Genomic DNA, 121,274 nt, shown 5'->3' on the forward strand with positions numbered 1-121,274 from the left:
TGCAGGAAGCAGAGAGGGTCAGCTAATCAAGTCTTTTTTTGGCAAGGTACACAAAGGTTGATATCTCTGTCCCAGAAAATAGGACAAGGAGAGAACACCTGAAACTCCAGTGATTGCCCAAGGTCACAGAGTTGGCATGAGGTAGTTCTGAAAATCAAAAACCCTGATTGTTTGACCATAATCCATGTTCTTGAAGGGAAAATGAAGGAAGAAACTTTAGTTCACATATTTGCAACAGCAGGTATATTTGTAGTTTACATGCTTTTCTGCAAATTTTTTGCTTAAATAAGGATTTCCATTGCTTATAAAACAAAAGAAACAAAATGGAAATTGAAAAAACAAGAATTTTAAAAGGGTTTTTAAAAAGGAACATTTCATTGAAGTGATGAAGATAGGTTGAATCTATCATGTATTGTGTTTCCAAAGCATGTCTGGGTTGGTTTCTTTTTTTGTTATTGTTGTTGTTGTGTTTTTTTGTTTTTTTTTTTTGCATTATAATTGCTTTTCTGCATTGCTCTGGGCTTTCACCAGCTCCCTCCCATCCTTCCCTCACAGGGCTCTGCATAGGCTGCCTCTCTTCAAACAAATGCAATCTCCAAAGTAGCACACTGAAGGGAATGTGCAATGAATACTAAAAAAGGAAAAACGAACGTGCAAATACATCGCAGCTGGCAGCTTCTTAAAATCCTAATCTCTTCATTTAATGAAATACAAGTGATTTTCAATTTCAGCAACCAAGATAAAATAAATCTTCTACATTGAATACCAAAGTAAAATGAAGGCCGAACTTCATTTAAATCAAGACAAGAAGAGGTTTGGAATAAGTATCACATTATCTATCAATATCAGACTTTGCTTGTTTATTAGGAAGTCCTGAACACTAAAACAAAAGCAAGAGTAGGGTGGGAATTGAGGGTCAGTGCTGCTTACTAGGTGGACAAGTCTGGTCCTGCACTACCTAACGGTACATGCTTTGCAGGTTCTCCAGTGCTCTTTTCTCTCCTCCTCTTTATCCCACACATCTACCGCCCACTGACATTCCCTGCCTCTCTCTCCTCTCACATACCTCATATTCCCATTCTTGCTGCATCCATGTAGGCAATTCTCATGTGTGTGTAAGGATCTTACACCAAAGATATTATTATAGGAATGGGTTTAGTAGTGAAAAATTGTAAACATTCTAAGTGTCCGTAAACAGAATAGGAAAATATATTAAAACATGTTTATTCTATGGAATACGATTCAACTGCTGAAAAGAATAAGATAAAGCTATATATAACAACGTGTGAAGATTTCCAACATATATTGCTAGGTGGAAATAGCAAGTCACAGAGCAGTACCATATGTTAACCATTGGGTTTAAAAAAAAAAATGGGAAAGAAAAACATTAACGTGTTGAGAGTCACTAGATGATGGGGGTGGAGCACAGGAAGCAGAGGTGTGAAGAGGTACTGTCCCATTTCATTCCATTTACACTGGTATTACTTAGATTTCTAAAAATGTCTTTTTATGAATTACTGTGTAGCTTAAAAATTAACTTTAAAAGTGTCACTGTTGTATTCTTTCTCACTTCTAATAATATTCTCAAGCAGGATATGAACAGAAAGAAAACAGTCAGGTTTATTGACTTCCGTATCTCACACTTGGGCTCCAGTGTTTGGCTATGATTTCCTTCCTGTGCTCTGACAGAGTCACTAATTTTAGGTATGCCTTTATGGTTAGAAACAGCATTTTGCTTTGCTTGAATTTTTGAACCAATAATCTCAGGAAAGAACTATGTTTCTGTAATACTGGTATAGTATAGTGTGTTTTTTTCTTTTCATAAAGTTAGGCCAGAATCCTCTTACCACCCCAAACAAAAATAGACCATTTAAGAATAAGTTCCTAATTTGTTGCTAAATGCTAATTATGAGAATTAGAGAATAAGTTGTTTTCCTGAATATAAGGATAAAGAAAATGCATCTTCAGAAAACTTATGGAAATACTAGATATAAAAGATGCATAGTGTTTATCCTAAATTAAGTTGAAAAGTGAAATTAGCAAGATGGCTAAGAGTTTTAACATGAAACATTAATTGGAATTTAATGGTGTAATTTTAGCAGTGGGAAAGAGACATAATAACATTCTATCAATCCTTTGTTGGAGTTCCTTGTAATATTGCCTTAACTGTAGCATCCAAGAATGTGTTACACAATCCACTCTATGAATCAGAATCCAATTATTTTATATTGGTTTCATGCTTTTACCCAAGAGAAATTCATAAATTGTTTTTAATTACTTCTTTTATTTTAAATCAGTAGTGTCTGCCAAGTGGATAACATTTCCCATTAAATCATCACCTCCTATAATTGGTATAATTATTTAGTAAAGAGATAAACCACAACACAATTTGACAATCTTTGGGTTTATAATATCTAATTATGTTCAATACATAATATTTTATTCTCAGGGATCACAAAAAGAGCATAATCTTGAACAAAACCCAAACATTTATGATAAAGTAATTAGAAAGAAACAAGTTAATTATTGCATATAGAACTGCCTCTTTGAGCAGTCTCTGAGAGAGAGTTCCTTTTTATGCAGCTGTTCAAGAAGTAAGGAGGTTTGAGGGCATTTTGGGTGCCCTTCACCTGGGCTGGTCTTCTGGCTGGAGATGGAAGATTTGGTACAATCCCAAGATAGAAGGTTTTCAAGGAGGACCAGGACCCAGGTCACATATTTGGAAGAGAGAATCCCCAGCCTGGGATTTTCATCCTGTATGCATAGGCTGATGCAGAAGAGGGTTGTTGGGGACAAGCATGACATTCAACATCTGTTTCAGCAGATTTGCTTTCACCTACTTTACATTTCGGGCTTCTACAACAGATTTCATTTGGAGAAAGGGTATCAGTTGCTAAAATTTATTTTTGAAAACCTCTCTCTGTGCCATGGTCATGTGCACATAGAGGTCATGTGCATAGAGGCATCTATGTCAAAGAGAGAATGACTGGAAATATATAAGAAAAGAAAAAAAGGTGGGAAAACCTTGCAATTGAACCAGGAGGGCAAACATTAGATGAGAACCACATGCTAACACTCATAAGCCTTTTTATATCATCAGTTGTATATCTAACTCTGGTTAAAAACACATTCCTAATTTAAAAAATAATAAAACACACACATAAACCAAGAAAACAACCCTAAACCATACTTCACTTGTGCCTTCCCCTATTGCTTCTATATAAGAAAAGAGCGGAAGAGTGTGAAGAAGATACTAGCACAGGAGGAAATTGGATGTCCCTTAAACAGTTTTAGTATTGTCTGGAATTGGGATTCCATTTTGCTTCAGCATTACTGAAGATTAATCTGCTTTTCTTTCTTTGTATTTCTCTCTGCTTCTTCCCTTTCAATGGTATCTTGAGGGACTTTTTCTGTCTCTTTATTTCTTCCTCTTGCTCCTTACAAACACTATGAGACTCAGAGAGAGAAAGTTAATAATAAGCCAGATGGAAAGATAAATAGATATACACACTTGTCCCCCAGTCTACAGAAGATGCTGGCTAAGAATGGGTAGGTGGCAAGGGGTTGGGATTAGGGCCAACTTGTACAGGAGACAAAGAAGTAGAGATGTTAGTCACTGGATAACTTTTCTGTAGAAAGAATTTGATCAGTGGCAAGCTGATTCTCACCCACTGGCTCCTACCTGTGATTCAGATGGCAACATCAGTGTCCCTTCCTGGAAGAGAGCTTCCCTGACTGCCCAGCAAAAAGTGGCCACCAAATCACTCTCCACTCATTTTACTTCTCTACGCAACATTTATTATTATATGGAATTTTTCTTCTTTATTTTTTTCTGCCTCTCCCCATCCCTAGCTTTCGCCCCTTCCCCACAAAAATGTAAGCTCCTTGAAGGGTTTATATTGTCTGTTTCTTGGCCCTAGAATATAAGCCCCAGGGCTGCAGGGACTTGGCTGGTTTTGTTCATATCTGTATTGCTCAAAGTTCTTTGCACATCCAATACTTCAGTGGATAGTTGAATAAAAGAATCATGGAAAGAAAACCCTTTCTTACTGACAAGGTTGCATTGTGGTGAAACAGTTGAAACTTTCCCTTAGTTGGAGCAATGGCAGGCACATTGCCTCTATTATAGGTACAGCTTCAGTTTTTAGTCCATTGGACATTCAAGGGCTAATGGCAAAGATGGAACTAGAAGTATCTTTTCTGTGCTGAGCAGTGATGTGGGTATGGAAAAGACACCATAGGAAGAGAAAGGAGCACGAGAAGAAGTTCTAAAGGAAGCATTCTCTGCAATGGAAGTTTATGTAGATCAAATAATGCTGCAGTCTCTTAAGCTTGACAATAGCTTTTTTGATGTGTGGCAGATTACAATTATACTGAAATACACTATGAAAATATTCTTCATATGTAAACAGATATCTTCATCAAGTTGGTAGACATCAAAGATTTGTCTCTGTCTTGAGCTATTTTTATCCCATGTACTTCCTGCATTTTTGCTTCATTATATTCTCCCTTCAAAGAAGAATAAAGGAAAGGCATATGATCATTTACAGGTCATGCTTAATATTAGCATTTCATTAGTGGAATGAAATATACTCCTTTTAGAATATGTAAAGTACAACAAATATATACAGATTTTAGGACAAACAGAATAGAAATTCATAATAAGGGATATGTTTTTTACACTGCGAATAGTAATGTTCAATTTTGGATCAAATGGCTTTAGTACATGATATAAAGTAAAATAAAGATTGTCAATGCAAAAAAAAGTGAATTATAAGAAATTGCTTATATGCTGGGCATTAAAGTCTTCATAGAAAGAACAACCATATGATTTATCATCCAAATGGGATGCTTCTAAGAGTGAAAGGGTACACTGGTCATAAAGAGCACTGGGGCAAAAGACCACAAATCAGCATAAACCAGGGTGTATGGTCATCTTCCTCATGGGGACACTTAATGACAACAAAATGGCATTTGGATTTTTGTTTTTAATTTAAAGTTTGTTTGTTTGTTTTTAAATTTATTTGACAGAGATTACAAGTAGGCAGAGAGGCAGGCAGAGAGGAGGAAGCAGACTCCCTGCTGAGCAGAGAGCCCGATGCAGGGCTTGATCCCAGGACCCTGGGATCATGACCTGAGCTGAAGGCAGAGTCTTTAACCCACTGAGCCACCAAGGCGCCCCCTTTTTTTTAATTTTGAAAAAAAAAAGCCAAAACAAAACAAAATAGCTTGTTCATGTACTTAACACACAGTAGGCAACTGGTCCTTTTTAAATTAACTGCTCAATTTATTATAATAAAATCTAATTAATCTGAATATGAATTATTATTGTTGATAACTGTTCAAAAGAAAAAGAGAAATTCAGTGGATAATCTACCCTATTTTCAAATTATTCTGATCATTAGAAAAATTTTTCCCTGGACCATAAAAATTAATCAGAATAGAGAAGTCTCAGGATGCGAGGGTGGCTCAATTTGTTAAGTGACCAACTCTTGATTTTGGTACAGGTTATGATCTCAGGGTCATGAGATTGAGCCTGATACTGGGCTCTGTTGAGTGTGAAGTCACTTGGGATTGTCTCTCTCTTTCTGTCCCTCCCCACTCTGCTCACACTCTAAAAAAATTTTAAAAAGTAGAGAAGTTTGCTGAGTACCATTTTTCAGCTGAAAATATACATTTCATATTTTAAGATGATCTGTCTCTCAGTATTGACCTGGGTGGGTGATAAAGTTCACCTCCAGTCCTAGACCTTATTGAGTATAGCTGTCAGGAGCACCATGTTGAGAGGATTCTGAGGTCACCTTAAGGCTTAGCAGAAAGGTGTGTGGTGATCAGTTAGTGATGTCTGTAGGAGACATGGAATATGGGGCAATGGAAGGCATAACAAGTATTGCCATCCCAGATTTGGATAAATATGGGTTTTAACAATAATTGCCTGACATATATCTAATACACAGTTCATTACAAAAGGAATAATTACACCTTGCTGATAATGCATCTGCTACTTCAGTTCTGCCATAGTGTAATTAATTCACCAGCTACACCACAAGACAACAGTGCCATCACACTTAACCTGAATGAAGACAGCAGTTTCATGATGTCCTCACATCATTGTTTTATCACTCTCTTAGTCCAAAATCAAAATAAAGAAACATCAAATCCCTAATACCTGCATAGAAAGTAGTAGAAAAAAAATCATAAAACAAACATGCTAATTAATGCTCCTCTGATTCTATTCTTATTTTGTTTTTGGGACTATATTTTTATCACTCAAGAGAATTTTAAGCCATAAAAGAAAAATTAAACTTGCTTCTCCCCTTGCAAACAAACACTAATGTTTCCAACATTTATTTCACCACCACATATCTTGTAGTATTTATCCTTTGTACAACAGAGAGATCTGTTCTATGCCTTGCAATGAGGGGAAATAAAAACAATATAATTGTTGATACTTCTAAAAAAATACAGAAGGTGTACCTAATATTGGTGCTTCCTTTGTGACTACACAGTATATTCCATCTTTGGAACTTAACCCTCTAAATTTAAAAAAATAGGTCAGAATTAAACTTAGGTTGAAGAGGAGATGATCCAACTTCAGATTGCAAGGCAGCTTTCCCATATTCACTTTGACTACACAGCTCTACTTTTCCAAGAGTGAAATCGTATTGAAGTGGTTTTCCAAAATATTTTGTGGAAAATAAGAATTAATAGATGGCAATTCCTCATTCATAACCCCCAAACAGGAAACAAATTCATCGGGCAACAGGGTCTGTTCTGGAATAATTTCATTGGGTGAAGCATTTTCTAAAAGCATGGTAGTTTCTCCCTCAACTGAGTTTTGCATGTCCAGAGGGCTGCATTCTCCTTGATTTAAAATGAGGCTTAATTCTTCAAAAAATAGTGTGTTGCTTAGCGAATTCATACTTGAGACAGAAAAAGCAAAATTAGGGTATTTTTTAAATCTGGCATTTTCCCTCAGGTCTAAGGAATCAGCCATTGGTTTGAGAGTTGATGAAGATGCGTCATCATTTTTGCTGAGATGGTTTCCCCGAGTGAGAAAATTTGAAATCTGGGGTTTATACCCAGTGCTGAGACCAGGAATATACACAGCTGTAGTGTTGGTGAGTAGTGACTTCTGCAGGCAGTCTCTGGCCTCCAGGGATTCTGTTTTCCTTTCTGTCTTGTAGTCCTTGGGCTTGTGTTCTTCTGGGAGAAAGATTTCTATCTCTGTAATCACCGGATCAGCATATAGGACCTGCTCGCTGGAATTATTATTCATAAATTCACTTTTTTCCTAGAAAGAAAGATTTTATTTTTATTTTACAAAAGACATTTAAAGGAGCTAACTGGATAATTAAGTAAGAACTGGAATTCTGCTTTCCTTCAGCTTTCCTTTCCCCTCCCTCTTCTGATATTGTTTCTCCTCCCATACAGTTTCCTCCTTTTGTTACCCTCCTCAACTCCAAGTCTTTATTAAATTCTCCCACAAGGATACTAAAGAAAGGAATAATAAAATCCCTGTTTAAAGCACATGTCTTGGTTTAAAAATTTTAAAGAGAAAAATGGATCTTGCATATTAACTTGCATATTATTTCAGTACCTTTTAATATTTGGAAGTTTAATATATTGGAATATTTCTGAATATCATGGAGCATTACTACAAGAAAATACCTCATTGCTTAAATAAAAGAAAGGAAAGTGGGAGAATCCTGTTTTGCTTCTATTTTCAAATAATGTAATAATAAATGCTTTGTGCTGAAGTTCTAAAGGTATGCAGCTATTCACAACTCAGACATGAACAGGAAGGTCAGTGAAGAGGGGTTTTATTTGTATAAAATCCTGATGACTTTTCTGGGTAAGAAAATGACTTGAGGCCTCAGAGCTAATGGCTGGCTTCCTAAGGCAAATAACTCCCAACAAATGCTGTTATAAAATTACAGCCACTTGCTATGGACTGAATGTTCGTGTTCCTCCAGAATTTATATGTTGAAGTTCTAATCCCTACTGTGATGATATTAAGTGGTGGGGCCTTTGTTGGGTAATTAGGTCACGAGTGTGGAATTCTCATGAATAGAATTAGTGCCCTTATAAGAAGACATGGGATTGTTATCTCTCCTTCTGCCCTGTGAGGATACTGCAAGATGGTGGCCCTCTTCAGGAGAGCTTTCACCAGGAACTCTGCCTGCCAGTGCCTTAATCTTGGACTCAGCACCTCCAGGACTGTGAGAAATAAGTTTGTTGTTTAAGCCATCCAGTCTATGGTGTTCTGTTATAGCAGTCTACTAGAACACTACCCCTTAGTCTTCGGGCAGAAAACAAAACTTCATCTGAAGGTTTGTTTCTAATTCCAGTAGCCCAGAATGGGAAGAAAGTTTGGCAAAAAAAAGACTTTGAATAAAGCAGCATGAAGTGTCATTCAAATTTTCTTCAGATTCAACCTCCTAGGGAGCATGCCAGGTTTGGGTTGGGAAGGGCAGACATGTTTTTGAACATCACTGAAACTAGGCATGTTATAAGAAACAAAGAATACAAGGTGGCTATGTTCTGTAGAAGGAGGTTTTTTCTTCTGGCTGGCAGCTGAGTGATGTGGGGGAGTCAAACTGTAATGAAGGACATGGAAGAGCAAAAGGGACCATTCCAGAGTGAAGATAATAATGGAAGAAGAGGATCTGACCACAACAAGGTCAGGGACAGTTCTCTGAGCCTCAGAAAATCCCCAGTTCCCTTGGATAATAATTAGTGGAGGAATAAGAACTACCTAGTGGAAAGAAAAACAGGATTACAGTATTTATTATCTATAGTTTGATGAATATATGCTTGTCCTTCAGTTATTTGTTAACTATGTACTTCATCACATATGTGAGTTCAGTTGTTCTAGATCACTCCTCCACTATTAGTAGGCAATATTATCTCCTTCAAAATCAGCTGTGTGTACACACTTTCTCAGCTTCAAGTATCCAGAGATAGAAATCCTCCCTTCTGCCTAGGGTGAACCTTTTCACCTCATCCCTTTAGACCATCCCCTCCTCTCTTCTTCACAGTCTTGTTTGACCGATAGTCCTTCTTTCTTTGTAAGTAGTCCCTTTTAAGCCTGACCAATTTAGTATAAATATGCTTCTGACTCATGTCCCTCTGAAGCTATTGTTGTTCCCTGCATGCAGATATGAGTTCTGTGATCTGATCCTAGTCTTCTATGGTCTTCTATGGACCTTCTATGATCTGATCCTAGTCACCATTCCAGCAATATACCAACCATGCCTATCAAGCTTTTCAATAAAGCAACCTAACAAGCTTTTCTCATTCTGTGCTTTTTCTCATGCTGTCCTCTGTATTTTGAATGTTTTCTGTTTCTCCTAAGCAACTCCTTCTCATCTTTCCATATGCTTCTTGAATACTCCCATCATGTTTGGTCTCATTTCTGTCACTGCACTTATATCAGAGCACTGCAATGCTTGGATGATATATCTGTCCCATCGGCTGGGTTTTGAGACCCTTATTGGTGAAACCAGACTGCCAAAAAGTAGAAGGAGCACACATAGCAGAATCTTTTCCCTCCTCCATTATCAGTAGCAGTTCCTCCATAACTGGCAAAGTCCCTTATAGTCTCTGAGTCTTCCCCGCACAGTTTCCTGTTCTTTTTGAAGTGGAAACCTGGCCCAGCCCTGGTGACATTATCTTCCACAGTCCTCTCACTTTATTTTCTCAAATCCATTGGACGTCAGGAGTGAAGCTGATCTCACCTGCTTCTCCAATCTCATGTGAAACAGAAGACTCTTTTTGTTTTTGAGCCTCATTTCACTGAGCTTTTCTGCCTTTCTCCTTCTATCCCCGAAGTGATCTATCAACTATTGGCCACAAGGTGACTGACACCTGGCCCACAAGCTTCCTCTTCCCTTTTCTCTTTTGAAAAGCATTCTTTCTTCCTTCTCTCTTTCCTTCCCCTAACTTAAACCCCTCATCTCCCTTAAGTATAACTTGAAATATGTATAATTCTGTTTTGACATATGTTTATACAATTATGCTAAAATGTACACACATTTATTTATCAGAACAGAAGTTCTATTCTAATTATTGGATTGCACTCTTAGTCTAAGCCGCCACTTGGTTTTTATTTGATGGTGTTTTGTTACCTGTAGCATTTTTACAATATTACTGTTTTCCATATTGGGTATATCTTCATGAAGCCACTTTGGTATTAGCAATAAGATTCTTCTTTTAATCCTAGGAAATAAAAATGACACATTAGAAAAAGCATTTTACTTAAAGATTGGTGCAGGCAATCACGTAGGAGGCCAGGAAATCACATGGAATGGAATGCATAATAAAGTTTAAGCTTCCTGATGCAGATTTCCATCTCCTACTTGAGTAAGTTAAGTGGGAAGTTGATTCAGTATCTTTTCAGATTTCCTCCTCTCTCTATTGTTCTGCTTTTTTTCCTAATGAGCCAGAACATTTCAAAATACTCACACTAGATTCAAGTTGAGTGGGAGAACCACCCTGGAAGTAAAACTATATGCACGTGCAACATGGCTAACCATTATAAGCAGATATCAGTGTAGAAAGGATTGGAAAATATTAGGGATATTTTGTAGAGCTTTCCAAGCTGACCATAGCCACAGAAAAATATTGAAAAAGAGAATGATGTATAATAAACTGGTATAGTTCTAGCTCCTCTAATTCTGAATTTGTCCTGTTTCCAAAGAGGGTCGAGGTGGTAGTGCTGGCTCCAAATGTTGTTTATGTGGATAGAGTAGGATGCTGAAGAAGTTGTCTTGCAGTTGTATGGTACAGTGAGAATATTGATTTTTACTTAGGTTGTGTGTTTATTAAGGACCACTGGGGTGGGGTGATGCAAAGGAAAGGTAGAAGTTGTGAACACCCCACTTCTTCCCCAAGCTACCCTGGGCACTGCAGAAAGAAGCACTTTCTGCATTTTATAGTACAAATCGATTTGAGCAGAGGTTGCAATAGGAACTTAGACTAAACTGATCTCTGGTGCATTTTTACCTGTAAACAAAGTATCTGTTAGCAACAGATCAGACTTGTTTATCTGTTTAAGCAAGTTTTCTAAGGACTTACTGAATAACAACCAAAATGCCGAATGAACTTTGATCTCTCAATTTGACCTTGAACTTTATTACAGAAAATTTTTATACAGCATGCCAATACAGTGAGAACATTTAGATCTATATATCTACATAGATATCACAAATCTATACATATATATCTACTATATCACACACACACACATATATATGTGTGTGTGTGTGTGATATATATATATACACACACACACACTCATTTTTGGTTTCAGTTTAAAATGTTTTCCAGTTTTGTTTTGAAGTAAGGCTTCTGTAAGTATTGTGTAGTTATAGTAAATAAGAGTGTCTGCTTATATATTAAAGAGTTGTATTAAAATGATCTCATTTATCTTTTTAAAAGGAATATTTACTTAAATAATTAAATGAGCAAAGAATTATTCTATTTTCTTACTTATCTTGCCAACTGGAAATTAATTTTTATGTTATTAATAACAAACAATGTTATTTAAAGTTTCACAGTATCTTTGGACAATAACAAATATTAATATTTTTATGTTATACAAGTTCAAACATTAAGATGTTTCTGGGGGCTTTATAATCAAGTATGTTTTTAAAACAACCTAAAACAAACCTTTCTATTAGTTTACACACCTTGTAATGGTATCAAGGGTATATTTATTAGTGGGTAATTAAAAATTTGAAATATTACTAACCTCTGAGGAAAAGCCTACGTAAATTAAAAAAATATCAGAAGTTAACCTCACTTAGAATAGCTCCTTCTAAATTTTATTACTGCCTTTTGATTATTAATTTAAAAGAAAGAAAGATTATCTCATGAAGCAAGTGATGGCAAGAAAGAGAAACCCAGTGCCAGTTAGGCAAAGAACATTGGTATGGTTAAAATTTGTGCATCATTAGCTATACAGGGAGACTGCCACATCAAACAGCTCTAGTCTATTCACAGATTAGAAATACTCCATGCATCTAGTAAAATTTAGAAAATTGAAGGCTTTGCTTTCCTCAAAGTTTCATTTTACTGATTCCATTCTGGAAAACAGTGATTGAAGGAGGTCAAGAATGGGCATGGTAGCTGGATGCTAGCACACCAGCACAATTGGTATCAGAGTGATGAATTCAAATATTGCCACACTGCTACTCAGACTGATTCAGAGGATTTGTTTGGGTAGGATTTGAGGTAGATTTTCACCTAACCACTTTAAAGAGTCCAGGCACAGTGAGCAGGCTATGTAGCAACAGAGAGAACGTGGGTTGTGATGTCAGCCGGGTCTGGGCTTTTCTTGGCTTAATGCTTAATGACCTTGGGCTGACCACTTAACCTCCTGAAGCTTAAAGTAAGTAATATGTAAAGTAAGTCTTCGGGTTTTCCTGGCAAGGTCATCACAAGGATTAAACGAATGACATGTATTAAGAGTTTGGCATGGGTCGGTAATCATTCCACACTGCTCCTTTTATTTTTTTCTTTCTCTGATTAAAAACATTGATGGGTTTTCCTAGTAAATAACTGAAATGACTAGGTTTGCTATACGTAGTCTAAATCAGAAAATAGAAATTCTACAGAAACCTACCCAGTTCGGAGTGATCTGTTAAATATTCCAATCAAAGAAAGAAATGACAACATAACAGCAAAGAAAACCATTCCTGATAAAAGTCCTGTGTCTCGTTGCCGGTTGTCTGAAAGAAAGAAAAATAACTTTAGCTAAGCATTAGTGTCTGTGGGATGTCAGAATCATTGTCCTCTCTACTCTGTGCAAAGCAAAAGTCATTGATCTCAAAGGAAAAAGGGAAGGGGAGAACAAAATTAACTTTAAATTAACTGGGCTGTGTGTACCGTGACTTTCCTTCCAAACTGCACGACAATACCTTTTTTTTCCGAGAAAATTAGGCTGCATGTATCTGGTATCAGTGGGTTTCTAGAAGTGCATCTCTGGCAAATGTGGTCAGCATTAGACATTTTTTTTTCTGAGCTTGTGCATGCATATTTTATATAAAAGGGTTTAGTGATGAACCTCATTTGGTTTGTCTGACACAAGTGAGAATTCCCATTTGCTGGTAACAGAGTCTAAAGCTGGCCAGAATCACAATTGAGGTTTATTGGGTTTTCTTTTTAACCTTTAGAGCAAGACAAAAGTTATGTAGAAGTTGTCACCATTCTTCAAAATTTATTGTTCATGAATTTTTTTCTGCTGAGGAAGGACATTTGCTCTACTTAAAACAATATATAAGAAAGATTTTCAAGTTGCTATATATCTTGCACTCACATTTTATCTTAAAAACAATGCTTTTCTTGCATTTTGAAGCATCAATTAATCATCCCAAATCTTTAGATAAATAATATGATATATTCAACACGTGTTACGTACTAGGCTCTTCACATTTTCTCCCTAGTACATGAAATAAATCCCATTTTCTATTTTCAAATATAGACTATCACTGAGACATGACTATCAGACTGAAGTTTGTTCTGAGTGATGACAGATACTGGCTGCCTTTCCATCCTCATTCCTTCTTTCCTCATTCCCTTTAGCAAATATGTACCAGATACTTACAATGTGGCAGACACTTCACTAGCCCTGCCCTCGGTATTTCTCAGCTGCACCGACATGCACCTGGGGTTCTCCAGGCTGCCTGGTCCCTCTCTCAAAGCTAGCTGGTGGGCAGGGGCCAGGCCAGTGTAGCTAGTTTACTACAAAGTCCTAGGGGTGGGGTGAGGGGGCTCTGGGCCTCAGTCAGTTAAGCATCTGACTTTGGCTCAGGTTATGATCTCTGGATCTTGGGACTGAGCTCTGGGACCAACCCATGTTGGGCCCCGTGCAGTGGGCTCCCTGCTCAGTGAGGAGTCAGTTTGAGGATTCTTTCTCTCTTCCTCTGCCCTTCCCCCAGCTCACATGTGTGCCTGCTCTCTCTCTCTCTCTTACAAATAAATAAGTCTTAAAAAGCAACAACAACAACTTGCACCCTCCAAAGACCCAAGGGAGATATGGAATGAGTGTTTTTCTAGGACTAAAACTCTATTGCTGAAGATTTCACGCAACTAATGTTGCCACGTATCTTTAAGCATTAGTGCCTGGGAGAGAATAGAGAATTCCCACAATAACATGGGGCTGGGCAGCCAGGCTTAGGGTTCTAAGGATACAGGAGAGTGATTAAGAGGCCACTGAAGATACATGGATTCACATTGGGCTCTTCCCCTTACCAGCCCACTAACCTCAAGGCAAAATTATAAACTCACTGAAACTCGATTCCTCTTCTGTAAAACAGAGATCATAATACCTATCTAATAGGGCGGCAGGGAGCTCCTAGCCTCCACAGTTCCCACAGAACTATCAAGATGCCGACCTGGGTAGGTATCTGTAATTAGGTATCTCTACTGGGCCTAAGCACTTGATTCACGTGTATACACACTGAGTGGCCTCACCTTTTTCATGTTTCTTTATGATACTTAACTGCCACCTGACTCTTTTCTTGTTGTTGTTCTGTTTATTGTTTTTTTTCCCCATCTGTCCAAAATGGAAGCCATAAAGACAGGGCCTTTGGTCATTTTTTTTCACTGCTGATTCCCCCCTACCCAGAACAGTGACTGGCAGATAGGAGTTGCTTAATGAATATTTGTTGAATAAATGAATGAAAGTCTCAAGAATGTCAATGTAACCTGCAAAAATTCTGATACTATTCCTGCCAGATTTCTATGCAGGGAGATAAATGGTGTACCAGTGGTCAGAGGTGAAATAGTTATGCCTAAAGTTTTTCAATTTGAAATTTCTGTTTAGGGTATATTGGTCCATTGCACAACCTGATCTCATAATTTTTTATGCCTAAAACATTTAGGTAAGATCATCAAAGGAAAATACTGGGTCATCCTAATGAAATAGGAACTGGTATGTACAAGAAAAAGAGCACAGACTTCAGGATTTGAAAAACCGGATTTGAATTTTAGTCTGTCACTTAGTATGACTTTGGACAAGTTCCTCAGTCTCTCTGAGCTCCAGTTTTCTCACATATAAAATAGATACATAATACTTTTCTCACCTGGTTGTTTTGAATATTGAACAAATGGTGTATACAACCTCCTAGCACATGGTAGACACTCAAATAATGTTTTTTAAGAAGGAGTTTTGGGGTCGTGAGTCCCAGCACCCATTGAAATGAAAATGTATCCAACCCATAGCAAAGGCTGGCTAAGTCCACCTGAATCATTCTTTAAATTCAGTTTTAAGTGGATCCTTATTATTTCCCTATAGAAAACATGTGGCATATCTTATTATCAAGAAATTTATGCCTGAAACATGATTTTTCAGTTGGAAGATTCAAATGACTGATAAGTAAAACCCAAGTAGTATTTTCGCCAAAAACCCAAGTATTTTCTTACCAGAAGTAAGACGTCCTTTAAAGATGGAAGCTGTTAGATGCTCAGAATTCTGAGTATCATGTTGGAATGATTTCTGTGTGACCTGGGGAACTTCAATAAAATGAAATAGGGTGAGCTTCTTACATTTTGCATTTAGGTTACACAGTTTCCTAAAAGGGTTCTTCACTTGTTTGGAGATGACTAAAGTACACTTTAATAGGCTTGAATGTGGAATAAAAGCAAAGGCCTTCAAATATGTGTGTCTTTTCTTCTCCTTTTTGTTTAATTGGGCAAATCCTAAGGAAGGAAACACTGAAAAGACAATAAAAACTACCTAGGGTTTGTAAAACTTCAAGGTGTGTCCTCTAATTTCATGAGGCTTCTAGGCAACAAATACCAAGGAGCTTTACTTAATTCACTGACCAAAAAAATGCACAATAACTGATCTCTATTTGATTCCTTCCAATAGATGATGCAATAAAGTTTAGGTTTCCTGAAGAGCCTCCAAGATGTGTCATTTCTGCCTTTGCACAATCTTTGAGATACTGTTGGTGAACAGTATCTTGGCTCCATAGAAGAAGCCTAATTTTGATTAGCAGACACTTTGAGGTTATAACACAGGTGTGGAATTCTATTAATGACTTCCCTCTGCTCCTTTCCCACTGGCAAAGATCCTGGCCAGCCCTGTTTAGTCATAACGACTGTCAGGACACAGCTAATGAAAGCTTCTGACCGGGGTGTGGTGAGCAGCCTTGGCAGCTAACTAGCTTTCAGTCTGAACCCAAAAGAGTCCTGGTGTTTTCTTACTCATCTCCTCCCTCCTGATATTTAAAAGCTCCCAGAGGTGACTTCAAGGACACTATTCTTCAAGCTGACAGAAGACATTCCTGAAAATGGTGCTAAGCTCTGCATTCTCAAATGTGCCTCAAGCCCTATTTATTTAGTTATTCTGATTTCAGTGTTCAGATTTTTCTTTTTGAAGAATTACTTGCGGGACCAGGGAGGAATCATGATTTGAAGCAGCTTTAACTGCTGCCATGATATCACAGGCTTGTATAACAAGCTATATTGCCCAGAACAGCTCTCTTTGAGAAAACTATCATGGAGTTTCAATAAAAAGGTTCTTATGGTCTTTGGAAATTTTTGAAAAAGTTTGACCTGGGTGCAGGCAAAAGCTCAGTAGTTTTCTAAGAACAATGGGTAGGGAATTTTAGAAGGTGAAAATATCAGAAGAGCCAAAAGTTCTTTTCTGTGTTTTTATTCTGTCTTCTCTACATCAAGAGGAAAATGTTGCTTCTCCATGTCCTCATATCAGGGAGATCATATGATAGTTGTCTTTCTCCGATTGACTTATTTCACTAAGCATGATACGCTCTAAATGAAACAAGATGGGATTGGGAGGGAGACAAACCATAAATGACTCTTAATCTCACAAAACAAACTGGGGGTTGCTGGGGGGAGGTGGGATTGGGAGAGGGGGAGCGGGCTATGGACATTGGGGAGGGGAGGCGAACCATAAGAGACTATGGACTCTGAAAAACAACCTGAGGGTTTTGAAGGGTCAGGGGTGGGAGGTTGGGGGAACAGGCGGTGGGTAATGGGGAGGGCACGTTTTGCATGGAGCACTGGGTGTTGTGCAAAAAGAATGAATACTGTTACGCTGAAAAAATAAATAAAATGGAAAAAAAAAAAGAGGAAAATGTTGCACTGTGAATTGTGACAAATCAGGAATTCTTTTTGGTTTCTCAATGCTTCACTAAGTCTCTTTTGTTCCCGAGTATGTGGTTTCATCAAACTCTGGGAGCAAGGTTATGCCCCAAATGTCACCAGCCAGGTTTATTCATCTAAATTAGTATTTTGTAGACTGATGTTCAATCTTGGGAAGCCCAAGCAGGAGTCTGCATCTACATGATTTTGAAATTTTAAGATCAGATATATTACATTAAAATGTAATGCAATTTTCAACTTGGCAAGATCATGGGTTTATAGCATATGTTGCAAGATTATTTTTGTTTTCACTTTCATTATTTTAAAATTAGCATTTTTATTTAAAAGTATATGTGGTGCTGTGGCTTTTAATGCAGGTTAATTTAATTCTGTTGTATAAAGTACAGGTGATTATTTAGCAATCAAATTTCGGTTATTAATTTTTTTTACATAAAAATAATGTACATATCTAACTAGGAATTTATTAGCCCTAATAGGGAGAATAAACACAATTATCCTTTAGAGTCTTTTTGTTAATATAGTTTCACATCAACCAGGTGCCTTAATTTAAATTAGATTAGTCATTTTTAAATTCTTTTAAGACATGATTAATTGTCAGAGCGTAATTTCACAAAGAATCAGATATCTGAAGTAAGACAATTTATAAACAAGATTGTCAGAGAGGAAATAAAGGCAATGACAAATTTTTAAGCCTAGGACTGAAATTAAACTGTATATAGTGTAATTTCATGGTATACTGCCACCATGTGGCTAGGTCATTCTTTTAAATCATACCTAATATTTATCATTATAAAAGCAGTAACCTTAATAGAACTGTAAGAGGAAAAATAAAAGGGAGAGGAAAAGAACCTACCTAATCCTATCCCCTTAATCCATTTGCTGTTAGCATTTTATAGTATTTCCAAGTATTTTGACACAGAAAAGTGTTCAAAAACGCAGAATGATGTACACACACATAGAGAAACTTTAGAACTAAAAAAACATTTGTGACTATCAGCTCTAATCATGAGTGTGTTGCCTAATGTGCCAGAAAAATGCCATGATATTTTCATTGTTAATTTAATATCTGTGGTGCTATAACCTCCCAGCACATACCTGAGTATACTCAGAAACTCAAATTATCTCTAAGTTGGTGAGAATTTTTTTTTATGATTTTTTTTCATTTTATTTATTTTTTCAGTGTAACAGTATTCATTCTTTTTGCACAACACCCAGTGCTCCATGCAAAACGTGCCCTCCCCATTACCCACCACCTGTTCCCCCAACCTCCCACCCCTGACCCTTCAAAACCCTCAGGTTGCCCCAACCTCCCACCCCTGACCCTTCAAAACCCTCAGGTTGTTTTTCAGAGTCCATAGTCTCTTATGGTTCGCCTCCCCTCCCCAATGTCCATAGCCCGCTCCCCCTCTCCCAATCCCACCTCTCCCCAGCAACCCCCAGTTTGTTTTGTGAGATTAAGAGTCATTTATGGTTTGTCTCCCAAATCTTATACAAACTGGTATTGACTTTAGAATTAGTCTTGTCAAAGTGCATTTAAACAAAATTTAGAGGGGAGTTAGAGTGGTTTTTTAAACAAAAAATGTAGTCTCTTGTTCTTGAATAAGACTAGAAGCATACAGCATAACTACATTCTGTACCATATCAAATGCCAGCCTATTTTAATCAAATATGCTCAACAGTGCTTGGTTTTAGTCATGATGCATTTCATCTGTTTCCGAGGGATGATACCAAATCTTCTCTTGAGCCTTTCACTCTATGGCTATACCGTGGGGCAAGGTGTGTTTTATTATTCTTTTTAGATGACCATTAATTGAGTACTGAATATGCTCCAGGTAATGTCCTCGACATTACATGCTTTCTTTCATTTAATCCTTGTAACAACCCAATCAGGCAGAAAATATTATTGTCCTCATTTCATGGATGAAGAAACAAAGGTGTACAAAAGATAAATGACTTAACCGAAGTCACCTAGGTAGAGGTCAAAGAATGAAAATTCCCATCCAGTCCTGATGCGTAGTTTTGCTGGTCACTGGCTCCATTAATTAATAACCTTACTTCCACAGCAGGATGGCTGTAGATGGGGCAGCTCAGTCAGCCCTGCAGCAGGGCCCCCCCAAGCTGAGACTTAGCCATTGCGCCTCTGGGGGCTGGCTGCTATTTGTTAGAGCTGCTTGGCCTTGTAGGACTCCAGCCCCCACCACAGCAGGCTATGGTTGAGCTCACCCATGTAGCACTGATTCCTAGAATCTTCCAACCTACAGTTATTTCCTCCTGGAAGCCAACTATTTTCTTTGATTATACATATAAGGCACACTAATTGTAGGATGCTTAAAAAGTATGGAAGAGTATAGAGAAGAAAGTACAACTTTATATTTGTTCACAGACTAGAAGTAATCATTTTTTAAAAAATATTTGTGAATAATCTTTTGTGTATCTCTGTACCATAGTATAGATCACACTCTTTGCTAAGTGTTGTGTCTTGTTTTTTCCTTTCTTTCAATATTACATCATGAACATTTCCTCATTTTATTAAAAGGTGTTCAAAACTGTCATACTAATAACAATTTAATATTGTGTTTGTGTATTTATTCAGTCATCACCCTGTTGAGAAACTGTCTAGTTTGATGGTTTCAAATGAATCTTTGGATTCAGACAAAACTCACTTCAAATTCTGGTTCCACCACCTGGAGTTGCATGGCTCTGGGTAAGCTGCTTAACCCTTCTGTGTCTTCATTTACAAAATGAGATAATAACAGCACTTCACCCTTGAGATCTAATGGAATAGTTCATATCAAGTACTTAGTACTGTGTCTTATGCAAATTAAAAGCTTAATAAGCATTAGCTATTGCTATTATTGGACTTTCAGGTTGTTTCCAAATTCTTACTATTATAATTAGTTTTTGGGTAAATATCATTGTACATAAATTTTTTCCATATCTCTCATTTCCTTTTTTTTTAAGATTTTATTTATTTATTTGACAGAGAATCACAAATAGGCAGAATGGCATTGGGGAGGTGGTGGGGAAGCAGGCTCCGTGCTGAGCAGAGAGCCCGATGTGGGGCTCAGTCCCAGGACCCTGGGATCATGACCTGAGCCAAAGGCAGAGACTTTAACCCACTGAGCCACCCAGGTGCCCCTTATTTCCTTTAAAAAAATATTTTATTTGTTTATTTATGAGAGAGAGAGTATAGAGTGAGCACAAGTGGGGGAGCAGCAGGCAGAAGGAGAAGCAGATTCCCTGATAAGCAAGGGCAAGGAGGCCGATGTGGGACTCAGTCCCAGGACCCTGGGATCAAGACCTGAGCAGAAGGCAGATGCTTAACCAACTGAGCCACCCAGACATCTCTCTCTTTATTTCCTAAGGCTAGATTTCTTTAGTGGAATTACTGGACCAAAGGGTATGGACATTTATAAATCTTTATTTACTTTCGCCTTTGCCAGTCTTGGTGTCAAGGCCATGCTACCTGAGGCCTGTATTTTAAAGGCTTTGACCAGAGCTGACACAATAACTTTTCTAGACCCTCCTTTCAGTAGCTTCTAGATAAAAGAGGTGTCATATTAAAAGACACAGAGGCACAAAGGGTGTTTTTCAAATTATTTTTCTTAAAACAGAAACATCTCCTTTTGGGTTCTCTCTTTCTCATCTCCTAATAATCTCAGCTGTTTCACAGTGTTTATGTGCTATTTTCCCAGGCCAGTTTAGTTCTAGGGTTGGAATTCAACCTTATTGGGTTAAGAGTAATGGTAAGGTTTTGACACTAGTCTGAGTCAGTTGGCAAAGCAGAAGACAATGGGCAGACCTATCAAATAGGCACCAGAAGCCCAGGCCAGGGAAAATGATATGTCAGGACAAACTCATTACCACACCTAGAAAAACAAGTCAAACGATGAATCATTTCATGAGTTACAGTGTCATCCTTGTGTATTACAGATAGGAGGGTGTGCCTGGACCTATTCAAGTATTATCTTCATGCTTATGATCCTAGGCTCTAAGTACTTCCTTAGTACTTAGAGAAGAAGAAGGTAAGAAAGAGGTAAGAAAGAGAAATCTATATAACGTGATCACATGTTTAAAGAAAAGATTAAGAAGAGAAAAAAGTAAAAAGCAGCAGCAAACCCAGAAAATTTTCTTAAGTGACATGGAACACACAGAGGCATGGGTCTGATGTCATTGTGTGACAAAACTCTATGTGCAGGAATGGGCAGCTTTCAAGTCTTACTCAGTAGTTTTAGATTCTTCAAAAGTGCAACCTTGGGCGCCTGGGTGGCTCAGTGGGTTAAGCCTCTGCCTTCAGCTCAGGTCATGATCTCAGGGTCCTGGATCAGGCCCCGCATCGGGCTCTCTGCTCAGCGGGGAGCCTGCTTCCTCCACTCTCTCTCTGTCTCTCTCTGCCTGCCTCTTTGTCTACTTGTGATCTGTCAAATAAATAAATAAAAATCTTAAAAAAAAAAAGTGCAACCTTGCTCTCAAGCATATAGCCAAATGTGCCAATTCCTGAGCCTGAATAGACTAGTGGACATTTGTCATTTTTTAGTTACCCAGCCCCAGGACGTACTTCTTTGTGGGCATCCTATAATAGGTAAGAAGCTGGTAAGGCTTCCCACTGTGGAAGCCTTGATGGAACAAAGCCTCCCTCTGCCCATTGCCAACAAGTAGCTACAAGCAGATGACCTAAACCTACCCATTCAGATACTTCCACAGGTACAGAACATTCAGCTCCAGGAAATTTCTTATAGCAGCAGCTATACCCGGGGTCTGGTAACAGTAACATCATGGGCAGTCCAGACAGGGTGCAGGGCAGGTAGTGGCAATGACCACAGTGCCAGCTGCAGGGTCCTCACCAGATTCTTCCTAGGCTGCAATTTTGGCTGCGGTTCTGGCTCTTGCTGTCCCTTGTATCCTACTTATGATCATTTTGCCAGCCTTCATATTGATTTCTAGCTATCTTTCCAATAGTTCCTTTTCTGCTTAAAAGAACCAATTTGGTTTTTTTGCTGGCATCAAATCACAATAACTGTAAAAATTGCAATAATAGGTGGTGAGGTAGATAGGTGAGATGTGATAGGACAAATAGTGATCTCCCTACCCCCTCAAAATGTCCCTGTCCCAATCCTTGGAGCCTTTGAGTTTATATATATATATTTATATAATTGATATAGCAAATATTTATTTGCAATATTTATATTTAACTCTATTTTATATGTAATTATTTGCTGTGGTTATAAATATTTATAAATATATAATATAATAAATATAATATTCATATAAGTATATTTATATAAACAACAAATATTTAATATTTTAATTTTTTTTACAAATAATATTTGCATATAAATTATATAATTTATGTAACATATATATATTTCTATATATATAGAGGGGACTTATATATATTTCTATATAGAGAGAGGGGACTCAAAAGGGACTTGAGATGGGGAAATTATCTTAGATTATAGGGATAGGTCTGAATGAAATCACATTCTGTGGGAGGGTCTAGGCACAAGGCAGGAGGGTCAGAGAGAAAGAGAATGGACGATACTGTGGCTCTGACTTTGAAGATGGAAGATAGGACCACAAGCCAAGGAATGAAGGCATCCTCTAGAATCTAGAAAAGGCAATGAAACTGATTCTCTCCTAGAGCCTCCAGAAAGAACGTAGCTTTGCTGATATCTTGACCTTGGCCCAGTGATATCAATTTTGGATTTCCCACCTCCAGAATTATAAAATAATAAATTTGTATTGTTTTAAAGTCATGTAGTATGTGACTTAAGCTTGTAATAACTTGTTAAAACAGCAATAGGAAACTAATATAGAAGAATATTACTTCCTCATGGAAAAATCATAATCTTTATTCTTTATTAGTGGATATTGTGAACCTCAGAGATTGTAACTCTTATGCATTATTTTTTTATTCTATAGAACTCTGATTCTTTATTAGGAATAGGGCATAGAGAAGATTAAATAAATACAGGTGATTAAACTGAGTAGTATATCAGGGAACATTGTGTGTCAGTTTAACCTGGTTTAGTAACCATGAATCTATACATTTATTTACATTTATTTACTTACATTTACATCTCAAATGTGAATGAATCAGAAACCCCTAACTATGGGGCGCCCGGTGGCTCAGTGGGTTAAAGCCTCTGCCTTCGGCTCAGGTCATGATCCCAGAGTCCTGGGATCGAGCCCCGCATCGGGCTCTCTGCTCAGCAGGGAGCCTGCTTCCTCCTCTCTCTCTCTGCCTGCCTCTCTGCCTACTTGTGATCTCTGTCTGTCAAATGAATGAATAAAATCTTAAAAAAAAAAAAAAAAAAAGAAACCCCTAACTACAAGTAATGGAATTTTTGAAAAGTACAATTCTGTGTGCCAGCCTCTAACCTGTGTTCGATTTAATATCATTTATATTTAGTTCCATTGACATAACATTTGGTTTTTTCTCTTATAGTCTTTATAATTTCTGAAAAACTAATGAGAATCTTCAAGGAGTCATCAGTAATGCAACAACCAATGGTGTTTTGTAAGAACAAAACATCATGTGGTTTAATACCTTGCTCATACTTGCCTTCCTCTGGAGAATTGTCAAAAAAAGAATAATACGGTTTCTCTGGGAAACTTTCCTACTTCAAGTAGCAATTCAAGCAAGTTAACTAATCATTATGAAATATGACTGCCCTTCCCTCAGGCCTCTGACTTGTCGTTAAAGGGATTATGGAGCCTGTGCCTTTCCTTTATTGCAAAGAGACTTGTATACAGCAGAGTTGGACAACACTCCTGATCAAAAGTCATCTGTTCAGGGGTGCCTAGGTGGCTCAGTGGATTAAAGCCTCTGCCTTTGGCTCAGGTCATGATCCCAGGGTCCTGGGATCGAGCCCCACATCAGGCTCTCTGCTCTGCGGGGAGCCTGCTTCCTCCTCTCTCTCTGCCTTCCTCTCTACCTAGTTGTGATTTCTCTCTGTCAAATAAAAAAAAAAAGTCATCTGTTCAATATATATATTTCAGTAGTATTTAATTTAGGTAACTGACTTTCACATTTTACAGTATTGGCTTTCTACACTCAGAAATTATCTTTTCCACTTGGGGGTTCTTTCTGTACTGCTTAAAGACCCCAGGAATTTTTAACAGTGACTTTCCAGGGTGGTGGTGTAGTAGCTCCAACTTCAGCAGTCCTCAGTGGTTCTCAGAACCTCAGCTGAAGCTTCACATAGAGAGGTGGGGCAGGGTCTGGGCAGAGGGGGTAATATGGGAGTATGATGGTTCACTGGCACAAAGGTCCTGCATCCAGTGCTTCTAGGGATCCTGAGCTGCCAAGGTGGGCTGCGGTGCTCAGTAACTGAGGAAGTGGTGGGCAGGAGGAAGAGGAGCCAAGAGAGGTGACCTGATAATACTAGAGGTAATGGCCTGAAATTCTCCTGTACCCACCCTGTTCTGACCCCCAAAATCACTATTACTAAGGCAATAGCTTGGGCAATGAAGTCTCCCCATTTCTGTCCACATTTCTTGCCCACACCCTATGTCATTTTTCATGACACTTCTTTCTCTTAAAGGGTGTGTCTAACCCCTAGAGCAGTGGTTTTTACACGTTACTGTAGAAGTATCACTTGGCTAATGGCTCAGCAATCTGCATTTTAAACTCCTACCCAAGCATTTCTATGCACATGGTCCACAGACTCCACTCTGAGAAGCACTGCTTTCTAGACACTTTATTGGACCAAGACCAGCTAGAAAAACACATTATGAATGCCCCTGTGGAGGTCCTATCTTTTTATTTTTATTTTTATTTTATTTTTTCAGTGTTCCAAGTGGAGGTCTTATCTTTAAGAGAACCACCTTTTCCACTTCTACTTTGTCTTCATCTCAGACTGCCCCATCCTATTCCCTATTCTCCAGGTTCCTGGGGTCCTGTGGTTTCATTTTCATTGCCATAACCCAAATGCGCTTCCACATCTTGTATTCAGGCCAATATAGAATTAGTTGATAGCATCCTGTGGTTTCCTCTTTTCTCATGTATTTGCATTTTCATAACAAACATTACATTAAAAGTGAACTTCTCCTGGCATTGTTTTATTTTTAGCTAATGTACAGAGGGGGATTTGGTGGGTGGCTGAGGGGAGGTGGACAAAGGACCCTCTTAGGTCTCTTAGGAAGACCAGCAAAGCCATAGTGCAGGTGCTGGAATCCCACCAGATGGCTGATGTCCTAGCTTTACTGTTACCAGCTTTAGAACATTTGGAAAAACTGATTAATCTCCCTCATCTTCTTCAACTGTACAACTGGAATAAAACTTTCATAGGGCTTTAGGGATGGATAAAGGACAATTCGTATGTAAAATGCTTATCATGGTACCAAATACATAGTGAGCATCCAATAAATGTTAGTTATTATCTATATTATATTATTTGTATATTTTATAGATAATATAATACAACTTATGTGTTATATGTAATTTATATATTATATTTATATACTATAATTCATATATACTATATATAAATTATATACAGTATAATATATAAGTTATATTAAACTATTTTATTTTCTATTATTTGCATACACTCTTTATTACCAGAATAAAAAAATATGCATCTCCAATCTAGAGAAACTTCTCCTGGTTGTTTGCTAAAGCCTATTATATTCTGAGGTTTATTTTTTTTTCTTTTTTAGTATAAGACTTTGTTTTTCATTAAAGTTCAAATATTCAGGGGGCACCTGAGTGGCTCAGTGGGTTAAGCCTCTGCCTTCGGCTCTGGTCAATATCTCAGGATCCTGGGATCGAGCCCCACATCTGGCTCTCTGCTTAGCAGGGAGCCTGCTTCCCCCTCTCTGTGCCTGCTTCTCTACCTACTTGTTAACTCTCTCTCTGTCAAATAAATAAATAAAATATTTTAAAAAAAAGTTCAAATATTCAGGGTGCCTGGGTGGCTCAGCCGGTTAAGTGTCTGCCTTCGGCTTAGGTCATGATCCTGGGGTTCTGGGATGGAGCCCCACATTGAGCCCCCCATTGAGCCCATATATCTGGCTCCTTGCTCAGTGGGGAACCTGCTTTTCCCTCTTCCTCTGCCTGCTGCTCGCCCTGCTTGTGTTCTCTCTCTTTGTCAAATAAATAAAATCTTAAAAAAATAATAAAGCCCAAATACTCTAAGGAAGGAAAAGAGAATAAGTGTAATAAATCATTTAATTCTTACTATAAATGAGTTTGTTTGGGGGTTTTTTGGAAACTAGGTTTTTAAAAACCAAGGGAAATGATACAGAAGAAAGCTGGGGGTTTGCAGGATAAGCCACATATACTGCATGATTTACTCTGCAATACCATTTCGGCATAATTTTGAAAATACATTGCTTGGAGATAAATCTCTTCAGTGGTACATACATAAGGATTTTAGAGGGTAAAATAGCAAATTCCCACATGGGGAGATATTTATTGCCTGAGCTATCTTTCTTCATAAATAAATCAGCCTTTAACTAGTGGGAAAATTGCCTGGTCAAAAAGCCCCATTTTCAAACAAGTTGGTTAATTAAAGTGTTATAGAAATTGCATTTTTTAACTTTTTTGATTGTGAAGGAATTCAAATTTCAGTTGTGAGGTTTGATCCTTAGTGCTTTTGTTTATAAGATATTTATAGTGCTATGTAATTTATTTTTTTGTGATTGTTTTTATTTTTTTATTTTTTTTAAGATTTTATTTATTTATTTGACAGAGAGAGATCATAAGTAGGCAGAGAGGCAGACAGAGAGAGTGAGAGGGAAGCAGGCTCCCTGCTGAGCAGAGAGCCGGATGTGGGACTTGATCCCAGGACCCTGAGATCATGACCTGAGCCGAAGGCAGCAGCTTAAACCACTGAGCCACCCAGGCGCCCCTGTGATTGTTTTTACTGACTGTCTTCTCTAAAAGTCAGAGATCTTTGTCTCCTTTGTTCACAGAGATTCTGGAAGTACATAGCAAGTGACTGGGGCATGGTAGAGGCTGCTTGAATATTTCATGAATGGCTAAGTGAATGACTGTCTTTTCCTAGATATCTTTTTAAAAAGCAATTAATATTAAAGATTTATTAAAAAGCAATTTGGCAACTTGCATCAAGCATCTTAAAATGTGCTTAAGTCTTGATTCAATAAGGTCTAATCACATAAGGAGAGTTTACCTAAAGGGCTATTCCAAGAAATTTATTGATAATGGAAAAAATGGCATGACCTAGTATTGCCGAAATGGGTAATGATTTAGTGTGTTAGAGTACACCATACACTGTGTGGCCATAAAATAGATTTTTTAACTCAACAAGAGAGACGAAGTAAGAATATAAAACAATATATACATCACAACAGCAATCATTAAAAAAATGACAGAGGACACATACCTATGATTTTACTTATATGTGGAATATAAAAAACAAAACAAATGAACAAACAACCTCTCTCTTAAATGCAAAGAACTGGTGGTTGCCAGAGGGGAGGGGGGATGGGTGAATGGGTGAAATAGACAAAGGAATTAAGAGGTACAAACTTCTAGTTATAAAATAGTTAAGACATGGAGATGAAAATTATACCATAGGGAATATAGTAAATAATATTGTAAGGATGTTGTATGACAGATGGTCACTACATTTATCTTGGTGAGCACTGGTTCATGTATAGAATTGTTGAATCAATGCCATACACCTGAAATTAATATATCATTGTATGTTAATTATACTTCAATAATAAAAAAATATGTGCATGAAAAACTAGTGTTAAATTCATTAAGATGTAAACAGCAGTTATTTCTAGGTTGTATATTATAATAAATTTGCATTGCTTTTACAAACAAAAAAATTTTTTAAAAGATTTAATATTAGCGCTTTCCCTACACATAGTCACCATTTTTCATTTAACGTGTCTTGGAAGAAATTTGTATGGTTCCTTTTAGCTACATGTTAAATTGGATAGATGCAGTTTTTCAAGAATATCTAATTTTAACTAGAATTTTTGCCTCAAGTGATTTCTTTTCCCCCTTAGGAAACAAAGGCTTTACATTTAGACTCATTGTAGGGTGGCTATGGATTCTATTTTCTTCCACCTGAGGTTTAGGACCTTTGCCTTTAAAGGAGAACATTTGTGGTCCTATATTAAACTTGTAGAAAACTTCAATAAATTGCTCCTTCACTTTGATGTAATTGGTTAAAGAAAGAACTTGATGAAATTGCTGAAAGCTGATGATGACTAAGAATACTTATGCTCTTGTTTAGGTGCTTTTAGTCACTAGCAATGTGCTATTTAGCAAGTCATGCCTCAGTTTTCTCATTTGTAAAATGGTGCCAAGTAGACTACCAAATATGGCTGGTGTAAAGATCAGACAATCTTATATATAGTAGTACTTTGCAGATGGTAAGTAAATATTAGTCATCATTTTGAATCATCTTGCTAGACAATTCTAAATTTCATTTAAAAATAACTGAGTTATCAACTAAGTTGATAACTGAGTTATCAACTAAATTCTCACTATTACAAAATGGCATATAAAGTCTGAAGAACTTTTAGCAATATAAACTTAAGAAAGAATATTGTAATTTAAAAACTAACTTTTAAAAAGGAAATGATAGGGGCACCTGTGTTGCTCAGTCGGTTAAGCCTCTGTCTTAAGTCCCTCGATTGGATTGGACTCTGTCTCAGCTCAGGTCATGATCCCTGGATCCTGGAATCAAGTCCCACTTCAGGCTCCCTGTGAGTGGGGAGCCTGCTTCTCCCTCTCTCTCTGCCACTCCCCCTACTTGTGTGCTCTCTCTCTCGCTCTCTCAAATAAATAAATAAAATCTTAAAAAGTAAAATTAAAAAGGAACTGCTAGCATTGCAAATTATTCCCTTCATAATTCATTTCTAAGATTTAGGCATTAGGGGGCGCCAAAAGAACTGTTTAGTTTGTCTGCCATTTCACTCTGCTTATGTAGCAGCCATCAATGTTTATAATGTATGCTAAAGTATTTAAAAAAAAAAACAAAACCTCAATTCCAAGATGCTATATTACAATATTATAATAAATATGGTATTAGCAATCCATGTGATTATAATTAAGTGCTTCAGTTCTGAAAAGAAAAATTTCAATCTAGTATATAAGCTACCTACAATAGGGAGACATCATGAAGTTAATGAAAGACATTGTGGAGTATTATGACATTTACAATAGATTCTCCTTGCTACTATTGAAGTCTATTTAGCCAAGATTTTACAGAATGATGTGTAAATGGATAGAAAATTAAACTAATAATATTAAGAGCGGGAAATATCTAAAGATAAAAAATAGGCCAGCTAAATTTTGCTGAGAAGAGAATTAAGTAATCCCATGATTAAGTGTCTTAACTTTATGATTACTTTGCATATGGTAGATAATCAATATTTATTGATATGATTTGATTTGTGTCTCTCAGGAGAATATATTGTGTCAGAGTGGCCTAAAGAGTTTAATGTAACTCTTAATAATGTGTTTCAAAACAAAGTCTTAGATCATTAAATGCCTCATGGTCAGTCTGGATGCTTGTAAGAAATGCTTACTCTTGAGCAACTTGCACACCCACTCCCTTAGAACCATAGACACAGACCCTCGGGGAGCAGGGATGATGAACATGTATATCAGCTGGTTTTTAATTGGTTTTTATACCCAAGAATGTTTGAGAACCATTACATAAATTGTAGTCAGCCTTAACAAAATCAAAGCAAAATGACAATTTAAATGTAACCACCTGCCCGACAATAGTTTTGTCAATATTGATACAAGTAAAGAACAAAGAACATATATATATGTATATATATAAATATACAAATTATAAATTATATAAATATATAAAAATATATATTATATATAAATATGTGTGTGTGTGTGTGTATTTAGGAAAGACAGATGTCAAAAGAAAAGCCTAAGAGATTAAATATATAAATACACTCACCTGTTTCAGGTGTTTTGTGAGAAAAGGGGGAACTCCAGGGCTGCCAGTACTTTTTACCTGTTTCTTGGCATCTCACTTGAAATATATAATTAGTGTCTGACTCCAAGTAGAATTCTGACTGTTGTTCATATGTAAAATTGGCATCAAATTCTTTAACCTAAAATGAATGAATAACAATGATGAAACAATACAGTGTTCTTTGAAAACGAACAGTTCTTGCATTTAGGCAGAAATGTATGGAGCACCTATTATGTTCTAGGCACTCCTCTAGACCCTGGGAAAACAAAGAATAGGGCCCTTTATGTAAAGCATGACCATAAATAACCAAATACGTCTTATTTAACATTAAAAGTGAAATACACATTGCTTTGTATTTGACAGTGCATTCAAGCTTTTAAATCTCAAGTTAAGTTCAAAATGTAATATATTCTTAATTTTGGAGTAGCTGATTTTGATGGGATGGAGGAAGTGGGGAACCTAAACGCAGTTGTTTGAATTCAGACTTTCTTCCCTCCTTCCCCTTCAATCTCTCTCTCTCTCACTCTCTCTGCAGTTGGATATTTACATCAATAATTCTTCGTGAATATTGAAATAATTTCACTTGCTAGTGATGACTTTTGGAGAAAATTACTCACAAACTAAGCTGCTAAACTGGTCCTTATTGTAGACTTTTGCTGATTCTATAAAGCCTATATATATGTGTGTGTGTGTGTTTGTGTGAGAGAGAAAATAAAACACTAAAGAAGGCTGAGCTATGAAAACCCAATGGAAGATAAGCATGCACATAGCTGAGGTCTAAACTTACAAATCATTTTCTGGAGCACTATGACCTGCTATAAAACATAATGAAAGATAACCCCCTAACAAGCTGGTTCAAATAAGAGAGAGAAACCAAGGCATTTACATACCTTCCGTGTGTTGTGATAAGCGGATTGACTGAAAAAATGTGAAGCACGATTGAAAGTAACCATAAAACATGTCTAAAAATGCACTTTGACAATAACCAGGAAGAAACAGTTACAAATACTCATGAAAAAGAAAGTAGAAACTGTAAAGATTTTTTAAAAAAGAGCAAACTATCAACCCTACTGAGGGATTCTTCTGTGGAAATGCAATCTTAACATAAATCTTTAAAACCTGCAATGTAGTGAAAATGTAAAATTCATGAAACTATCTGTTTTGGGAATGTCATGCTCCATCTAAAGTACCATTCCGAGTTTCCATAAGCTATGTCTCCACCTTTGGCCCTTGGAATTTTGTGCCATGTAAGTATGACAGGCAGGCATCGAGGGTCTCCTGGGATCCAGGGAAGATTTTACTTGTAGTTGGAAGTTTGACTTTCAAATGCACTCTGCTTCTATTTTTTTCTCTTGGAAGGGAGTTATTCTCTAGTATGTCTCTTGCCATTACATTTATAGATAAGTCCCCTTGAAGAAGAGAAATACATTAAAGCACAGCCAGAAATCTAAAATGCGAGAATTTTACAGAACTGTTAACAGACGTTTTTCCACCACGAGGCAACCTAGGTGACTACTCAGGGTCTTGTAAGCACAAGTTGTTACCTCAAGTTATTTTCAGAGGCTAAAACAAACATTGAGAGATGTAATTGAGTGCCTATGTAGAGGGTATGATCTCAAGTGCAAGAAATATGACTATTTTAGGGCAGTTTATTTAAAATCTTAATTCTGAATGGAGGTGAGGCATAGAAACTGATTCTCCATCAGTCTGAGGCACCCTCTTCTCTTAGGGTTACATTAAGTTTCTGGGAGCATCACTGGGTGGAGGGAAGGAGAATCTCCAGCCTAGTCAGACAGGTCTTCAATTTCCACTTCCTCCAGCCCTCTAGCAAGGAGCTAGCTCCTCTAGAAGGAGCCCTTCTCAGGGACCTACCACTGTCTAAACTCTTTTGGTTCCTCTTCCTAACTCCCTCTAACCCTTCTAACACCCTTCTAACTTGTCCCTCAGTCTGCCCAGTTAATCTTTACCTAGTGTTTGGTGGAGGAGGGAGTGGGATGTTGATTGAGAAAATTTGTCCTGACTAATCACCGTTCTTCCAAGTCTTTGTGTTATACCAACATTTACACTTTTGAAATGTGAAGGTCAAATGTTTGATCCTTTGCTATCTGTGTACTGTTCTGTTAGCCTTTTCTGGAAAAGAAAGAATGCTTGGTTTTATGCACTCCAAGAACTGAGAAATGTTTTTACATTTTTAAATGGTTGTATGAAAATAAGAGAACATTTTGTGATGAATGGAAATTATATGAAATTCAAATTTCCATTTCCAAACTTGAAATTTTACCATGCCCATTCATTTGTATATTGCCTGTGGCTGCTTTCACACAACAAATGCAAAGTCAAGACGTTAGATCAGAGAACTTATGCCCTGCAAAGTCTAAAATGTTTACTCTCTGGTCCTTGAATAAGAAGTTTTTCCACTTTCTGTGCTGATACTGCTCTTGCAAGCATGGTGAATGTTTATAAAACCCACTGCATTTTTTGTAAGAAGTATAGCAAACTAGCCCAAAAAGTGATACAGTACAGGAAGGGCAAGGATTCTCTCTAGGTGCAGGGAAGGTGACATTATAACAGGAAATAGAGTGGCTATGGTGGGCAGATGAAGCTGATCTTTTGGGAAAAGTCTAAAAAGTACAAAGAAGACTGTGCTGAGACTTGAATGTGTTGAGCACAACCGCAAATCTAAAAGAATGTTGACTGTTCAGAGATGCAAGCATTTTGAACTGGGAGGAATAGCCAAGTTCCAGTTCTAAGCTTCACATTTTGTTTTATTATGAAGATAATTAAATCTTGAGGCTATGTTAAAAAAAAAAAAAAGGTTACCAATACCCTAATCAAGTTTATTTAGAAAAAGGAGTTACCCTTAATCCACTTACTGGAATATGCAGTGAAGACTTCTCTGCCTTCCCATCACTACTGTTGGGCTCTTATTAAAGGCAAGCAATAATATTTATAACTAACGTTTCACATGCCATCTGCATGAACTACGCATTATAAAAATCATTGAAGATACAAAAAACGATTATGGAATAGCCTGCCTTCCAGGGGATTATAGTTAAAGGATGGGGAAATAGAAGTGTAAGCAGGTAAATATACAGCATGGTAATGCTCTTGAGATGGGATATACAGAAGTGAACAAGGATTGCTGGTGAAGACTGTGAGCTTAATTTTTAACACAAGTTTGAGGTGCCTGGGAGATAATCCATGAGGATAAGCAACAAGTAGATAAATATTTTCCCCATGGTGTCAACCCTGCAGGATCACCTGAAGGACTGGCTGGTTCCCTTCAATACTTCAAAGTCTGTATAGGTTAGTTAAAGGAGGATGAAGAGCAACCTCAATTCAGTAATCTTGATTTTTCAGGAGGGCTTCCTTTGCTCCACCAAACTTGTTGCATGGCTCTCCTCAAGGTTAAGGCGAAGAGTAACAACAGCCAGTGTTTACTGAACTTGAACTCTATTCCAGACTCAGGGCTAACTATATTATTTGATCGTCCCACAACCATATGAGGTAGGTGACTGTCTTATTCCTACATTAGGTATTGGGATAATGAGGCACAAAGAAGATAAGGAACTTGCCCAAGTTTGCATAACTAGAAAGTGGCAGAACCAGGCTTTAAATTCTAGTACTATGCTCTAAGCCACATGGCTTTCTTGCATGGCTGGCTGCCTGTCTCTTTGAAGTGAAGAACCTCCCTCAAGTAATATGACAGAGGCACAGATGAAGTTGAAGATCAAATCTGTAGTCCTTTATATCTCCTCCTCTTCTTGCCTCTGATTTCCTGTCTTCTGACAAGGGGACAAAGACAACACTTTGTGCATGACCCAGATGAAATTGATAAAGTAGCAAATATTAAAAATCAAACTTTCATTCTGGCTCTTACTGACTAGACTTGGGTCATCTGGATAGAAATGGTACTTCACATTTTTCTGTATGAATGGTTATATTTAGAGGAAGCATGGTAGAAGGGATAGGATATAGGTTTTGGATTGAAGCCTGTTCTTTCATTTCCCAAGTATTTTGGGGTGCCCAAAGTGACATAAGGTCTCTGAGAGGCATTTAGTTACTAAAAGTGTAAGTTTGAAAAAAAACTGGCTTGATGTCTTTCCAGCTCTACATCCTCATTTCTGTAGCGGAGCTGATACTTAACCTGTCCCAAAGGATCATTATGAAGAGTAGATGAGATAACAAATACTCTCAGCTCCTTCATTTGCCAGCTTCTGTATTACCAAATCTCAAAATGGCATAGTACCACCAGCAGGGGGAGCAAAGAACAAGAGTTTCAACCAGAAAACGGTTTCTGAAAACTGTTGAGAGATATTGAAAGAGTAATTACTTTCTGTTTTCTAAACATTTTGATAGCCTATAATCTCCTCCTAATTATGCCAAATAATTCTGTATTATCAATAACATCCTATGATCATGACACTAAACAAAAGGCCCCAGGTGTCCTATTAGAATTAAATCCTACTGACTTAATATCTAAGACTCAGAAGATTTCATTTGAGTTGTTCTCAAATTTACCTAAATTCCACATTTGCAAGAGGATTGACTGTGGAGTTGTGTTTTGTTTTTATCCTGCTTGTCCCAGGCTTTAAGCGCAGACTTGCTGGGCACACATACGCCATAACTGTTTAGTCAATGAGTCCGGCAGGATCTTCACTTGATAATTGACTAAATGATGCAGAACGTGGGATCATTTCTAAATGTAATATAAACTGTAAAGTTCATATCACATTTCTGATTTAAATGAACAGGGGTAAATAAGGTTGATGTTAGGGATTTATTTTTAGAGAACAATCCTTAAAGTATGTCATGCAATCAGTATAGTTTTACCCTCACCTTCTCCACACTCTTGAAACACATTGCTCTGCAGCAAAACTGATGGTTAGCATGACTCCAAAGATTAGTGTTAAATACATATCATTTTATTTAACTCCCTGAAAACAGATAAAGTCAAATATGGTACATAATTCTTAATTAAACAGAGCCAGAAATTCCAGTCCTTAATTAGTTTGACTAAATGGCAGTTCATTTTACTTAAAAATAATAAAATGGCATTTCTTTTAAAATATACCAAAATTTAAAAAAAAATAAAATAAAATACACCAAAATTAGAACTTTTTCCTCAGTCAGACTGGTGTTCTTCCATGGTTCAAATTAGTTTTTTTTTTTTTTTCCCTTTTTATTAATTTTTTCAGCGTAACAGTATTCATTCTTTTTGCACAACACCCAGTGCTCCATGCAAAACATGCCCTCCCCATCACCCACCACCTGTTCCCCCAACCTCCCACCCCTGACCCTTCAAAACCCTCAGGTTGTTTTTCAGAGTCCATAGTCTCTTATGGTTCTCCTCCCCTCCCCAATGTCCATAGCCCGCTCCCCCTCTCCCAATCCCACCTCCCCCCAGCAACCCCCAGTTTGTTTTGTGAGATTAAGAGTCATTTATGGTTTGTCTCCCTCCCAATCCCATCTTGTTTCATTTATTCTTCTCCTATCCCCCTACCCCCCCATGTTGCTTCTCCATGCGTATCATGCTTAGTGAAATAAGTCAATCGGAGAAAGACAACTATCATATGATCTCCCTGATATGAGGACATGGCAAATTAGTTTTTATTATAACGTTCACAAGTGCTGTCATGTGATATGACTTCATTAATGAACTTGTACCTATGCTTCTCCTAAGTCAGTTGGTAACTTACCATTGGTATTTAAGGATAATTTGTCTAGACATTCACTTTTTACTTAAACTTCATATAAGACTGAGGCCTATATTAGTTTTTTAAAATTTATTTAGAGATATAATTTATTTATTTGACTGAGAGAGAGACAACAAGAGAGGGAACACAAGCAGGGGGAGTGGGAGAGGGAGAAGCAGGTTTCCTGCTGAGTAGGGAGCCCAGTGCGGGGCTCATCCCAGGACCCTGAGATCATGACCTGAGCCGAAGGCAGATGTTTAATGGCTGAGCCACCCAGGCGCCCCTGAGGCCTATATTAGTAACAAATCTTACATTTTGACTTGCATTTTTAATTTAAAAAGAGACTCTCATAAATTGGAAGTCCTTTTTTTGAAGAGATGCCTTTAAATTTCAGCATAGAATGCTTACATCTTATATATCATCATGGATGTAAATTTCACTCTAGGAGGCATGGAATTAAAAAGAACCCAATAGATCTCTCTTAGTTGGATACTTGTCCATTTAACAACTTAAAAAAGGTTAAGAGGACATTTTCAGGAAACATGTGTCCGTTCAGAAACATATGGGAATGATTATTAAAATTAGAGTGGTTTTAGGGCCCCTGGATGGTTCAATCAATTGAGACTTGGCTCTTGATTTTGGCTCAGGTCATGATTTCAGAGACGTGGGATCTAGCCCTGAGTCAGGCTCACACTCAGTGCAGAGTCGGCTTGAGATTCTCTCTCCCTCTGCCCCTCCCACCTTTCTCTCTCTCTCAAATAAATAAATAAATAAAATCTAGTTTTGTTTGTTCAAAACCAACAAACAAAACTAGAGTGGTTTAAGGAGCGCCTGGCTGTCTGTTGGTAGAGCATGCAACTCTTGATCTTGGGGCCATGGTTCGAGCCCCATGTTGGACATAGACATTACATAAAAAACCCAACAAGCTAGAATGGTCTGAGTATCACACAAACAGATGAAAACATGTGAAATAGAACATCATAAGTCCATTGCAGGTTGGCTTTTCTTTCATTCACTTATGTGCTAAAGAACAGTGAAAATTAGCTTACCTTCCAAGTTTGGTTTGTTGTAGTCCTGTATCTCATTTCACAGAAAACCTTTTCAAATGTTGTTTGACTATGCCAGTGAATTATGGTCTTGGGCACTGCAGTATTTATATCCTCAGCCCTGGAAATGATGGATGCAGAAGGTATCACTAGAAAAATAAATGAATAAATAAATACTCAGCAGTTTAAAACTTGCCTTGGGAGAAATCAATATCTTTTCATTAATAAATAGATGTGTTAAAACTCAAAATACTAAAAAACAATTTCATGATCTAATTAACAATATTTATGTGTTTTCTAAGCTATTGTGTAGGCAAAAACTGCTGCTATTAAGTGAAATTCTATTCAACCTATTTTCTATTTCTTTTAAGTGGGAATCTTATAGTCCACATTTCCCCCACCCCCTATTCCCTTATAATCCTAAATGATGAAATTCCAAAGTCTGGCCTTATTAACAAAAGAGAGTGAAAAAGAGATAAAAGGGATATCTCTTTCTTCCTGCATCTGTTTAGGGGAAAAATGATGTTTTGCGTTCTAAACTTAGTTCAGAGAATCTGATTTCATAAGATATTAAATTGAGACCTTTCACAATAATATTTTTATTCTCTTGTGTCATAGGGAAACATATGGAAACATATAAATAATTAAATCTATTGGTAACTTATTTTGTTATCTATTAAAATAAATCTGTACTTGAAAGTATGATTTGAACAAAGCAAATCTCATAAGACTCTAAGACTTTATAAATTATTGCCGTGCTCTGTGATAATAATTTTCAAAAGGAAACTGAAATTCTGTTGGGTTATGTTACTATAGTTTTGTTGTACCCTATAGGAGTAATGGTGTGACTGGAATTTCTATATTTCTAAACTGTATTAATTCTTGTACATTTGTTGTGTCTGAACAGAATTAAATCATTGGCACATCCCATTTCTCCTATGTGTACATTTGTTCTGTCTGAACATAATTAAATCATTGGCACATCCCATTTCTCCTATGTGTATATTTGTTCTGTCTGAACAGAATTAAATCATTGGTACGTCCCATTACTCCTATGTGTACCACAGAACAATGAAAACCCATGACTTTGTTAGACTTATTATTTAACAAGGAACTGAAGAGCTTATATGTGTGTTTTTAAGGACCATTATTATAGCTTAATATTCTCTATGGATTAGTTTCCTCTTCATTTATTCTAGGTGTAAAAAGGATTCTTTGGGAATATGATTGTTTTATTATTAATGTGTTATTATCAAAAACTATATGCCCAGGTATATGATTTATAGAGAAATACAAAAATTAAAGAGTTGCTGTTTAGTAGCATCATCCTATAATACTATAATAAAATCCTTGAGCTAAAGCTAACATAGGAAGGCAGTAATGACAAAAATCAGTCTAATTAAAGAGATTACTGTACTGAACTTTTATCATCCGAATGCCAGTGTTGATTTCCTTTTACTCGTGTAGGCTTCTTGTAATGAGGATCAGTATTTGCAGATTTCTGTAGTCAGAGAAGTTGTTTCCCAGGGTTCTGAGACCAATTGGGACCATTTAAGCACCCTCAGGCTAAATTACCCACCCACTCTTCCCTCTCTTTTATTGCTAGAGTAGCACAAGCATTCCTGAGACCCTTCTGCAGAAAGAAATACTCCGGGGAAGAAGCAAAGTCTGTTTAGTCCTATGAGAAATGCAGATGGAACAGTAAGTCATGTTTAAAATAGAGTCAGCACAGAGCTATGCAACAGAGACCTAAGCTTTTAGGTTTGCGTGACCTCATATGTTTTCAAAGAAACATGCTATATAATAAATACTTGACTATGTTAAATGACTCAAATGTTGAACATTTGCTCCCATTGCTTAGGTTTCAAACATTCCCATCATATCTTAGGTTTTTAAAAAAGTGTCAAATCTATCATAGATACCATGTGTTTAGTCTTCACTTGTATTGAAATGAAGAACCGGATTTATAGTCTTTTGGTATCTTCTGCTCCATAAATATGAGCTTAACCGAAATCATCCCTGATGATAAAAACAGAAATAATTGGTACTAGGATGTCCAAATAGATGTCCAAATGTCCACATATATTTACCTATGTGAGAATTAATGTTCAAAATGGCAACTGGAAGACACTGCACTTTCTGCACTGGCATTTATTTCTCCACAGAAGTTGAGGCACCCCTCTCACAGTCCCTTTGGCACAGTGTTACAGCACTAGTAGCTCAGGCCTGCCTTTCAACCCAGCCATCTAACTTAATTAAAGCCCAGTCCTGTAGCTATTATGTGGAAATTGTTCTCAGGAGAATCCTCTGCCCCCAGTTTCATAGAACAGTTCATTTATCTCACTTGCAATGTCTCATTTTAAAAGTGTGACAAATGAGTATAGCTCATCCATTAATTATCTGGTGGCTTTGTTGGGTGGAGTGTCCTACACAGTCAACCTATGTTTTTCTACCTGAGTTTCTAAGAGTTTGTTTTGAGATTTAGAGAAAAAAAAAAAAAAAGAGGTGGAATAACAACTCCAAACAAGAGGTTCTCTGGTCCACAGTGTGAGAAGTCAGATTTGAAAGTGGTAGCCAGATGAGATTTTCCCTTTGTGGGAGAAAGGGTGGTGATTAACCTTCTTCACAAGACAGCAAGTCTGCAGTGAAATCTGGCTCTCCTTCTTACTAGCTGTGGGATCTTGAGTAAATTATTTATCTCTTTCTTTATCTGTAAAATGGGTACAGTAGTCCCATGTATAACTGTTTCCAGAATTAAGTGTGATTTACATGTTAATTGTCTGGAACACTGTAGGTGTTTAATAAATGGATGTGATGATAGTAAGATCATAAGATCACAATGATAATAATAGCAGTAATACTACTAGTAAATAATTTAGTTCTAAAAGATGATATTGCCAAAGTGATACAGGACATGGTAGCCTCTAAACATCCTTATCCACTGAGGGGACCCTGTTTTAAGAAAAGGGCATTTTATGGCATCCTACCTCAAACTGTGTAAATTTACAAAAGCAGGTGCACCATGGTCAGGAGAACTCTACATGGTGGACTACATCATCATAGTCAGCAGTGTTCATTTTCAAATCCAATATTCAGAGCATAGGGACAGACTTTTCAACCAAACCTGTTAGCTGGAATAGTTGAGTTTAGTTGAAGCAGAAGTTGAGAAGTTGAGATATTAGTCCAGTGGAAGACCCCAGTGGTCCCCAAAGGATACCCATGTTGTACTGCAAAACGTGTCACATCCCCTAGATCACTAATCAGCAGGGAAGTTGTCAGACACATGCCATGCTTTTAAATAAAGACTGAGGATAGAAGATGAGGATATGGGAATTGGAGCTTCCTAGCTCCACAGTCTCAAAATTTATAATGCACGTAGCCTTGATTCCCTTACAGAATCAAGGAATTCCCTTACAGAATCAATCCCTTACAGGCTCTTCTACAAAATAGGGTTGTTTGGGGGGTTAAATGAGGTAATTTATGTAAAAGCAGTTAACACTTAAGAAAAATGCTCCATAAATATGAGCTTAACTGAAATCATCCTTAATGATAAAAACAGAAATAATTGGTACTAGGATGTCCAAATAGAGGGTGATTCACTTGGTGCTCTTTGGCTGAACTTTGGCTTTTGGACTGGGATGTAGCTCTAAAAAACTCAGGGACAATTACCTTTTGGAATTTATCTTAAGGAAAAAAAAAAAAACCCAGGGATACCTAGGTTGCTCAGTTGGTTGAGCACTTGCCTTTGGCTAAGCTCATGATTTCAGCGTCCTGGGATGGACCTGAGTTGGGCTCCCTGCTTAGTGGGGAGTCTGTTTCTCCCCCTCTTTCTCCTCTTCCCGCCCATGCTTGCATGCACTCTATCTTTGACTCTCTTAAAAATAAATAAATAAATAAAATCTTAAAAAAAAAAAAAAAGGAAAAAGGAGCAACTATTATGAAAAAAATTATCCAAAAGGTTGTTCATGGTACTATAGTTTGTAATGGCGAAAATTTGAAAACAGCCTACATTTCCAACAACGAGACTGATTAAAGACATTCGTTAAAAATAATATTGTAGATTCAAAAAGTAGAAGTATTTATAAGTTTTAGAAGGGAAGTTCTAAAGTATCTGAAGCAAAACCTGGCTGGTAAAAACAGAGATGTCCACATAATTCACCATTTTTTATGTTTTTTGTAAAACTTAAAAAAAACCCCATAACTTCCAAAATAATATATACAATAGAATTCTTCAGTATGCTGTACTTCTCACAATGTAAGACTCATCACAGTTTATTATAATCCTTGTTTCTTTCCATCTTCCCTGGTAGATTGCAAGATATTTAGGGCAGTAGATATCTTGCTTATCTTATTATCCCTAGCCCGTAGAACAATGCTTGATCATAAGAAGTTCTCAATAAATATGTGTAAAACCACATGCATCCATGTAGAAATAAGACTGGAAGGATATACAACAAAATGGCAGCCGTACTTATCTTTGAGTTGTCTCAGGCTGGTCAATTATGGGTAGTTCTTGTTTTCTGTATCATGACCTGCAGGACCTTTGGGGGAACTCCTTCCAGAGCTAGACTTCATTTGACTAGGTCAGCACAAATGAGTTGTTTAGTTGTAAAGACATATTAATTTCTCATTCTTACCTATATCATCCAGATTAATTTGCAGTTGTTTTGACTTCTCCATGCCCAATGCATTTGCAGCTTGGACCCAAACCAAATATTTCTTGCCACCTTGCAATGAATCAGTAGAGATGTTAATACAACTTGAAGAAAGATATTGTTGCTCTTCTTCTGTCTCTAAACTTAAAAAAAAAAGGTTATGATGACCAGTTATGTTTGGTTTGAATGAGTTATTCCTCAATTTTTTGATACTACTTTTTTAGCCTGTTTTCAGAATACAAAATTTATTTCATTTTGAAAAATTTTAAAAATAAATTCAAGACTCTTCAGGGCCACACTATGACTTTCATTAGCCTTAAGTCCTTTTGCCTTTATGGATTGATTCTTCCACCCAGAAAAAAAAAATAGTACATATGTGTGTGGGTATGTATATACTTATATAGAAACATATATATGTTCATATAGATTATGTTCTATGACTATTGATATAAAAGCAAATATATCAATATTACATCTTAAAACATTTTCTTTGACCTAATGGTTTTTTTCTTCTGATTTTATTTCATTTATATATTTTTAAAAGGTTTTATTTATTTATTTGACATGGGGAGGGGAGGGAATGAGAGCAAGCACAAGCAGAGGGAGAAGCAGGTTCCCGCTTAGCAAGGAGCCCAATGTGGGACTCTATCCCAGGATCCTGGGATCATGACCCGACCTGAAGGCAGCCAACTAGTGCACTGAGCCACCTAGATACCCCTTTTCTTCTGATTTTAAATGAAGTTAAGCATTTTCATGGACTCCTAAAGATATCATTGGCCCTGGGCATTATGCCTACAGGATAAGTTGACTCTAGACTGAGCTTGGAATAAATGAGTACCCTCTGGGAAGGACCATTGCATAGGAGCTCAGTACACAGGCTTTGAGTCAGACATTTCTACCAGGTATAGAGTGAGGGGTAAGAATGGCTTGAAGGATCTGGATAGGGTGAGAGATCTGGATGGGGTAGAGAAAGACCAACCTTCCAGGGGGGAAAAAACAAAAACAAAAAACAATAACGAAAACCCCCAGCATGTTGTAAAACAAATAACTGAAGTGGCATGCCATTTTCAAGAAAGTTCAGCATGTTAATTCTCTGGAGCATGAATGTGCAAGAAATAACTTGAAGTAGACAAGATCAGAAAGACTTCCTGTGGACTTTGAAAGAGCACTGGCTGGATCTGGTGGCTGATTAGGTAAGGTGAAAAGGAAGTCATTTGCTGCCAAAGAAGATGGAGAAGATAGAGGGGAGAAGCACAGTTTGGAGTGAGAAATAGAGCGACTAAACCATCACTTCAAATTATATTTATCTAAGCTTTTATAATGGAATGAGTGAGGATCTCTAATTAGCCAGTTTAACTTAGTGAATTTTCAAATGTTATTTGTTAATGCTAAAATTTTAAATTTTATTAGTTTCCACTGGCTTTTGTTAGCAAGTTTGAGCCTCTCTGTTATATCTGTTAAAAAATTTCTGGGGCAAACAAACTGAGGGTTGCTGGTGGGGGGGTGTTGGGAGAGGGGGAGTGGGGTTATGGACATTGGGGAGGGTATGTGCTATGGCAAGTGCTGTGAAGTGTGTAAACCTGGCGATTCACAGACCTGTACCCTGGGGATAAAAATACATTATATGTTTATAAAAAAATAAAAAATAAATAAAAATTTAAAAAAAATTTCTGAGGCACCTGCCTGGCTCAGTCAGTAGAACATGCGTATTTTGATCTGGGGATCCTGAGTTGGAGCCCCATATTGGGTGGAGAGATTACTTAATCAATCAGTATTAAAAATTTCTATTCCACAATATTTTTAGGGGGTAGGGGCTGGAGGTAGTGGTGAGGGGAGTATTGGGAAATGTTTCTTCCCTTTTCTTCTGGTTTCTGTGAGGAGAAACTGTCCTCAAAACTCCTCTGTTCTACAATGGAATACTATGCAGCCATCAAAAGAAATGAAATCTTGCCATTTACGACGACGTGGATGGAACTAGAGGGTATCATGCTTAGTGAAATAAGTCAATCGGAGAAAGACAACTATCATATGATTTCCCTGATATGAGGACGTGGAGATGCAACATGGGGGTTAGGGGGATAGGAGAAGAATAAATGAAACAAGATGGGATTGGGAGGGAGACAAAACATAAATGACTCAATCTCACAAAACAAACTGAGGGTTGCTGGGGGGAGGTGGGGTTGGGAGAGGGGGAGGGGGTTATGGACATTGGGGAGGGTATGTGCTATGGTGAGTGCTGTGAAGTGTGTAAACCTCGTGATTCACAGACCTGTACCCCTGGGGATAAAAATACATTATATGTTTATTAAAAAAAAAAAAAGAAAGAAAGGATGATACCCAACTTTTGTAGCAACATGGATGGGACTGGAAGTGATTATACTGAGTGAAATAAGTCAAGCAGAGAGAGTCAAGTATCATATGATTTCACTTATTTGTGGAGCATAACAAATGGCATGGAGGACATTGGGAGATGGAGAGGAGAAGGAAGTTGAGGGAAATTGGAAGGGCAGGTGAACCATAAGAGACTATGGACTCTGAAAAACAACCTGAGCATTTTGAAGGGGCGGGGGTGGGAGGTTGGGGGAACCAGGTGGTGGATAATAGGGAGGGCACGTATTACATGGAGTACTGGGTGTTGTGCAAAAACAATGAATACCGTTTTGCTGAAAAACAAATTAATTAATTAAAAAAAAACTCCTCTGTTCTGTCTTGTCCCTCCTTCCCTCATCCCTCTTTTTTTTTTTTAATATTTTATTTATTTGACAGAAAGAAATCACAAGTAGGCAGAGAGGCAGGCAGAGAGAGAGGAGGAAGCAGGCTCCCCGTGGAGCAGAGAGCCCGATGTGGGGCTCGATCCCAGGACCCTGAGATCATGACCTGAGCCGAAGGCAGAGGCTTTAACCCACTGAGCCACCCAGGCGCCCCCCTCATCCCTCTTGAAGATAGGCCTGATTTTACTAATGAAGAACTGGATTGCACACCTCATAGTCCCTTCCTCTCTCCCATTTTCTCTTGGGAGTCAGAAGACCACAGAAATGATCTTTTCTGGTCTTCTCTAATAAGCTATAAGATTTAGAGGAGTTGGTCCCCAAATGGGGTTGTGCAGCTGTTTAATATTGGCTGTGATTGAGGGCAACGGCAGTAACTCTGTTTATTCTGGGAAGATCAGTATTAGAAGGTTTACTTTTGCCACATACCAAAGCCATGCTCTCCATTAACAAGCTTAATCAGTAATAAATATTATAAAGTATTTTAAATGTTTCATTATTTAAATGTATATTTTAAAATATTTGAACATAACTATTTTTATATTTCTGTTTTCACCTATTGGCTTTTTTATTTCTCTCAGTTGGTTTAGAATTCATGAGGAAAATCTGCAGAGATAAATATTGAGCCACCTCAGACTCTTACACACCATTATCTGTACTCAGATCCATTCATAACATGAAAGTGGTTTTCACTAGACTTCACTAAGTTTGCATTTCTTGAACCCTTTGAACTACGAACGCTTCTGATTTCCTTTTCTTAAGTGTCTCAATCAGATTTTCTACATCCCTGGTAAACATCCAAATTACCATTTCCACTTGTTCTTTAAGCTTTTTGTTGTGACTTCTGCCTTCACTTTTCCCGTGAAAATACTCTTCTAAAATGGTGTCCTTTCCAAGGTGAAGTCCTCTGAATCCTCTTTGTAGCAGTCATCCCTCTTGATAACTTGCAAATCTTACTTCCTTTGGCTACCTAGACCCTGCCTTCTGAGTGAGAGAGCCTACATCTTTTTCTCATATATGCTTAGTGACCTCTTTCCTTCTTCAGCCCTCCACTTGGGTTGCCCTCTCTACTCCTCTGACCCCACCACAGTGAGGGTCAGGCTGTTGGTGCTTACTGTTCTTTCAGCTCACTCAACTTCCTGGTCCAGTCACAACAATGGAAAAACATTCCACACATATAAATACTGAATATCTGCACTCTTCCTGGGAGCTGCATTTGTGTATCTGCCTGAGAACAGAACTATAGCATATTTATAACTGAATTGTATATTCTTCTTCTTGCCCATTTCTCCATTATTGTCAACAGCATGTTGCCTTTCTGATGTCCTTCGTTTGCCATTTTAACAACTTTTCTTCCATCACTTAAGAGCCAACCATAGAAGGTGGAGTATTTCTTTAACTATTATTTACTTATCTTTTTTTTTTAAGATTTTATTTATTTATTTGTCAGATCACAAGTAGGCAGAGAGGCAGGCAGAGAGAGAGGAAGGGAAGCAGGCTCCCTGCTGAGCAGAGAGCCAGATGCGCGCTCGATCCCACGACTCTGGGATCATGACCTGAGCCAGAGGCAGAGGCTTTAACCCACTGAGCCATCCAGGGCTCCCTTATCTTATCTTTTGTTCCTGTTTTGATAGCTATGGCAGGGTCTAAGCCTTAGCTCTATATTATCTGTTTGGTATATTACTTGTAGATTCTTATGTTAATTGTATTACACTGTGAAACCCAACAATATAGATCTACTAACTTTGAGGGAAACAACCTTGGAATTTGAACAAAGGTGGAAAGACAAGTACCCTAAATTCTTATATTTGACAAATAGAAATGCTTCACAAATTCGTATGTCATCTTCGATTAGGGGTCATGTTCGCTTTCTCTGCACTGTTCCAATTATAGTATTTGTTGCTGAGGCAAGCACTGCTCGGTTTCTTTATCTAATACCATCTACGTTTTTCTGTCCTGGGGGACTGACTTGATAGGATTTATGTGGAAGGAAGAGTTTAAAAATCACAATCATTTCACCTCTACAGCTGCACACTTCAGGTCCTATTAATCTATGCATCTATTCAGCAACTCCCCCAATTTCTCCAGCCCTGCAGTATCCCAGCCAGGATTATAACTTGCCCGCCACTATGATCTGTTAGACTCTAGAGTGGCATGTTTGCTGAGACACAGAACTCCAGGGAGGAAAAGAGAGTCCAGCCTCACTCTACCAAGTGATAAATGCATTTATGAATCAAAATACTATAGAATTTATGTATCTATATTTTTAAACTTATAGCCACCACCAGAGCAGGAGAAGCTCAGCAGACAACCAAGGAATCTCTCTAAGGCTGACAGGGACAACGTGGATAAGTGTGAGGAGTCTACATGGCATGGAGGTGGCAGTAACTACTCCAGTTCAACTCAGGTTTTTAACCCTCAGTGTATAGTTTCCAGTGCTGCCTCTTTCCTTTCAGCAGCTGGGAGATCACTATGAGCACCAGGCTAGGACAAGGACATGTCATAATGATGAAAACCTCAGGGCGTGGGTTTTAGAAAAAAAAAAAAAAAAAAAAAAAAAAAAAAAAAAAAAAAACAAAAACCTGGGTTCAAATCCCAGCTCTGCCCCTTGATAAAATGTGGGACTTGGAGCTTGTTACTAACCTCAGTGTACTTCGGTTTACTCATCTGACAACAGAATAACACCGTTGTGATCATGAGTAATAAGTGAGTGAGATGAGGAAGCATGGAGCAGGTGGTTTCACATGCAATAAAGGGCTTATTAAACACACAATAGTTACTTTGAATTAAAAGGTATTTATGATAAGACTTTTACACATTCTAAAGAATACAAATGAAACCTTTAAACCTGTTATATTTCAACAAGCAAAATTTCTTTTATATTATTTGTATATGAAATCAAATCCTTCTATTAAATTCAGGTGTTTGCGTAGTTCCCTTATATAAGATGGAATGTAAATAAATTAGAGAGTTTGTTTCGAGGTATTCTAACCTCATGCTCAATAAAATTTCAAATGTGAAAATAAGAAAATGGAAAATATAGGTAAGTAGCAAGTAGGGCATCTCTGAGTATTTTCCAGTTAGAGAAAACCACATGCATGTCCTTGGTTTGTGGCTAATTCTTTTATCTTTTATATTGAGACCACAGTCAAAATGGAAATATATTCTTAAACCGATATTAACCATAGTTATTAGGTAATTTAATTCTGCTTTTAAAGTCTAACTTCATATTAGCACCTAGATCACCAACACTGTTTTAGATGAAGAACTAGTAATAATGAATGAATGACTATAACTTTAGGGCTATTTTTACATGAAACTGTATATTGCAAACTTTTCAAATTTCTTATTTCTATTTCTGGTTTTGGTGTGCTTATTAACACATAACGGATTATTTGTTGAAGGGAGTCAGCATGATTTATATGTTGCTGAAGTTTCCCATGCACCTTGCCCTAGCTGTTTTTAATAGATTTTCAGTAAACACTGCCAATCTATGGTAATAATGGTGAATGGTGTTTTCTATTTATTTAGCCACTCATTCAACAAATATTTATTTAACATTCACTATGGTCTGAGTACTACTTAAGACACTGGGAGTACAACAATGGACAAAACAGATAATGTCCCTCCCTTTCTTTCTTTCTGAGCCTATAGCACTCTCACAAACATGGAGAACGTTCCTAAAACCCATCGGACTTTCTGCAAGAAGTATGGCAAGCACCAACCCCACAAAAGTGACATAGTACAAGAAAGGCAAAGATTCTCTTTAGGCCCGGGAAAGCAGCCTTATGAAAGGAAGCAGAGTGGTTATGGTGGGCAGACTAGGCCGATTTTCCGGAAAAAGGCTAAAACGACAAAGAGGATTGTGCTGAGGCTTGAATGTGTTGAGCCCAACTGCAGATCTAAGAGAATGCTGGTTGTTAAGAGATGCAAGCAAGCATTTTGTATTGACAGGAGATAAGAGAAAGGGTCAAGTGATACAGTTCTCAACTTCATCTTTTGTTTTATCATGAAGACAATAAAATCTTGAGGTTATGTTTACTTCATTTGTTTGCAGCTGGTCTTTTAAGAGGAAAATAAACTAGTGCCACCAATGAAATTCCTCTTGTGGGACAGTTTGTGCTTGAAAACAAACAAAATATAACAGGTAAAGCCCCAGCCTTCATGGAGCACACATTCTGGTGGAAACAAATAAATGCACAAAATGCCATGTGGTGATAATGTTTAGAAGAAAAATAAAGTGAAAAGAGGTTAAGAAGTGCTTGAAGCAGGAGTGGGGATTTTTGATTTTTTCCTTTTTCTTTCTTTTCTTTTTTTTTTTTGGAAGGTGAAGATGAGGAAGGCCTGTCTAAGGAGGTGACTTTCCTCCTCTCTGGAGAAAGAGCATTCTAGAGATACTCAACGACTCAGAATCTTGCTTGTCCTGTTCAAGGAACAGCAAGGACATCAGTGATGTTTGGTGTAGGCAAGACTGATAGAAAGCGATTAAACATGAGATCAGAGAGTCTGGAGGAGGGAAATTTCAAAGTTATTATAAGGTCACACAGCCATTGAAGGATTCTGGCTTTGATCTGTGAGTGAAATGGGAGGTTTTGAGCAGAGGAGTGACGTGATCTGAGGTGCATGTGAAAAGAATTACTGCAGCTACTTATATATAATAATTGTAGGAGGGCAAAAGTGGAGGGCTAGGGCACATTTAGGAAGTTCTTCTACTAACTCAGATGAGAGATGATATGGTTTGGCTCAGGGTTGCAAAATAGGTAGTAAGAAGAGGTCAAATATAATAGGTTTTGCTGATCAATTTTGTTAAGGGCATGGTGGGAGGAATCTAGGAGGACTCCAGTGATTTTGACCTAAATAATATGAAGATGGAGTTGCCATTTACTGAGAAGGGGAATGCAGTGTGAGTAAAGGAAACAGGGTATTTAGTACTGAACAGGTTGGCTTAGAGATGGCTTTTGGATGTCTAAGAGAGCGTGCTGAATAAGATGTTAGATATATGGTAGCTGTGGACAGAGGAGATGTCGAAACTTGAGGTAGATAAATTGCGAAGTGTTACACTTTGAATTTGCATTATGTCTTTTAGGTAATGAGTATAGATAGAAATAAAAAGAGATCCTAGGAATAAAGCTATGGGGACCTATTACTTTACTAGAAATGAAGAGGCAACAGCCAAAGAGTCTAAGAAAAAGTGTCCAGGAAGTTTGGAGGAGAATCAAAAGGCAGTAGTGTCCTCCACGCCAAAAGAAGGAAGTGAAAATCTTAATTAAATGCTCCTGATAAGAAAGATAAGGACTGAGAGAAACCATTGGATTTGCTAATGGGGAAGTTGTCAGTGACACTGATAAGACCTGTCTCAGTCCACCGTAAAAATTTGACTAAACTAGGTTAAAGATGAGAGAGGAAGTAGAGACAGAAAATACAGACAACTCCTTGAGTTTTACCACAAAGAGGAGCAGAGAGGGTAGTGGAGAGAGGAAGGAGCAAGAAATTTTGCATTTTTCAAGAAGAAAGATGCTGCAGCTTGTTTGAAAGCTGGTGGGAATGATCCAGTAAAGATAGAAAAGGTGACCAGGCAGAAAAAAAGAGAGATAAATAGTTGGAGCAATGTCCTCCAAGAACAGGAGGAGTAAGATCTAGCACATGAAGTGGAGAGTTGGCCTCAGGGCAACTGTAGTTCATCCACAGTAGTAGAAAGGAAGACCCAAGTATTTGGGTCAGATGTTAATGCATCAGTATGTGGAGGAGGCTTATGGTATTTCTCATTGCTCCCATTTTCTCAGTGAAATTAGAAAGCAGGTCATTAATAGAGAATGAGGAGGGAGAAAAGACACTGAAGACCAGAAATGAGAGGAAAAAGTAGTGAAATAATTATTGACTTAGTGGGTGAATGACTTGGCCAGTGATAGGTAGCAGGATAGTGGGTGGCTATCTGGACCCATTGAGATAAATGGTCATTAATATAAAGTCCCATTAGTCAGTAAGTTTGTGTTTGTCCCCAGTCAGAATTAGCTTTCCTAGTATGGGTGCAGAATCAGTGAGGAAATGGATTTAAAAACATGAACTGCTTATTAGGTCCTAGAAGAATTACTGAAATATAAGATCACAGTCTTCAGAATATTTAGAATCATGCCTAGGAACTCTTTCTGGTTATTAGGAATATGAATATGGAGGAGAAGTAGAAATGGCCAAAACAAGCAGAACTTATGAACTGACAGAATAGGCAATTGACCTGGAGGGTCTAAAATGATATTTTATCTAAAAATAATTGCCCTACTGATCTCTCACAGTGCCTGAAAATTCCATCGATGGTGTTATTCTAAGTTTATGACCTTGTCATGCACAGAGATGGTGCCTATCTACCAAAAAAAAAAAAAAAAAAAATCTCTAGAATTTAACATGGTAATGAGAAGTCACAAAATGCTAAATAAATATTTGCTAAATTAGCTTGAATGGAATAGAATGAAGGGCCATTGGGCATTCATTTTTATTCAACAAGTATTTATTGAGTAGAAGACACTGCAAAAGACGTTGCAAGAATTTCCAATATAAAGAACATATTTACATGAAGCTGTTGAGGGTAAGAGACAATGGTAGGTAGATGTTGATTAGCAGAGTTTCTTCTTCTTCTTTGATTTCTCCTATTACCACTTATTGATATATAGCAAAATATAGAGGGGTAGAAGAGGGTGTGTGAATTGCTGTGCAGTTCTGCTGGTGGGGTTACCACAAAGATACTAGGGAGAAAGAAAGGTTTTGTAGCAACACAGATATAATTCCTTTCTTTCACAACTTAACCCAACACCAGTAGGGAAGCCCTGATGGATCCATAGGCTGCAGTGGAGGGAATACCACCTTTCTGCCACTAGTGGAACAAGGTGGGTGGACTGAGGTAAAATACCTCTTCTGTATGTGTGATTTTACTGGAAAATAGAACCACATGGGTTGGAAGTGAAACCTTGCAAATGCTGATCTCTATACCTGTCTGCCAAAGTGGAAAACACCCTGAGAAACAAGGATCTAGAATAACCTTTTTAAACTATCTCAACCACAAACATTTTTCTGGGGGGAAAGACCTTTTTGATGGTTATAAAAATTAACTTTATTTTCTCTAATTTTTTTCAACTCATTGGTGTGTTTTTAATTAACTATAAGATGAACAGATATTTATTCCCTTTTCCAACTTGTCTTAGAGGAGCTCTTTCTTTGAATTTGCTACAGGAGAATGTTCATTTTAATGCTAATCCTTCACATCTTTTTTTTTTTAAAATACTTTATTTTTTATTTATTTGTCAGAGAGAAGGAGAGAGAGAGAGAGAGCACACAGGCAGGCAGAGGTGGAGAGAGAAGCAGGCTCCCTGCCGAGCAAGGAGACCATGCGGGACTCGATCCCAGGACCCCGGGATCATGACCCGAGCTGAAGGCAGCGGCTTAACCCACTGAGCCACCCAGGCGTCCCTCCTTCACATCTTTTACATCCTTTTAAAAATATGATAAAATTACATTAATCTGGACTTAATTCAGAATTTGGGTTAAGTTTGTCTGAGTTTGACTATAATTTACTGTTATATTTCAGAAATACTGTGAAAAAAGTTTTTCTAATATGTAAGACTTTGTATTAATTACTATTTAACTAGACTGTGAAGGGAGAATGCGGGAAACGTCTATTTCTACTTATTGGAATAATCACTCAATAAATATTAATTGAGCAGTTACAATGCAGCAGGTCCCAGTTGAGGCTCAAGTGATAACAGAAGTGAACAAAAATTCTTGCCCATATTGAGTTTATATTTCTAGTTTGAATGAATTTTCTAGTCTGAATGAAGTTTTTCTTTGACATAAGTACAACAGCTAAAAAATTAGTCTTACTTGTATTTTTTATTATTTTTTCCAGGAAATTCTTACTTTTAGAGCACATTAAACATCTCTTTCTATATATTCATCTGCTTAAAATAACTATTACTTGGAAATAATGTAAGTAAAATTATTGTTCATAATATCTTATAAATGATTATTTTTAATGGCCTTATGTCAATCTCCTCACCCAGATCAGTCAGTTTTGATATAAGAACAAATCAAACAAGCCTAGGATGTCAGCCTTGAGTGTTGCCATAATACTCTGCCTTTTTGTTTTTGTTTTTAAGCATTTACTATTTGCAATTCATTTTTTATAGTTTGTGTTCTTATAAACTTTGGAACCCAGTATGGTATTATCCTCATTTCATAGGAAGCTATGGCTTGGCAAAGCTAAATAACTTTTCCAAGATCACACAGCTAGAAATTATGGCAGATACTATTAGATGATAGTAGGAGATTCTATCAACAATACTCTTCTCCTAGATTCCCATCCAGATAGAGTAGACATGTAACCCAGTCTGGCCAATGGGATGCCATGGAAGTCTGTGGGTAGGGGGGATGTTATTTTTCCTTCACCACTTTTCCTGCCTGGAACTTGGATGAGAAGCCTAGAGGCGCAGCTTCTAAGGATTAAGGTCAACAGAGTAAAGCTTGTAGAGGAGAAAGGTGGAAAAAGCCTTTGGAATATCATGCCAGTTTTGTAATTCCTACCACTATGGCTTGATATAAGTAAAACCCGATCTGTTTAAGTCATTGCATTTGAGTTTTTTGCTATTTGCATCATAAAAGACCACTAACTGATAAATTTCAGAACTGGAAATCAAAAGTAAAACTTGAAACTCTCTGTTCTTTCCAATGGATAGTTCTGAAAGCATGCTCTTTTAATAAATGTATTCTTAACACTTTCAAGGTGACCTTTTGAGTACTGAGAACAATCTCAATACTCGTAACTGCTACAGGTATTTCTCACTTTATAAGCTCAAAAAACCCATGGGTGAATAACTTAAACATATGAAACTGAATGCAATTAATGGATTTTAAGAGAAACTATAATAAATAGTCAAAATATTTGGAGAATTTTTTTAATGATACAAAATAGGGAATTAGGTGGTGGTTGGCACGTTTTTGTTCAACAAATATATCTTCTCAAATTGTGTTATGCCTGTTCCAAATTTATAATGCAATTTCATTGTCTGGAACCTGAGTTGGCAAGTAAGTGGGACCTGAAAGAATTGACTCATATCCACTGGGTTGGCAATAACCAATAAAATAAAAATAAGGGTTGGCAAGAATGTGGAGAAGTTGGAATCTTCGTATACTTCTGGTGGGAATGTAGGTATTTTAAAAGACAGTATGGCAGTTCCTCAAAACATTAAACAGAATTAACATATGACCCAGCAGTTCTATTCCTAAGCACATGCCCAAGAGAAGTGAAAACCTGTGTCTACCGAAAATCTTGTACACGAATATCTCAGAAGCATTACTTATAATAGCCAAAAAGTGGACACAACCCATATGTCCATCAGCTAGTGAATGGATAAAGTAAATGTGATATATTCATACATTATTTGGCCATAGAAAGGAATGAACTTCTTATACCTGCTAGACCACGGATGAACCTTGAAATCCTTGTGCTGAATGAAAGAGCCACTAACAAAAGACCACACATTGTATGAAGTGTCCAGAGTAGGCAAATACCCAGTGGATGCCTCAGGATGGGAAAGTTGAGGGAAATTGAGTGATTACTAATGGGTAGTGTTTACTTTTGGCGTAAGAAAATGTTCTAAAATTGTGGTGATGGCTGCATAACTCTGTGACTAGTCATTGAATGCTATACTTAAAATAAGGTGAAGCATATGGATGTGAATTATACTCTATGAAGCTGTTTATTAAAAAAGAAAGAAAGAAACTAATCAATGAAGATCAGTGGACCCATGAGGTAGTAAAAGTTCCAGGAGATAGCAAAAATCCTCAAGGTGCCTGCTTTCTCTTTAAATCAGGCACTATCTAGTTTTTCTGTGAGTTTCCATTGTGGGGGGTGCTTCCATACTGCCTTCATTTTGAAATTTATAAAGTTGACTTTATAAGGAGACTCTTGCGTTTTCTTGTCCTTGTGTCCTCTTTGCATGTCAAAAGGACTACTTTACCCTGGAGGCAAAGGGTAGAGGTTAAGTCTCAGATGTGTGTTAGAACCCAGCTCTCTTGCCATCTTGGCCAAATGACTTTGTAGTGGTTATATGAGCACTGTAAAGTGGGGACAGTAATGATAGTTACTTTACAAGGTGGAGTTGAGGATTGAAGATGTAGTGCACCTGACAACACAACCTATGCCTAATATCCATGTTTCCGTCATTTCTTTGATAGCCAGCCTTGCCTCTGTGTAATCCCTTCTTAAAATGAAAGTTGTGAGCATCTTGCCTGTGGCATGTAGCTGGTGACTGCAGGCTTTGCCTAGTTTTTACACAGAATTTCTTGAACAAAAAGGTTTTACCTTTTGTGTTTCACTTAATTAAAATTATTCTGAGTATGTCACAGGTGGAGAGAGAGCGCAATATTGGAAGATTTTTCTCTTCTATTGTGATGAGACCTGGTTATCATCTTTCAAACATGCCCTGTGGTCTGGTTCCCACACCATATAAGCAGAAAATAACTGAATTGGAAAGAAGGCAGTCAGGTGAGCCCAAGTTCAAATCCTGCCTCTCCCTCTCTAGCTGTGTGGCACTGGATGTATTGTCTAACGCCACTGAGCCTCAGTCACTTTATCTACAAAAATCAGAAAAATAATTATATGTACTGCATAAGGTTGTGTAAGGGATTAAATGAAGTAGCACATATAAAGCTTGTGGCTGAATGCTTGGCAAATAGTAAGGGTTCCATAAATGCTTTTTAAAAAATAAGTAGTTTGGGAAATTTTTTGAGAGTTACAAACAGAAAAAAGTATATCTCAAATACACCTTTGAAAGCATTCTTAAAAAAAAACAAAACTAAACAAAATGAGAAACATGGATGGGTAACCAACTTAACCTTTTTTTTTTTTCAATTAATGGTTTTATTTCCAACTTTAACAGAGGATTCCAAAACAGACTAATATACGTGAATATTAAATGTAACAAAGAAAGAATTCAGCTATGTACATTGGAGGGAAGGGGATTTTTCTTATCAACCTTTTCCTATTTTGCCATTTCTGAATGAGCATACATGTTTCCCAATTTAATTTAGCACACAGTAGTACAACTTTTATGGTCTATTTGTAAGCATAAAACTTAAGAGATTTTGGCTGCTTGGTCATCTTGGCTCTTGAGGTCTGGTTATTGTAAGAATGTAACAAAAGAGTATTTCCTCAAAGTGCTCTGGACTCCAAATAGAAAATGATCACTTTTACTCAGTTATTACTTTCAGTTTTAAAACTGAAAGTCTTGTGTCTGGGAACTTCCTTAGTCTCAGAAAAACCAGAAAAGATGGTCAGCCTATACAGACATCTCTCTGCTCAGCAGGGACCCTCAGCAGGGACCTGCTTCCCCCCTCTCTCTGCCTGCCTCTCTGCCTACTTGTGATCTCTCTCTCTCTCTCTGTCAAATAAATATATAATAATCTTTTTTTAAAAAGTTAAAAAAAGATTTGGAGATCATTATTAATAACTAATGGCTTCCATGAAATAATGCTAATGGTGGACCTGGCCCTGTCCTACATGCTTTAAAAGCTAAATTCCACTGAAATGATTAGAGAAAAAAAAAAACAAAAAAAACCCTGTGCATTAGGTTCTATTGTTATGCCCATTTTAAAGGTAAAAGAAAGACAATTTTGGAGAGGTTGACCAAGTTGCCTAAACCCTAGAAAGAGGATAGAGCTGAGACGAAAGCAAAGGTCCTTTTAAAACTATTCTGTGCTGTATTGCCATTAAGTCCCTGCCCCCACTTGCATACCAATGAATTAAAGGATAGAAAGTTTATAGAACACATTGTCCCAGAGAGTGAAAATATGAATGGCCCAAAAAGGGTGTGGGTAGCTTCACTGATGATAATTAGGGAATTGGGGGTTATCAGTATACATTTACTGTTTAAGGCTCATTTTTTTGGATCCCTGCTGGAGGCAGAACACTGGCTGGACTGGAGTGGAATTGCTCATGTTAAACTGTTGCAGGAACCTACCTCTTCACATACACCACATACTTTGTATCTATGTAGGTGGGCTTCCCGGAATTCCAGGTACAAGTCATGTTGCCTGAATATTCATAAATGACACAGGTTACCTTGTCAGGAACATCTGGTGGATCTGCAACAAAATGTATCACTTAGAAGCCACCCTAGAAACATGAAAGTTCTTTATCAAGTAGTTAGTTGATAAACTTCCCATTTTATTTAGGAAACCAGCCCAATCAGCACTCAGTACCTCCCTCATTCCATCCCTACCATCTTACCTAACAATCTACTTTGCCATCAAGCATTGCTATTCTTTGTAATACTTTACTGTATTCTCTACTCCTCTGGGGGTACTAATATGATCAACTTTCTCTCATCAAAAAAAGAAAAAAAAATCACTCCTTAAATCCTCTCTCCTCATCTACTACTGTATCTCCTATTCTTTTTTTTTTTTTTTTTTAAGATTTTGTTTATTTGACAGAGAAATCACAAGTAGACAGAGAGGCAGGCAGAGAGAGAGATGGAAGCAGGCTCCCTGCTGAGCAGAGAGCCAGACACAGGGCTCGATCCTAGGACCCTGAGATCAATGACCTGAGCTGAAGGCAGAGGCTTAACCCATTGAGCCACCCAGGTGCCCCTGTATCTCCTCTTCTTAGTAGCTAGATTTTATTTCATCTCCCATTTGCTCTTTATATGTATATAAGTAAATACACTCCTAAAATACATCTCAAAACAAAGTTATAAACAATAATTTAAGTATCTAGCCTCTGGAAAGCACTAGAAATGCATTTAATGAAGGAGATTCTGGCCATATGATAAAGCGAAAAATGCAGGTTTCAAAATAGTATAATATAGTGATCTCATTGGAGAGAGAGACAGACGAAGAGAGGAGGGATTGGGAAGGAGGAGAGAGGGAGAAAGGGGAAGAGAGAGAGAAACTAAAACTTAAAAGACATTTCAAATTATCAAAGAGGGATTGTTAGTAGTGAGATTATGGGAATATGGAGACGATGGGTATTTCCTTTCTGTTGGTCTAAATTTTTAAAAGCTTTCTATATTGTATGCAATTTGATTTTACAATTAAAAACAATTTTAATTCAAGCAGTAAGAACACACTAAACTACTTTAAAACATTTTGGTGAGTTGTAGCATTGAGTTACAATGGAGAGAAACTGGACTCCAAATTAGTGAAAAGAAATATTTAAGTTTTTTTTGGGTCTTAAAGGAAGTAGGTCTGGAAACATAAATTTAAGTCATTTTGAATATTGATTGAGTTGTGGTCCCTCACTGATTACAGTGATTTGTGCTAAAGTTATTTTCCCCCCTCTAGTTTTAGACAGAGTATCATTGATTTGGCCATCATAAAAGGCAATGGTCAATCTTTTGGGCTATGTTATTCCATAGTATTCTATATAAAATGAATGCTCAGGGTTATAAATGCCTCGTGGTTAATTAACTTTATAAAAGATCAAATAGAGTATATACACACATGCAAATAAGTGCAATATTTGTTAATATGAAGTATATAAAGATGGGAGTATGATTATAGTTATGAGAGTAAGACCTTATTGTTGTTAATCTCATTGTCAGTTTACCCAACATCAAGGAGGAAAAACCTGCTATATGGTCAGGTATCAGAGAATACCCTAAAATACACAAGGATGAGACTTACGTGTTTGCTTTATCCTACCAGTCCCATCCCTCCCCTATTATTGGAGCACTTAGTAATCACAGGCCAGATTTGTTAATTCAGAGTCTAGCCAAGGATCATTTTCTACTGAGAGTTTCTTGAAGGTGGAATCCCTCTTCTTTTTTTTCTTTTTTAAGATTTTTATTTATTTATTTGACAGACAGCGCTCACAAGTAGGCAGAGAGGCAGGCAGAGACAGAGAGAGAGAGGAGGAAGCAGGCTCCCCACAGAGCAGAGAGCCTGATATGGGGCTCGATCCCAGGAACCTGGGATCATGACCCGAGCCGAAGGCAGAGACTTAACCCACTGAGCCACCCAGGCGCCCCTGGAATCCCTCTTCTTTTAATTTCTATCATTTACAACATTTTTGGTGCATGGCAACCACTCAGTAAAGATTATCTCATAATCTGATTAGCTTTATTAATAAAATGATAATGAGGAGAATTTAAAATGAACAGAGGCCCAATGTTTCTGGCAAAGATCACTGCAATTCCTTTCTCAAGGAGAGCACAGGCTGGCCTAATTGTGCCAGGAATGATACGAGGTAGCAGTGTTAAAGACAAATATTAAGGAACCTTTTTGGATTAAAAGGCTGTTTTTCCCACAATAAGTAGAGATCAAAGATGGTCAAAATTTAAGTCAAAGTTATTTAAATTTTTAAATAAATGATTAAGTGGAAACAGACTGTTCCATGTATGGTTTACTTTAATTTGGTATTTGTAAATGAATAGAGACATATTATAATATTTTATCCCATGATTAGTGTGAAACTAATAAAACAAACTTCCCATAATATGTGTGCATTTAATCACAGATGAGATTCTAGGAACTGTTTAAAATGATGACTAAAACTGGAGATTGTGATTATAATACTTTATATTTCACAAATTACATTTTAAAGTACAGAAACTTCTAAATATATTTGGATTTCTTTTCAAGGAAAACACTGACTCATTTATTTTCTCTCTCTTTTATGATCTGTTTCCAGTCTAAAAAATACACATAATCATTTTATTCAAAACAGTGATGATAAGTTAACATAGCAAAGCTCACAGGACAAATATCCTGTGATCAAAGGAACTCAGTGAAAGCAATGTGATTTCTAGAGTACCACAAAAACCTTCAAAAAACTTTTTTTGACCTACTTAACTAGGAAGTTTTGTTTGCTAAGAATGCAGAGCCCAAGAACATAGGGGTTCTTGGATCCAAGAGTTAGAGTAAATTCTTACCTGGCAGTTACAATTGAACACTCATAACCAGAACCCTATGTAAGAAGTCTCAAAGTACATAAATGGAAAGAGTGATGTTCTTTCTAAGCAGCTAGCCCCAGTGAATTGAAATTCTTCTGTGATGTTGTCCCCGAGGGGAGCAAAAGCCATTGCCTAATCCTGAACATGGCCTGGTGGTTGCATTTGGGGGCAACACTAGAAGACCTGTTGGGGGTAATTCGTTAATCAAATTTCATCACTCAAATTGCAACCCAAGGAAGAAGGCCATACTTCTTTTGGCTCCTTTCTTCCTCTGCTTAAATTAAAAGCTAACCTTTCCTCATATTTGGAGGAAATCCTCATATTTCCTTATTTGCCCTCCAAAGAAATTGTATCGTCTCTCAACACCTTACCTCCACCCGCAAAGGATAAATAGTAAAATATTTAAGCATTAAGTGATGTTTATGTGTCCTGAGGATGTGAACAAGCTAAGGAGTCCTCATACATCAGATAAGATGTCTTCCTGTGCCTTCAATTCCCATAATTTAGGGCAAGTTTAGTATGCCATTATCAGTTTAAGGCATGAGTTGTCCAACTTTATTCTTTGACCCCAAAACTTCCTGTGGTCCTTCCTCAGTTCACTTCTACCACCTCCCGTAGCTCTTTTTTATTTTGAAAATCATGCAAGATCAGGTTTGCAGAATTAAGGACAACAGTGACCTTATTTAGAACAGGGAAGCCTCTTCCTTCTCAGGTGTCCACTCTAGGGGCAAGTGGTGACCACCAGGTGGTCTTGTTCTTGCAAGTTAAGATCTGGAGATGAGGAAGAATAAGAACTCATATTTGATTGTCAAAAATATGGAGCATGACAAAGACACCAAAGCCGTCTCTCTTTCTTCACTGGAGTTGGGTCCAGATGCTCTAGGGAATGAATCTCTGGGTTAAAACAGTGCTGAATTTATTGATCTATTTCTCATAACACTATAACCAAGAATTAAGTATGTAATTATACAAGTGAGCTCATATTACTATGATAACTTACACATCTTCAATGTACTATAAATACAAATTGAATTTAGCAAATATTTTTAAGATGAACATGATTTTTTCTTTTTTTAAAAAATATTTTATTTATGTATTTGAGAAAGAAAGAGAAAGCCTGCATGCATGTGCACACTACAGCAGGGGGAGGGGCAAAAGGAGAGGGAGAAGCAGGCTCCCAGCTGAGCAGGGAGTCTGACAAAGGCGCTGGATTCCAGTGCCCTGAGATCCTTACCTAAGCTGAAGGCAGCTGCTTAAACACTGAGCCATCCAGGCACCCCTCATCTTTTTCTTAATAATTATAGTAACAAAAAATGATTCACATTTGTGGCAGTGGGACTAGGAGCTGGAAATTAAATCTGAATCTCCTCATGTTTTATCAAAAGTATGCAATTTTAAGTGTATTTAACACACTGGTTCTGTACTTTAAAGTGTATAATATATTTTCAAATCGTTTATTAAAATTTGATGCGTACTACAACTGGAATAACTGGCCTCATTTTACAGACATAGAATCGAGGCTCAGACAAATTAACTGGCCCAAGGTCGTGCAGCTGGTAAGAAGTATAGCAGGAACACAAAGCTAGTTTTGCAACTGTTTTTTCACCCTGAATTTTAGCCTCAAAATTTGACGGGATCTGCTTCAAGGCAGATAGTAGTAGTTTGGAAAGCAAATAAAAAAACATAACTGTAGAGGAGATGAAAAGAACAACACTTAAAATCTGAGGACACTGCCCCTCATGTATGCCATTTGGACAGGCTAGTGTCAACTTTTATTGAATGCATCAGAAGCATTTAAAAAATTGTAGAGTTGATACCGAAAGTTTATATGTCTGTCTTTTTTTAAAGAGTCAAAAGACTTGGGAATACGGAGTCATCATAAATGATGGAACTGGGCAGTAGCTGTCCCCAGTAGACCATCTATGTGCTTTCCTCTCTGCACAGATCCCACCAGCCTCCTTGACTCATATTTTACCAAACTGGCCCTTGGAAGCATCTGGGCTTGCAATTCCTATATTAAACTAATATAAGAAGTAAATTCTATCATTTTGTCTTTATTTTTAGATAAGATTTTATTAATTATTTTTTAAGATTTTATTTATTTACTTAACAGAGAGAGAGAGAGAGCGAGCGCGCACAAGCAGGCAGACTGACAGGCAGAGGAAGAGGGAGAAGCAGACCCCCCTGCTGAGCAGGGAACTTGACAAGGGGCTCATTCCCAGTACCCTGGCATCATGACCTGAGCCAAAGGAAGACGCCCATCCAGCCCACTGAGCCATGCAGGTGCCCTAACAAGATTTTAGACTAGTTTGCTAGATGAGCTTTCATTTGAATTTTGAATGCACCCCAACACTTACATCCAGAAAAAATGTCTTTTCCACATATCAGTGTCTCTTGAAAATATCCAGGACATTTAGCAGTGCAGTACATAGAGGCGTGTGGCTCCAAAAAGTTATTATACCAAAGTCGAGCTGTCGTTTTGTTAATTCTTGTGATCTGAAATCTTTCTTTTATGCCATTTTTATAAAAATAAAGTTTCTTTGGTTGGCAGTTCTTAATTGCTGCTTGACAGTATATAGAGATATTCATGCCCATCTTAAAAACTGTGGCTGGTTCTACCCAGATGTGGCCAGAGCAGTTTATATTTGTAATTCCTGGAAACAAATGGATAAAATTTTTAAAATTCCATGTAAAACATTAGAACAAGAGAGTCAAAAGAATGTGCCATTGCATTTAAATTCTATTTTTTCTATTAACTAAATGATCTTCATTGGAAAAAAAATTTAGGACTAACTGTATCTTTTAATTGATTAATTAATTTATTTTTTTAAATTTTATTTATTTATTTGACACACAGAGAGAGAGATCACAAATAGGCAGAGCAGCAGGCAGAGGGAGAAGCAGACTCTCTGCTGAGCAGAGAGCCTGATGAGGGGCTTGATCCCAGGAACCTGAGATCATGACCTGAGCCAAAGGCAGAGGCTTAACCCGCTAAACCATACAGGCGCCCCTGGTTAGTTTATTATAATGTGTTTTTACTGTGCTTCTGTTGATGCTCAGCAACATGATATAAATCTTTAAGGGTCAGCCTTTAAGCTACTCTGTCTCAAGAATAAATATAATTGGCTCTTCTATTTTCCAGTAGAGAACTGGGGCATTATGAGGCTATGCCATTTTCAAAGGTAAGATTTGAAATAATACTTGGCACTGCAGAATCCAAACCCCATTCTCTATCTACTCAATCAGTCGTTCATTGCTCTGTAGATAATGGCCACTTTTATCAGAAAATTATGAGTTTAGGGGTGCCTGGGTGGGTCAGTTGGTTAAACGTCTGCCTTTAGCTCAGGTCGTGATCTCAGGGTCCTGGGCTCGAATCCCACATTGGGCTCCCTGCTCAGTGGGAGCCTGCTTCTCCCTCTCCCTCTGCTGCCCCCCCTGCTAGTGCTCTCTCCCTCTCTCAAATAAATAAAATCTTAAAAAGAAGAAGATTATGAATTTAATGAATAAAAGCATACTCTTACTAATGACAAAAATCTATTGTTTGCTAACCACTTAAAATTCATCATTAATTTAATAATATGGGAAAATATTCAGAATATATTTTGTTAAAAAGCAAATTGCAGAACAACATATTTAATATAGGCTCAATATCAGAAACAAGTGAGTGAAGAGAAACACTAAGATATTGACAATGATGAAAAAAATTTTTCATTTTTAATTTCATTTTTCTGTGTTTTAAAAATTACATAGTGAATGTATTACTTTTATAACCCAAAATAATAATTTAAAGTCATTTTCGTAAGCTCAAATGACAGTGCAATGCAGTATCAGTTAAATAAAATTCATATCAAGGAAAATATATTTTTGTCTTTTTCTGGAAATACTTGCATTAAAATATCTTAAAATAATGATAAAGGTAAATATTTGATTTTAAAAGGTCCTTATCTTTAGATTTCAATGCTTAAAGAATTAACTTGTATAATACAAATGTAATTCAATATTTCCATTTACATAATGGAAATTTATGTATAAACTATAAATATTTAAATGTTGAGAACTGATAAAAATAATTTCATCATTATTAAGAGGACATTGAAATCAAAGACATGAAAAGGAAATTTTAAGAAAGCATCTGACTGCTTTAAATAAGGTCACCAATTCAAGTTTAGACAAACTGAATTCCCAGGACTTTAAAAAAAATATGTGAATACCGACATGAATTATTATGAGTAGTGTTTGAAAAAAATAGAAAATATAAAAAATGTCAGAAGACTTCAGATTTGGACAAATGTCCTGGTTTTCAAAAATAGAATAAAGAAGAACCCCAGAAACTTTGGACCACTGAGCTTTAGTATATTCAGGAATAAATTAGTAAGTCAATGATTTCTCAGTACCTAAAAAAAATCAGTAGCCAGTGGGAATTAACACAGATTGTGTAAGAATAAGTTATACAAATATGTTAATTTCTTCTTTTAATAGGGTTAGTAAATTGATCAGAAGAATGTTAAACTTCTCTTAAATTTTTGTTTAATTTTGGCAGAGCTATTGAAAAGGGGGAACTTGGAAAAAATGTAGTCTGGATGATTTTTAAACTATTCATAGATTGAACAATAATATATAAAATAAATTCTTTTATCTTTTTTAAAGATTTTATTTGAGAGAGAGAGAGCACGAGCAAGGTGAAGGGCAGAGGGAGAAGCTGACTCCCTGCTGAGCGGGGAGCTTAGTGTTCCCAGGACTCCTGGATCATGACCTGAGTTGAAGGTGGATGCTTTACCAGCTGAGCCACCCAGGCCTCCCTATAAAATAATTTCTAAGGGACAGCCTGAGGGTCTCTAACGCCATATCAGAGGGGATTGACTCATTTTTCTACACTCTATATTAATTACTTGAATGTGTGAACACAAGTCCTACTTATTGTTTGCATATTTCAAGAAGCTGGAAAAAGCTAGCTGGGGACTTATTTCTAAATCTTCTTAGATACCTGTGGTCTGACTTTGGGAGTGTCTGATACCTGCTGGAGGGATACTAATTCTGATGATAGGGCTACCTCTACATCTCCAATATAATCGTGTTCCAACTTACAGAAGAGAGTTTCCTTTTGTTGTTATTCTGAGTAACTTGCACAATTTGCAAAACTTTCTTCAAGGTCTAGAAACCTACCTTGGTGTTGCTATCTCCCAATAAATGAATTTCTGCCACCTGCCCAGGACACAAAGCCCTCAGTAGAAACTCTCAAATACCAACAGTTATCCTGTGCACAGACTCTGTGCAGAGCACGGATCATTTCTGATGATCCGCCTCCTGGATTCCTCAAAGCTGCTTATGCCTGTATCTGTAATAGTGCTAGATGTTGGTGTGGGTTATAAAATGGGAATGGTAATAGCACAATACTATTGCACAAAGTTGTGAGGAATAAAAGGCTTAGCACAGTGCTCGTTACATAGTAACTATCAACAATGGTTTGTGGAGTTGAATTAAATTAAAATGTTTGATGGATTATCATATGACAGTTATAACGGTTCAAAGATTGAACATGCCAACTCAGAATATTTAGGTTTTTCATGGAAATATTCATATATGAGTTAGAGGTTTGATCCTTAGGGATGTTTGAGAAAGGAATCCGGCCATTAGGAGGGAGGTTGGACTGTTTTATTTCATTTACGCATAAAATTTTTATGTGCATATAGTTTTCCCAATCTAACAATTTCTGATTCTTCAGAGATCTTACCATAATGCTTTGAAAATAATAAACACTCAACATTTTTTGAATAAAAGATAACAATAAGTACTAAAAATACTATACCTCCGTGACACCAATTGAAGAATATGTAAAGAGCTATTACCACATCCCATTGAATTGTGACCTGATTCATTCCTAAAAGCAGGAAAAAGCTCTTTGTTCCCCTCTAGGAAAGAAAAAAATATGAAAAATGTTTAAATTATAATATTTTAATAAAATAACAATAATAAAAGGCATTACGTTTTTTTCCCAACAGTTAGTATTGCCTTTGATGAGACCGTTTCAATAGGAAGAAAAGAAGAAAGGAGGAAAGGAGGAAAAGAGGAAGGTGAGAACGGAAGGGAGGAGGCAAAGAAAAGTCACTGGCATGTGAGGAGATACAATACAGATGAAAGAATAAAGCAAAAGGATGGCTTTTATCCTTCAAAAGTCACTGCAAATTACCCTAGTAGATTTTTGACCCTTGATAAAATACACTTTCTTCTAATCTTATCTCTCTCATCAGAAACGTCTGCTCTAACTCCAGATGATAAATTCTCCTGACCAGATTTCTGTGCCTAAGAAGCTCCAGAAATATCAGTCTTTGGTGAGTTAAACTTGGGAAAAGACAAAAATTGCAGAACTTCAAGAGAAAGTGTGCCTGGATGGCTCAGTCATTAAGTGTCTACCTTCGGCTCAGGTCATGATCTCAGGGTCCTGGGATGGAGCCCTGCTTTGGGCTCTCTGCTCAACAGGAAGCCTGCTTCTCTATCTCCCACTCCCCCGGCCTGTGTTCCCTCTTTCACAGTCTCTCTCTCTGTGTCGATTAAATAAATAAAATCTTTAAGAAAAAGAAAAAGAAAAAAGAACTTCCAGAAAGAAAGCATAATTTTGATTGCAAAAGATGAAGTAATGCAAAGGCATAGGTGCTCTCACCAGTTACATTTATTTAAAAAAGCCTTTTCATCTGTAGATAGTTGAAAAGAAACTCATTATATAAATTCCAAACAATATTGCCATCAGTTCACAATTAGAGTTGCATTATTCAGTCGGTTACCTACATTATTGAATAATTCAGTTACTCAATAACTAACATTATCTAATTATTTTTATCTGTTTAATAAAACCTGAGCCATTCATATAAAACAGCAAAACAAAATCGTGACTTGTCATATAGCGTAAATATTTGATAACTTTTTTTTTTCTTAAAGATTTTATTTATTTGAGAGGCAGAGCATGAGCGGGGGCAGGAACAAAGGGAGAGGGAGAAGCAGACTCTGTGCAGAGCACGGAGCCCGACATGGGGCTCGATCCAAGGACCCTGAGATCACGAACTGAGCCAAAATCAAGAGTTGGATGTTCAACCAACTAAGCTATCAAGCACCCCATCCATATCTGATAACATTTTTACAAACTGGGGTCCCCATGGCCCCCATGAATATAAGAATCCCTTTCATAATTTGTTAGCAATGTTAGGTCTTCTCTTTATAAATAATAGGCAAAGCAAGGCCTAACATGTTCCTCATTAGAAGTTAACTACTCACCCAATAGAATATTTGCAGCAATTATTTTTTAAAATGATGTGATATCAGACAGTATTTTAGATTCACCTTTCATCAGTAACCACCATATGAAATATCACAAGAACTTACAAGAAAAAAACAACCTGGCACATATATTTCCAAACAAAAATGTAACTGTTTTTAGGTATTTGGGTGATCATTGTCTCTTTACCTTTTAACTTGCTGGAAGCATGTAATTCCACTTCAGGGCCAGGTTGCTATCTTGTAGCCTGCATCATGTCCTCCTTCTCCACTGCCTGCTTGTCAATAATCACTTCAGATTTTCAGCAATGAGGCAAATGGAAATGTCAGCAAAGCCCTGACCTACATTTCAGATTCTTGAAAAGGAACTCTAAAACTGTCCAATTCGAAATGACTGGCTCACATGTCACTATTTGGGAAAACCCAGATTACTGAACGTGAACTGCTTTGTTAGTACTTTTTTTCTCAGTTTAATTTAAAATGATCTGTCACATCCAAGAAGTAGAACACATATGTAGAGTCTATCTATTAAAATATAACACCAAAATATACAAAAATATAATGCTTAGTTTTAATTTGCAATTAGCATTGATATTTATTATGAACCAGTTTCTTAAGACAGTTTAAATGCTACTGTTGACCATTTATTTATTTACTGAGCATTTTTGAGTGTCTAATATGTGTCAGGTATTGTTCTGGGCATTAAAGATATAATGTTGATTAATTACCAGACAGCTCTTTTGTTGTATTGTTTAAAGTGATTTAATTACAGATCAGTTGAACTATGACCCATGCTTTAACAGGATTCTACAAGCAAATAAAAAATTACCAGATATTTGGTGCATTTATAGTCGGTGTCACCAGGGGCATTTCCCAGCATAATCTTTCCTCCCACATCCATTATTACTTCAACATGAATATCTTTCCACTTCGTGTATTTCTTTTTATTGTAAATGACAGTTAAGTTACTTGTTTCAATGAAATTCTTTTTTTTAACATTTTTTATTGTTATGTTAGTCACCATATAGTACATCATTAGTTTTTAATGTAGTGTTCCATGATTTATTATTTGCATATAAGACCCAGTGCTCATCACAACACTTGCCTTCCTTAATACCTGTCACTAAGGTACTCCATCCCCCCACCCTCCTCCCTTATGTAATTCTCAGATTGTTTCCTAGAGTCCATAGTCTCTCATGGTTCATCTCCCCCTCTGATTTCACTCCCTTCAGTTTTCTCTTCCTTCCCCTAATGTCCTCTGTGCTATTCCTTATGTTCCACATATGAGTGAAACCATATGATAATTGTTTTTCTCTGCTTGACTTATTTCACTTAATCCCCTCCAGTTCCATCAATGAAATTCTTTTTTTTTCCCCCATTTTATTTATTTTTTTTCAGCATAACAGTATTCATTGTTTTTGCACAACACCCAGTGCTCCATGCAAACCGTGCCCTCCCTATTACCCACCACCTGTTCATCAATGAAATTCTTAAAGCCAGAAACTCCATCCTGCCTTTTAAATGTTTTTATCTTTGGTATCCAGCACATTAGAATACTCTGGGGGAAAATCCTCTTTAGGGTATTTAAGTCTAAAACAGAAGAAAACAGCTAGAACTGTAGTACTTATGTAATAGTGCTTTTCTATAAATTGACCTTACTATTGTGGATTGAAAATATCTCCAGTTTCCCTGTCCAGAGACAACAAACATTGTCATAAACTAACTGGCTACTAGAAGGAACTCCTTGAAGTAGACTGGTTATGATTTCCCAGTTTAAGAAGTATAGCTGGACCCAAGACCTGTAATGTTAAAGTGGTTGCCTAGCAACACTGGTCTACCCACTAGAGAGCAGGCCTAGAGGGCTCTTCCTTGCCTCAGGACACTGATGCCAAATGTTGGTGAGAATGAGCAGAACAGGGAATAGACTGTTGACCCCTGAAAAGGGAAGCTAGAGACTTGACTCTGAAGAGAGATGGAAAACCTACCACCTCTATATGGGGAAATGATACAGCAGCCCTCGTGGTTTTAATAGGCCTGGCTTAGGGCTATTAAATAATCTGGTTAGAGAAGGGGAGTAGAAAACTAGTCCTGAGTTCGTGCTTGTATAGAGGGTACACCGTTTTTACTTAGATTACTGCATTTCTTTGTGGTAGCTTTAGGAGAGGTGAGTGAGTGAATATTGTCGTGTGTAAAGCTCCTCAGACACTCCATGGGAGGTATCACTAAATTGGCAAATCCCATTATGTAGACTTGATTTAGGAGGCTTACGATTTTGTAGAGTGATCTAGCAATTCTGTATGAAATAAATCAAGACGCCTGGGTGTCTCAGCCGTTAAGTGTCTACTTTTGGCTCAGGTCATGATCCCAGGGTTCTGGGATTGACCCCGCATCAAGCTCTCTACTCAGTGGGAAGCCTGCTTCTGCCTCTCCCATTCCCCCTGCTTGTATTCTCTCTCTTGCTAACTCTCTCTGTCAAATAAATAAAAAAATCTTTTCTTAAAAAATAAAAATAAAAAAATCAATATCACGGAAGGGTGGGAGAAACTGATAGGTGGTTGGATGAATTGGTTTTTGAAGCAGAGAAGATGGCAGTAGCTACCCATAAGGGCCAGAGGAAGTCCCCTGATACATGGGTATGCTCAGGGAAGATGCTTTATACATATCTGCCCAGTTCTTGGTAGGTAGGGTGCAGGGTACAGCCTAGTCTGTTTCTATACTTGAGTGGAAAATAGATGTCCCTGTTTAAGAGGGCGTATGGTACTATAATGGGTTAAGTGTGACTGCATCTGCATGGGTGGGTCTCCAGAGAGTAAGGATAAAAGCAGAAAAGCCCACTGTGACTGTGGATGGACTTGGACAGTGAGTCACATGTCATAGCCTGGTTAAGACCTATACATAGTGCATTAAGGGACTTAATCCCAGGTTAAAGGACTCTTCTGTGCTTCCAATATACTATAGAGTGTATGTGTAATTGAAGTGAAGACTTCTTTCGCTAATTTATTGTGACATCCTGCTTTTCTGCTGTTATAGGGCCAGTGAAAGAGCTGAGTATTCTTTAGTGCCTTTCTTGTACCAGCCATATGCTGTATGTGGAGCTATGACTACAGAGAGGATGTTAATGGCTTTCAAGGATCCTTCAGTAGGAAAGGAGATTGTGTTTAAAAATTAAAGTGCAGGGACGCCTGTGTGGCTCAGTGGGTTAAAGCCTCTGCCTTCGGCTCAGGTCATGATCCCAGGGTCCTAGGATCGAGCCCCGCATCAGGCTCTCTGCTCAGCGGGGATCCTGCTTCCTCCTCTCTCTCTCTCTGCCTGCTTCTCTGCCTACTTGTGATCTCTGTCTGTCAGAAAAATAAATAAAATCTTAAAAAAAAAATTAAAGTGCAAAAGAATAAAATGCTAAATGGGAAGCTAGGAAAACAGTTAAGGAAACAGAAAGGAATGTACAACAGCCTCAGGTCCACACTTTTGCAAGCCTCAGGCCTGAATGCCAACTCCTATAGGATAAAACTGACCTGGATTAAGGACTCAGGCTCAGTTTCTTGTGTGTTCCCTCCAGTTTGATCACACTTGTGCCTCTGAAGGTGATTTTATCCTGTCAGCATCCCTCTTTCAACTGCCTCTCCTGCCCCATCATCCTTCAGTGAGTGTGTACCATACCATGCCCACTTTGCTTCACAGTGGTGTCCAACTCAGTGTCTGAGCCTGCCCTGATTTTCAACACTCACAACTAAGTAATTATAAAAAGTACAATTTTAGTTTTGCAGTCTTTATTTAAGAAGGTAACAGAAAATGTTATTCATTTCGAAAGTTCTTTATCAAAAATATTGAACTTATTTTTTGAACTTCATGGCCTTGAAGTTATATTTTAATTATCTCGAGGGTTGTCTTACCTGAAAGAACTCATTCTTCAATTTTGCCAGATAAATGAAGTGTCATTTTGTTAATTTTCTCAACCACTGAATTAATAACCCCATTATTCATAAAGAGATATATAGACTCTTTGAAGAGAAATAAATATCATAAATCTTATGACTCATCCAGAAGATGGTACCTAAATGCATCTGCTTGATTCCTCTCAGCGTCCTCCTGACGCTACGTTTAACTATGTTGAAAGCTGACATATGTACAAGCTGAATCACCACTATTTCCTGTGAGGTGTGCATTAAAGGTCAGCTTTATCTCATTTGCTATCGGCATGTTAAAGAGTTAAGAATGCTTAGAAGTGGGGGTGATTTCAAAAGCTTGTCCTCATTTCTAGCTCTTGGACAGCATATACACTTTTAAGGAGGTCAGTTTCCTGAGTCTGGTGGACTTCCCTCATCGTCATGTGCCCTTTCCTAAATTTGATTCCTCGGAGAATGAGCCTGGGTAAAAATAGTTGCAGGTGCTTTCAACACTCAAGGCTTCTCTAGTCTTTGTCTGCATTTTAGATATATTTTTAAAAATGTGAACTTACCAAAATACTTGCATTTCAGCTTATGTTGAGGTTCTCCGACCTTTAGCCAAATTGGGGATAGCCAATTTGGATCCTTTTTGGAAAAGTCTGAGTGCCAGGCATCAGAAGCAATATGGGGACTTATGTTTTCTTTTTTATCCTTTTTTGAAATTTACTTTAGAGAGAGAGAGAGAGATTGGGGAAGGACAGAGGGAAAGGAGAGGGGAACTCAAGCAGACTCCACACTGAGCTCAGAGCCTGACACAGGGATCAATCTCATGACCCTGAAATCATGATCTGAGCCAAAATCAAGAGTCTGATGCTTAACCAACTGAGCCACCCAGGCATGCCAGTTATTTACTTAAATGTAAATGAACTTTTTGATGGACTATGGCAGTTTTTCTAGACACTTTGGATAAAATGCATGTGTTAAAATGTTACTTGACTTTTTCAGATTTAATGTACTTCATTCCATAAGGTAGTTCATGGCATATTTGTTCCTATTCTAGCTTAGTTGAACTTGTTTCATCATCTAAATCTAAATCATCATCATCTCAATATTTAATAATTTCTATTGTCTATATCTATATAATCTTCTATATCTATGTCTATATCTATATTTTGTCTATTGTCTATATAAAAATAAATATACTATTTAGACTTATGTTTACTCTTTTAGATATTAATTAAAAATATGCCAGTGGCATCAGGGAAAAACAAATCAAAACCACAGTGAGATACCACCTCACACCAGTCAGAATGGCTAAAATTATCAAGTCAGGAAATGACAGATGCTGGCGAGGATTCGGGGAAGGGGAACCCTCCTACAGTGTTGGTGGGAACGCAAGCTGGTGCAACCACTTTGGAAAACAGTATGGAGGTTTCTCAAAAAGTTGAAAATAGAGCTACCCTATGACCCAGCAATTGCACTGCTGGGTATTTACCCTAAAGATACAAATGCAGTGATCCGAAGGGGTACATGCACCCGAATGTTTATAGCAGCAATGTCCACAATAGCCAAACTATGGGAAGAACCTAGATGTCCATCAACAGATGAATGGATAAAGATGTGGTGTATATATACACAATGGAATACTATGCAGCTATCAAAAGAAATGAAATCTTGCCATTTGCGATGACATGGATGGAACTAGAGGGTATTATGCTTAGCAAAATAAGTCAATCGGAGAAAGACAACTATCATATGATCTCCCTGATATGAGGAAATGGAGATGCAACGTGGGGGGCTTGGGGGTTAGGAAAAGTATAAATGAAACAAGATGGGATTGGGGGGGAGACAAACATAAGAGACTCTGAATCTCACAAAACAAACTGAGGGTTGCCGGGGGGAGGGGGGTAGGGAGAGGGTGGTGGGGTTATGGACATTGGGGAGGGTATGTGCTATGGTGAGTGCTGTGAAGTGTGTAAACCTGGTGATTCAGAGACCTGTACCCCTGGGGCTAATGATACATTTATGTTTATAAAAAAATTTAAAAATTATTTTAAAAATGCCAGTGGGTACATATTTTTAAAAGCTTCTTCTAGGAGTATTTAAGGAAAATATTTGGTAGACTACTGCACTAGAGATCAACTGTACAAGCCAATCAAAAACCATGATGGAGGGGGGTGCTTGGGTGGCTCAGTGGGTTAAAGCCTCTGCTTTTGGCTCAGGTCATGATCCCGGGGTCCTGGGATCAAGCCCAGCATCGGGGTCTCTGCTCCATGGAGAGTCTGCTTCCTCCTCTCTCTCTGCCTGCCTCTCTGTCTACTTGTGATCTTTGTCTGTCAAATAAATAAATAAAATCTTAAAAAAAAAAAAAAAACATGATGGAGGGATGCCTGGGTGGTTCAGTCATTAGCGTCTGCCTTCAGTTCAGGTCATGATCCCAGGCTCCTTGCTCAGTAGGGACCCTGCTTCTGCCTCTGCCTGCTGTTCTCCCTGCTTGTGCTTGCTCTCTTGTTCTCTTTCTCTCTCTGACAAATAAATAAATAAAATCTTAAAAAAAAAAAAAAAAACATGGTGAGGGGCGTCTGGGTGGCTCAGTAGGTTAAAAAAAAAAACATGGTGGAATTCTCCTGAAGCTGTTCCAAAAAATTGAAGCAGAAGGAAAACTTCCAGACTCTTTTTATGAAGCCAGCATTACCCTGATCCCCAAACCAGTCAAAGACCCTACCAAAAAGGAGAATTTCAGACCAATATCACTGATGAATATGGATGCAAAGATTCTCAACAAGATCCTAGCAAACAGGATCCAGCAGCACATTCAAAAGATTATCCACCATGACCAGGTGGGATTCATCCCTGGGTTGCAAGGTTGGTTCAACATTCGCAAATCAATCAGTGTGATAGAACACATCAATAAGAGAAGAGAGAAGAACCACATGGTCCTCTCAATTGATGCAGAAAAAGCATTTGACAAAATCCAGCATCCGTTCCTGATGAAAACGCTTCAAAGTATAGGGATAGAGGGAACATTCCTGAACTTCATAAAATCTATCTATGAAAGACCCACAGCAAATCTCATCCTCAATGGGAAAAAGCTTGCAGCCTTCCCGTTGAGATCAGGAACACGACAAGGATGCCCACTCTCACCACTCTTGTTCAACATAGTATTAGAAGTCCTAGCAACAGCAATCAGACAACAAAGAGAAATCAAAGGTATCCAAATTGGCAAGGAAGAAGTCAAACTCTCTCTCTTCGCAGATGACATGATTCTTTATATGGAAAACCCCAAAGACTCCACCCCCAAACTACTAGAACTCATACAGCAATTCAGTAACGTGGCAGGATACAAAGTCAATGTACAGAAATCAGTGGCTTTCTTATACACCAACAATGAAAATACAGAAAGGGAAATTAGAGAATCGATTCCATTTACTATAGCACCAAGAACCATAAGATACCTGGGCATAAACCTAACCAAAGAAGTAAAGGACCTATACTCGAGGAACTACAAAACACTCATGAAAGAAATTGAAGAAGACACAAAAAGATGGAAGACTGTTCCATGCTCTTGGACTGGAAGAATAAACATTGTTAAAATGTCTATACTGCCTAGAGCAATCTATACTTTTAATGCCATTCCGATCAAAATTCCACCGATATTTTTCAAAGAGCTGGAGCAAATAATCCTAAAATTTGTATGGAGCCAGAAGAGACCCCGAATTGCTAAGGAAATGTTGAAAAACAAAAACAAAACTGGCGGCATCACGTTACCCGATTTCAAGCTTTACTACAAAGCTGTGATCACCAAGACAGCGTGGTACTGGCATAAAAACAGACACACAGACCAGTGGAACAGAGTGGAGAGCCCAGATATGGACCCTCAACTCTATGGTCAAATAATCTTCGACAAAACAGGAAAAAATATTCAATGGAAAAAAGACAGTCTCTTCAATAAATGGTGCTGGGAAAACTGGACAGCGATATGTAGAAGAATGAAACTCGACCATTCTCTTACACCATATACAAAGATAAACTCGAAATGGATAAAAGACCTCAACGTGAGACAGGAATCTATCAGAATCCTAGAGGAGAACATAGGCAGTAACCTCTTCGATATCAGCCACAGCAACTTCTTTCAAGATATGTCTCCAAAGGCCAAGGAAACAAAAGCAAAAATGAACTTTTGGGACTTCATCAAGATCAAAAGCTTCTGCACAGCAAAGGAAACAGTCAACAAAACAAAGAGGCAACCCACGGAATGGGAGAAGATATTTGCAAATGACAGTACAGACAAAAGGTTGATATCCAGGATCTATAAAGAACTTCTCAAACTCAACACACACAAAACAGATAATCATATCAAAAAATGGGCAGAAGATATGAACAGACACTTCTCCAACGAAGACATACAAATGGCTATCAGACACATGAAAAAATGTTCATCATCACTAGCCATCAGGGAGATTCAAATTAAAACGACATTGAGATACCACCTAACACCAGTTAGAATGGCCAAAATTAGCAAGACAGGAAACAACGTGTGTTGGAGAGGATGTGGAGAAAGGGGAACCCTCTTACACTGTTGGTGGGAATGCAAGTTAGTGCAGCCACTTTGGAGAACAGTGTGGAGATTCCTGAAGAAATTAAGAATAAAGCTTCCCTGTGACCCTGCAATTGCACTGCTGGGTATTTACCCCAAAGATACAGATGTAGTGAAAAGAAGGGCCATTTGTACCCCAATGTTTATTGCAGCAATGGCTACGGTCGCCAAACTGTGGAAAGAACCAAGATGCCCTTCAACGGATGAATGGATAAGGAAGATGTGGTCCATATACACAATGGAGTATTATGCCTCCATCAGAAAGGACGAATACCCAACTTTTGTAGCAACATGGACGGGACTGGAAGAAATTATGCTGAGCGAAATAAGTCAAGCAGAGAGAGTCAAGTATCATATGGTCTCACTTATTTGTGGAGCATAACAAATAACATGGAGGACATGGGGAGATGGAGAGGAGAGGGAGTTGAGGGAAACTGGAAGGGGAGATGAACCATGAGAGACTATGGACTCTGAAAAACAACTAGAGGGTTATGAAGGGGCGGCGGGGGGGTGGGGGGGTTGGGAGGTTGAGGAACCAGGTGGTGGGTAATAGGGAGGGCACGTACTGTATGGAGCACTGGGTGTGATGCCAAAACAATGAACACTGTTATGCTGTAAATAAACAAATAAAAATAAATAAATTAAAAAAAAAAAACAAAAAAAAACATGGTGGAAAAAATACATCAAAATATCAATAGTGGTTTCTTTGGATTATTGAATTATGGTTTTTTTTTTCTTTTGCTTTTCTATGACTTTCAATTTTTTAGGATAAGTATATTATATATGATACTTTTAAAATATTGAAAAAAATACTAAATACGGGCAACCCTGTCGACACCTCACTCTTGAGAGCTTTTTCTGTGTCTTCACTTAGTAAACTTCTATCACTTCACGCACACACACACACACACAAAGAAAAGAAAAGAAAAAATAGTAATTACATCAAGGACAAGGAAAACTTTAAATAAAGGGATATAAAAGGAATTTCCTTCCTAGTTGATTCTAAAATACATGACAGCTTGAGGGAATTATTGATATGTCTACTGAGGTACACATTTCATATGCAAACTTAATATAAGGGGTAGGAATGAGGAGAGTTTTTTTTTCCTATAGAAGAAATATGAATTCTTTTACACCTTTTAATACAGACCTTAAGACTTTATGGCCCAAAGAAAAGAAGGCCAATGAAAAATGCAATAATTATTTTTTATTTTTATTTTTATTTATTTTTTAAAAAGATTTTATTTATTTATTTGACAGACAGATCACAAGTAGGCAGAGAGGCAGGCAAAGAGGGGAGTGGGAGAAGCAGGCTCCCTGCTGAGCAGAGAGCCTGATGCGGGACTTGATCCCAGGACCCTGGGATCATGACCTGAGCCGAAGGCAGTGGCTTAACCAACTGAGCCACCCAGGTGCCCAATAATTATTTTTTAAATTGAAGTAAAATCAACAAATAAAATTAACTATGTTTCAAGTGTGCATGATGATTTTCTGTATATATATATATATATATATATATACATACACACATATATATATCTCATATATATATATGACATGATTACCCAAATGAAGTTAATTAACACATTCATAACCTCTCTTTTTTGTGTGTGAGAACACTTCAGATCTACCCTACCCTCTTACCAAATTTTTTTTTTTTTAAGATTTTACTTATTTATTTGAGGGAGAAAGAGAGAGATAGTGACAGAGATAATGACAGAGAGCATGAGTGGGGAGGATGTCTCTCTTAGCAGGGAGAACCAGGCTCCCTGCTAAGACTCTAGTGCAGTAGTCTACTAAATATTTCCCTTAAATACTCCTTAGACTTAGCATCAAGCTCCTCCTAAGCAGGGAGCTTGACGCAGGGCTTAATCCCAGGATCCTGGGATCATGACCTGAGCTGAAGGCAGATGCTTAACTGAGCCACCCAGCCACCCCTAAAGTTCAAGTATGTAATACATTATTATTAACTATAATCACCATGCTGTACATTCAATCCTCAGAACTTATTCATCTTATAAGTAAAAGTCTGCACCTTTCAACCATATCTCTCCATTTCCTCTATCTCATAGTTGCTGGCAAATACCATTCTACTCTCTGTTTCTATGAGTTGGACTTTTTTTTTTTTGATTCCCTGTATGTGATACCATACAATATAAGTCTTTCTTTCTGGCTTATCTCATTTAGCATAATGTTCTCCAGATTCAACTATGTTGCAAAGGACAGAATTTCCTTCTTTCTCATGGCTGAATAATATTCTGGGGAGTATGCATGTGTGTGTGTGTGTGTGTGTGTGTGTGTGTGTGTGTGTGCATGCACATGTGTATCATATCTTCTTTACTCATCTTGTCAGAAACTTAGGTTTCATATTTGCTTATTTTAGATAATGCTGCAGTGAACATGGGTTATAGGTATCTTTTCAAGATAGTGATTTCAGTTCTTTTGGATATTTACCCAGGAGCAGGATTGCTGGATATTATGGTAGTTCAATTTTTAATTTTTTGAGGATGCTTCATAATGTTTTCCATAATGATTGTCCATTTTACATTCCCACTAACAGTATATGAGGGATCCCTTTTCTCCATATCCATAATTTTGTTATCTGTTGTCTGTTTATAAAAGCCATTCTAAGGGGTATGAGGTGATAGTTCATTGTGGTTTTGAGTTGCATTTTGTTGACAATTAGTGATGTTGAGCACCTTTTCATGTACCTGTTGCATTTGTATATCTTTTCTGGAAAAATATCTATTCAGTTCCTTTGTCTGTTTTTTAAATCAGATTATGTGTTTTGCTGCTATTGAGTTGTAGGAGTTCTCTATATATTTTAGGTATTAACCCATTATGAAATATATGGTTTGCAAATATTTTCTCCTCTTCCAAAGGTTGCCTTTCCATTTTGTTGATTGTTTTCTTTGCTGTGCAGAAGCTTTTCAGATTGATGTAGTCCCACTTCCTTGCTTTTGCTTTTGTTGCTTGTGCTTTTGTTGTCATATCCAAAAGATCATTGCCAAGACAAACGTTGAGGAGTTTTTCCTCCATGTTTTCTTCCAGGAGTTTTAGGGTTTGGGTCTTACATCTAAGTCCTTAATTCATTTCAGGTTAGTTTTTGTGCATGTGCAAAATATGGGTCCAGTTTCATTCTTTTGCATGTAGATATCTGGTTTTCCCAGCACCATTTATTAAAGAGACTTATCCTTTTCCCATTGCGTGTTCTTGGCACCTTTGTCTAAGATTAATATATGCATGAGTTTTTTTCTGGGCTCTTTATTCTGTTCCACTGATCTGTATGTCTGTTTTTAAGTCAGTACCATACAGTTTTGATTACTATTGCTTTATACTATAGTCTGAAATCAGGAAGTGTGGTGTCCTCAGCTTTGTTCTTCCTCCATTATTTTACCTATTTGGAGTCCTCTTTGGTTCCACACAAACTTTAGGATTTTTTTTTCTATTTCTGTGAATTTTGATAGGGATTGCACTGATTCTGTAGATTGCTTCAGGTAGTATGGACATTTTCACAATATTAATTCTAATCCAAGAACACAAGACATCTTTCCATTTATTTGTATCTTCTTCAATCTCTTTCACCAGTGTCTTCTAGTTTTTAGTGTACAGATCTTTTACCTTCTTGGTTAAATTTATTCCTAGGTATTTTATTGTTTTTGATGTGATTATAAACAGAATTATTTTCTCAATTTCTCTTTTAGATAGTTTACTATATAAAATGCAACTCATTTTTATATATTGATTTTGTATCCTAAAACTACTGAATTTGTTAGTGTTGTTTTTTTGGTGGTGCCTTTAGGGTTTCTATATATACTATCATGAAATTTGCATACAGAGATCATTTTACTTCTTGTTTTCTGATTTGGTTACCTGTGATTTCCTTTTCTTGCCTAATTGCTCTGGCTTGTTGAATAGAAGTGACAATAATAGGTATCTTTGTCTTTTTCCTGATCTTAAAGGACAAGCTTTACACTGTTTTTGTTTGTTTGTTTGTTTTTTAATTTTTCATTTAAATTCAATGTGATTAACATATAGGGGTAGTTTCAGGGGAAGAACTTAATGATTCATCAGTTGTACACAACAGCCAGTGCTCATTACATCAATACCCTCCTTAATACCCATCACCCAATTACCCCATCCACCTACCCACCTTCCTTCCAACAACCCTGTTGTTTCCTATTGTTTGTTTCCTATAGTTAAGAGTCTCTTATGGTTTGTCTCCTTCTCTGTTTTCATCTTATTTTATAAAGTGCTTTCACTCTTGAGGATGATATTACTTATAGGATTGTTACATGTGGGTTTATTTTGTTGAGATACATTTCTTTTATACCTAATTTGTTGAGAGCTTTTATTATGAAAGAATGTTGAATTTTGCCAAATGCTATTTCTACACCTATGTGATGATCATGTGATTTTTATTCTCCATTCTGTTATTGTGTATCACATTTATTAATTTGCATGTGTTGAACCATCCTTGCATTCCAGGGATAAACCCCACTAGATTATGGCATATGATCTTTTAAATGTGCCATTGAATTCAGTTTGCTAGTATTTTGTTAAGGATTTGTGCATCTCTGTTCATCAAGGATATTGGCCTGTAATTTTCTTTTCTTGTGTCTTTGTCTGGCTTTGTTATCATGGTAATGCTGCTCTCATAAAATGAATCTTTTCCCCCTTTTTTAAAGAATTTGAGAAATATTAGCAGTAATTCTCCAAATGTTTGGTAGAATTCACAAGTGAATTACCTTGGACTTTTCTTTGTTAGAAGATTTTAGATTACTGATTCAATCTTCTTACTACTTATAGGTCATTCATATTTTCTGTTTTTTCATGATTTAGTCCTGTAAGGTTGTATGTTTTCAGGAATTTATTTTTTCTAGATTACCTAATTTTTTGGAATAAAATTGTTCATAGTAATCTTTCATGATCCTTTGTATTTCTGCAGTATCTCTGCCTTCATTTCTGATTTCATATATTTGAGTTTCTTTTTTATCTAGCTAAAGTTTTGTCAATTTTGTTTATCTTTTAAAAAATCAACTCTTAGTTTCACTTTTGTTCTTTTCTCTTGTTTTTCTAGTCTCTGTTTCATTTATTTCTGTTTTGATCTTTGTTATTTCCTTCCGTCTGCTAACCTTGTACTTAATTGGTTTCCTTTTCTAGTTCCTTCAAATGTAAGGTTAGACTTTTTACTTGTGATCTGTCCTTTTTCTTAATGTAGGTGTTTATTGCTATAATAATAATTATAAACAATGAAACTTATTATCATTAATTATTATTAATTATATTGGCTTTGATGGAAAATTTATATCATTTACTAAAAACCATAAAAGTTATTAGAAGAAAAAAATTTTCCTTACCCCTTCACTACCTTGAATTAATGGGAAAAATACTTATGAATTCTTTCATGATGTTCAAAATATTTCTAGAGAATTTTTTGGTTAGAAAAAAATATAACTAAGCATGATCAAAGCACACATTCATCACTGTTTTGCAGAAGCAGACCCTCTCCTTCCCCTAGCCTTCACATATAATTCTAATAGAGGCTCACATTGTAAGGGTGACTTTAGGCTGTTCAAATTAGTAAAGATATCAATAATATATTTTAATGTCCAAATCCATTCATGAAAACAGTTTTGAAGATTGAAGTTTCCTCTGCTAAGATTTAGAGTCCTATCAACTCAAATGAAAGAGTGAGAACCCCACTACATGAAAGCTAATGATCTTCAGTTGTTTTCATTGCCTCTGCTCCTCTCCTTGAAAGGAAAAATCTAAGACCTAAAAGGAGTTTGGATGATACAATTAAAATTTGAAAAGCACCATTTTAATACTTATCTTCAGTGTGCAAGTGTGTGCTCAGGGATGTTTTGTCTGTTTGTTTGTCTGTTTTGCTGGTACATGGAAACAGTGACTAGATTGTGCTTTCAGGGCAACCATTTCAATGCTTCACTTATGAGCTTCTCAAAGTGACAAGTCAATTTAGTGCTAAAAAGAATTCAGGAATGGGCTTGAAAATTTAGAATGTAAGAAAACATACTAGTGAACATCATCATCCAAGTTACACATTCCATGAACAGTTATAGGAGAAAATTCTGTCATGGTGGTTCACAGCAATCATGGGCAGGCCTGAATCCTGCTCCTGTGATTTATGTAGCATTCAGATTAGGACTGCTCTGCTTGCTTTAGCCTTATCTGAAAAAGTCATGTCCAGAAAAATCGTATTTCTTACATACTAGTTTTATTTTTCCTAATACACATTAAAATAAGCACATGTGTTTAAATGGAATGTTTGTGTACAATTTAAAATTACTTATTTATCACCATAAATACACACACTGCTCTAAAGAAACTTTTTAAGAATATCCCTATAGCAAACTGAATTTTTTTTTTCAGGAGAATCAAAAAGATCTTTCTTTTTAATTGTTTTATTTTGGCATATTTTCTCTGCCTTTCTACCCATATATATTTTAAGATAACTGAATGGAAGTGTTTTTTATTAACAATATAAGATACACTATGGAATCATGCCTTCTAAATGCATTGAGAGATATAATTCAAGGAAAAGGAAAATTATTCTTCATCTTGTTCTGATCTTATATACTTAACTATTTTTAGAACATTCATTCATTGAAGAGATATTTATTGAGTGTTTCCTACATTTCAGTAATTATTCTAATCCTGAGAATAATGGGGTAAACAAAACAAAAAAATTCTAGTTCTCTTGGAGCTTACTTACATTCTAGTGTAAGGAGACAGATGGTAAGTAAAATAAATAAGTAAAATATAGTTTTTTAGATGATGTTAGCATTTGGTGAGAAGTAAGTAGGAAAGGCAGACAGAGTTCAGTGTGCTCAAAGATCTTGCTAGAATATATCATTTGAGCAAAGATCTAGGAGAAATGAGGGAGAGGCAATGGAGTTCATTTGAAGAAGTGTGCTTTAGGGAGAAAGAACAGTAGGAGACAGAGGAAGTGGGAGAAAAAGAAGTTCTGATGTGCATTTGAGGACCAGGAAGGAGGTCAGTATGGAAGGAGCAAAGTAAGCAATGAGGAGAATAGTGAAAGATGAAAACAGAAGGAAATGAAGTTGAGTGCAGAAATCACTGCAGTGAGGGGTGATGGGCAATAGTGTATGGCAATAGTGTAAGCCTTCCACTCTTTTGATGATTGAGATGAGCACTCATTGGAGGTTTTTTTTTAATTCAATCAATTAACATATAATGTATTATTAGTTTTACAGGTAGAGTTCAGTGATTCATCAGTTTTATATAATACCTAGTGCTCATTACATCAGGTGCCCTCCCTAATGTCCATCACCCAGTTGTCTGATCCCCTTACCCCCTCTGTGTCCCACAGATTTTGATCTGTTGTGTTTTCATTATCATTTGTTTCCATGAATTTTTTCAATTCTTCTTTAATTTCCTGGTTGACCCATTCATTCTTTAGAAGGATACTGTTTAGTCTCCATGTATTTGGGTTCTTTCCAAATTTTCTCTTGTGATTGAGTTCTAGCTTCAGAGCATTGTGGTCTGAAAATATGCAGGTAATGATCCCAATCTTTTGATATCAGTTGAGACCTAATTTGTGACCCAGGATGTGTCCTGTTCTGGAGAATGTTCCATGTGCACTAGAGAAGAATGTGTATTCTGTTGCTTTGGGATGAAATGTTCTGAATAGATCTGTGATGTCCATCTGGTCCAGTGTGTCATTTAAGGCCTTTATTTCCTTGTTGACCTTTTGCTTGGATGATCTGTCCATTTCAGTGAGGGGAGTGTTCAAGTCCCCTACTATTATTATATTATTATTGATGTGTTTCTTTGATTTTGTTATTAATTGGTTTATATTGTTGGCTGCTCCCACGTTAGGGGCATAGATATTTAAAATTGTTAGATCTTCTTGTTGTATAGACAATTTGAGTATGATACAGTGTCCTTTCTCATCTCTTACTATAGTCTTTGGCTTAATGTCTAGTTGATCTGATGTAAGGATTGCCACCCCAGCCTTCTTCTGATGCCCATTAGCATGGTAAATTGTTTTCCACCCCCTCACTTTAAATCTGGAGGTGTCTTCGCGTCTAAAATGAGTTTCTTGTAGATAGCATATTGATTGGTTTTGGTTTTTTATCCATTCTGATACCCTGTGTCTTTTGATTGGGGCATTTAGCCCATTAACATTCAGGGTAACTATTGAGAGATATGAATTTAGTGCCATTATTAGCCTGTAAGGTGACTGTTACTGTATATTGTCTCTGTTCCTTTCTGATCTACTACTTTTAGGCTCTCTCTTTGCTTAGAGGACCCCTTTCAATATTTCCTGTAGAGCTGGTTTGGTGTTTGAAAATTCTTTCAGTTTTTGATTGTCCTGGAAGCTTTTTATCTCTCCTTCTAATTTCAATGATACCCTAGCTGGATGTAGTATTCTTGGCTGCCTGTTTTTCTCATTTAGTGCTCTGAATATATCATGCCAGCTCTTTCTGGCCTGCCAGGTCTCTGTGGATAAGTCTGCTGCCAATCTAATATTTTTACCATTGTATGTTACAGACTTCTTTTCCTGGGCTGCTTTCAGGATTTTCTCTTTGTCACTAAGACTTGTAAATTTTACCATTAGGTGACTGGGTGTGGACCTATTCTTGTTGATTTTGAGGGGGGTTCTCTGCACCTCCTGGATTTTGATGCTTGTTCCCTTTGCCATATTAGGGAAATTCTCTCCAATAATTCTCTCCAATAGACCTTCTTCTCCCCTCTCTCTTTCTTTTTCTTCTGGAATCTCAATTATTCTAATATTGTTTCGTCTTATGGTGTCACTTATCTCTTGAATTCTCCCCTCGTGGTCCAGTAGCTGTTTGTCCCACTTTTGCTGAGCTGCTTTATTCTCTGTCTTTTTTGTCACTAATTCTTTCTTCTGCCTCATTTATCCTAGCAGTGAGAGCCTCCATTTTTGATTGCACCTCATTAATAGCTTTTTTGATTTCAACTTGGTTAGATATTAGTTCTTTTATTTCTCCAGAAAGGGCTTTTATATCTCCAGAGAGGGTTTCTGTAATATCTTCCATGCCTTTTTTGAGCCTGGCTAGAACCTTGAGAATCGTCATTCTGAACTCTAGATCTGACATATTACCAATGTCTGTATTGATTAGGTCCCCAGCCTTTGGTACTGCCTCTTGTTCTTTTTTATGTAGTGAGTTTTTCCACCTTGTCATTTTGTCCAGATAAGAGTACATGAAGGATCAAATAAAATACTAAAAGGGTGGCAAAGACTCCAGGAAAATGCACTTTAACCAAATCAGAAGAGACCCCAAATCATGGGGGAGAGAAAGGGAGTAAAAAGAAGTTCAAAAAAATTTTAAAAAAAGAAAAAGAAAAAATATATATTAGACTGGTGAATAGAACAGAGCCACCCACTTGATTTTGGGAGTATTTTGGTCTCTTAGAAGAAACCACCTCCCAAAATCTTAAAGAAAGAAAAGCATACACACACACACACACACACACACACACACACACACACACAAATAAGGGTAAACATGATGAAGGGATTGAATATGACTGTAAAGATGAAAATTTTAAAAAAAATTCTAAAAAAGTAGTTGATAAGTTAGTTGGAAAAGAAAGAAAAAGAAAGTGGAGAGAATTTGCTCAGGCTGGAGACTAGAAGAAACCCTGTGCTAGATTTAGGGTATATTTTGATCTATTAGAAGAAGCTGTATCCCAAAATTTTTTAGAAGAAAAAACTCTATGTGTATACAAAAGATAAAATTAGATACACTGAAGGATAAAATATGACTATACTAATAAAGTTTCAAAAAGATTTTTTTGTAAGAAAGGTACTGTTAGATAAACTAGTTAAACAATGTTAAAAGAGGAAAGAGTAAAAGTTTAAAAAATTAGAATAAGAAAAATATAAAATTTAAAAAATTTAATTAACTTTGCAAGCCTAAAGAATCATGGGGAGAAAGCCATGAATTCCATTTTTTGCTTTCCCCTCCTCTGGAATTCCACGGTTTTCCTTGAGCTTGGTCTTGGCTGGATTTCTTGCTGATCTTTTCAGGGAGGGGCCTGTTGTAGTGATTCTTAAGTGTCTTTGCCTGAGGCGGAATTGCACCACTCTTGCCAGGGGTCATGCTAAGTAATCTGCTCAGTTTGCTCTTTGGAGCTTTTGTTCCCTGTAGCTTTCTGTAGAGTTCTGGAGGATGGGAATGAAAATGGCTGCCTCCCAATCTCCAGCCTGGAGGAACTGAGAGCTCGGGGCCCCACTCCTCAGTGTGCCTTTGGAGAAAAGCACTCAATTACTCTAATCTACCTGGTCTCCAGCCACACTCCGAGCTCTGTGACTGGGCATTTCTGTCTCTGGCACACAGTCCCGTTCGTAGTCTCCAAACCCAGCAGATCCCTGCCACTCTTCCAGTGGAGTCTCCCCAGATCTGCCACTTGTAGGGTCCCTGCTCAAAGAGCAGTGGTCTGACTGTTCTACAGATCACAGTTTAAGGTAACCCTGAGCTGAGAGCTCACTCCTCTGCTCCGTCTCTGTAGCTGGCTTCCCTGCTCTGATACTTGTGCGCTCTGCTACACTCTATACCCCGATCCTTCTGTGACGCTGTTGGACCTAAGACCATGCTATCTCCATGAGGGCTCCACCCCCACTTAGCCTCTGGAGTGATGTCCCCAGTGGAGCAGACTTCTAAAAGTTGTTGTTTTGTGCTCTGTTGCTCAGCCGCTTGCCGGGAGCCAGCCCCTCCCCCCATGTCTATCTTCCCATCACTTCAGATTCACTTCTCCACAGTCCCTACCTTTCAGAAAGTCTTCGATTTTCTGTTTCTAGAATTGCTGCTCTGCTTTTCTTCGATCTTCTGTTGGATTTGTGGGTGTTCAGAATGGGTTGATAACCAACTAACTGAACTCCTGCTACCTGATGTCATCTCAGCCTGCTACTCTTCTGCTATCTTGACTCCTCTACCCCAGTCTAATATTTCTATCCTTATAGGTTATGGACTTCTTGTCCCAAGCTGCTTTCAGGATTTTCTCTTTGTCTCTGAGATTTGCAAGCCTCACTATTATATGTTGAGGTGTTGACATATTTTTATTGATTTTGAGAGGGTTTCTCTTCCTCCTGGACTTGAATGCCAGATTAGGGAAATTCTCTGCTATAATTTGCTTCAATATACCTTCTGCTCCCCCCACCTTTTCCCTCTTCTTTTCAGATCCCAATTATTCTAATATTATTTCACTTTATGCTATCACTCATCTCTTGAATTCTCCCCTCATGATCTAGTAGTTGTTTATCTCTTTTTTTGCTCAGCTTCTTTTTTCTCCATCATTTTGTCTTCTATATCACTAATTCTCTTTTCTGCTTCATTTTTCCTAGCAGTTAGAGCCTCCATTTTTTGGTTAAAGATTTTATTTATTTATTTGTCAGAGAGAGAGAGAGAGAAGCAGGCAGAGGGAGAAACAAGCTCCCGACTGAGCAAGGAGCCTGATGTGGGACTTGATCCCAGGGCCCCAGGATCATGACCTGAGCCAAAGGTAGACCTTTAACCAACTGAGCCATCCAGGTGCCCCTAGAGCCTCTATTTTTGGTTGCATCTCATTAATAGGTTTTTTGATTTTGACTTGATTAGATTTTAGTTCTTTTATTTCTCCAGAATGGATTCTCTAGTGTCCTCCATGCTTTTTTTAAGCCCAGCTAGTATCTTTATAATAGTCATTCTAAACTCTTAGTTCTGACATCTTACTTATATCCATACTGATTATGTCCCTGGCAGTCAGTATTGCCTGTTGTTCTCTTTTTTGACGTGAGTTCTTCCATCTTTTCATTCTGTCCAGAGAATAATAGATGAATGAGAGAACAAAATGCTAAAAGGGTAACAATGCACCCAGAGAAATATATACTAAGCAAATCAGAAGAGACCCCAAACTGAAAAAAAGTAAAAAATATAAAAGGAAGATAAAAAGAGAATATAGTTAGACAGGTGAATGGAACAGAGCAATACACTGGACCCTGTGTATATTTTGGTCTTTTTGTTAGAAAACTATATCCCAAAATTATGAAGAAAGAATACATATATACACATATGTATGTGTGTGTGTACATATATATATATATATATAATATGTATAATATATATATATAATTAAATATGTTGACAGTATAGATTGTAACTGTAAAAAATGAAAATTAAGGGGACTTATTTAAGATGGCGGAGAAGTAGCAGGCTGAGACTACATTAGGTAGCAGGAGATCAGCTAGATAGCTTATCTAAACATTGCAAACACCTAGAAATCCAATGGGAGATCGAAGAGAAGAAGAAGAGCAATTCTAGAAACAGAAAATCAACCACTTTCGGAAAGGTAGGACTGGCAGAGAAGTGAATCCAAAACGATGGGAAGATAGACCGCGGGGGTAGGGGCCGGCTCCCGGCAAGCGGCGGAGCAACGGAGCACAAAATCAGGACTTTTGAAAGTCTGTTCCACTGAGGGACTTTGCTCCAGAGGCTAAACCGGGGTGAAGCCCACGCAGGGTCAGCGTGGCCCCAGGTCCTGCAGGGTCACAGAAGGATTGGGGGTGTCAGAGTGTCGCAGAGCTCACAGGTGTTAGAACAGAGAAGCCGGCTACAGAGACATAGCCGAGGACTGAACTCTCAGCTCGGGGTTACCTTGAACTGGTTGCGGGCTGGGTGAGCTCGGAGCGCGGCTGGAGGCTGGGGATACGGGAGTGATTGGGGGCGCACTGAGGAGTGGAGGCCTGGGCTCTCGGCTCCTCCGAGCCGGAGACTAGGAGGCCGCCATTTTCATTCCCGTCCTCCGGAACTCTACGGAAAGCGTTCAGGGAACAGAAGCTCCCAAAAGCGAACCCAAGCGGATTACTTAGTCTGGCCCCCGGTAAGGGCGGTGCAATTCCGCCTTGGGCAAAGACACTTGAGAGTCACTACAACAGGCCCCTCCCCCAGAAGATCAACAAAATATCCAGCCAGGACGAAGTTCATCTATCAAGGAAAACAGGTTCAATACCTAAGACAGCAGCGGAATTCCAGAGGAGGAGAAAGCAAAGCACGGAACTCATGGCTTTCTCCCCATGATTCTTTAGTCTTGCGGTTAATTCAATTTTTTTTTTCAATTATTTTTTTTCTTTCTTTTTTCTTCTTCTGCTAAATTTTTTAAAACTTTTACCCTTTTCTTTTTTAACGTTTTTTGACTAGTTTATCTAAAATATATAGTTTTTCCTTCTTTTTTATATTTTTTCTTTGTTTTATTTTTTAAATTTTTTTCTTTTTTTTTCTGAACCTCTTTTTTTTATCCTCTTCCTCCCCCCCACAATTTGGGGTCTCTTCTGATTTGGTTACAGCACATTTTTCTGGGGTCTTTGCCACACTTTTAGTATTTTATTTGATCCTTCATATCCTCTTATCTGGACAAAATGACAAGGCGGAAAAAATCACCACAAACAAAAGAACAAGAGGCAGTACCAAAGGCTAGGGACCTAATCAACACAGACATTGGTAATATGTCAGATCAAGAGTTCAGAATGACAATTCTGAACGTTCTAGCGGGGCTCGAAAAAGGCATGGAAGATATTAGAGAAACCCTCTCTGGAGATATAAAAGCCCTTTCTGGAGAAATTAAAGAACTAATATCTAACCAAGTTGAAATCAAAAAAGCTATTAATGAGGTGTAATCAAAAATGGAGGCTCTCACTGCTAGGATAAATGAGGCAGAAGAAAGAATTAGTGATATAGAAGACCAAATGACAGAGAATAAAGAAACTGAGCAAAAGAGGGACAAACAGCTACTGGACCACGAGGGGAGAATTCGAGAGATAAGTGACACCATAAGATGAAACAACATTAGAATAATTGGGATTCCAGAAGAAGAAGAAAGAGAGAGGGGAGAAGAAGGTCTATTGGAGAGAATTATTGGAGAGAATTTCCCTAATATGGCAAAGGGAACAAGCATCAAAATCCAGGAGGTGCAGAGAACCCCCCTCAAAGTCAACAAGAATAGGTTCACACCCAGTCACCTAATGGTAAAATTTATAAGTCTTAGTGACAAAGAGAAAATCCTGAAAGCAGCCCAGGAAAAGAAGTCTGTAACATACAATGGTAAAAATATTAGATTGGCAGCAGACTTATCCACAGAGACCTGGCAGGCCAGAAAGAGCTGGCATGATATATTCAGAGCACTAAATGAGAAAAACAGGCAGCCAAGAATACTACATCCAGCTAGGGTATCATTGAAATTAGAAGGAGAGATAAAAAGCTTCCAGGACAATCAAAAACTGAAAGAATTTTCAAACACCAAACCAGCTCTACAGGAAATATTGAAAGGGGTCCTCTAAGCAAAGAGAGAGCCTAAAAGTAGTAGATCAGAAAGGAACAGAGACAATATACAGTAACAGTCACCTTACAGGCTAATAATGGCACTAAATTCATATCTCTCAATAGTTACCCTGAATGTTAATGGGCTAAATGCCCCAATCAAAAGACACAGGGTATCAGAATGGATAAAAAACCAAAACCAATCAATATGCTATCTACAAGAAACTCATTTTAGACGCGAAGACACCTCCAGATTTAAAGTGAGGGGGTGGAAAACAATTTACCATGCTAATGGGCATCAGAAGAAGGCTGGGGTGGCAATCCTTACATCAGATCAACTAGACATTAAGCCAAAGACTATAGTAAGAGATGAGAAAGGACACTGTATCATACTCAAATTGTCTATACAACAAGAAGATCTAACAATTTTAAATATCTATGCCCCTAACGTGGGAGCAGCCAACAATATAAACCAATTAATAACAAAATCAAAGAAACACATCAATAATAATATAATAATAGTAGGGGACTTGAACACTCCCCTCACTGAAATGGACAGATCATCCAAGCAAAAGGTCAACAAGGAAATAAAGGCCTTAAATGACACACTGGACCAGATGGACATCACAGATCTATTCAGAACATTTCATCCCAAAGCAACAGAATACACATTCTTCTCTAGTGCACATGGAACATTCTCCAGAATAGATCACATCCTGGGTCACAAATCAGGTCTCAACCGGTATCAAAAGATTAGGATCATTCCCTGCATATTTTCAGACCACAACACTCTGAAGCTAGAACTCAATCACAAGAGGAAAGCTGGAAAGAACCCAAATACATGAAGTCAATCCCATTTACAATTGCACCGAAAACTATAAGATACCTAGGAATAAACCTAACCAAAGAGGCTAAGAATCTATATGCAGAAAACTATAAAGTACTCATGAAAGAAATTGAGGAAGACACAAAGAAATGGGAAAATGTTCCATGCTCTTGGATTGGAAGAATAAATATTGTGAAAATGTCTATGCTACCTAAAGCAATCTACACATTTAATGCAATCCCTATCAAAATACCATCCATTTTTTTCGAAGAAATGGAACAAATAATCCTAAAATTTATATGGAACCAGAAAAGACCTCGAATAGCCAAAGGAATATTGAAAAAGAAAGCCAATGTTGGTGGCATCACAATTTTGGACTTCAAGCTCTATTCCAAAGCTGTCAGCATCAAGACAGCATGGTACTGGCACAAAAACAGACACATAGATCAATGGAACAGAATGGAGAGCCCAGAAATAGACCCACAACTCTATGGTCAACTAATCTTCGACAAGCAGGAAAGAATGTCCAATGGAAAAAAGACAGCCTCTTCAATAAATGGTGCTGGGAAAATTGGACAGCCACATGCAGAAAAATGAAATTGGACCACTTCCTTACCCCACACACGAAAATAGACTCCAAATGGATGAAGGACCTCAATGTGAGAAAGGAATCCATCAAAATCCTTGAGGAGAACACAGGCAGCAACCTCTTCGACCTCAGCCGCAGATTGCAACATCTTCCTAGGAACATCGGCAAAGGCAAGGGAAGCAAGGGCAAAAATGAACTATTGGGATTTCATCAAGATCAAAAGCTTTTGCACAGCAAAGGAAACAGTTAACAAAAGCAAAAGACAACTCACAGAATGGGAGAAGATATTTGCAAACGACATATCAGATAAAGGGCTAGTGTCCAAAATCTATAAGGAACTTAGCAAACTCAACACCCAAAGAACAAACAATCCAATCAAGAAATGGGCAGAGGACATGAAAAGACATTTCTGCAAGGAAGACATCCAGATGGCCAACAGACACATGAAAAAGTGTTCCACATCACTCGGCATCAGGGAAATACAAATCAAAACCACAATGAGATATCACCTCACACCAGTCAGAATGGCTAAAATTAACAAGTCAGGAAATGGCAGATGCTGGTGAGGATGCGGGGAAAGGAGAACCCTCCTACACTGTTGGTGGGAATGCAAGCTGGTGCAACCACTCTGGAAAACAGCATGGAGGTTCCTCAAAATGTTGAAAATAGAACTACCCTATGACCCAGCAATTGCACTACTGGGTATTTACCCTAAAGATACAAACGTAGTGATCCGAAGGGGCACGTGCACCCGAATGTTTATAGCAGCAATGTCTACAATAGCCAAACTATGGAAAGAACCTAGATGTCCATCAACAGATGAATGGATAAAGAAGATGTGGTGTATATACACAATGGAATACTATGCAGCCATCAAAAGAAATGAAATCTTGCCATTTGCGACGACGTGGATGGAACTAGAGGGTATCATGCTTAGTGAAATAAGTCAATTGGAGAAAGACAACTATCATATGATCTCCCTGATATGAGGACGTGGAGATGCAACATGGGGGGTTAGGGGGATAGTAGAAGAATAAAAGAAGCAAGTTGGGATTGGGAGGGAGACAAACCATAAGTGACTCTTAATCGCACAAATCAAACTGGGGGTTGCTGGGGAGATGTGGGGTTGGGAGAGGGGGAGGGAGTTATGGACATTGGGGAGGGTATGTGCTATCGCGAGTGCTGTGAAGTGTGTAAACCTGGTGATTCACAGACTGTAGCCCTGGGGATAAAAAAAAAAAAAAAGGATGAATACCCAACTTTGTAGCAACATAGACAGGACTGGAGGTGATTCTGCTGAGTGAAATAAGTTAAGCAGAGAGATTCAAGTATCATATGGTTTCACTTATTTGTGGAGCATAACAAATGACATGGAGGACATTGGGAGATGGAGAGGAGAAGGAAGTTGGGGGAAGTTGGAAGGGGATGCGAACCATGAGAGACTATGGACTCTGAGAAACAACATGGGGGTTTTGAAGGGGCGAGGGTGGGAGGTTGGGGGAACCAGGTGGTGGGTAATAGGGAGGGCACATATTGCATGGAGCACTGGGTGTTGTGCAAAAACAATGAATACTGTTATGTTGAAAAAATAAATTAATAAATTAAAAAAATGAAAATTAAAAGACAAAAAAATGAAAGAATATAATTAGGTTAACAGACTAGAACAAGGCACTGGATCCTATGTGTATTTTGGTCTGTTAGAAAACATACATCCCAAATTTTTTTTTAAATTTATTTATTTGACAGAGAGAGATCACAAGTAGGCAGAGAGGCAGGCAGAGAGAGTGAGAGGGGGAAGCAGGCTCCCCGCTGAGCAGAGAGCCCAATGCGGGACTCGATCCCAGGACCCCGAGATCACGACCTGATTCGAAGGCAGCGGCTTAAACCACTGAGCCACCCAGGCACCCCTACATCCCAAATTTTAAAGAAAGAAAAACTTGGGGGTGCCTGGGTGGCTCAGTTGTTAGGCGTCTGCCTTTGGCTTCAGGTCATGATCCCAGGGTCATGGGATCAAGCCCCACATCAGGCTCCCTGCTCAGTAGGAAGCTTGCTTCTCCCTCTCCCACTCCCCCCTTTTTGTGCCCTCTCTCAGTGTCAAATAAATAAATAAAATTCTTTTTAAAAAGAAAGAAAGATATGTATATATCTTTCTTTCTTACACACACACACATACACACACACACACACACACAAATAAAATTAAATACAATGAAGTGATAGAATGTAACTGTAAAAATGAAAATTAAAAGACAAAAAAAGAGAATATGAACAGACAGGTGAACAGAACAGAGTAATACACTGGATCCTATGTGTATTTTGGTCTGTTTATTAGCAGAAACTACATCCCAAAAGTGTAAAGAAAGAAAAAACTTATATATATATATATATATATATACACACACACACACACAGACACACATATATATATGTAAAATTAAATACAGTAAAAGGATAGAATGGAACTGTAAAGATGAAAATTTAAAAAGACCTAAAAAAAGAGTTGATAAAATAAATTGGTTGAAATAGAGAGAGAGGAAAAATTAAAATTAAAAGAGTAAAGAATCAGGAACAAACAACTATGTATTCTATATACTATTTTCTCCTAGTGCTGGATTTTTGCAGTTCTGTGTGATTGGTAAGCTTGGCCTTCACCAGATGTTTTTCCTGATCTTCTGGGGGAGAGACCTGCTGCACTAATTCTCAGATGTCTTTGCCCCAGGCAGAACTGCACCACCCTTGCCAGAGGGCAAGGCCAAGTGAACTGCAGCTTTGGATTGCTCAATGTGGTTTTTGTTCCCTGAAGATTTTCCACACTGCTTTAGAGGATTAAAATGAAAAAGGAAGCCTCCCAATCTCCAGCCCTGGAGCTGAAATCTCCAGGCTCCACTCTTCAGTGAGCCCTCAGGGAAAAGCAGTGAATCACTCTTATCTCCGCCTCCATCTGCAGCTTGCACTCTGTGTTCACCCAGGATGTGACCAAGTGTTTCTATCTCAGGGAGACAACCCTTCTATGAGTCTCTAAAACCCTCAGACTCCTGTGGCCAGCTCACACACCACTCCTCCTGGGGGTTGGGGGAAGGGGGAGTCTCACCTCAGTCCTGCCTCTTGCTGGGCCTCTGCTCAGAGAGTGTTCACCCAACCATGCTGGATTATGGTTTATGGCAAGAGTGAGTTGAGAGCCCACTCCTGGGCTCGCCAATTACAACCAGCTTCCCCATTCCAATGCTCGGGAAATCTGCCATACTCAGGCACCCCTGGTCTTCCTGAAACCCTGAGGATCCTGAGACAACCACCTAGGTTTCTGCCCCACTTTGCTACCTGAGTACCTTTCAGGCAGGGATGTCCCTCACCAGAGCAGAAATCTAAAAGTTCTGATTTTGTGCTCTGCTGCTATCTCACTTTCCAGTAGCCATCTTTTGGAAGCACCCTCCCCCTGTGGTTTATCTTCTAATATATGACCTTGGGTTCACTTCTCCGTACCTCCTACCTTGCAGAAAGTGGTCACTTTTCTATTTGTAGAATTGCAGCAATTCTCTTCTTCAGTCTCTGATTGAGTTCGCAGGTGTTCAGAATAATTTGAAACCTATCTAGCTGAATTCCTGGGACCAGACAAAACTAAGGTCTCCTACTCCTCTGCCTTCTTGAACCCAACCTCCATCGGAGGATTTAAACAGAGGAATGACAATGATTTGACTCCAGGGATTCTGGTCTAAGCAACTAGAAAGATTGGATAAAGTGACCATTGAGATGGGGTAAACCTGAATAGGAAAATATTTTGCAGAGGAATGGGGAAGGGAATTAGAAATCTGTTTTGGGACATGTTAAATTTAGAGTGCCAGATATGCCTTCAGACAGAGATGTTCAGTAGGCAGCTGGTCACATCAGGTTGAAATTCATAGGAGAGAGAAGCAGGTGGGATAGAAAATTTTGAGTGTCATCTGCACACATATGGAATTTAAAGCCACAAATATGAGTGAGATTACCAAGAAAGTGGATATAAACTAGAGATCAAAATGGGGAGAAGCCCTAGGACTGTGCCCAGAACATTGCTATGCAAAGATATCAGGAAAAATAAACCAGGCCAAATTTTCTACCAACTATCCAAAGAAGGTTACTAGGAAATACATTTATTTGTGATTGGAAAAAGAATTAAATGCCTATATCATAAAGCTAAAGAATCTTGATGGTAACATAGACCTTAACCTAAGGGATGCTGATATTCAACCTGTTGACATTTTGGCAAAAAATACCTTGACCTTTAAAAAAAAAAAAACTAGCTGATTGAGTCATTCATCAAATTCTAACTTAGGGATTTAATTTCAGTCAAATGATGGGCAATGATTGAAATATGAACTGCCTGTCCAAAGTAGGTGAATTAGAATAAATGGGCTTACTTGAACAAAAGAGAAAGAGATTGAGATTGAGATTTAGTTTTAACTCAAGGGTTTCAATGTGGAAGCACACAATTTCAGTTTTTATTCAGTGCCTGTTATCACTTGAAGTGGTAACTGGGGAAATACAGATAATTTAAATTAGACACTTTTTCTTCAGAAAGATGGCAACAGAAAAATGGACAATGAGCTAGGTAAAACATGATAAGAGACATAGAGAGGCAGACACACTTCACGGAGGGTCAAGCTTAAAAAGGTGATTCTCCACTGGGTGCATCTGAGAAGCTCCATAGAGGACAACATGGCATTGAAGATAGCCCCCAAAATATGGGATAGAATGGGATATTGACAGGTAGAAGATATAGTATGAACAAAGGCCCTGAGTTGGGAAAACTCAGGAGTATGTTTCACTGGTGGCTGGTCATGTTCCCAAACAATTGTTATTGTTATCCATATTCATTTTTTTTTCCTTCCAAAGTACAAAAGCAGAGATTGCATAAATAATTATTAGCTTGAAGCCACTAAGAAAATAAGTGTATATTTGCACACTTATGTTCATTGCAGCATTATTCACAATAACCAAGAGGTAGAAACAATCTAAATGGCCATCAATGGATGAATGAATAAAGAAATTGTGGCATATACATGTAATGGGATATTTTGCAGTCTAAAGAGAAGAAAATTCCATCAGATGTTACAATATGAATGAACTTTGAGGACATTAATGCTAAATGAAATAAACTGGTCACAAAAACACAAATACTGAATGATTCCACTTCAATGAGGTATCTAAAGTAATTAAACTCATAGAAACTGAAAGTAGAATGGAGTGCCAGGGGTAGAGAGGAGATGGAGAAGAAGAATTGTTGTTTCATGGATATAGCATTTCAGTTTTTCAAGACAAAAATGTTTGAGAGATCTATTGTACAGTAACATGCATATAGTTAACACCATTGTGCTCCATTCTTTAAAATAGTTAACATGGTAAATTTTATGCTATGTGTTTTTTACCACAATTTTAAAAAAAAGAAAAATGTGAATGTGCCCATACTCCTTCGATTGTAATTAAATCCAACCCAAATAGCTTAGTCAAACAAAGGAGAATTTATTGGTTCAGAGATCCTAAGGAAGGGTAAGGATACAGCAGAGCTTTAAAAAAAAACTACCAATGAGGGACTCTAAAAAGCCCCTAGTTGTCGTTCTTTGCCTCCTGACTCATTTTATTTCTCTCTGCAAATGTACTTTCTCTACAGGCTGATGGTAGCTCCCAGGTTTTACACCTTGGACTTTCTGCCATAGAAAGAATGCCTGATGTTCTCCCTCTGAGTTAAAAACATTGAGAAGAGTTCTAAGTAGCCCAGTCAGCCTCTGGACCAACTGATGACAGGATCTTGTAAGAAGATATTATAGATCTTATAAGAACTTGGTAAGTCCTGTGGGAGCCATATGATTGGGAATGGAGTGGAGTGAAGGTTATATCAGCTAGCTATTAACACTTTAATGCTGTATAACAAACATCCCAAACTAGTGGTTTAAAACAACTGTCATTTATTTCCATCATGTGCTGATTGGCTGGTGCAGCTCTACTTCAGACTGTGGTGACCAGGATATCTGTATTCCACAACTTGGTCCTCCTCCCTGGAGCCAGTAAGCTAGCCAGGGCTCATGGGCAGCCTCTGAAGTTTAGACCAAGAACCATCCTAATGTTGTCTCTCCTACTCTCATGCCATTGGTCAATGTAAATCACATGGCTAAACAATAAGTCAAAGGGCAGAAAAGTACTTCCTACCCACAGTGAAGCTATAGTCAAAGGGAGATGGAGAGGACTGGAAAGGATGAGGCTGGATCATTTCATCCACCACAAAGGGTAGATGCGAGAAACAGCTCCCAGAGAAAGACTGGATGTTGGGCAAACAAATATCAATCCCAAAATGCTAGAGTAGAGAGCAATTGGAAGAGAACTAGTTAGTCTTACAATGTAACAAGTACTATACTAAGAATTTTATAGATAGAATCTTTTTTTTAAAATATTTTATTTATTTATTTGACAGAGAGAGAGATCACAAGCAGGCAGAGAGGCAGGCAGAGAGAGAGGGGGAAGCAGGCTCCCCGCTGACCAGAGAGCCCGATTTGGGGCTCGATCCCAGGACCCTGAGCCAAGGCAGAGGCTTTAACCCACTGAGCCACCCAGGCACCCCTAGATAGAATCTTAAAGGAGAAACAGAAAAGTTATAGTTAACCTGAAACAATGTCATTTTGCCTATAACCTCTCTTAGGTTCTGAAGAAAGCATCCTTGAGTATTCCAAGTTAATATCTCTTTTTCTAGTTGCTGCTTCTTTAGGAGTAGATCGTGGCCTGATATGTTCTTTATGTTTGTGAGAGAGAGGCGTCAGGATGGTGCTTCCTTTTTCTCCCAGTATTGGCAAATCAAAGTGTTCACACTTGTAAACACATTTAATTAATTATATTTTTTAAAGATTTTTAAAAAAAAATTTATTTGACAGAGAGGGATCACAAGTAGGCAGAGACCAGGCAGAGAGAGAGAGAGAGAGAGAGAGAGGAGGAGGAGGAAGCAGGCTCCCCAGCGAGCAGAGAGCCCAATGCGGGGCTCGATCCCAGGACCCTGGGATCATGACCCAAGCTGAAGGCAGAGGCCTTACTTAACCCACTGAGCCACCCAGGCGCCCCTGTAAACACATTTAAAAAGGTGATGTCTAATATAAATTAGGTTGTCAAATTTTTACTTTCTCATTTGACAGACTAAATCTTGGCTGATGTATTTAAGTAATTTGTCTTCTTCAGACACCTTTATACTTTACACATTTCATACAGCCTTGTTTATAAGAACATTTATATTTGGGTGAGATATCCTTCTTCAGTTAACACTAATCAGTTGCTTAAAAAAAAAAGAATGTTTCAATGTGTTAGAATTAAATCTTTGTTCATGTTTCACTCTAAAAGCAATAGAAAACAAATCCGGAGCTTAGTATTTTTCAGGAGTAAGGAACTCTCAAAGAGTTTCATTACTTCATATTGTATCTCTTATTTTCTGGATGGCAAAATTATAGATACATTCTTTTTTTAAGCCAAAATTTCAAATTAGAGTTACAAGAGAAAATAGAAAAACTGAGTAACTTTTAAAGTTATTTTATTCCAACAAAACATATATTTTCCATAATTTTTTCCCATGACAAAAAACTCTGAAAATCCAGTTTCCTTTTCTTGAACAATCTGTGAACCACAGTAGATCATAGTAACCACAAATTATATACAGCACACTGATTTCTTATTAGGTAACTCTAAATATGTACAACTTCAGCTCTTTTTACTTTAAGTCATTTTCCCATTATGAATAAAAGATCACTTAAAAACAAAACAAAAAGATATTTTTATCACTTTGGCATGCTTGTATTTGCAAAAGTCAGAATTTTTTTACTATACCTGATAGAAATCCAACTCAAACTACCTAAGTAAAAAGTGAGAATCAATGGGGAAGGAATGTTGTAGAACTAATGTTATAGAACTTCTAATGGAATTTCTGTGGGGAGCAGATCACTTCAGGTATCTCAGGGAGAGAACTTCTAACTTGACCTGACCAGGACCCATTCTCTTTCATATCATTCATCTCTCATCTGCTTAATTCTTCCAGACTTTGTTCTCTCCAAGTATCTTTCACATAGAAGTCCAGATTGCAACTCTTTTATTGTTGAATGAAAAAGTGGTCTTCCTGAAAAAAGTATTAAGTATCAACAGCATTAGCAAATATGTTCGCAGGTACTGGGAATCAGTCTGACATGGCAAGGACTTGCAAGGCAGCAGAATCGCTACTTTGGTCATTACATGCATAGAAGACATGACCACATTAAGCCAGAATAGGAGAGAAGCTGTTGATTGGGCTGAGCTGAGAGGTTTTCTGTCCTACATGAGATTGATGGGACATGCAGTCATCTTGTTTAGAATATCAAAAGGGCTTATGCGTGGAGCTCATAGCTTGTGCTAGCTGGCATTTGGGAAATCAGCTGGGACTATTAACCAAAGTGCCTCACTTTTCCTCCTTGTATTTCTTCATGGCTTGGGCTGTTCAGAGCATGTTGCCTGTTTTCCAAAGAGGAGTCTCTGAAGCAGAGAAATTAGAAACTGCAGATATTTTAAGCCCAATCTTAAAGGTTGCATAGCACCACTTCTTCCACATTCTATTAACTAAAACTAACCACAGGGCCAGTCCAGACTCAATGTGGGAATGGTTTACATTAGGTGTGAGTACGGGGAGGCATAGTTCATGAGGGACTATTTCAGCAAAATGTCTTCCATAGCTAGAGAATGCAGTTTTATGGATTTTTTTAAATGATCCTGCTTTTCCTACAAGCTATGTAAGAAATACATTATAGCTAAAAATAGTATTCATTAATTTACATATTCATTATTTCATTCAACAGATATTTGATTATCTAATATGTGCCAGAGCCAGTGCATGGTAATGAAGACATTAACATGAATCTGACAGTGAGATGAACACAGATAAGGGAATAAAGAGCTACATGCAGTGTGTAAGAACTAGAAAAAAAGAGGGCCATGGGAGCAGAAAAAAGAGGAGATGGAACAAAGTGTCAGGGAAGATTTCTTCCTAAAAGGCAACAATTAAGTTGAATTTCTTTTTTTTTTTTAAGATTTTATTTATTTATTCTAGATAGAAAGAACACAAATGGGGGTAGGGAAAGGGACAAGCAGATTCTGTTCTGTGTGTGGAGACCAACATGGGGCTTGATCCCATAACCTTGAGATCATGACCTGAGGCAAAATCAAGAGCTGGACACCTAACTGACTGAGCCACCCAGGTGCCCCCTAAGTTGAATTTCTAAAGATACATAGAAGAGACATTCCCAGGAGGAGAAGCATATTAGAAAAGCAGAATAAGTTACCTTTGGGAACCTGAATGGGATGAACATGAAGATGAGGGGAGTGGCCAGTGACGTGTTACAGGCTTGTCAAGGATCCTGTAGCTCATGCTGCAGAATTAGGGCATTATCTACGGGGAATGGGAAGCCGTTTAAAAATTTTAAATGAGTACAGGATGTTAATATAATATTATTTCAGGGCTGGACTGTGGAGGATGGATTGGAGATGTGGGCAAGAAGATCGGTTATTTAGAAGGGCTAACCTGAGCTGTCCCAACTCAGACAATGAGGGCTTAGCCTTAGGCACTGTGGAAAGAACAGAGAGGAAGAAGAATTATGGAGGGGTGAGATTTGCTGACTGATTGAATATGGAAAGTAAAGGAGAGGGAGAAATATGTTGGCATATAGCCTGTATTAGTTAGGACACTGTTCTCACAAAAACCCATGAACTCTCCAGAGCTTACCACAGAGGTTTTATCCTTACTCATATGGAGTCTCCTCTATCTTGTAGCTATGCCATCTGTAATTCATGGCCTCTAAGTTTGCCATAGGTGAGGACATTGAGAGGAATACCATTTCTTAAATACATTGGCCTGGAAGAGACATGCATCACTTCCATTCTTATTTCACTGACCAGAACTAGATGGATGGCTCCAACCTAATTGTGAGGGAGATGGAAAAAGGGTTAGACACATATGGATATTTGCTGCTGTTATCATTACCAGGATGGATTAATAGTATGGACTCTAAAAACCTACTGCCTGAGTTTAAATCCCAGTTCCTCTACTTATTAGCCATGTAGCTGTGGCCAAGTCTCTGTTTTCTCATTTGTAAAATGATGTTAACAATAGTACTTACCTCATAGACTTGTTTTGAGCATCAACTAAGGTGATGCACATAAAAGACTCAGTGCCTGGGACAAGGTAGGAACTCAGTTAATAATATCATTATTCACATTAAAATGATTTCATAATTTCATTCTAATGATCAGATGAAAGGGAAAATGCTGTGGGATGGAACACGTTTGGGAAGGGATATACATTATCTTCTGGGGCACCTCAGTGATTCAGTAGGTTAATCCCCTGCCTTGGGCTCACATCATGATCCCAGGGTTCTGGGATTGAGCCCCAAATTGGGCTCCCTGCTCAGTGGGGGAGCCTGCTTCTCCCTCTCCTCACACCCTGCTCATGCTCTTTCTCGCTACCCCCCTCTCTCTCTCTCTCAAATAAGTAAATAAAATCTTTTAAAAAATAATAAATTACCTTCTAGACATGTTGAATTTGCAGTGTGTGGGACCTCCAGTAGAGATATTTAATAGGCAATCACAAAATAAAACTGGAGCTTTGGGGAGAGATAAGGCTAGGAATATAAGTCTAGGAGTTGTCAATAAGTGGAAGGAGATGATGAACGTTAGTCATGGATGAGATTGTTTAGGGGAAATGACTAGGTTGAGGGAAAATATAAGTCTGAACAGAGAACCCTGAATAATATCAACATTTAAAAAGTGAGGAGAGAAAGAAGAGCCCACTACAGAAACCACCTAATCAGTAGGAGGAAACCAAAAAGGAAGTAGAAGTGGAGTGTGAGAGTATATCAGTCCTTTTAGAATGAATAACAATTTACCAATATTTAATTTTACATTTAGTTCAAAAACAATGATGGTGTTTTATACAAGCTTTTAATTACATTTACTTAACGGGTTTTTAAATGAATCATTGTAAGTAGATTAAGAAGAAATGTGAGTATAACACAAGAATACAAAAAAATGGTTATAGTTATCAGCATTTATAATAATTCCTGGTCAGCATTTTGGTTAGGAAAACAGCTCCTCTCTTACTGAAAAGAAAGATCTTTCTGTTTCTATAAAGAATGCCAACATAAAGAGAAAAATCAGGCCTCAAGTAGCAGCAAAGAGTAAAGAGACATACAAAGAAAGTGGTTTAAGTATGAATTCAATAGTTTCAGTGAACTGTAATAGTAATTTCATGACTGTAATAGGTGTAAAAATGGTTAGGGCCAGGGGCAGAAGGGAAGCATTGGAGAAAACCTTTCTGAAAACCCTACAATATAGTAGTAGTAGCTTAATCTCCAACTGGAAAAGGGCACATTTTGAGGAAGTTGTCCTCAAACCATTATCATGACATATTTGTGTCACTTCAAGTTAATCAGTCTTTTCTACTCTGTCTGCCTGCCTTCCTTCCTTCCTTTCTTTCTCTCCTTCCTTCCTTTCTTTCCTTCCTTTTTTCCTCTTCGTTCTTTCTCTACTCGGCTCTTCTCTTCCATCTAGACTTTCGTATACTGCCACCAAGTGGTAGGAGGATGTACACAAGTAAGCAAATATTTTCCTCTTCATTTTATTCTACTGAAATCTACTTCTGAAACTGTGGTTTGTTTTTTGTTTTTTTACTGAAGTAAGAACACATGCACAGAAACACATGGTATTACTTATTGGTCCCTATGGCCAAATCGGTTGATGTCCTGTACTCACTCGCTCAGTCCACTCTTCAGGTCACCTGCAATTTCATGGAGAATTCCTTTATATGCCAATAACATCTTACCTCAAGCATTTCTGTCCCTCTGCCTAGAGACTTTCTCTGGTCTCAAGTATGAGCTCAGCCCATTTGTGGGCAGAGTGAAAGTGCCAAGGGTATAACGACACAGAATAACCATTGATCGGTGAGAGATGAGTGTTGCAGATAAAATACCCTAGCTTCCTTACCCATGGAAGAGACAATTCTGTTGTGACTTCTACATCAGTTCCATCAGCTCTCAGAGCTACCCAAGGGAACTGAGCCCCAGTTGCCAGGAGCAGCGACCCCATTCATTACTGTATTAACTTTTTTTCTTTTTTTTGTTTTACTTCCTCATCACACTTTATAGGGTTACTTGCTAAATAAACTCCTTATACCAAAATCTTTGTCTTTGCTTGTTCTGCTTTTGGAAGAACCCAAATAAGACAGTGGAACCCTTTATAATGATCTTTATATTTTCATTAACTATTTACCTTTAATTTTACTTTTGAAGCAAAAGTTCTTCCCACCACGGTATCCTGCTATGTTACTCATTTTCAAACAATCTAAAGATTGTTTATCTCTTAGCAGACTATCAGATTTGTCTCGAGTCACAGACAGGATATTCACTCTGCTTGGGTTCTGCCCATGGAGTTCATGTATAGCTTTTGATTCTCTTATGTTGTGAGGGGCAGTAGAAAGAGCCTGGCTTTGAAAGGAAAAGAAAAATTAACCTCTCACGACCTAAGTAAATTTGGCAGATTACTTTATCTGAGTGTCAGTTTTTTTCATCTATAAAAGGAGATAATAATACCTCTTTCCTAATCCTGTGAGGAAGATTGAATGAGGTTACACCTTAACACAGTCTCATTAAAAGTGGTTTATTCCTTAATGATATTATGGACATAAAACATAACACACACGTCTTTGCTCTTTCTCCCTACCCTCTTTCTCTTAAAATTTTACCTTCTTTCTCTACATGGTACCAAAAAGAAAATAACAAAAGAGATATCCTCAACAGTCTTACTTGTATCATAAAATCTTCCATGATTATTTTTCCTTATTTATAAATAATTTATTTGCTCTTTTATCTCCACCCCTTCCCGTTCAATTTGTTCTGCTTTCTCTCTTTCTTGTGTTCTTTCTACCTTCTCTACCTACACTCCTCTGCCCACCTTTGTCTGTGGTTTGTCACTGGTCTGTGAGGACTATAATAGTATTTTTCTTGTTTAGTTTTAAAGTATTTTTTCAAGTAGTTTAAAATACTAAGACAGACTTCTGAGAACATTTTTTAAAAAGTCATAGAATCCCTTTGCAAATTTTCAAAGCAAATGTATAAATTTTTTTAAAGGTTTTGTTTATTTATTTGACACAGAGAGAGAGAGAGAGAGAGAGAGCACGAGCCGGGGGTATAGAGAGGGAGAGGAGAAGCAAGCTCCCCGCTGAGCAGAGAACACTATGTGGGGCTCAATCCCAGATCCCTGGGATCATGACCTGAGCTGAAGGCAGACACTTGATGATTAAGCTACTCAGGTGCCCCCAAAATATATCAATATTGCAAAATCATGTTAAACTGGCTTTCTATCACTGTTCTACAAAAGTTGAAAACCTGATTTTGGAGTTATAATAAGGTTCCCAACATTAAGTTAATCTAAGCAGGAGTTCTATGTTCAGTTCAGCATTAGAGATTCTATTTTAATTCAATTGGTTGTATCCTCACTAGTTTTTGCAATAAAAATATTTATATTTAATTTTGAATCATAGGAAAAACTAATCTATTATTCCTACTCCGGGATACAATCTGTACTTAGGAGTCCCACAGTCAAAATTAAAATGTCTTGCTCATTTCAGAGTTCTCCTGCTTTAGGATGAAAGCAGATTATATTGTATTTGTAAACTATCTTGGACAGCAGACTATTTGGAGAGGCTCCAGTTCTTATTCCCAGAAGCAAGTCTTGGGCCCTCCCTCAGGAAAAGGTGCCTCAGCCTGAAACGGAGAACAGAAGGATTTTAAAAGGGCTGGCTCACAGATTATCAACAATCTTTCTTTTGTTTACTTTCAGCTTTTTATTTTTCATTGGTTTATCCTTTACTTTTGAAATCATTATTACTGTATTTAGCTTTATGTACTTTTGTAAAAGTAAAAAAAAGTTTTGTAAAAACTTTTTTGGATGTTAAATGGAAATACATTTTAATTTTTTTATTTTAAAAAGGATTTTGATTGTTCAAACCTCACAAGAAGGTTTTCTATGTATTCTCTATGTGTTAGTCTTTGTGCATTTAGAAAATATAAGAGTGTAAAGCAGTAAAAATATTCCAAGATATAATTTTACCACCCTAAGATAACCATCGTTTAGGACATTTTATCACAGAACTTTTTTTGAGAACAGAGACCCATACTTTATTTTGTTAAGAAGAAAATAATTCTATATGTAAAGTCTTACTATGTGTTTTTTTTTAACTAACACAAATATAAACATTTTCCTATGTCATTAATGCTCCTTTATATCACTTTTAAGAGATGCATTATATATAACTTCATATGGCTAGTCAAGAATTTAGACAAGAGAATGAAAAAATAGTAGTAAAGATAATAGGTTTTGGAAACAAATATAACTAGACTTCAATTCTGAATCTGCAACTTAATAGCTTTATGATTTTGACCAAGATGCTTAATGTTGGGGTGCCTGGGTGGCTCAGTGGGTTAAAGCCTCTGCCTTTGGCTCAGATCAGGATCTCAGGGTCCTGGGATCGAGCCCCGCATCGGGCTCTCTGCTTGGCAGGGAGCCTGCTTCCCTCTCTCTCTGTCTTTGCCTGCCTCTCTGCCTACTTATGACCTCTGTCTGTCAAATAAATAAATAAATAATCCTTAAAAAAATTAAAAAATTTTAAAATTAAAAAATTTAATTATATATATTTAAATAATTAAAAAATTTAAAATTAAATCCTTAAAAAATTAAAAAAATTAAAAAATTTTAAAAAATTAAAAAAGACACAAAAAGATGGAAGACTGTTCCATGCTCTTGGATTGGAAGAATAAACATTGTTAAAATGTCTATACTGCCTAGAGCAATCTGTACTTTTAATGCCATTCCGATCAAAATTCCACCGATATTTTTCAAAGAGCTGGAGCAAATAATCCTAAAATTTGTATGGAATCAGAAGAGACCCCGAATTGCTAAGGAAATGTTGAAAAACAAAAACAAAACTGGCGGCATCACGTTACCCGATTTCAAGCTTTACTACAAAGCTGTGATCACCAAGACAGCGTGGTACTGGCATAAAAACAGACACACAGACCAGTGGAAGAGAGTGGAGAGCCCAGATATGGACCCTCAACTCTATGGTCAAATAATCTTCGACAAAACAGGAAAAAATATTCAATGGAAAAAAGACAGTCTCTTCAATAAATGGTGCTGGGAAAACTGGACAGCGATATGTAGAAGAATGAAACTCGACCATTCTCTTACACCGTACACAAAGATAAACTCGAAATGGATAAAAGACCTTAACGTAAGACAGGAATCTATCAGAATCCTAGAGGAGAACATAGGCAGTAACCTCTTCGATATCAGCTACAGCAACTTCTTTCAAGATATGTCTCCAAAGACCAAGGAAACAAAAGCAAAAATGAACTTTTGGGACTTCATCAAGATCAAAAGCTTCTGCACAGCAAAGGAAAGAGTCAACAAAACAAAAAGACAACCCACGGAATGGGAGACGATATTTGCAAATGACAGTACAGACAAAAGGTTGATATCCAGGATCTATAAAGAACTTCTCAAACTCAACACACACAAAACAGATAATCATATCAAAAAATGGGCAGAAGATATGAACAGACACTTCTCCAATGAAGACATACAAATGGCCATCAGACACATGAAAAAATGTTCATCATCACTAGCCATCAGGGAGATTCAAATTAAAACCACATTGAGATACCACCTGACACCAGTTAGAATGGCCAAAATTAGCAAGACAGGAAACAACGTGTGTTGGAGAGGATGTGGAGAAAGGGGAACCCTCTTACACTGTTGGTGGGAATGCAAGTTGGTGCAGACACTTTGGAGAACAGTGTGGAGATTCCTCAAGAAATTAAAAATAGAGCTTCCCTATGACCCTGCAATTGCACTGCTGGGTATTTACCCCAAAGATACAGATGTAGTGAAAAGAAGGGCCATCTGTACCCCAATGTTTATTGCAGCAATGGCTACGGTCGCCAAACTGTGGAAAGAACCAAGATGCCCTTCAGCGGATGAATGGATAAGGAAGATGTGGTACATATACACAATGGAGTATTATGCCTCCATCAGAAAGGATGAATACCCAACTTTTGTAGCAACATGGACGGGACTGGGAGAAATTATGCTGAGCGAAATAAGTCAAGCAGAGAGAGTCAAGTATCATATGGTTTCACTTATTTGTGGAGCATAACAAATAACATGGAGGACATGGGGAGATGGAGAGGAGAGGGAGTTGAGGGAAACTGGAAGGGGAGATGAACCATGAGAGACTATGGACTCTGAAAAACAACCAGAGGGTTTTGAAGGGGCGGGGGGGGTGGGAGGTTGAGGAACCAGGTGGTGGGTAATAGGGAGGGCACTTACTGCATGGAGCACTGGGTGTGATGCCAAAACAATGAACACTGTTATGCTGTAAATAAATAAACAAACAAACAAAAAAAGATGCTTAATGTTTCTGAATTCAATTTTTAAATCTATAGAATAAAGGATAAGTGAGACAATGTTTGTGAAACTGAGTATACCATTTGATGATAAATAAATAATAGATTATTATTATTTAATTATATAATTATTTGATTATATAACATTATTCTATTTTTAATTTTTCACACTGTTATAAAGACTGGTTACATTTATATCATTATTTCTAATTCTTTGTGGATTTCTATGATTAATTTCTAAATATAAATTTTTGGAAGTGAAATTGTGGGACCATAGGTTATATATTTTAAAAAGTTTTCTGTAAATTGTAAGTTATCATCCTAATAATTTATTCTTGTGCCCTCAGAACATATGAATACATATTTCTCTGCTCCTTTCTCCAACTTACCAATATAAGGGAGATTTTCATATTTTGTTGATTTAATGCACATACATGCCTTTGAATAGTTTGTTGATACTAAAAATATAATTAATGGTCATTCGTAGTAATTCTTCTGCAAATAGATGGTTTATATTGAACACATATTTTTTTCATTATGGTATTTGTCCTTTTCTTAATGATTTGTAAGATTTTTAAGATACTCTGTGTTTACATATATTGGGCAGTTTCCCAAGTTCAATATATTTTAAAATTTTGTTATGGTGTTTTTTAACATGCAGAAATTTTTAATATAAAGTCAGATCTAACAATATTTTACTTTAAATATTGCATTTTTGCATGGATATAGACAAAACATTTTAAGATGCTATATAAAAGAATGTGTTTAAACTTGTGGTCTTTAATAGGAGGAAAGGGTTTATGGAGAAAAAGTCTACGATTTAATAACTGAAATATTTAAGAATATGTATTTTCTTAGACTATAAAATCAAGTGCAGGCAGCAGTTTTGAATTGTGTGAACTTTGTGGGGAAAGGGAAAGGGCTAGGGGCACAGAAACATAAGGAAAGTTTTTAGTATTTGCCTTTTGCTAGGCACCATGCTTGGTGCTTCAGATTGGTAAATCCTTTAATTCTCAGATCAGTCCTATGGGATCATTAATCTCCTAACTTTACCATTTCCATTCATTTGATAAATATATGTTGAGCACAGTATCAGTTTTTAGATTTCCTCTTATACAGAGTGAAAAAATAAATCCAAACTAGTTTATGCGCAAAGAAAATTTATTTCATCATGTAAGCTGACAAGGTCTAGCATCAGTGGTAGCTTTGCCCTGGGCTCAGATGATACCTCCAATATCTATCTGTCACTTTGTTTCCTCTGGATCAGCTACATTTTCAGACTATTCATGGTGGCCCCCAAAGCCAAAAGAGACTAGGAGAAAAGAGAGAATCTGCTTTCCCAGAGGCTCCACATCCCAGAACTGAATTTTCTGGGTCTTAATTGACCTCACCTGAGTCATTCCCTTTTTTCTGAGCCAATCATTGTGGTCAGAGAGTTGTGGCCAGTGGTCTCATTGGCATTTAACAAATAAAGTGCTCCTCCTCTGGAGCCACGGGGTTGAATAATTTCTTTTAAAGTGCCTGTGCAGGGGGAGCAGCATGAACAAAGACGTAGAGATAGGAAAAACCTGGAGCATCTGAAGAATTTACATTAACTGTTAAGGTTGTCACTTTGTGTACAATAGGTTAGCTGAAGAAAAGCTGGAAAAGAAATCAGAGCTCAGTTCAACGTAGATAAGACTCAGATGATGCAAGGTTCCATATTCTATGCTGTGTAATTTTGACTGTATTCTGAAGGCAATGTCAAGCCCAGGAAGGGAATGAAGGGAGAAGAAAACAGGAAAGAATTCCAGGGAGTGAGTGGAGAAACAGGAGTTCGTAAGGGAGGGTAATAAGGAAATTGTCAGTAAGGCAGAAGAAGTAGGAGAGAGTGGGATCCTTGAAGCCAAGGGATGGGAACATTTCAAAGAACCAGAATTAATGTGTCAAATTCAAAACAAAGATCAAATAACATAGGGTCTGAAAGACGTCCATTGGATTTGAAAATGGAAGAGATGGAATAAAAGGTGATTAAGGGACCAAAGAGCCTATTATCTAGAAGAGAGGTAATGAATTAAAGGGATAAGAGGTTGTGATTAGAGATGATCTATCAGAGCTCAAAATTTTAGACTCATCATTTTAGAGAATAAAGAAAAAAGTAAAGGTAGCTTTAACCTGGGAGGTTAAGTTTAGAGACAAAGCTTTTGTCTTCGTGGATTTAATATGGAAAGGAATACTGAGAACATTCCTAAATTAGTACAAGTGGGAAATGGTTAGAAATTTTGTTAGTAAGTAGGTGTGCAGAGATGGTTGGCATAAACGTCATAAAAGGAGACCTCTCCAAAGGAAGAGAAATAATAATGATATGAAAGAGACAGTAGGAAGGCTGAAGAATATTGACATGTCTCCTAGGCCTCATGGTTTATGTGAGAGAACAGAAGATGAGGATGGGCAATCACAGGCTTTTCATCATTTCAGAATGGATAAGTAAAAATTTAGATACTTGGGGCGCCTGGGTGGCTCAATGGGTTGAAGCCTCTGCCTTCGGCTCAGGTCATGATTCCAGGATCCTGGGATCGAGCCCTGCCTTGGGCTCTCTGTTCAGCGGGGAGCCTGCTTTCTCCTCTCTCTCTGCCTGCCTCTCTGCCTACTTGTGATCTCTGTCAAATAAATGAATAAAATGAAAAAAAAAAAAGAACAGTGTCTGCAAAAAAAATTTTTAGATACTTTCTAAACCAAATATAGTAGGTATGTAGGAAAGAATTTATAGTTAAGAATCTCTTGCCTAAAGAGAAGTTCTGGCCTTTGCCCTTTGCTATTCTAGGGGGTAATCTTTGGGTCCTAGGGATGTTGTGCCTGATAGAATGTCTGTTTACTTGGGGCCTTGGGTCATATTGAATAGTCTAGCAGTGTGATTTAGAGTGGAGGGCGGGCCACACCCATATGTTTTAAGGTGGGCGTTGGCTGCTCGAGAAAGACCAACAATGTGACTTAAGGTTGGTGTTTTGGGTCAACATGGAAACTGAGATTAACCATGTAGGCAATCAGTCAAATTGACCAAGCCCAGTTAAAAACTCTGGCTGCAAAGCTTAGGTGAGCCTCCCTCATTGGCAGTACTCCTTATGTGAAACCAAGAGAGTAACGTGTCCTGTCTCCACAGGACGACAACAGAAACTCTGCATTTAGTCTTTCTCCTACACTCTGCCCTATGCACTTTTTCCCTTGGTTGGTGATTCTAATCTGTATAGTTTTCCTGTAGTAAACTATAATCCTGAGCATAATAGCTTTCAGTGAGTTCTGTGGGTCCTAGCTAATTACTGAACCAAGGGTTTGAACTTGGTGGCAGACGTGAGTGTGGTCTTGGGAACATGCCCTCTAACTTTGTGGTTGGTCTGAACTCTTTGCAGGAAAAAGTCTGAAAATATTACTTTCTTTGCTTTGTTATAGAATTCAGTTTATATTTTTTTTCCCTTTTTATTAATTTTTTCAGCGTAACAGTATTCATTCTTTTTGCACAACATCCAGTGCTCCATGCAAAACGTGCCCTCCCCATCACCCACCACCTGTTCCCCCAACCTCCCACCCCTGACCCTTCAAAACCCTCAGGTTGTTTTTCAGAGTCCATAGTCTCTTATGGTTCGCCTCCCCTCCCCAATGTCCATAGCCCACTCCCCCTCTCCCAATCCCACCTCCCCCCAGCAACCCCCAGTTTGTTTTGTGAGATTAAGAGTCATTTATGGTTTGTCTCCCTCCCAATAAGAAATTGTATACTTTTTGCCTTTTTTTTCTTTTTTTAGAAAGAGAGTACACAAGGGGTGGGGCAGAGGGAGAGAGAGAATCTAAAGGAGGCTCCATGCTCAGAGCAGAGCCCAATACAGGGTTCGAGCTCAGGACCCTGAGATCTGACCTAAACTGAAATCAAGAGTCAGGTGCTTAACTGGCTGAACCACCCAAGTACCCCAAGAAATTGTATACGTATAAAATAAAACCATTCATTAAGCTCTTTTACTCAGTATTTATCTGTAATAGGTTCATGATCTCATTCAGTAATTTTTTGTTGAATTTAACTGAGAGGATTCATTTTTATTGTTTTAGTGTACATTTTACCAAATGTTTTTCTTGAAGAGAAAATATTTTTCATTATATTAATAGTTACTAATTGTTACTAATTACATGATGTTGGGGGAAGTCATGTAATTTCTTTGAGTTTTATCATTTCTAAAGCTCAAGATAATACTTTCCTCATAGATATTAATTAAAGATTACATATTAATGAAGGATGAAATGAGATATGTCATTAAAAATTTCTACTGTAGCATGTGACACAAAGTATGCATTCCATAAATACTAACCGAGATAATGGAAATATTCTAAGAACTTTATATAAGATTCATTCTTTATAAATTTTATTGATTATAAATTGGTGAGTAGCTAATATTCTGAATTCAGTTCCCCTTTATTTAAGAAGCTAATGTCACCTTTGTGCAAATTTATGAGCTGAAGGCATTATATTAATCTTAGGCAAAACCCTATAATCAACTAGATTCTAGTTATGGATTCCCTACAAATCATGTACTTGAATGTACATGGTTTTAAAATATGATGGAATTAAGCCACTGTATTTTTTTATTATTGTATTTCTTATATTTTAAATATGTGAAATAAATTGATTCCAATGTTTTCATGCATTGACTATAAATAACAATATCTAGCCAAATTTTTATTACTACACAGTAAAAGCACATTTTTTGCAAAATTTCTCCCATTGCCACTAGCATGGACTTGTGTTGGGATGTCAATGGTGTTTTTAAAAACTTTTATTTCTATTTTGCTTTGCATAATGAGCTGAATTCCTGAAATGCTTACCAATGTAACTCTTGCCTAACAGCTCTACAATTAATATTGTAGAAATGCTCCACCATTCTCAAATGAAAAAATTTTCAAGTCAGTCATTTTTAAATTATGATTCTGTGGTGTGTACGAATGGGGTATGTGTGTATGTGTGTGTGTGTGTGTGTGTATGTGTGTGGTGGGAGTGCCCAAACCTGCTATCTGACTAATAAAATACAGGGTGATCTTACTAATTACATAGGCAGCTTCTTGATATTAGGAATAAGAATTTTGTTGTTGTTGTTATTGTATTGTTTATGTCCTAAGTTATGAAAGCAGCCTTTCAACAAATTTTCAAATACAGGCTGCTGGCTTCCATTCAGACCTGCGGGCTGCATGGAGGAAGATTTAAGCTTCTTTTCAGAATTTTGTGTTTCCAGGAAAGTACAAAAGGAAGAAAGAAAGAAAGAAAACTAAAGTCACTGCTCCTAGTCCCTTTACACTTGATTTTTTCCTTAACCTCTTCATTCTTCTGCTCTTTCAGCATAGTTGTATTTATAGCTATAATATAGGTGACTCACTTTAACTTTTAGTGATTTAAGTGTGTGGGTGCAACCTCTCCCTGGAGAAAGAAAATTTACCTTTTCAAGATAGGGAAAGTTCTGGAAATTTTCAGTGGACATAGGATGTGTTGTAACAGGGCTGGAGGTGGTAGGATGGGGAGAGAAGAACTAGCAGAACTGGAAGATAAAAAAAAAAGTAGAGGCAGCATTATTGGAAGGCCAGAAATTAAAATTTGTGTGGAGATGGGAGATGAACTAGAAAACACATAGTTTTATTAAATCTTAGGCTCTTTTTGTTCCCCCAGTCAGTGCAACTGTCTCCAGCTGTATCTACTGAGAGAGAGAGATTGAGGAGATGTGAAAAGTGGCATTTATAAAGCTGGGTTGCTGGGTTCTCCCGACCATGGTTTCTCAGGTGAGTGTAGGATGAGGGTGGGAGGCTGGTCTGGGGCTCTTCCAGGTTCCTTGAAAACAACCTTTGCATCTTCTGTACTTAGTATTAAAGTATCTTCACATTTTGCCCCTAGTTTTGACTTCTTATTAAAGGACAAAGGCATAGAGTGTTTTAGTTGGGCTCCTTATTTCCAGCAACCCCCACTACTCCCCCACCCAGTCCAGGCCAGCTGGGGGTCGAGAAACCACCTGGAAGGTGAACCTGGAGAGGGGTTGGAGGTGGGGAGGGGGTTAAAGGTGGGGAGTGAGCACAAGGTGTGAGCCTACTTGAGGGGACCTAGCTGGTACATTCCAAACTTGCCAGACAGAACCAGCCTGGAATGGGATGGTAAGAATTGATCACTTTTGCAATAATTGTGCAATTTTGAGATTCTCCCGGTTGTTGTCTGATTGGTTGCTCACAATAATACTCCCCAGATCCTGTACAACATATTTTTTTCCAGACTTTTATTTATTTTATTTATTTTAATTTTTTGGTAACTTTATTTATTTTTAATTTAAATTCAATTAACATAAAATGTGTTATTTATTTCAGGGGTACAGGTGTGTGATTCATCAGTCTTATATAAATACCCAGTGCTCATTACAACACATGTCCTTCCCAATGGCCATCACCTGGTTACCCAATCCCCCCCGCCCGCCCCCCTCTCCAGCAACCCTCAGTTTGTTTCCTAAGATTAAGAGTTTCTTATGGTTTGGCTCCTTCTCTGGCTTCATCTTGTTTCATTTTTTCCTCTCTCACCTTATGATCCTCTGTTTTGTTCTTAATTTTTTTAAACATCCTTGATATTTTTCCTTAGAAGCTTCCTACCCAACCTCAAGTTAGTTATAGTCAAATTTTAGTAAAGTTTCAAAATGAAGAGTAAATTTTCTCTCCCTCTCGTATAACAAAAAGACAAGGAAATATGTGGTATAGATCTAAGCACATGGGCCATATTTAATAGTTAAATCTTCCGATAGTGAGCTTTCAAATTAGTTCTCATGATTTGTGGGCCATATTAGTTTACAAAGACTGCCGTAACAAAATGCCACAGACCAGGGGTGCTTAAATAACAGAAATTTATTTCTTTCAGTCCCAGAGGCTAGAAGGTCAAGATCAAGGTGTCTACAGGGTTGATTTCTTCTTAGTCCTCTTTCTTTGGCTTGGGGATGGCTGCCTTGCTGTGTCCTCACATGGTCTTTCCTCTGTAGCATAATGTCTATGTCCTAATCCCTTCTTACCAGTCAAATGGATTAAGGTCTGGTCTAATGACCCCATTTGCACTTAGTTACTTTGTAAAATAAAGGCTCTGTCTCTAGCCACATTCTGAGGTACTAGGTATTGGGGCTTCCAAACAGGAATTTTGGTGAAGCATAATTCAGCCCATAATTATGGACCACTTCTCAATGTTTTAGACTTAGAAAAAAAGGATTTTCTTGTATCTGTACTTGAAATGTGAGGTGGAGAAATTCAGCCTGGTATCTCATTAAGTGAAACATAATTAATGAATGGTGAGTTCAATGCGTGGAATACAGTGTTTAGTGCATGTGTAAGATAAAAGCATAAGATAGATACTTTTCCTTCAAGGAGTAAATGTTTGAACCAACAAAACCAGATAATGGGAGAAAATTTTAATTTAAACTTCCATTTTCTAGATAATTGCTTTGTCATACTCTTTATGAGTTTGAGGCCCTTTTGGTTTTCCTGAGTTCTTCCTTTAATAGGAGACATTTAGAACTTGCTAAAGAAGCCTGTTTAGCAGAGCCTATTATGTTAGAAGCATTGGAGTTTTTTGTTTGTGTGCTTTCTGAATTTTTTTCAGTCCCAAAAGGTGCTGACTTTTAAAAATGAATTATTGTTCTTAAAAGCAACTCTTCAGTTTGATACTGTTATTTTTAGTATGACTCAGCCCCTGATGTGCTTATTATGTTGGCCCTGCAAATTTGAAATTGTTCATTATTCAGCCAAGTCTTCACAGCAAGTTCTGTGGGTGATTTACTATAAGAACCACTGAGAATTTCGTTTTGTCTAGTTGGCAAGTTCTCTGTTTCATTGTGTTCTTTTTCAAAAAACTGTCATTACTGAGCCAGTAATTGAGAACATAAATCCAAGTTTCCTTTGGAAATAATTTTACTGAATTTAGATTTGGCAAGAAACATATTTTATAATCATTCACTCAACTTCATGTTTCATACCCCAGTAAATCATCCTGAATTAACATTATCTATTTAGATAAACTGGGATTACTCTCCCTAAAATGATATAACCAGAGATGTCTCCAAATTAAATTGTACTTTTCAGATACCACTTAGGTATAAAATCCTTTACTTGCTGCTGAGATTCAGAGGTGGGTAATCATTGTTTTACATGAGCTTTCAACACAGTGAGGAGGCAATTTGTCAGAGTGAATTTCTGTAGCACAATGTACCAAATTCTATGGCATAGGACAAAGCATGATAGGAGCATACATGAGGAAGAGACTGTCACCAAGACAAGGAATATAAGGATGTCAAGGAAGATTTCACAGAAGAGATAGCCTTCATACTAGGATTTGATAAAGAGTAGGCTTTTTTTTTTTTAAGATTTTATTTATTTATTTGACAGAGAGATCACAAGTAGACAGAGAGGCAGGCAGAGAGAGAGGGGAAAGCAGGCTCCCTGCAGAGCAGAGAGCCCGATGCGGGACTCGATCCCAGGACCCTGAGATCATGACCTGGGCCGTAGGCAGCGGCTTAACCCACTGAGCCACTCAGGCGCCCAAGAGTAGGCTTTTGACTAGAAGGCATGAAGAAAAAACATTGCCAGGGAAAAGAAAAGCATGAGTGAAGAACATACCTGGGAAAAAGGCAGGATGCATCCAGGGAATGAGAATCATAGAGTTTGGCAGAAGAAGACTGGATATGGTGGAGATTAACTCAAAAGGTGAACTGAGCCAGATTCTAGACTGCCTTTTCTTCAGATATCTCATATGTCATCTGAAAAGTTTGCATGTTATTCTGTAGGCAATGGGGACCTAGTTAAGGTTTGTATCACGGAGCTGGAGTTGGTCAGCAATTCAGTATCATCAAAAAGACAGCTCTGATGGAATTATGAAGAATCAGTATTTGAGGGATAAGGAGGAAGACTGGGGCAGGAGAATTAGGGGCAGTAGGGTGCAGGAACCAATTGGAAGGAAAAATGAAACTTGAAACCTGGGAAAATCAATGACAATGAAACAAAAGCAAGGATCAGAAAAGTCTTGCCCAATTGGGATCAGTGTTGCTTCATTCCTCATGGAATTATATGAGAAACTGTTGACCCATTCTAACCCCAAGATTCTATGAGTTAGGCTTCTGTGACCACATAAGAACATTACATTCCAGAGTAGAGCATTTTCCTACAAGTGTAAGTACATATAAGGACATTTCGGATAGATCTATACATATTTCAGAAGTGAGATCATCTCTCCTGCCCCAGTTAATGTATTGGTTGAAAGGGGGATGATTAGATCTATTTGCTTGAGCACAACCTAATGATATGTTTTTGATGTATATCCAGTATGAAGATATGGTAATGTTTATCAGGGTTGTTTTCCTAAATAGTTGTTATATATTCAAGGCCTGCATACTTGTGTTTATTTATTTTTTGTAAGATTTTATTTATTTGACAGACAGAGATCACAAGTAGGCAGAGAGGCAGGCAGAGGAGGGGGGTAAGTAGGCTCCCTGCTGAGCAGAGACCGATGTGGGGCTTGATCCCAGGACCCTGAGATTATGACCTGAGCTGAAGGCAGAGGCTTTAACCCACTGAGCCACCCAGGTCCCTTATACTTGTGTTTATAGGAGACAGTTTTAGTTTCTGTTCACTGAACTTAGAATAAGATTTTTTTAAAAAAGAATTTGTATTTATTTATTTGAAAGAGAGAGAACATAAGTAGGCAGAGTAGCAGGTAGAGGCAGAGGGCAAAGCAGTTTCCCCACTGAGCAAGGATCCAGACATGGGACTCAATCCCAGGACCCTGGGATCATGACCCGAGCCGAAGGCAGTCACTTAACCGAGTCACCCAGGTGCCCCAGAAAAAGGTTTTGGTAGAAAATTGAGAAATAAAACTATGAAAGAACTAGAGAAGGAAAGGAAACATAATCAAATGGCATGATACAGAAGATACTGAATTGTGGGATTAAAATAGAAGATACTAAATTGCTGAATAAATTCTCATTGTTTATCAAGTTCCAAGGAGTTTGTGTAGGTATAAATTAAAGAAATATACCGTGGAAGAGGTAAGCAGACAGACATATGGGAGGGATGGCAGAAAAAAATGAAATGGTATTCAGGTGGAGAACATGCATTTTGCAGCATTTATAGGTATCCCACATGTCTTATCCTTAATAGGTAAGTGCATCATTACTGGTTTTTACTTATTTTATTTGCCAAATATTGTATGTAACTTATATTCATTCAACTGAAACTTGTAACAACCCAGTGAGGTGGATGGTTGTCTTATTTCCATTTTACAGATGGAACAACACAGAAAAGGGGCAACACAGAGAAGTTAAGCAATTAGCCCACAGTCACACAGCTGATAAGTAGCAGAGCCAAGGACTCCAGACAGTCTGACTCCAAAGTCCATGTTCTTAATAAACACATTATGCTGCCTTTCTGAGTTTGAAGGTGGGAGAGAAAGTAATGTTTTTAAATGCTATGGCTTAATCTAGAAGAACATCAACAGGACTTTGACAATTATTTGTGCTAACTTATACATGTAAATGCCAGTTGAAAACTGTTGTAACACTTTATATTTGTCCATTTCCTTTATGGCTGATGGTTATTTCATTTATATTGTTAGGTAACAGGGATGCAGATTAGACATGGTTCCTGCTTTCAAGAAACACATGGTCTAGAGGAAGAATAAAATAAGAATATCAAATGGTTTAATAGTGATAAGAACTGGGTTAACAATACACATAGACTATCATGTAAGCCCAGATATTGGACATTTAAATCACAGTGTACCAGAGAAAGCTTCCCCGTAGAGATGTTTTTTTGTGTTGGGTCTTAAAGGATGAATAGAACTTAGAAATACAGGGAATTGAAGAACAACTTTGCAGGCAGTGGGAAACAGCAAAAGCCAAGCAACAAGTAAATAAAGTGCAACAAGTAAATAAAGTACCACAAGTAAAGAAAATACAACACATAAGGAACTGCAAGTTGTTCTTCGGGACCAGGGTATTATGTATACATGAGGAAGAAGCAGATGAGGTTAAAGACTTGGAGGACAAACCATGATTCCTTACATGAGAAATCAAGAAGCTTGGCCCTTTCTCCTGAAAGCTGTAGGGAGAGATTGAAGCCTTAATCAGGGAGGTGTGGGGTGTGTGTGTGTGTGTGTGTGTGTGTGTGTGTGTGTGTGTTTTCCTGAGAAAATAAGTCAGACAAATGTGAAGGACAAAATGGAAGATAGAATGGATCAAATGTATACACATATTTTGGAACTATTGCAATAATCCAGGCAACAAGTTGTGGAATCCTAAACAGAAGCAATAGCAATGTGAATAGATATGAGGAGAAAAACTGAGAGGATATATAAGATGTAGCAAACACAAGATAAAGATTGTGTGCATTTAGGGAAGGGATGAGAGGGAGTTTTCCACAGAGTGGTGACCAAATCCTGGTTTGGGGAATAGCTACATCAGAATGGCTTTAAAAAATAGAGTCTTTATCTTCCCCTCCATAAATCCTGACTTAGCAGGCCTGGGGTAGCAATGGAAATTTCTGAGTTCATTCTACAGTAACAAGGATTGTTATTGCAATGCCTAAGTTTATGAACTGGATGCCCATATATATGAGATAATATGATACTAAAGGTTGAAAGAGACTTTTGACTGAGGGAGAAGAAGGATGTGGACAAGTTTACTTTTAGATCTAATTTGGGCTACCTGTGGGAAATCTGGGTTGAGCTAGGAATATTGGTTTGGAACTCAAAAGAGAGATTTTGTTTGAAAATAGATGGTGGTAGATCAAGTTGTGAGTTTGGGAGGTCATCCCAAAGGATATATGGAATAATGAAAAAGGTGGCCTGAGCGCTTAAAACACTAAGGATGAGGAACACTTCCCTCTCTCAAGTATTTAGGGAGTGATTGGAGGAAGAAGGAATCTTCAGAGAGTAGGAAAATGGGACTGTTGTCATAGAAACCAAGAGAGGGCAGGGTTTCCGTAGAAAGGAGTGGTCAACATGAATAAGAGGTATAGACATTCAAATAAGGTAAAAAGAACAGAAAAGGGGTCACTGATTGATAAGATGGTGACCCTGGTGGCCTATGAGAGTGGCTTTAGTAACAGAGTATAAAAGGAAGCCAAATGATGGTAAATTAAGAAGGAAAAGAAATTTAAGTAACTAGAAACCCTAAGTAAAGATGAGCATTTTAAGAAATGTGTCAATCAGGGAAGATGAGAGAGAATAACAGCTAATCAGGTTAGGGTAAGAATTTTTTTCTTTTTTAAAACTAGAAGAGGGGGCTTCTGGGTGGCTCAGTGGGTTTGGGGCCTCTGCCTTCGGCTCAGGTAATGATCCTGGGGTCCTGGGATTGAGCGCCCCACATCGGGCTTTCTGCTCAAGAGGGAGCCCGCTTCCCCCTTTCTCTCTGCTTGCCTCCCTGCCTACTTGTGATCTCTCCCTCTGTCGATTGAAAGAATAAAATCTTAAAAAAAAAAAAAAAAAAAAAACTAGAAGAGAGGTGTGAGAATGCTAAGGAGAAGAAATTGTGAAGAAACGAGATTGACAGATTCCAGAGAGAGGGTGCAAACAGTGGAGGTAATTCTTTTAGGAGCACCAAGGTAATAGAGTCTAGAATACCCTGGGAGGGATTAACTATGGATGGGAGAGGCAACACTTCTATTAAAATTAAAATACAAGTAAGATGGGAATGGATGCAGATAAGACGTTGGCACAAGAAAGAGGACTTGAAGAAGTTCTTACTTGATGGTCTCTGTTTTCTTTCTTTTTCTTTTTAAAAAAATCTTATTATTTATTTATTTTATTTTGGGGGACACTCACAAGCAGGGGCCAGGGGAGGAGCAGAGGGAGAGAATCTCAAGTGGAAACTGTACTGAGCATGGAGCCCACAGGTGCTTGATCTCACAACCCTGAGATCATGACCTGAGCCAAAACCAAGAGTCAGTTGTTTAACCAACTGAGCCACCCAGAAGCCTGATGGTCTCTGTCTTCTTAGTGATAGAGCAGAGCCCATCTACCTTGCTCAGGAAGATAATGTCTGCCAGGGGCCAAATTCCTCAGTAGATTTGGTGGAATGCCTAGCACCTAGTATTTCTCAAGTAATATAGTTAAGTAGCCAAATGAGGAAATAATTAAATGTTTACCATCTGAGGATAGTATATGGTCAGAAATAGAATTAAGTGAATATGTGCTCATAGAAATAGCAGTATGAAGTAGAAGTATGAAACCAACATGCAGGTTTAAAGTAGACATTAAAATAAAAAGAATCAAGAAAGGACTAAAACACAGAGTTATATTGAGGAACATGTAATACAGTATTTTGCATTAAAGGATTAGTTTTTAGTTTATGCAGAACAGTTTGAATATGCCATTGTATTAGACCTGCCTGATGCTCCTTTGCTCAGTGTTTATTTGAAGAGATATAACTAAGCCCTTGGTACCCTTGGTTTAATGATGAAAGCAAGCAAGTTAGTCTGTAGTGTTTCCTCACCTCCACTTTGTCCCGGGGCCATTTATCCATTAGAAGCCACTGGCACACTGCCAAAGACCACAAAAACATTTGGAAACTGAAAGTATAGGCTTCAAAATATGAACTACAAAATAAAACTCCAAAACTAAAATTAATAAAATTCTGTCAATTTCATTAATGGCCAAATTGAGTATTCATGAAACTGTCACTGACACTTAAAAATAATTTGTTGCGTAAGTTTTCTTACTTCAAGAAAACCTCGTGACATGCACAGTGATTTGCTAGAAATCATACCATACTTAAGTAATTTACCATAGCAAAATAATTTTAAATAAAATACAATTCCTTTAAATTACAGCTCTCTCTCTCTCTCTCTCTCTCTCTCTCTGTGTGTGTGTGTGTGTGTGTGTGTGTAAAAGGTGAAGATATGGTGCATCCTAAAATGTCTGGTGTGATGTTGAAGATGTATGACAAGTGAGAGGTACAGGACATCTTATTCTCTAAAAGCACCTGCTTTCTGCTCCCTCTCACAAGTAAGCCGTGTGCCTTAGTTGTCCCTTGTGTAATTTATCTCTTCCCCAAACTGGGAAACCCATTCACTTCAATATTCTAGTTCTTGCAGTTATTTGCCTTTCTATTCCTTATTGAAAAATTAAAATCCTTGTCCCC

The 121,274-nt window shown here is 37.6% G+C and overlaps 2 protein-coding genes across 2 annotated transcripts; one reads left to right on the forward strand and one right to left on the reverse strand.

Moving 5' to 3' along the window:
- Window positions 1-6,529: 6,529 nt before the first annotated feature.
- IL23R (interleukin 23 receptor) lies at window positions 6,530-66,691 on the reverse strand. Its single transcript, XM_046019315.1, has 11 exons — window positions 66,623-66,691; window positions 64,973-65,075; window positions 61,524-61,820; window positions 56,236-56,359; window positions 41,445-41,605; window positions 36,811-36,956; window positions 30,048-30,204; window positions 15,430-15,519; window positions 12,629-12,734; window positions 10,131-10,221; window positions 6,530-7,294 (listed from the first exon to the last, which is right to left on the reverse strand). Exons 2-11 carry the CDS (start codon window positions 65,040-65,042, stop codon window positions 6,641-6,643), a joined length of 1,896 nt encoding a protein of 631 aa, XP_045875271.1. The 5' UTR covers window positions 65,043-65,075; window positions 66,623-66,691; the 3' UTR covers window positions 6,530-6,640.
- LOC123950853 (60S ribosomal protein L36a-like) lies at window positions 47,898-48,191 on the forward strand. Its single transcript, XM_046019325.1, has one exon. It carries the CDS (start codon window positions 47,898-47,900, stop codon window positions 48,189-48,191), a length of 294 nt encoding a protein of 97 aa, XP_045875281.1.
- Window positions 66,692-121,274: the final 54,583 nt, after the last annotated feature.

The sequence above is a fragment of the Meles meles genome, chromosome 1 (genome assembly GCF_922984935.1).
Source record: "Meles meles chromosome 1, mMelMel3.1 paternal haplotype, whole genome shotgun sequence".
Taxonomy (NCBI): Eukaryota; Metazoa; Chordata; class Mammalia; order Carnivora; family Mustelidae; genus Meles; species Meles meles.

What these genes read in the sequence shown, in the direction of transcription:
- LOC123950853 (XM_046019325.1), top strand. Translation starts at nt 47,898, where the DNA reads ATGGAGAACGTTCCTAAAACCCATCGGACTTTCTGCAAGAAGTATGGC.
- IL23R (XM_046019315.1), bottom strand. Translation starts at nt 65,042, where the DNA reads ATGAATCAGGTCACAATTCAATGGGATGTGGTAATAGCTCTTTACATA. An exon ending in CAACAAACCAAACTTGGAAG is followed by an intron (nt 30,205 to 36,810) that starts GTAAGCTAATTT and finishes CATTCATTTTAG; the next exon opens with GTTAAAGAATTTGATGCCAA. An exon ending in ATATTGTAAAAATGCTACAG is followed by an intron (nt 7,295 to 10,130) that starts GTAACAAAACAC and finishes CTTTCTTTCTAG; the next exon opens with GAAAAAAGTGAATTTATGAA.